A 143,124-nucleotide genomic window follows, 5' to 3' on the forward strand; every position below is an offset into this window, starting at 1 on the left:
CGGTGCGCTGGGGGAAGCCATGGCCAGCTACCAGGAGGGTAGGCTGTCCAACGAGCTCCGAATCCTCCTTGCCCGGATGCAGCCGCGCGTCGAGCTACTTTGTCGTGAAAACGACAAGTTAAAGACGGCGCGTAGCCTGGAAGTGGCTCAGGCGCGGGCCATCCGGGAGGAGAACAAGAAGCTTGCCGACGTTGCTGCGGAAAAGGAGAAGGCCTTCAAGGCCCTCGAGGTTGAAGTTCAGGCCCGACTCGAGGCCCGTTCCAAGGCTACCGAAGCTGTTAACGAAGAGCTTCGGTTGGCTAAAGGAACTGCACGGAATACAACTGAGAGGGCCACCAAGGCTGAAGCTGTTGCTGAGCCTCTACGCCTCGAGAATGAGGAACTTAAAGCCAAACTAGAGAGGCTCCAACAGGCTCATGATGCCTTGGCCATGGAAGACGCCAAGAAGCTCCAAGAGATCTTGGACCAAAGGGGCGTGCTTGACCACACTGAGCGTAAGCTAAAGGGCGTCGAAGAGGCTACAGCTAAAGATGTGTTGCTTGCCAACCTTACGAAGAACGAAGCCGAACGCGCCCGTAATGAAGCTCAAGCTGCCCTCCAGGAGGCTCTGGTTACCAAGGAATGGATTCTTCGAGAAGCGTTGTTTCATGTATGCGCAGTTTCACAATTTCTTTATGCTTTTCCTTACACTTAGAAGAGTTTTTAATATACTTCTGTTTTGTAGGTTGTGCATCGGGTTTCACGAACACATCATATGACGATGCGATGAGCGCAGCCCTCAACGCTTCTCATGAGGATGGGGAAAAGGCTGGCTTCCTGCTTGGTCTAGGGTTTGTTGAACAAGGCATCCCGCCTTCCAACTTCCCTCTTTATGATGTGGATACTGAAGCTGCTTATGACCAAGCAGTGAATCAGTATGCTGCCTTCCCGCATCCGGTGGTGGAGAAGGTGAACGAGATTGCTGCTGCTGATGATGGGCTAACTCTTCTCAAGGCTTTCCTTGAACCGCCACACTCTACTGATGGTGCGGGTCCAAGTGGGAGAGGTCCTGAAGCTTGATCCTTTAGATCCCTTTCCACCGTTAGAGTAGATTTTTATTTTTGTATAGATTTATAGTCTTGTATGCGGGTATGTGCCCGGCAATTCTTGTAATATTTGAATTTTGATGGAATAAAGATTATTTGTTAATGCCTTGCCTTGTTTATTTCACGCATATTTTGGTTTAACTTAGCAATTTGTTGAGTACTTGGATAAGTTAACTTTTCAACGTGGCAGATAATAAGTTAAAGTTTTGCTTCCTCTTTCGTGTTTTTGCGGGTAAGACCGTCACTTTCACTTAGTAGGATGGCTAAACTTTAGTTATATCTGACCTGCGTGGAGGTTTTCCTCATCTTTTCCTTAGAAATTTTCTAAGTATTTTGAATAAGTTAACCTTTCGACGCGCGGTTGTCAATAGGTTAGTGTTCAGTTTCCTCTATCATGATTGTGCGGGTAGGACCGTCACTTTCATTTAGTGGGATGACCAAACTTCACCTATAACTAACCTGCGTGAAGGTTTTCCTTATATTTTCCTTAGAAATTTTTACCGTTTTATGTGTTTATGCGGGTTTTGCCGCCTTCCACACGCAACGACTTACTTCTTCCCATATTTATGCGGTGAATACCGGCATCAGTGTGGGAAGTTCATAAGTATAAAGGTAAGGCTATCAACAAAATGTGATAAAGGAGAATCATTTCCATTAGAAGTGGCTCTAGGCCTTTTCTTTACAAGTTTGGAATTGATCTACATGTAACATTTGCGTAATTGAGCTCCGTTCCATGTTCTTGGGATGGGAGTGCCATCGAGCCTTTCGAGCCGGTATGCGCCCTTTCCCAAAACTTCTTTGATAATGTATGGTCCTTCCCAGACCGGTGCCAGCTTTCCTGGGCGCTCTTGGTTTGAAGCCTCGTTGTTACGCAATATGTAGTCTCCTACATTGAAGTTACAGAGTTTTACCCGCGTGTTGTAGTACTTTTGCATTTGCCGCTTGTAGTTTTCTTCACGCGCTGCGGCTAAGTCTCTGAGTTCCTCGGTTAGCATAAGGTCTAACCGTCTTTCCGCATCATTGTCTTCTGGCTGAATCAAGACCCTTGGTGAGGGTAAACCAATTTCGACTGGGACCATGGCTTCAGTGCCATAAGTGATGCTGAACGGGGTTTCTTCCGTACTGACCTTTTTCAGCGTTCTGTTTGCCCAAAGGACGTGTGGAACTTCGTCCACCCAGCCGGATCTGTGTTCCAAGAGTCTTTTCTTTATGCCGTTGACGATGCTCTTATTTGCTCTTTCCACCTCACCGTTACCCTGCGGGTGTGCCACTGAGGTAAAGGTGTGGGTGATTTGAAGTTCTTCCAGCCACTTTTGTAGCTTCTTGTTAGCAAAGTTGGTGCCTTTATCGCTCACCAAAGTCTGTGGAAGTCCAAAACGACAAATAATAAATTCCCAAATAAATTTTTTAATATGTTTTGCGGTTGTTTGGGCTAAGGGTTTTGCTTCTATCCACTTGGTGAAGTAGTCGATGGCTACCACTAGGAACTGAACGTTTCCTGCTGCTGTGGGAAATGGGCATGTCACATCGATGGCCCACTTCTGAAATGGCCATGAAGAGGTGACTGGAACAAGTTCATTCTTCGGGCGATGCGTGTTGGGTGCGTAGAACTGGCAAGACCTACACTTTCTGATGTATGCCAGTGCATCCGTATGCATCCCCGGCCAAAAGTATCTCGCGTTGTTTAGTTTAGCTACAACAGCGCGTGGACCTGCGTGTACTCCACAGATGCCCTCGTGTACTTCCCTTAGGAGGTAGCAAGCATCTTGGTTGTCCACGCATCTTAGGAGTGGGCCAAGAAAGTTACATCTGTAAAGGGTGTCATCGATGAGTTGATAGTTCAGCGCTTTACAACGTATTTTTCTAGCCTGTGTTTTTTACTCTGGTAGTATACCCGCTGCAAGGTAATTTATTATTGGTGTCATCCACGTTTCTGTGCCGGTTTGGATGACACAGATTTCCTTGTGCGGGACTGATGGTGCTCCAAGGAGCTCAATGCGGATATCCTTTCCCAAGTGGGTGAAGGCTAATGATGCAAGCTTGCTTAACGCATCCGCAGATTTGTTTTCGCTACGCTTGACGTGTATGACTTTACAATCATTAAAATCGCGCATAAGGGTTTTTGCTTGTGCGAGGTACAGGGCCATTGTGTCATTCACGGCCGTGTACGTCCCGTTTATTTGGTTAGCTACTAACATGGAATCCACGTGGGCTTCCAAGTTTTTCACTCCCATCTTACGCGCAATTCTCAGCCCGGCCAAGAATGCTTCATACTCCGCTTCGTTATTCGTACTTGGAAAATCCAGTCGAATAGCGTAAGTGTATTCTTGGCCTGCTGGGTTGGTTAGTTTCAACCCTGCGCCTGAACCCTCGTTGCTGGCAGCTCCATCAGTGTAGAGTCGCCAGACATCATTGATGTCCTGTGCTGGGGAGGGTTGAGCCTCCTCCTGGCACTCTTTCTCCCGCGAAGCGGGGACTTCTGCAATAAAGTCGGCCAAGACCTGGCCTTTTATGGCTGGTCTCGGCTTGTACTTTATCCCGTATTCTCCCAATTCTATTGCCCATTTGGCTAGGCGTCCCGACAACTCGGGTTTGCCTAGAACGTGTGCAAGTTTGAAGTTGGTGAGAACGGTGATTGGGTGACCTTGGAAATATCGTCTTAGCCTGCGTGAAGCCTGTACAAGTGCTAAGACTAATTTTTCCAGGGTAGAGTACCGGGTTTCTACGTTTGTTAGGACACGGCTAACATAGTAAATAGGCATCTGGATGCCTTTTCGCTCTACTAGCAGGACTGCCCCGGTTGCTCTATCTGTGGCGGAAAGGTAAAGGATTAATTCCTCCCTCGCTTCTGGTGCTGTGAGCGTTGGGAGTTCGATCAAGCGTGACCAAATTTCCTGAAAAGCTGCTTTCGCTTCTGGTGTCCAGCGGAAGTGCGTTTTCTTTTAAACAGTTTCTCAATGTTGACACGAATGGGAACGACCTATCCGCATGGTTTGACAAAAAGCGGTTAAATGCGACTAGGCGTCCATTCAGTGTCTGAGCCTGCTTGATGGTAGTAGGTGATTCCATTTTGATAATGGCTTCGACCTTTTCAGGGTTCGCTCTGAAGCCATCTTTAGTAACAATGACTCCTAAGAACTTCCCTTCTTCCATCCCAAAGGAACACTTGCTCGGGTTGAGCTTCATGTTTATCTTTCTGAGCGTGTTGAAAGTTTCTTCGATGTCTTTCAACATCGCTTCTGGCTCAGGGCTTTTGACGACCAAGTCATCCATGTAGACTTCCAAGTTCCTCCCAATTTGGGCACGAAACTCTTTGTCCATCAGGCGTTGGTATGTGGACCCTGCATTCTTAAGTCCGAATGGCATCATTTGATAACAAAATGTGCCATCGGGCGTCCGAAATGCGGTTTTGTCCTGATCGTCCACGGCCATGTGGATTTGATGGTACCCCTTATACGCATCAAGGAAGCATTTAAGGCGAAACGGTGCCAACGAATCCACCTTAAGATCAATTTCGGGTAACGGATAACAATCTTTGGGGCATGCTTTGTTTAAGTCTGTGAAATCTATGCACATGCGCCATTGTTTGTTAGACTTCGGTACCATAACGGGATTTGCAACCCATGTTTGATATTTGCTAACGCGTACGATGCCCGCGTCAAGGAGTTCCTTGACTTGGGTTCTACACGCGTTAGCCTGTTCCGCCCCCATTACTCTGCGCTTTTGTATGACTGGCGTAAAAGCCGGGTCACACTTGAGCTTATGCTCTACCTTACTTCGAGGTACACCAGTCATGTCAGCTGGTGTCCACGCGAAGATGTCAGCGTTTTTCTGTAGTAAGCGTTTGAGTAAGGTCCGCGTAGGATCAGTGATTGTTGGGCCAATGGTAACAGCCTGGTCAGGGTATTTGCCATTGAGGGCCCATTTTTCTGGTTCGGTGATGGTTGGTTTAGCCATCTTTGGTTTGGGTTTAGATGAGACAGATGCGATGCATACCTGGGGAATACCGGTGATCATCGCTACACCCTCAGCTGTTGGCCATCCCATCATGCCGTGGACTGAAGATACCACGGCATTGAATCTTGCCATCCCGTCTCTCCCGAAGAGAATGTCGTATGTGTGGTGTGGCTTCTTCATCACGACAAAGTCCACGTCTTCTGTGCGGGAGTGTTTCCCGTCCGTGAGAATGACGGGGAAAGATAGGATACCCAGGGGGGTGTTTGTGCTGCCGTCGAACCCTTCCATCGAGGCGTAGACCGTTTCCAGGCGTTCCTTGTCTTCGTCGTCTAGCTTGTCGAAGAACTGCCTGTACATAACCGTTGACGAGGCACCGTTGTCAGCAAGAGTGCGGGAAGTGATGTAGTGCCCCAGCTGGCTTTTGATGATGATAGGGCCTTCCTTGCTGGGTCCTCCTGGCACTCGCGGGAAGCGCACCTCAGCTTCCTTCCACGCGCATGGTTCTGTTGTTCGTCTTTTTCTTCCTCTGATGTTACTATGAACCATGTGGATGCTGATGTCAACGGGCTTTCGTCCGTTGCCTTTGTACCGGTTATCATTCCTCCATCCATTCTTGATTGATGCCACGAGGTGTGTAAGTCTTCCATCCTTGACGAATGTTTCAACAATATCCTTCAAGGATGTACACTCCTCAGTGTTGTGACCCTTTGTCCCGTGGAAGTCACAGGATTTGCTCTGATCCGCATTAGGTCGCTGCCGGATCACTGGAGCTTTTGGCCATGGGAGTTTTTCAGTGGCAAATATCTCCGTGACGCTTTTGGTGAGTGGCGTCCACCGGTGTTTTCGGCTTGATGGGTGCGTGTTATCCCTTCCGCCTACTAGAGGGCGAGAGCTGGATGAGGTGTCAAAGTTTACCCTTGACTGCCAAATACCTAACTTTCTCTTTTTGTTTTGCCGGGCGGTCCGGACGTTGTTTTCTCTAGTCCTCTGCGTGTAGAGGTGTGTATTCTGGGGAAGATCCCTACCCAGTTGCTTCTCCGTTTCGGCAAAGCGCTTGGCCGCCGTCATGATGGCATCCCATGTGGATGGCATGTCATCCTTACCCGTCAACGTGCGGATAAGCTCTGGGTATTCGGCGCCCTGGATGAAAGCGGCGCGAACAAGATCTTCGCTTATTGTGCCCAGACTCAACTTTTTGGAGTTGAAGCGAGTGATGAAGTCTAGTAAAGATTCATCATCCTCTCTAACGCAGTTGAGGATCGTCCACTGCTCTTCAGTGTATTTCCTCTGTTGACTGAAGTGTTGGCTAAACTTGTGTTGAAAGTCCGCCCAATCATAGATGTGGTGGACCGGTAAACGATCAAACCACGCTCTGGCCGCTCCAACCAGCGTCATCTGGAACATATAACACCACGTGGGTTCCGTCCAGTTGCTGACGGTTGCCCCCGCTATGAATCTGTTCAAGTGATCATCTGGGTCGGATATACCATCATAAGTGCCGATGTTGGACATCTGTTTGGCACTTCTCGGGGCGATTGCTTCCGCAATGTCCCTTGCAAACTTGGATGTTCCCGCATTTGCAGCAGTTGGTCTAAAGGTTTTGGAGAAGTCACGTGGGTTTCCCCCCGCCTTCCTTGGTTTGAAGGTTTCTCCGAAATTCCTTCTTGGTTGGAAGTCCGTTTCCTTACGCTTCCCTTTCGCCCTATGGCGAGGGTTTGCGTCGGTGTCGGATTCCTCCCGATCATCGTCCGAGTACTCGCACTCACTGCTCATGTTGAGCTGTTGTCGAGTGCTTCCGAATTCGTCAGCCTGTTGGAGTGAACGCAAGCGTTCATCCAACTCAGCTTGGAATTCCTTCTGACGTGTTTCGGCCCATGCCTTAACTTGATCGAGTGTTTGGCGGGGGAGCCTTGTCTGTTTCTCCAACTGGGCATCGTTGAATCCCAGTGAAAGATTGTTTACTGCACTTGCCCCGGCTTGGGTAACCGGGGTAGTGTTCGTAAAATTTGTGTAACCGCCGGTGTTCCCCCCAGTAGCTGGGGTTGTGGTTACCGGGGTTTCTTGGTCACTCACTGGCCTTGGGACCGGAGTAACGTTAACCATCTTTTCAGAGGTTTTGAAAAAACTGAGAAAATTAGTTCTAGCTTTTATGCACGAATGGCGCCAATGAAGAAACACTAAGTGACCCTGGGCAGATTACGGATAATCTGGGGGCTAAGTAATGTTTCCCACGAGGGTTAGGTCCGGCAAGGATGGATGTTCTTCAGATGACCTGCAAAACAGACACCGTGAGCTCGTCACTGAGAAGGGGGGGTTCCTCCTTGTGACCACCCTCCGGCGTGAGAATCAGACTAGATTGCTCTGAATATAAGTGTATATTGAGAGAAATAGCTAGTGAAGGTAAGATGATGATACCGTTCCAAGGTGTTGGAGTATTTATAGCCGAAGGTAGGTTTCCAAGCAGGTACAGCCAGCTGTATAATATTCCTTTTCTACCAACTGTGGGCTACGTACGTGCCATGCTGGTTGGTGGGTAGGCAGCGGCTGATAGTGACAAGGCCGGCTGTGTACTGTTCCTTTTCCGCCGGCTATGTACTATTCCGTTTCCGCCGGCTGTGTACTGTTCCTTTTCCACCAACTGCAGGCTATGTACGTGCCACGACAAGGGTTGGTGAGTAGGCAGCGGCTGATAGTGACATTTTGTACTAGAGCGTGCTCCTCCTTGTACTGTTGTCGATGAGCTGTCACCCTGTGATTGGTTCATGGGCTGCTCTGGTCAGATCTTGTCTATTTTGTCCATACCTTGGCAGGTATAGTACAAAAGACCTTCCAGAAGCGTACGGACTGTCTCATTTGGGCGGTAATATTCCCGCCTTGCTCATTCCTTCAGGTGACACTGAATTATTTAGTGCCTTGTCCGTGTAGCCTTGCTATGAGTGCGGGTAGCCTTCCCTGATGGCTTGTATCCGCAGCTGCGGGAACAGGCGGGGTACTTCACCATTGGGAGGCTTTTCCTGCGGGAACAGCTGGCGTACCGCGCGTAAGGTCTTCATCTCTGAGCATGGTGGGTCCTGCGGGACCAGTTGGTCCTTGCGCAGACGTCCCTCTTCAAGGTGAGTCTTGCGGGTCCAACTGGCCTCTGCTGGGACCTACCTCTTCAAACAGATAAAATTTTCTTGGTACAACTGTAAGCTGCTTTGCGTATATCCCAACTTGAATGGCACAGAAATGCAATAAGAAGCTGCAGTAAATATAAAATACATATATATATATATATATATGAGTATATAGCAGATGAAATAGATATATAGAAAAAACAAGGCATTGATAAATTATAGATGTTTCACAGTCCTCCAATTTAAAATAATAACAATAATAATAATAAAAATAAGTCATTGATAAATTATACATCAGGGTATCTTTGGCCATTAATGGAGATAGCTTTAGGGTCATAAGAAACAGAAACAGAAACAGAACCAGAACACAATAAAATCACCAACATTAAATAAAATCTATACATTTCCAAAAACCCTTATTTTTTTAACACAAAAGCTTCTGTTTTTAAGTTAAGCCCACTAAAATCTTTGGTCTTTCTTCTTTTTTAAAGATGAAGATGAAAGAAGTGGTTGTGAAAAAAAATGAACGGTCCTCGTAGCGGCTCTACTACCTGAAAAAAATGAATTGATGAAAAATGAACGTTCCTCGTAGCGGCTCTACTACCTGAAAAAAATGAATTGAAACCTTTCATCAAACACTTGGTGACTTGGTGTGCAACAATATTTTAACTACAAAACATTAAAATATTCTAAGTAAATTAAAATTATTCTAATGGAAAGTTTCATTAAACACTTGTCTAAAACAACCCTTTAAATCCAACCACTCAAACATTAAACTAATCCACAAAAACTATAACAGGCATTTTATCAAACACTTGGTGTGCACATGGGAAATGAAGTTTAAACTAACCAGAAATAGCTCATCTTAGACATGTGCAAGTATGAATAATATGAAACCTATGGAGAAACAGGTGTGTGGTATGAGTGTGAATTTATGTGTGAACCTAAAGTAAAAAAAGAAACAAGCATCTCGTCAAGGCCCATCATTTTTGCAATAACACTCATGTTCAAATTTGCGGGAAAAAAAAACATAAAAACAGAATATAATTAAGTGGCTCTAACCTTATTATATCCCTGGAATCAAATTATGCCATCAAAAAACAGTTAATGCTGTCATCTCCCCATCACATAATACAAGTAATCATAGGGGAGTGCATGAAACCGAAATTCTGATCCAAAACCAAGAAAACGTAACGGAAACAAATACCGAAGGTTTGGTTTTCTGTTTTTGTAAAAGTCGCAATTATGCTTCATACTAAAATATATAATATCAATACTTGAAACACGGAATTAATGCCTATATCTGAGTGATACTGTTGCAGGGGTTCTTTTAAATCAATTTAGGGCTTATGATCAAGGAATTGGATGATGTAGTCTTCAAAATTCTTGATTTGATTTATGTAGCAGGGTGTGTTAAATGTGTATAATGGAACAAATGAACAATTATAGCTTAGGGTCATTCATTAAAACTGATTTGAACTTGAAAGAAAGTGATGACATGCAAAGACAACTTGAATGACTACAGGAGTTTCTGAATATTAATTTGGTTTAAAATGATGATATGTTTTGTAAAGATTTGAGCAATAATGTCCCTGGAGGTTACATTCCAATATCTTTCCCTGATACCATCACAAATATTTAAGATTTTATAGTTCCGTTGTCTTGCAGATATTAACTATACTGGAAGCTTATTCGATACTTAATCATCTTTAACACCATTATCTGCCTTGTAAGTTTTGTCCATTATTTGTTTGCTTAGATTGTTTCCTAAGGGTACTAAACGGGCCGTCTTGTGGGTTGCTGCGTCAAACTCGAAGGAAAACTCGCATTAGATTCGTGTAGTAAATTTTTACCCCTACTATTTCAGCCAATTCACTTATTATCATGTTGATTGTGGTTTTATTTTAAAACTGGTCAAATAAAAAAGTTTGTTAAAAGGGTTAGATCAGTTTGCAGTTTGAAAGTCACCCAAGTTTTGTTTAAAGATTATGATTATTTTTCTTAATATATTATATATTTATTGCAATCCAAGTCTCTAAATGATAACAGTTATATGGTTTCATAATCTTAAATGAATCACATTTTTCTAATTTTTTTTAATTAATTGTTTTAATTTATAATTTGCGGGGATATATCCCATAACAGTTTTGAGTGGAGAATGACCTTCCTCAATCTTCAGTAGCGATTGATTCCTGTAACAGCTCAAGTACCTTGTGAGTAATCATCTTATCAACAATAATCATTCATGATTGTAGAGATTATTGACATTTAAATGCGTCAAATTAACTTTAGGTCAAACAAACAACTTTTTGCACGGGTCCGAACTGTTCTTTTTATTGTCAAGAACATTATAAATAATTTGTATGCCAAATATGTAGACAAGCATATTCTTTATTGTATAAGTCACCAAGTTATGACTAAAGAATGGTACATATGTAAATTTTAGTTTTGTTACATCTGGTTTGAAATGATTTTATTAGATCCTTAAATAATGAGTGTTTAATCTAAACATTGAATTCTGATACAACTTCATGTAATTAAATGTTGTCATATCAAACTGATTGGAAATTGGTTTTAGTCTTGATTAGTCATATCAAATCCTCATAAGTCGTGTTAAAACATTACACTCGTTGCCTTTATGCTCCAACTCTCTGAATGTTTATGGAACAAACAATATCCAACTAATAATTTTGAAATATGATACCATGAGAGACAAATAAGAGATTTTGCAATGGTGGGTTTGTATACCTGTCAAAGACTGGTCAAGTGTAATATGCGTGTTAACTTTAAATGTGAGACAGATAAGCATGTTACAGTAATTTAGGAATTTGTGTTCAGTGATTATATTATACATGCTATAAACTGATTAGGTTTAGATGGAGGAATAACCACAAGTATATTTGCAGACACGTGTGACACATCAACAACTATTTTCATATAATGAATTTTAGATTGTTGAATTGGTGATTCATGCATTTTGCATGAATATGATTTATTGTATGCAGACTATTTCATGATATTTCATGCTTGAGCTTCACATAAATTCAGATGCCTTTTAGAATTACAATTCCATATTCCCCATTCTACTAATCGTTGTATTTCCTTTTTGTTTTATCAGGGACTCAAAATTGCATACGTTCTTTTTTGTCTTGGTTAGTCTTAAGACATGTTGGATTGTTTTTGTTTTTTTTTCTTCTTGGCGGGGCAAAAGTACTAATATGAACACAAGTAAAGTTACAAATAAGATAAGGAATATTTAGATATTTGTATTTGTTTATAGATTTGTGAATTATAATTGTATTTAGTTTTGCCATTATGCAATGTAATGCTATTTTTATAAGGAAAATTGGATCTTAATAATCCAAACTCTTAACAGCTAGCCACTAATAATCCCAACTAACAATGTGACTACCGAGTATCGGTAGTCACATTTAACAGCTAGCCACTAATAATCCCAACTAACAATGTGACTACCGAGTATCGGTAGTCACATTGTTAGTTGGGATTATTAGTGGCTAGCTGTTAAGAGTTTGCCCAACTAACAATGTGACTACCAATATTTGGTAGTCACATTGTTAGTTGGGATTATTAGTGGCTAGCTGTTAAGAGTTTGGATTATTAAGATTCACTTTTCCTTTTTATAAAGTTATTATTTATATAGTTTAAATGGTCCAACCCGTGTAGTACACGGGTAATTAACCTAGTTCGGTATTAAACTAACCCAAATAAGTAATTGGTTTTGGGCGGGCCAGAAAAGCTGGTTGGAAGAGGGTCGTTTGCTTAGAGGGGAGCTCGTAATGGATTGGAATAATTTATGTTCCTAAAAAGATATGGATACTTGGGTGGAGGGAAAAAAATTGTAAAGGATTCTATCCCCAGGTATCCCTAGCCAAACAGAATGTGGAATGTGATAGTTGACTTGATTCTTTGTCTGACTTATGGCGACATGGAGGAAATGGTAATGTCAGATTTTAAACTTACAGATAATTGGTTGGATCATACAAAAATTTAGTCGGAACACATTAGAGTTGCAAATGACTCCCAAATAGTGATGTCAGACTTTTAAGAAACTTCTCTGATTGACCGGATATTTTACACGTGGTGTCTTGTGACTGACAGGAAACACAGTCGTCTGACATGAACAAATAGGTTGGGCACGACGACATGTGGATGGACATTTCCCGAATTTTTAATCCAGTAGACATTACATGGGTTTCCCTTTAAAAGAATACTCATCGTGGTCTATGAATGTTAACTTTTAAACGAGTTAGTTTTGCTATTTAAAAAGTATTAACATGGTAGTCTTCGAGAAATGTTAAAATATTTTGGGCCGAAAGCGAAAAATATTATGCGTCTTAAGTAAAAAGAGTATTTTGATGTGCTTAAACAATTTAATTTTTAAATTGGTTTACTTGGTTATAATTTGGGTTATGTAAAAGACTTTTGTATAAAAATTAAAAATAGACTTATAATTTTTAAATGAGTGTACTTGGTTATGATTCGAGTTATGTAAAAAACTTGTATATAAAAACAGGCCTAAACATGTCTTAAATGAGACTAAAACCCACAACTTTTTAGCTATGATTCATACCCTTGGACAATAGACCAAGCTAGTTGCTATGTAATTAAATTTTTAAATACACATATGGTTTTTCATAAAAATACATATAAATTTTTCAAAAAAAAAAAATGTCTAGCGGGGTATCGGGCCAGAGACCGTCGACCACCCAGCCCCCAGGGCCGGCCCTTAATATTAACTTCGCAACTTGTTACCCGTTTGCAGCTATATCGAAATAAACATAAAAATATCTACCATTACTCGCAACTTGTTAAGTAGAAACATTATAATAAGTGGACTCGCTTTGGTATCACAAATGTAAGCCCAGGGGGTTGTAATTATGCGCCCTTATCGACAAGGACAAAAGGCTTGCATCAAGCATCCCCTTATGACATCAGCGTGTATATATATGTGAAGCCATGACTCACTCATTTAGATTCTTTTTGACAGTCTGTTGATGTAATCCGTTCGTGGTGTCACTTACTTCCATTGTCGCCTCTAAATCTCATCGCCCATGGCTTCCGTCATTGACACTGCTTGGACGGTAGTATATTACCTGCTTTCAGTTATTATTAATTTGCTCTGTGATTCACACACTTACACACGCACTCGTTATTTTGCCCTAATTTGATGTTATTGACGAATGCGTTATGCGTTTCATTACTTCATACCGCATTTGGTTGCTATTAGATTTGAATCTATTGATTCAACGGCAATGAGATTTAGGTTTACGAGTAACGAGTAAGAATTTGTGCTATTGTTGTTTAGCTGCTAGTATTAGGCACTGATTTACGTGAAGATTTATTGTGAATTTGACGCTCTATTGTGTTATGCCGTAACGTGCTTTAAATTCTGTATTTAGGTTTTAATGCGTTGTTATGTGTTCGGTGAAGTGTGAACTATTTGTGGCATAACATTCTAGCAGAACCAAACGTTAGACAAGATTGCAAGAAGTTCGTTGATGTTAATGAAAACGAACAAGGAATTTCGTTCGATTAACTAAATGAACGAACTCGAACAGAGGCTGTGTTTGTTCAATTGTGTTCCTGAACGTTCAATAATGTGTTCGTTAATGCTTGTTTATTGACTTTTCTAATCTTATCATATAGATTTAAGCAGAATTATTAACTATAAAACAAAAATATATATGAGCATTGTCTGGTTAATCTATATGTAAATTGATATATGAATATGAATGTTAAAATAAACACCGACACAAACTTGGTAGCTGAACCGAACTGTGGACGCTGGCCATTTTCAGTTTGCCATATCAAATAAAACATTGTTTGTGTTCATTTGTGTTCGTGAACCGTTCACGAATGATAAATTTCGTTCGCTTAGGTGTTCATGAACCGTCCGCATGTCCGATAAAAGTTAGACGGACGAACATGAACAGGCCTTCTTTGGTTTGGTTTGGTTTGGTTTGGTTTGTTTACAGCCCTAATTATGCGTGCAAACTGAGATTGGTTGAGGCAGATCATACTGTGGCAAAATGTGGAACATAAATGGATGCAATCATGAGAGGATGATGAGTGGTAACTAAGTGTAGGTTAATAGGATTAAATTCTGAGTGAAAATATGACTATGAAAAGTGAGAATTTGAATTAGTTATATGCTGCTGCACCTATCATTTCTTCTATGTTATTTATAAAAAGTAAAATGAAGAGGCTGATCGTAATATCAAATTGGATATGCATAATTTCTGATAATTAATTTCGTAAAACTTCATCAAAGGGACCAGCCCCCCTGGATGCTAATATCAGATTGAACAAACATAGACCGTAGGATTTTTGTAGTACAGTCAATTTGTCATTTATCAACAAATTTTCATCACAGCTCTTATGTATTTTTTCTTGCTTTAATAGATATTTGGTCACGTCAAGACATGCAGAGCATGTGAAGTGTGAGAAACTTGTTAAGTGTCACATTTATTCTATTTTTAGACAGACCACAAAAGGCGCATCTTTCTAAAATTCACAAACCAACCAATGGCTTATGAATAATGAACATTATGCAATAAACTGGTCTTTGTTGAACACTAGTGAATAGTTTTATAAGCAGCACCACATGGTATTTTGGCGACATCTAACAAGATTGTTTTTTACTTGTATTTTTTATGTTTTTGCAGTACTTGATCACTCATTTTAGTGACTTTCAACTGGCATGTGTTGGTAGCTTTTTTCTTCATGAAACTGTATTCTTCTTATCAGGGCTTCCTTTCATATACATAGAAAGGGCAGGATGGTTCAAAAAGTACAAAATTCAGGTTTATCTATTACGTCTTGTGTACCCTTAAACTAACTTCACATTACTGCATTTTTTTGTATGGAATTATTTTTATGCTTGTTTCATCAACAACTGGCATTTTGTTTGCAGGCCAAGAATAACACAACTGAAGCTCAAGAGAAATGTATTACTCGCTTACTTTTATATCATTTTTGTGTCAACTTACCTGTCATGCTTGCTTCTTATCCGGTCTTCAGCTTCATGGGAATGAGAAGTAGTCTTCCACTGCCATCCTGGTATTTTCAGGTTCTTTATATGCTAGCACTTTAGTTGTAGATTAGAGGTGTCAAAAACGTGGAGCCAGGTCAAAATGGGTAATTTTTATAGGGTCTAAATGAGTGAAGCTGAACTGAAACCATTCTTGGCAAAAAAAAAAAATTTATCATTTGGAATGTGAAATGAACTTTGAAATCTTAGTGTGCCTCCAGAAGGCACGTTTTCTGTTCTTGTACACTTTCTTGAGTTGGTCAAACAAATGAGCTGGGTAACGGTCAAAATGGATTGAGTTGATCCAAAACACTTTTTGTTCAAGAATTTTGATTGTGTTAAAACTAGTGTCAAACATAGTTAAAGTTATAATATTCAGTTAGTAATCTGATTTTTAGAATAAAATGTTGTGGGCGACTTTATGCGATAAAATTACACATTGGGTGACTTTCAATGAGTTTGACATTCTCTAAATAGTGTTTTTAGGCCTGTAAACGAACCGAACGAGCACGAATGGGCATGTTTGTGTTTGTGTGCTTAACTTTAACCAGAAAAAAAATCGAACGTTAACAGTTAAACGAGTGGCGTTTTCTTGTTCGTGTTCGCAGTAAGAAAATGAACATGTTCATGTTCGTTAGTGTTCGTTCATAATAGTTTAAACAAATGGTTCACAAATGCAATCAATCAAATATAACTGAACGTAGATGGAGAATATAAATAAACGTACTAGCAAACATTAATTTAAAGTAAACATGAATATCAATCTGTTGGGCCTAGAAAATAATAAAACTAAACTAAAATTCTAAAATTCTAATCATAAACCAACAAACTTAAAAAAAAAATAAACGCACACAAATGTTAACGAACATAAATGAACGAACGAGGCTTGTGTCCATGTCCATTTGTTTATAAAAGAAACAAACATAAACGAACTTCCAGTCGAATGGTTCACTGAATGTTTACTTCGTTTACAGGCTTTTTTTGTTATCTGTTTGACATAGTAGATATAAAACATAACCTGATTGGCTGATTGACCCATAACCCATTTATAAGTAAATAGATTGAAATTGCCACCTCTACTGTATAGGTCATCGTTTGTACCTCTTGGTATTGACAAGTCAGTTGCATCCTAGTTTTTGGAATCGTATCTTTTTATTTTGCATACTTTAATAGTAGTGAGTCATTTACCTTTTACTGTGCAGGAAAGTGATCTCGACTCAGATATTATTCTACTTCATTGTGGAAGATTTCATATTTTACTGGGGACACAGGATTTTACATACGAAATGGCTCTACAAGCATGTTCATAGCGTCCATCATGAGTACGTTAAAACCCTCAATAACAAGATGTGCGGGTTGGGTTATGGGTCAAACCGGGCTGGGTTGACTTGCAAACACTTTCTTTTGTCCATTTTCAGTTTTCGTAAATCATTAATGTGTTAGACATGGTTACAAAACAATTCATCTTCAATTATAATCTAAACCTGTGACCCATTCTATGTTAAGTGCATTTACTGATGCATATGGTATTGTTATGTTACAGGTATGCAGCACCTTTTGGATTGACATCTGAATATGCTCACCCGGCAGAAATATTATTCCTTGGTTTTGCTACTATTTTCGGTCCTGCCATCACAGGCCCTCATCTTATAACTCTGTGGTTGTGGATGGTAGTTAGAGTTCTAGAAACAGTTGAGGCACATTGTGGTTACTATTTCCACGGAGCCCATCAAATTTTCTTCCTTTATATGGAGGGTTAGTAATTTTATACGCATAATTTGAATTTACCATTCTTTTTCAGGATGATATCGTGTGGCAATAAGTGTTTTAATAAATTTTCAGTTCTGATTTTCATGATTATCATCACCGAGTGATTTATACCAAATCGGGGAACTATGCATCAACATTTGTCTACATGGATTGGTAAGGCTCTAATAAGCTTTTTATACTTTAGATCATAACTGTTGTAATGATTATCTTATTATTATGACTCCGAGTTGCAGTAATTTGTTTTATAAATTTGGATAAACATGATTGACTTTGGATTATCAAAGGGTAAAAGAAAATTATATATTTACTCATCCTTAAGCATACGTTTAGACTGTTTGATTTTACTAGAGTGTCGTTTTTTTTATGTTTACACCAAGTCTGGCCAAAAACATGCCTGGTGACGAGAATGCCTCCTTAAATTTTTTTTTTGGAAAGTATGATAATGCCCCTGTGTCAAGCTAGCACAATATTCACAGGTTTGGGTTTAGTCTAAACGGGTCGAGCCAGTTTCAGGTCAAATCCCTTGAACACGTCCCGTTAAACTTGTTTGTTTTATAGTTTTTTAAAAATGTTTTTTATGTAATAAGTTAAACTGATTGTGTAGTCTATGTCAAATTTAAAAGTAAGGAGTGAGCAATTGAAGGCACGAATCTTTGCAACTCAGTTATGTTTTATCATATGATCTTATTTAAATCATTTTGTCAGGCTATTCGGTACAGACCATGGATACAGGAAACTGAAGGCACTTAAAAATGAAGAGGAAGTTGAGTTAAAGGACAACTGAAAGCACCAACTAAAACATGATTGTACACCAAATTGAGTCGTGTCACGAAAAAGGTAATCGTTTTCATGATTTGTTGGTTACTGTTGTTGAATCAACTCAAAACTTTTTTCAGTTTCAAATGTGTTAGTTTCTTTTACATATGCCTTACGAAACTACTTTTAAAGACTAGAGGTGACAATTTGATCCATGTAACTCGAAAGTTATAAAACTACCCGAGCTATCGTATCAAATACGATAAACATGAGCATCAACTTTGGTTTAATTTTAAACAAATTATAACATTAAAAGTCACCAAGTGTTCATATTACAAAGCACAAACAAGGTTTAATGTCATGACATACTAGAAAGTCGAAGTATTTTAGTTTTTCTTAACCAAAATATAATCTATGTATATATATATTATATTTTGTGAAATAGATTCCAAAATTTTAAAACCTACAACCATACCAAAATATAAGTCACCCCGTTATTTCATATTTCATGCAAGGCCTAATCTTGATGGTTGTAACATTTTCCTTGTCCGCATATACAACGTCACAACATTCCCTCCTACTTCCCTCCTGAAAACAAAACACAGATCAAGTCAACTAGTTTGCCAGCGTGATTCGTCTTCGTACCAATTAACCAATGATATTAAAGCCTAACCGGATCTTAACAGGTTCTGTTGGTTGTTGATCCGAAACTAGTTTCATCAGTTGGATTTTTTCGAATGGCAGTTGAACCAGTTCAGTGATTAGACATTTTAGACCTACTTTTTTTATATAGGTTATTAGTTTTGAACTCAGGAACATCATCTCTTGCACATAAAATAAAATTATTTTTCCAACAATCTAAAAAATCTCTTCGCTATTTTATTTCTTTTTGAAAACAAGATATTCTTTTAAATATAAATTTTTTATATAGGTTATTAGTTTTGAACTCAGGAACATCATCTCTTGCACATAAAATAAAATTATTTTTCCAACAATCTAAAAAATCTCTTCACTATTTTATTTCTTTTTGAAAACAAGATATTCTTTTAAATATAAATTTTTTATATAGGTTATTAGTTTTGAACTCAGGAACATCATCTCTTGCACATAAAATAAAATTATTTTTCCAACAATCTAAAAAATCTCTTCACTATTTTATTTCTTTTTGAAAACAAGATATTCTTTTAAATATAAATTTTTTATATAGGTTATTAGTTTTGAACTCAGGAACATCATCTCTTGCACATAAAATAAAATTATTTTTCCAACAATCTAAAAAATCTCTTCACTATTTTATTTCTTTTTGAAAACAAGATATTCTTTTAAATGTAAATTTTTTATATAGGTTATTAGTTTTGAACTCAGGAACATCATCTCTTGCACATAAAATAAAATTATTTTTCCAACAATCTAAAAAATCTCTTCACTATTTTATTTCTTTTTGAAAACAAGATATTCTTTTAAATATAAATTTTTTATATAGGTTATTAGTTTTGAACTCAGGAACATCATCTCTTGCACATAAAATAAAATTATTTTTCCAACAATCTAAAAAATCTCTTCACTATTTTATTTCTTTTTGAAAACAAGATATTCTTTTAAATGTAAATTTTTTATATAGGTTATTAGTTTTGAACTCAGGAACATCATCTCTTGCACATAAAATAAAATTATTTTTCCAACAATCTAAAAAAATCTCTTCACTATTTTATTTCTTTTTGAAAAACAAGATACTCTTTTAAATATAAATTAAACATTATACTATTTAAATTTTATGCAATGTGTAAATTTTTATTTTTTAAAATTTGATTATAAATTCCTATGGTTTAACTACTCCTACCAGTTCAACCAGTGAACAAGCAGTGTGAATTGTGAAGGGTTAAATGACTGGCTGAAAGCAAAACATTGCATTTAACCGGGCTTACTGTTTCAAGTCGTGTCGCCGGTGAGATCACGAGAATCTTCTCGACATAATTCACCGAATAATTCCCGCCTGGCACGCAAGGTGGTTGCCGCCGTGGAAACCTCCGAACATAGCTCGTCACCACCACCTGCCTTTGCTTCCCCTCGTCACCCGGATATTCATCTACAGAATCTAAGTAAAAATAATGAGGAATGTCACAAGGATTCTTGCTTAGACCCCTGGTATTCAACATGAAAGCGGGCCGGGCTCCTGCTCGCCATTCTGCAAACGTCTGTATTGGTACCTGTAAGAGGCTCGGCAGCATGGTTTTTTCATAAATATGGACCGAGTATCCCCACGATAAAGAGACACTCCAGTTTTTGGGATGGTTGTAGCAGATGCTTTGTTGGAAGAGCCTTGACTGGTCGACTTTTGCGGGTTTCATCAAATGGTTAAGTGACTGAGGGCGGTCCATGCCGGGGAAGAGCGGCTCAACCATGTCAAGATGGTGGAGGGAGACCAAAGGTGCCTGTGGGTGTGCTGATAAAAGACCTGATATGTCCCCATGTAGATCAATCTGCCCAAATAAGACTATTATTTATATATTTTTAAATATATTAGATATACATTTTACATAATAATAATTTATATATAAGACTATGATTATATATAATAATTAAATACTACATATTATGTTATCAATAAGTGTAATAGTTTTAAATATGTATAAAAGTAGTTATAAATATAGATAAATAAAAATAGTAAAAATAATTAGTACTAGCAAATGATTTGAGCCTGAACCAAGCTCAAGTTTAAAAAACCATTCATGGGTGGAACTTGAGCTTTAGAAATAAAGCTCTAAACTACCCGCACGTGAGCTTAAGCGAGCTCATGCTCTGCTTTGCTCATTTTTACTCATGTAAAACAGAAAAATGTGATGAATTTACCTGATGAAAACCCTTTACATGAGTAACTGAAACGCCTAAATCAGCCACACAGGATTGCAAGATATAATCACTCCCATGAAGATCTTTGTACCTCTTTAAACACACATCTAAATTCTTGGCCAAAATGTTAGCAAGAGGGTAACTAAAAGCAAATCCAGCACCACCAAATCCCATCCCAAATGAAAATTGAGTATTAGATATTATACTTTCTGCATTCATACCAACATAGTAATAACCATTATGATCATATTTCCTCAACACATCCACCAAATTCTCCAAAAAGAAAACAGTGTCATCATCCCCCATCACGTACCACCTCACACCTTCGTTATCCGCTTTAAAAGTCTCTTTAATCATCCTCGCGATCCTAATGGTGTAAGGGACACCTTTTTGGCTCATGGTCTCATTAGCTATGTATACACGTGGTGAAGTTGGAGGCCAGGGGAGGAGTTGGATGGGGGCTTGATCTAGAAAAAGGAAGCCGCGGGTGGTTCCATTTGGGCGCCACCAAGATTCTACGTAGTGTTTCCTCTTGGGCCAAGTTTTAACTGCACCTGTGATGCTGAATACGATATGGGAAATGTTGGTAGGCGCAACTTCTTGATTTGAGTAGAGGGTGTTATGGGTGTTCTTGAAGTAATTGAGATTAAAACTGGGTAATAGGATTTGGGTTGTTTGAGAACAAGGATTGGTAGAAAAGATCAAGATTAACATCAAGATTATAAAGAAGGATAATAAGATCATGATCATAGATTTGCCTATTCTCATAGTTCTTAATTTTTTATGGATTTGTATAAGCATTTTGATTGTAGAGGACTGAACAAATGAAATTGATCTTCAAGGAAATTCTTTTTATCAACCTCAAAATGTTGATTGTGAATTTGAATGCTGTGCCATGCTTGTTCTTCAAATCTTTTTTCTAGCCACGTGAACAATATTTATGCTTATTACTTGAACTATAAGATACAACTACAACACATAAAAAATGTTCACAAGGTTTTTTAAAAATGTTATATTCATTGAAGGGCACTCAATTAAGCACAAAAACATTTATACATGTTATTTTAACTATGATATACTGTATAAAACGATTACGTAAATATATGACTGTTTCACTATTTCTCTTCTTTATCTTGCAACCAAGCAATATACAAGTATTTATGTGCTTTCATAGTTTAATATTTAGATTTTTTTTTTATTAAATCACTGCCCTCTTGTATAATTCTATATCATGGATTCACCATATCTTTATGCCACTTTCAATGCTTTAACGGACGATGAATGCGTGTGGTCATGCTTTAGTGGCATTCAAATGAAGTCCTTAAGTGTTGTTTTGATACTTTTCTTTTAAGTGTAAATACAAATGAAATGATTTAACATACCGAGTTACATCATGAAAAGGTTACCAACTCAAACTATTATTATTATTATTATTATTATTATTTAGAAGGTATTATTATTATTATTCACCAAAACACAAATTATCATATTTAGAAGGTATCAAAACTAATATTATTGTGCGTAATATATAGAGAGAGATGCCCTTATGTAACCATATTAATGTTTCTTACACGACCCGAAACACCATAGAAACAAGATATGAAGATAATCATGTTTTAGGCACTCATATGTAAACGGCATAATAAACCATGTTGTGCTCGGGTTGACATGACCATGAACTTTTATAAACAAACACAAACTTTTAAACCCGAATAAATTATATAGCAACTCGGAAAAAATATACGAAATTCAGATACACGTGAAAATAAGTCGATGCTCGAGCCGATCAAACCAGCATTCAAGCATCAAGAATTCAACTACAATTCACATATGAACATAAAAACATTACTACTATTAATCAATCATCAACATAAATGGTTTCTTGCTGAAACACGCCCCCGAAAATCTTCCTTACTTCTGCTTTCGACTCTTTCGGTTTGGGCTGCTGCACGGGTGGTGCCGCCTTTTTAGCTGCTGTGGGTTTCTTGACCACAGCAGGCTTGGGTTGCAGGGTTCGGGCCTTGGCTTGACCCCTAACCGTTGCAATCTGGACCTTTGGTAGCTCAATCGAGTTGTTTTTAACCGCTGATGCAAACCCCGAGCTTAGTTTTCCCCATGACAAGGCTAACCCGGGTGCACCATCTGGGCGCGGCCCGTCTTCGGTTGTGGGCTCGGGCTCAGATTCGGGTTTCTCTGTGATTTTGCTGGTGGCGGTTTTAAATCGGGCCACGAGGTTTGTGAAGGACTTTTGGGCCTGTTCTTGGAAGTCCTCAGTTGGGTCCGGTTTTTCAACCTCTTTCTTGGCTGCTGCGGCTTCAGCTGCTTTAACGGCTTCTGCCTTTGCAATCGCGTCTAAATAAGCTTCTCGCCTAACGTCCACGGGAATCGCGCTAAAATGGACAGGTCGGGTAACGGGTTAGAATATATAAATTTTATACAGATTGGAATGGGCCAAGTGTACAAAATATTATTTTGAATAACATTATTTAGAATTTACATTTTGATTAAACAGGGCGTAACGTTCAAAACTTCAAATCATTTGGCCCGTTTCATTTTTATTGATTTTTTTTTGTTTTGACTCGTTTCATTTAGGGTTGTTCAAAAAGCTCACAGCTGGCTCGAAAAAAGCTTGTTTGTAAACAAGCTGAGCCGACTCGATCCATAAACGAGTTGAGCCCAAGCCATGGTTGGCTCGGCTCGTGGCTCGCTCAATAGATCGCTCAACTCTCTCGTTCAAACCCAAATGTTTATTAGCCGAGCTCGAGCTCAAATTTTCAGCTCGTTAAAATAAACGAGCCGAGCCAAGCCAAGCCAGCCAGTTTAAGTTCGAGCTCAAGTCTGAGCCCAACCTGGCTCGAATCGGCTCATTTACACCCCTAGTTCCATTTCTATTGATTTTTTTTCAGTTTGACCCATTTGAGATAAATATTCATTAGCAAACGGGTCGAAATTTTCACTTCTAACATAAATTAATTTTCACATATTACCTGAAAAGTTCACTCACAGGCCTTGCAGTTGCCTCTGGACTTGTAGAAAGTTCCACAACCTAATAAAGAAAAAAATAATAACATTTGTTGCATAAATAATAATAATAATAATAATAATAATAATAATAATGTATAAAGAAGTAACTCAATTATTTTAAGCTTTTCTAAGTTCTAACAGCAAAAAGTTAATTACCTTATTTTCAGCTACTTCTGTGTTGGAGAAAACCCCTGCCACCAAGGATGCAATCTGGGACTTTGTTACCTACAATTTTCAATATCATAATCCAATCAGATATAAAAAATCAGACTCAAATTCATAAAAACCTCAATTATTTTAATGGTTTCCTAAAATGTTTCTGTATATCTAATCATCGAATTGTACAGAAAAGGTAAGAATGAGAGATTGGAAAGAAGATGTGATAGCTGGATGTGACTGTTAGAAGTAAATACAAGTGTTTTACAGGGGAAAACTAGCCGTTACGAAAAAGACAAATATAAATATATCTTCATTTTTTATTAAGTTACCGTTAGAAAAAAAAATTCAACATTTAAATATTTTGATGTTATAGAATATGCAAGGAAGTTCCGAACACTTAATTCCATATCTTTTTGCAACATATATAAGGGCATTCACAACAGTTCCTCGGTAATGTTGTCACTGGGTTCACCGGTTCACTATATTGTTTGGAGAAGTTATAAGTAGTTGTGAGTGAATGAGAGAGAAAAGTTAATGTTGATGAGTAAATTTGGAGAAACATTTTTCACCATTTATAAAGAAAATTTAATGTTGATGAGTAAATTTGGAGCAACTACATGGTTGATCCTTGTGGTTTATAGTTTTTGCACGCTTGCGGCTAATAACTACACAATTGATCCCGAGGATTAGAAAGCTATTCACATTTGGGCCCTATAGTTGTCTTCTCATAATATGGGCGGTCCTTAGCATCTAACGTCGTTAAATTTTTCAGTTAAGTCCAAATAAAAATTACCAAACTACCCTCGGTATAAAAAATAAATACATAAATCATTAATAAATATCATGTGAGTCTCATTTAGAATAAAAATAAAAATCATGATAAAAGATTAGCGATGCACACACACGACACGCTATCTTCAACCTCTATCATCTACTGCCGCCACAGTCCTCAACCTCCATCCCCCACCCATCACCACCATTCCGCCACCACTGCCACCACCCTAAGCATCCAGCCACCATCCATCAACCATCACCTAACTACCGTTCCAGTCGGTCCTATGTGGTTCAACTTGGTTAAGGCTTGAAAAATATTTATACATTTGAAATTATTATTCAAGGAATATATAGTCTTCAAAAATTTCCCAAACCTACTAACGTGAGTCTTCGTTTCACATGTTAGAAAATAGAAATGTAGTAATACATTACCTTTTTATAACTATATTAATGCACTTATTTTCCATCAATGCCTTTCTTAAAATATCATGATTAGTATATTACATTACACAATACACATAATAATTGCTCTTTTAACAAGCGTTCTTAAATTGTATACTAGTAAAACATTTATTATATCAATCGCTTCAATATCACTTTTGCATTAGTAAAATACTTATTGACAAAAGTACTCAAACTTTTAAAAGAGTTTATAGAGAGAACTTTCGACACGAACATAACACAAAATTCTCGGGTTTATGTTCAACGCAAACATACTGGGACCATCTTGTGTCAAACCTATGAACATGATCAGCTGAATAGTGAATAGGCTAGTCTCGAACCAAATGACGAGATCACAAAAGTTCTTTTAAGGGAAACTATAAATTAAGACTTAAAACTGTTTAGTTATTTTATATTAAAATATCAAAGTTTAAAATGTTTAGTTATTTTGATATATGGCATAGTGGAATCAAGGGTTTTTTTTAATATAAAGAAGTAAATATACAAGAATTGAATCATGTAGACTAAACTGTTTAGAAAGTTAAAAGAAATAAGTGTTGGATTATGCAAGTATAAGAGCATTCATAACAATAAAAAAAATTCTATAAATCCTTACATTAGTTCCACCTCATATTCCAAACCTTTCTTAAAAGCCCTTATTTTCTTCATTAACAACAAACCTCCATAAACCCCATTAATTTTCTTCTAATTATGGTATGAGAGAGAGAAGGTAGGCCCATCTCTCCGTTCGCTTCCTCGTCTGAATTCAAGGACATGTTCGTGGACTTCACCTCCACAACAAGGCCATCCTTGTTTAGCTCGTCCGCTCCACTGCGACATCATCCAGACTAACGAAAAAGATAGTCATTGTGGGTGTTTTAAGTTTTATAGTGGAAAATATGTGTTTTTCTGAAAATTTATAACTTTAAGATACACATGAAAAACAAATAATTTTTTTCTTTGGGTCTTTTATACGGCGCACATGTCTATTAGAAGCGGAAACGAGCTGAGCCACTCACGAGCTATTTGAGCTTGTTTCGATATAAAACTTGAAACGAGTTGAGCTTTTTCAAGCTTGAGCTGATCCCAAGTCTCAAATAAAGCTCATTTAGTTATCAAGCTCCAGCATTATATTGAATGCTCGTTTAGTCTCGTCGTCAAGCTTTAACGAGCCTTGTGTATTTTTAAGTTTTGCCAATTTTGGACTTCCATAATATTAATCTCACACCGCACAGCCGAGCTCAAACCAAACTTTAGCTCATTTAAGGTATCACACGAGTTCGGGCCGACCTTAGAATCATTTAAGATTTTTATTAATTTTTTTCAAAACATACAAATAATAAATTAGTTAAAAAAATAACTCACAAACCGATCTCAAGCTTTCGGAAAAGAACTCGAAACTAACCGTGCTCGAGCCTAATTTAAACATGAAAAGTTAAAATACAAAGGGAGACAAAAATGAGAAGGGTGAGAAGGATTTGTGGCCACACAAAAATATAAATAGAAATTTTAAAAATTTAAAAAACAAAAATGTTTCCCTCATCATTCTCATTCAAGGACATGAAAAGAACTCGAAACTAACCGTGCTCGAGCCAAATTTAAACATGAAAAGTTAAAATACAAAGGGAGACAAAAATGAGAAGGGTGAAAAGGATTTGTGGCCACACAAAAATATAAATATAAATTTTAAAAATTTAAAAAACAAAAATGTTTCCCTCATCATTCTCATTCAACCCCCCCCCCCCCCCCCCCCCCCGAAAAGACACAATGCAGAGATAAAAGACAAAATAAGGAAAATGAACAAAAGACACAATTATAACTAAAAAATGACACAATAAATCGCAAAATATAACACAATGCCGAACAAAATATAACACAATGTTGACTGATATAACACAATATCAAAAAAAAAAGACAGAATGTTAAGGAAAAAAGACACAATCAATGACGAAAATAAACACAAAACACAATGATAAACAAAAAGACACAATGGTCTTTTTCACATTATGTCTTTTCTGAGTTTTTTTTTAAGAACGAGTAAGACGATGGAAACATTTTTTTGTTTTTACTTTTTTTGTCTTTTTATTAAATTTTGAGTTTATGATTTTTTATTTATTTATTTTTAATTTTTGTTTATAATCATAAATCCTTCTCATTTTGACTTGGACCCAATTTAAACATACCATCTACATATAGTCGAGCGACACGGCTGTTCCTTCATCTATCTTCTCATTTGTCTGCTTATAACTCCGAATTCACCGGAGCTCCGGCCACCCATCACCGGATAATTAACTCTCTCTCATGTGGTTATTTAACCTTAACCATTCACCTCAAACCATCCAACAATCACACTTCCACCACCACCACCACCCACCTCACTCCCACACGCGCCACCACACCTCCGTCACGCTCCACCCCACCACCACCACCAACAACCACTTAATCCAATCTCTGTGTGCCAAAGGCCACCTCAAACAAGCCATCCAAATCCTCACCCAATAACCCAACCCAACTCAACGCACTTATGAGCTCTTAATATTATCATGCGCCGTTAAAAACTCACTCTCCGACGCCGTCACCGTCAACCGCCACCTCATCGATGACGGGTTTGACCAAGACCCATTTCTCGCAACTAAACTTATTAACTTGTATTCGAATTTGGGTAAAATTGAATATGCACGCAAGGTGTTCGATGAAATGCCTCACAGAACTGTTTATGTGTATAATGCGTTTTTTCAAGCTTTGATAGGTTCTGATGACGGGTTAGATGTGTTTAGGGTTTTAGAATGTATGAACGAGTCCGGGATTAAGCCGGATCGGTTTACGTATACTTATATTCTGAAGGCGTGTGTTGCGTCGGATGCTTCGGTTTCGTTGTTACCTAAGGGAAAAGAGGTTCATGCGCATGTTTGCGACATGGGTTTGATGAGAATGTGCGTATTATGACTACTTTGGTTGACATGTATGCTAGATTCGGGTGTGTGTTGGAAGCAGGTCGTGTTTTTGATGGAATCGGTGTGAAGAATGTGGTTTCATGGAGTGCTATGATTGCGTGTTATGCTAAGAATGGGAGACCGTTTGATGCGCTTCGAGTGTTTGGGGAAATGATGGTTGAGGTTCGTGATTTGGAACCGAATGCGGTGACGATGGTTAGTGTTCTTCAAGCGTGTGGTGTGCTTGCAGCTTTGGAACAAGGGAGGTTATTGCATGGTTACATCTTACGAAGAGGTCTTGATTCGGTTTTGCCGGTTCTTGCGTCTTTGATTACTATGTATGCGAGATGTGGTGAACTTGAAGTTGGGAAACGGGTTTTTGACCAAATGGTTAGACGCGATGTTGTTTCATGGAACGCGATGATTTCAAGCTATGGAATGCATGGGTTTGGTGAAAAGGCGATTGAAGTTTACAATGAAATGATATCAAACAAGGGTGACCCGAGTCCTATAACGTTTGTGAGCGTTCTTGGTGCTTGTAGCCACTCGGGGCTTGTGGAAGAAGGGAAAAACTTGTTTAAATCCATAACTCGAGATCATAACATGCGGTTAACTGTGGAGCATTACGCATGTATGGTGGATCTTTTGGGTCGGGCCAACAGGTTAAATGAGGCAGCCAAGATTATACAAGATATGAGAATGGAACCTGGGCCTAAAGTATGGGGTTCGCTTCTTGGATCGTGTAGGATTCACTGCGATGTTGAACTGGCCGAGAGGGCAAGCAAGCGGCTTTTTGAGCTTGAGCCCACAAACGCAGGGAATTATGTACTTTTAGCTGAGATATACGCAGAAGCCCGTTTGTGGGATGAAGTGTTAAAGGTGAAGAAGCTTTTACAATCCCGCGGGCTTCAAAAGAAGGCTGGATGTAGTTGGATTGAAGTGAAGAAGAAGATATACTCGTTTGAATCAGTTGATGAGTTCAATCCACACGTTGAACAACTTCACGCGTTTTTACTCAAATTATCGATGGAGATGAAGGAATACGGGTATCAACCCAAGACTAAAGTCGTGTTATATGACGTTGATGAGATGGAAAAAGAACGGATTTTATTAGGTCATAGTGAGAAACTGGCGGTTGCATTCGGGTTGATTAATAGCTCTAAAGGAGAAACAATTAGGATAACAAAAAATTTACGGTTATGTGAAGATTGTCATTCGGTTACAAAGTTTGTGTCTAAGTTTGCAGATAGAGAGATTTTGGTACGCGATGTGAACCGCATACATCGTTTTCAAGATGGGGTTTGCTCGTGTGGGGATTATTGGTAATGTTTGTAAGCATATTTAACTCCCAATCTCTATACATGTATGGTTTCTTCTTGATCAAGATTCAAGATAAATGATGAATGTTGGTCTTCCAAATGTCACAACTAAAGATGGCAAACTAGTAAATACTGTAAATTTGGTTTAACCAGTATAAATAAAACAATACAGATTATATTATCCTTTAAGTATGGTTTGCTAGCATGTGTTGAGCAAAAGCTTTCCTGGTTTTTACTGCACTGTCAAAGATCCGTCTTGCTTCATTTTGAGTAAATTGTTCTCAATGTTCCTTAACACGGGTTTGTAGCTGCAATTAATGAACTACAGTTAGAAACGATTGTAATGGTAAAGGAAATAACATAAACGACAAATGGGTGGTTGGTGTAACGGGTGACTTTTAGTATGGTTTGGATAAGACCGACCAACAAGCCCGTTTGGTATTCTCCTCTTGGATTTAGAATAATTTATTTTTTAAACAAATATTGTCACAGTGATGATCAAAATTTTAAAATTAAATGTTCTAGATAGCTTAATGAATATGGGGTCATGGGTGACCCGTTAAGAGGCAAAGCATAACCTAGGTTGACCCGTTTATCCAGAACGGGTCAGAATCACCACCTCAGCGAAATAACAAGCACAAAGAGATAACCGTACAGGCGAGCAAGACCGTTGTAGGCTTGAACCGACTGTTGGAGCTGAACCGTGAGCTGCAAAACCTCTGCAGACAGTGTCTCAGCCTTGCTTTGTTCTTTAGCTAGTTGACCCTGCATCCATGACCATATTATTTCAATCATTTAGAGGTTTTATGCAAAATATAGACATATGCGCATAAAAAGAGAAATATCAGATAAGTTTTGAGAAGACTATATGCCTAACCTTTAGTGATATAACTTCGGCGGTGTAAGCCTGAGAAATCTCACTCGCTCCGTTATTTAATTCCAAATTACGTTTTTGACGCTCATGATCATTGATGGTGGATATACTAGCTTGTTCTGTTCTTAATTTATCTAACATGATACGAAGCTCCTCATTTTGCTTCAGACAATTTTTTACCTGAATAGATCCATAAGGCATGTTAAGTGATGTGGTTTATGTTTGGTTTAGAACATTAAACTTAAGCATTTTACCTGATTTTCCCAGAGTGTGACCATGCCAGTTGCCTCTTGATAAGCTGTTGATAGGCTAGAATTCTCTTCAAAGAGTCTTTCTATTTCAGAAGATTGGGAATCAATCTGCACACCAAAAAAATAGAAATTATGTTTCAAGCAATGATGTTGATAGTTTTACATAATAAATTAAAATGTGAACCTCCGACAGTAGCTTTTGTCTGCTGCTCTCTAATCTCTCAACAGCTACTGCCATATCATGCAACTGCTTCTCAAGTCTCTCCTTGTCTTCCTAAGATCATCAGTTTACAGTTCATAACAGTTATAAAACTTATAATACAGTCCGACTGGTAATGAAAACTATAACCCTTGGTTTTAAAACTACTAGGAGATATATATATTTTTTTCTGCTTACCACTGTGAACTGGGCGCCTCTTTCAGAACTTCCTGCAGTGAATAGGAAATATTCAGAAGTAGAAAAAGTTAACAGTAAACTGGAATACTATTACAATATGGGTTTCCAGACAGATAAAACTAGTGCTGCAAAAAAAAAACGTATTGAAGATGTGAAATTATTCTAAAGCTATAAAAAGTAAATAAAAATATAACAGTGATAAAATTAGTGAGGTTACTTTATAAGGATTTTGTTATTGCTTTTTTTTTTTTGATAAATGGATTTAGACACAGTGACATATGAGACTTCTATTCCTGCCTAATGTCTTCTCAAATTGTCTATAAATTCATGAGATTATAATCTCATAATACAGAGGTTCCTGAGGCAAATGAGGAAACCTAAGTACCTAACAAGGTAAGCTATTATCTTCATTGTTTTGCTTCTAGTGATTCTATTTTAATATAGGGTTCTCTATAAGTTGCTTGATCAATGAAACCAGTTTCTATAGCTCTCTAAGTTCTTGGGGTGTCTTGTATACTTTCCCATGAGATAACTGTAAGCAAAATCAAGCTCTTCTAGGTAAAAATAACGTCTTCTTCAACTGGTTTATTTTTACTCAAAAGACCAAACCTGACTTCCAAAATATTATATTAAAAATTTGTAAAATCGATTAAGTTGATTTTGAACTCAATACCACTTTGTCAACTTTTCTGTAAGATGCCTTTTAATAAGACGTTCTGAAATATTCCTCAAAAGTAACTTAAAGCTGACATTTCTAAAAGCATTCACTGCCTTGGTAAAACACAACCACTGTTTTCTTTGGCTAAGGATAATGATTCAAATGTCTTTTATGTTCTCCTATCATAGTTCTAGGTTATTCTAATTTAAATTTTGGATGGACTAAGCAATCAAACCATTTTATAGGATTAACTTGATATTTTTATAAAAATGTTTTACAGTCGAGTTTTATTTGGTTTAACTTGTGCATTTTAATACTTACACTTCCATATGTGAACTTTGTGTATTGACAATTTTGGATCTTTCTGATATGATATTATAAAACTATAATTCATATACAAGATTTTATAGGTTACCTGAGGCCTCTCTGGACATGACTGCTTGCTTTTCTTCTAGTTCTTTTTTCTCAGAAATGATGGCAGATATCCTCATTTGCTCCTCGGCTAACTGTTGTTGTTCTTGCCGCCTCAACATTCCCTCTTGCCGCCTCAGCATCGACTCTTGCTATTTGATGATGAATAATATTTATCAGAAATATTTTCCTTTAATTCTTCTATTCACTTTTTACAGGGTATATATTAGTTAAAAACTCATCATTACCTCTAGTTGGGACTTCAAATCAGCAAGCTCCTTCTCAATAGCTTGCATGTGATCTGGCGGGCCTCCCCTTGAAGCAATGGCACCAAGATCACCACTAATTGCTTGTTGTTGTAGTGAATTTAATTCTGCTCTTAGTGCAGCTGCATCTTCTTCAGCCTATTTTAAGACAATATAGACAAAGTTACATATGGATTCGAATGTATATGATATGACACTATAGTTGATTAATTACTCGATATTGCTCTTCTTCTGCTTCCTTTAGACGCTATTTAAGTGCTCGAACCTGTGCTGAGAAATCCTCCTGAACAAAAAACATACTTATTAAGTTCAGTATGTAAAGTTGTAAACTTTACTGCAATTAACAGAATATCAAAAACCATTGTACCCTTGCAACAACTGCTGCATCTTTTTCCATAGCGACATCTTTAAGAGCTCTTCTTAATGAGGGTACAGTGTTTTGTTCCTGCAATTAACAACATGAAAATAGCAACATGCATGCAACTTTACTAAGATGTAGAATTCTTTATCCAAATTATTACAAAACATGAGGTGTGGATTAAAGATCACATATAGATGAAAAAGATCTTAATTTTAAATCAGCGGTTCCTTAAAATCAAGGTCTCCTTCGAAATATGTATTACAGCACTAGGGTTAGAAAACTCTATAGCATATGTTTCAAGATATCAGTGTGAAGTTTTGCCCTAATTTCTGGTGTACATGAACAAGATAACTAACTGCATGATTCAACAAGAGACCAGGTAATACATACCAGGTCATTCACGCGTTTCTGAAGCATGTCACTCTCCACTTTGGTAGAATGAAGCTGAATCACAAACAAGATCATAAGGTATGTTAGCATCATCAATCACAAAGTAAAGAGATGAATTAAACAACAACAATATAGCAAAAATTTATGAACCTCTGAGCTCAATTTTCTGTTCTCTTCATCGAGTTCTACATTCCTCTTCTGTAACTCCTGTAGCTGACACCAATCCACTAATATCACTCTGCAACAAATCAACCAAACAAGACATACACATCAAACTTTTTAAGCATCTGCAATTCTGCATCACCCTTGAATCAAATTCACGATGATAAAAACATAAATGAATCTAGAACAGTTTTGCCTATTGGCAGTCTAGGGATGCAAACAAGCCGAGCCGCTCGTGAGCTACTCGAGTCTCGAGCTCATATCAATAAAAAGCTCGAAACAACGAGCCTCAAATAAAGCTCGTTTAGTTATGAGCCCAAGCTCAGGCCTTGTGTATTTTTAAGGTTTACCTATTTGGACTTCTATCTGTACTAATTTTGCACCGCACAGCCAAGCTAGAGCCGGCCTTTGGCTCGTTTAAGGTACCGCATGAGCTCAAACCGAGCTTACGCTCATATAAGGTTTTTCTCGTATTATATAAAACTAATAAACAAACTGACCCCAAGCCTGAAAAAACAACTCACTAGCCGGATCGAGCTTTAGAGAAAATGTGAGATCAGGTCCAGACGAGGTTTTGCTTAATTTCTGAGCCGCTCGCTTTTGACGAATCTCTTCCAACTGCAAATTTACACGATTTAATTCATGTAATTAATAAAAGTGATTGGCAAAAGTTGTGTGAATACCGTTCGGCGACGTAGAGATTCGTGATGCGAGGCCATTGCAGAGGGAGGGAGGGAGGGAGGGAGAGTTGGTTGAAGGTTTTTCTGGTTGGCCGTCGACAGCTACGAAGGAGTAAAAAAAGAGGCTAGATGCAGTTTTTATGCATCAATATATAATCTTTTGTCTAGGAGAAAAAATAAAATCGTCTGGGTGGTGTAGTCGGTTATCACGCTAGTCTCACACACTAGAGGTCCCCGGGCTCAGACAATCTGTTTTTTCGTTTTTTATCTTCATATTTTCATTTATGCTTTACATGGCCACTTTACGCTTATGATCATTGTTTTACTTTTCCAATCTATACTACTAAATAAACTAGCAGAAGTGCCAACGCTTTGCTACGGGTTTACGAATATCATCCCCTCGTGTTCGTTAGTTAGAGTTGAAATTTAGTCGGGAGCTGAAATAAATGCTCAAATTAAAGTGAATGTGTGTTAATTGGTGAGTTGTTAGAGTTGAAACTAAATCAGGAGACAAAAGAAATACTCAAATTAAAGACATAAAGTTGTCGGTCAACAAATTGTAAAAAATGTAAAGTTGTGGGTAGGGGTTAGTTTGTTAAAGAACCGGGATTTTGAATAGTTAAGGTACCGGAACTTTGAATAGTCATATTATAGTCTGTATAGTTTAGGATTCAGAAAGTAAGACATTTGTATAACATTATCATAAAAACTAAGTTAAACTAAATTACGTATTTATTTATTTTTTTTAGTTAACGAACGTTGGTTCGTTACGGTACCGTCATTCGCTATAGTTTGTAATTTTTAAAATAATTTACCAACCCTATGATCAGCTAACCCACCCAACAAAAATGCTATTCACAACTAAACAGAATGGTTAGGATTTGAACCTTCATGCGCCCATACAGCACCCCAAGTATTATCTATTCCATCCATCAATGAGACACTGCAGTCTATGGATATTCAAAACCAGTAAAACAGATATCCGACCTTTTTTTCAAATTTACATTGCAAATGATAAAATATATCAATTAAAATAGGGGGATATATAAGTTTATATCACATGATACTTGCTTGTTTATCAAGCTTATCTACACATCAGACGATGATCTTGCTAGCTTTTGATATACTTTTTCATGCGCTAGGATCGACCATAAGGTATGAATTAAAATACATACACGGTTGAGAGGCCGAAAGTTATTTTTCGTAACAAATATTCATAACTCATAATGCAAAAATATCAACAATAATTAAACTATCATGAAGATGAAAATAACTCTTTTGGTGTTATAACCAAGATCATTATTGTCCATGATATGTGCTAGTGTTGTAATCAAGGATTTTTGATAGGCATGGTATGAGAGTGAATAGATAAACCAGTAATTTGCATTTGAAAGCTCATAAGATAATGTTTGTATTCATAATAAGCTTTGGATTGAGGAGACTAAGTGAACGAAATATAATACGTAAGAGTCAATAGATAAACCTCTATTTGCATTTAAATCATAACAACATTATATTGCAAATAAGGAGTGCAGCAATCCACATATAGTTATTAGTAATTAACATAGCAAGACAGGTAATTTATTAAATTATTTGTAATAACCTCAACAAACAATATTATTTTAAAACAAACAATACACATGACTTGTGTTTTAACTCTTCAAAAACTTGGGGGGACAATACTTTCCACGAAGACCATGCCTCTATGCCCGCGAAACAAACTGACTGGGTAGACGCATTCATGTTCAAGCTTCTTCGATCCCCATTCGATTCCTCTCCCTTGTTCTTCCATATACCTGAAACAAGAAATAAATACATGATGATTTAGCACATATATAGTTAAAACACTATGCCATCCTTATATATGTTTTTAAAAAACTTACTCTTGGTCCAATTTGTGGGTAGGTTTTCTGATAACACTTTGCAATTTAAGCACTTGTTACATACGAGCTAGCACATAAGAACCTTTCATTAGCTGACGGTGTCTCGGCACAAAAATATGGCCTCGACAAACATCCTCTATGTGAATGATCGGAAGCAAAGGCAAAAAGACCGCAAAAGCAAAACCAAAGCCAGGGGAAAAAACTTTATGGTCAAATATGTTCTAATCCTTCTAGATTAACACATATAAGTACATTAAAATGCACAGATATAAGTATTATTTTCCTTTTTCTTATCATTTCAACTTATGTGGGGATCTTTCTATGGCTTACATGGAAATTGTAAGAGGAATAAATAAATAAAAATGTGTAAGTGGAAAATCGGTATGTAAATAACCTGAATCATTTATCATAGACAGATGCGCTCCAGGAAAGCATAAAATCTCGGGCAGCTCACGGTAAGTCTGCAAGTGATCAAATCGTTCGTTAACTAATATTATATTAATCTGATTGTTCAATATCACATAATCATTTTCAAGATGCACATCCAAACACCATCTTATGATTCATTTTCAAAAATTATATTTCTTTGTCTTATGAAACTACACTTAAACCTAGGTAAGAAATACTAAGAATGTAAGATGACATATTCATAAGTTAATAAATCATACCTATGACTACCTCCAATGCAACCGGGGGTATGCCTATTTGGTCTTCAACAAGCCTATACACATCAACAAGCCACAAAATGCACACACGTAAGTTGAAGGCTATAAATCCAAGATAACGTGAAGTGGATACTTTAACCCAGTGCCAGGCCCGCCCATTTTCTCGCTCCTACATAAGCCATCATATTCTACATACCTCTTCAACATGAAGCTTAGACTCTTCTGTTAATGCAAGAAGAATACAACAGGATCATGGGCATCATCTTGTTTGCGCATGACCCACGGTACACTGGTTCCTAGACCCACCGCCGTTTGTGCATCCCATTTCGTATAAGCCTGAGCCGGTGCTCCGAGTTTATACTCCAATGGTCCATATTCATTTTCAATTTGTCACATTAACTTTATTATAAATACATAAATACTTACAATGCAATTACATCCAAACCTGATGTCCTAAATCGGTAAATTGTCTCATGCTTATGCTTTTTTATGTTAAAAAATTTCAGGTTTGTAAAAGTTTCGCAAACATGACTATAATGGCTGAATTCAAATCGAATTTCGAATTGTATCCAAATTCGAATCAAACTTTTTAATCTAATATGAGTTCGAAAATTTCAAAACTCGAAATTCGATTAGATTAATTCAAACATTCAAAATTCGATTCGTTGTAAAACCAAATAAGTCAGAAAAAAAATGAATTTGTACTTTGACTTTGATAAAACTTTTTCTCCAACAACCGTAAGGATATTCAATTCGAAGAATTTCAAATAATCTAGGAGCAACAGTGAAGAAACACTAAGTGACCCTGGGCAGATTACGGATAATCTGGGGGCTAAGTAATGTTTCCCACGAGGGTTAGGTCCGGCAAGGATGGATGTTCTTCAGATGACCTGCAAAACAGACACCGTGAGCTCGTCACTGAGAAGGGGGGGGGTTCCTCCTTGTGACCACCCTCCGGCGTGAGAATCAGACTAGATTGCTCTGAATATAAGTGTATATTGAGAGAAATAGCTAGTGAAGGTAAGATGATGATACCGTTCCAAGGTGTTGGAGTATTTATAGCCGAAGGTAGGTTTCCAAGCAGGTACAGCCAGCTGTATAATATTCCTTTTCTACCAACTGTGGGCTACGTACGTGCCATGCTGGTTGGTGGGTAGGCAGCGGCTGATAGTGACAAGGCCGGCTGTGTACTGTTCCTTTTCCGCCGGCTATGTACTATTCCGTTTCCGCCGGCTGTGTACTGTTCCTTTTCCACCAACTGCAGGCTATGTACGTGCCACGACAAGGGTTGGTGAGTAGGCAGCGGCTGATAGTGACATTTTGTACTAGAGCGTGCTCCTCCTTGTACTGTTGTCGATGAGCTGTCACCCTGTGATTGGTTCATGGGCTGCTCTGGTCAGATCTTGTCTATTTTGTCCATACCTTGGCAGGTATAGTACAAAAGACCTTCCAGAAGCGTACAGACTGTCTCATTTGGGCGGTAATATTCCCGCCTTGCTCATTCCTTCAGGTGACACTGAATTATTTAGTGCCTTGTCCGTGTAGCCTTGCTATGAGTGCGGGTAGCCTTCCCTGATGGCTTGTATCCGCAGCTGCGGGAACAGGCGGGGTACTTCACCATTGGGAGGCTTTTCCTGCGGGAACAGCTGGCGTACCGCGCGTAAGGTCTTCATCTCTGAGCATGGTGGGTCCTGCGGGACCAGTTGGTCCTTGCGCAGACGTCCCTCTTCAAGGTGAGTCTTGCGGGTCCAACTGGCCTCTGCTGGGACCTACCTCTTCAAACAGATAAAATTTTCTTGGTACAACTGTAAGCTGCTTTGCGTATATCCCAACTTGAATGGCACAGAAATGCAATAAGAAGCTGCAGTAAATATAAAATACATATATATATATATATGAGTATATAGCAGATGAAATAGATATATAGAAAAAACAAGGCATTGATAAATTATAGATGTTTCACAGTCCTCCAATTTAAAATAATAACAATAATAATAATAAAAATAAGTCATTGATAAATTATACATCAGGGTATCTTTGGCCATTAATGGAGATAGCTTTATGGTCATAAGAAACAGAAACAGAACCAGAACACAATAAAATCACCAACATTAAATAAAATCTATACATTTCCAAAAACCCTTATTTTTTTAACACAAAAGCTTCTGTTTTTAAGTTAAGCCCACTAAAATCTTTGGTCTTTCTTCTTTTTTAAAGATGAAGATGAAAGAAGTGGTTGTGAAAAAAAATGAACGGTCCTCGTAGCGGCTCTACTACCTGAAAAAAATGAATTGATGAAAAATGAACGTTCCTCGTAGCGGCTCTACTACCTGAAAAAAATGAATTGAAACCTTTCATCAAACACTTGGTGACTTGGTGTGCAACAATATTTTAACTACAAAACATTAAAATATTCTAAGTAAATTAAAATTATTCTAATGGAAAGTTTCATTAAACACTTGTCTAAAACAACCCTTTAAATCCAACCACTCAAACATTAAACTAATCCACAAAAACTATAACAGGCATTTTATCAAACACTTGGTGTGCACATGGGAAATGAAGTTTAAACTAACCAGAAATAGCTCATCTTAGACATGTGCAAGTATGAATAATATGAAACCTATGGAGAAACAGGTGTGTGGTATGAGTGTGAATTTATGTGTGAACCTAAAGTAAAAAAAGAAACAAGCATCTCGTCAAGGCCCATCATTTTTGCAATAACACTCATGTTCAAATTTGCGGGAAAAAAAAACATAAAAACAGAATATAATTAAGTGGCTCTAACCTTATTATATCCCTGGAATCAAATTATGCCATCAAAAAACAGTTAATGCTGTCATCTCCCCATCACATAATACAAGTAATCATAGGGGAGTGCATGAAACCGAAATTCTGATCCAAAACCAAGAAAACGTAACGGAAACAAATACCGAAGGTTTGGTTTTCTGTTTTTGTAAAAGTCGCAATTATGCTTCATACTAAAATATATAATATCAATACTTGAAACACGGAATTAATGCCTATATCTGAGTGATACTGTTGCAGGGGTTCTTTTAAATCAATTTAGGGCTTATGATCAAGGAATTGGATGATGTAGTCTTCAAAATTCTTGATTTGATTTATGTAGCAGGGTGTGTTAAATGTGTATAATGGAACAAATGAACAATTATAGCTTAGGGTCATTCATTAAAACTGATTTGAACTTGAAAGAAAGTGATGACATGCAAAGACAACTTGAATGACTACAGGAGTTTCTGAATATTAATTTGCTTTAAAATGATGATATGTTTTGTAAAGATTTGAGCAATAATGTCCCTGGAGGTTACATTCCAATATCTTTCCTTGATACCATCACAAATATTTAAGATTTTATAGTTCCGTTGTCTTGCAGATATTAACTATACTGGAAGCTTATTCGATACTTAATCATCTTTAACACCATTATCTGCCTTGTAAGTTTTGTCCATTATTTGTTTGCTTAGATTGTTTCCTAAGGGTACTAAACGGGCCGTCTTGTGGGTTGCTGCGTCAAACTCGAAGGAAAACTCGCATTAGATTCGTGTAGTAAATTTTTACCCCTACTATTTCAGCCAATTCACTTATTATCATGTTGATTGTGGTTTTATTTTAAAACTGGTCAAATAAAAAAGTTTGTTAAAAGGGTTAGATCAGTTTGCAGTTTGAAAGTCACCCAAGTTTTGTTTAAAGATTATGATTATTTTTCTTAATATATTATATATTTATTGCAATCCAAGTCTCTAAATGATAACAGTTATATGGTTTCATAATCTTAAATGAATCACATTTTTCTAATTTTTTTTAATTAATTGTTTTAATTTATAATTTGCGGGGATATATCCCATAACAGTTTTGAGTGGAGAATGACCTTCCTCAATCTTCAGTAGCGATTGATTCCTGTAACAGCTCAAGTACCTTGTGAGTAATCATCTTATCAACAATAATCATTCATGATTGTAGAGATTATTGACATTTAAATGCGTCAAATTAACTTTAGGTCAAACAAACAACTTTTTGCACGGGTCCGAACTGTTCTTTTTATTGTCAAGAACATTATAAATAATTTGTATGCCAAATATGTAGACAAGCATATTCTTTATTGTATAAGTCACCAAGTTATGACTAAAGAATGGTACATATGTAAATTTTAGTTTTGTTACATCTGGTTTGAAATGATTTTATTAGATCCTTAAATAATGAGTGTTTAATCTAAACATTGAATTCTGATACAACTTCATGTAATTAAATGTTGTCATATCAAACTGATTGGAAATTGGTTTTAGTCTTGATTAGTCATATCAAATCCTCATAAGTCGTGTTAAAACATTACACTCGTTGCCTTTATGCTCCAACTCTCTGAATGTTTATGGAACAAACAATATCCAACTAATAATTTTGAAATATGATACCATGAGAGACAAATAAGAGATTTTGCAATGGTGGGTTTGTATACCTGTCAAAGACTGGTCAAGTGTAATATGCTTGTTAACTTTAAATGTGAGACAGATAAGCATGTTACAGTAATTTAGGAATTTGTGTTCAGTGATTATATTATACATGCTATAAACTGATTAGGTTTAGATGGAGGAATAACCACAAGTATATTTGCAGACACGTGTGACACATCAACAACTATTTTCATATAATGAATTTTAGATTGTTGAATTGGTGATTCATGCATTTTGCATGAATATGATTTATTGTATGCAGACTATTTCATGATATTTCATGCTTGAGCTTCACATAAATTCAGATGCCTTTTAGAATTACAATTCCATATTCCCCATTCTACTAATCGTTGTATTTCCTTTTTGTTTTATCAGGGACTCAAAATTGCATACGTTCTTTTTTGTCTTGGTTAGTCTTAAGACATGTTGGATTGTTTTTGTTTTTTTTTCTTCTTGGCGGGGCAAAAGTACTAATATGAACACAAGTAAAGTTACAAATAAGATAAGGAATATTTAGATATTTGTATTTGTTTATAGATTTGTGAATTATAATTGTATTTAGTTTTGCCATTATGCAATGTAATGCTATTTTTATAAGGAAAATTGGATCTTAATAATCCAAACTCTTAACAGCTAGCCACTAATAATCCCAACTAACAATGTGACTACCGAGTATCGGTAGTCACATTTAACAGCTAGCCACTAATAATCCCAACTAACAATGTGACTACCGATACTCGGTAGTCACATTGTTAGTTGGGATTATTAGTGGCTAGCTGTTAAGAGTTTGCCCAACTAACAATGTGACTACCAATATTTGGTAGTCATATTGTTAGTTGGGATTATTAGTGGCTAGCTGTTAAGAGTTTGGATTATTAAGATTCACTTTTCCTTTTTATAAAGTTATTATTTATATAGTTTAAATGGTCCAACCCGTGTAGTACACGGGTAATTAACCTAGTTCGGTATTAAACTAACCCAAATAAGTAATTGGTTTTGGGCGGGCCAGAAAAGCTGGTTGGAAGAGGGTCGTTTGCTTAGAGGGGAGCTCGTAATGGATTGGAATAATTTATGTTCCTAAAAAGATATGGATACTTGGGTGGAGGGAAAAAAATTGTAAAGGATTCTATCCCCAGGTATCCCTAGCCAAACAGAATGTGGAATGTGATAGTTGACTTGATTCTTTGTCTGACTTATGGCGACATGGAGGAAATGGTAATGTCAGATTTTAAACTTACAGATAATTGGTTGGATCATACAAAAATTTAGTCGGAACACATTAGAGTTGCAAATGACTCCCAAATAGTGATGTCAGACTTTTAAGAAACTTCTCTGATTGACCGAATATTTTACACGTGGTGTCTTGTGACTGACAGGAAACACAGTCGTCTGACATGAACAAATAGGTTGGGCACGACGACATGTGGATGGACATTTCCCGAATTTTTAATCCAGTAGACATTACATGGGTTTCCCTTTAAAAGAATACTCATCGTGGTCTATGAATGTTAACTTTTAAACGAGTTAGTTTTGCTATTTAAAAAGTATTAACATGGTAGTCTTCGAGAAATGTTAAAATATTTTGGGCCGAAAGCGAAAAATATTATGCGTCTTAAGTAAAAAGAGTATTTTGATGTGCTTAAACAATTTAATTTTTAAATTGGTTTACTTGGTTATAATTTGGGTTATGTAAAAGACTTTTGTATAAAAATTAAAAATAGACTTATAATTTTTAAATGAGTGTACTTGGTTATGATTCGGGTTATGTAAAAAACTTGTATATAAAAACAGGCCTAAACATGTCTTAAATGAGACTAAAACCCACAACTTTTTAGCTATGATTCATACCCTTGGACAATAGACCAAGCTAGTTGCTATGTAATTAAATTTTTAAATACACATATGGTTTTTCATAAAAATACATATAAATTTTTCAAAAAAAAAAAATGTCTAGCGGGGTATCGGGCCAGAGACCGTCGACCACCCAGCCCCCAGGGCCGGCCCTTAATATTAACTTCGCAACTTGTTACCCGTTTGCAGCTATATCGAAATAAACATAAAAATATCTACCATTACTCGCAACTTGTTAAGTAGAAACATTATAATAAGTGGACTCGCTTTGGTATCACAAATGTAAGCCCAGGGGGTTGTAATTATGCGCCCTTATCGACAAGGACAAAAGGCTTGCATCAAGCATCCCCTTATGACATCAGCGTGTATATATATGTGAAGCCATGACTCACTCATTTAGATTCTTTTTGACAGTCTGTTGATGTAATCCGTTCGTGGTGTCACTTACTTCCATTGTCGCCTCTAAATCTCATCGCCCATGGCTTCCGTCATTGACACTGCTTGGACGGTAGTATATTACCTGCTTTCAGTTATTATTAATTTGCTCTGTGATTCACACACTTACACACGCACTCGTTATTTTGCCCTAATTTGATGTTATTGACGAATGCGTTATGCGTTTCATTACTTCATACCGCATTTGGTTGCTATTAGATTTGAATCTATTGATTCAACGGCAATGAGATTTAGGTTTACGAGTAACGAGTAAGAATTTGTGCTATTGTTGTTTAGCTGCTAGTATTAGGCACTGATTTACGTGAAGATTTATTGTGAATTTGACGCTCTATTGTGTTATGCCGTAACGTGCTTTAAATTCTGTATTTAGGTTTTAATGCGTTGTTATGTGTTCGGTGAAGTGTGAACTATTTGTGGCATAACATTCTAGCAGAACCAAACGTTAGACAAGATTGCAAGAAGTTCGTTGATGTTAATGAAAACGAACAAGGAATTTCGTTCGATTAACTAAATGAACGAACTCGAACAGAGGCTGTGTTTGTTCAATTGTGTTCCTGAACGTTCAATAATGTGTTCGTTAATGCTTGTTTATTGACTTTTCTAATCTTATCATATAGATTTAAGCAGAATTATTAACTATAAAACAAAAATATATATGAGCATTGTCTGGTTAATCTATATGTAAATTGATATATGAATATGAATGTTAAAATAAACACCGACACAAACTTGGTAGCTGAACCGAACTGTGGACGCTGGCCATTTTCAGTTTGCCATATCAAATAAAACATTGTTTGTGTTCATTTGTGTTCGTGAACCGTTCACGAATGATAAATTTCGTTCGCTTAGGTGTTCATGAACCGTCCGCATGTCCGATAAAAGTTAGACGGACGAACATGAACAGGCCTTCTTTGGTTTGGTTTGGTTTGGTTTGGTTTGTTTACAGCCCTAATTATGCGTGCAAACTGAGATTGGTTGAGGCAGATCATACTGTGGCAAAATGTGGAACATAAATGGATGCAATCATGAGAGGATGATGAGTGGTAACTAAGTGTAGGTTAATAGGATTAAATTCTGAGTGAAAATATGACTATGAAAAGTGAGAATTTGAATTAGTTATATGCTGCTGCACCTATCATTTCTTCTATGTTATTTATAAAAAGTAAAATGAAGAGGCTGATCGTAATATCAAATTGGATATGCATAATTTCTGATAATTAATTTCGTAAAACTTCATCAAAGGGACCAGCCCCCCTGGATGCTAATATCAGATTGAACAAACATAGACCGTAGGATTTTTGTAGTACAGTCAATTTGTCATTTATCAACAAATTTTCATCACAGCTCTTATGTATTTTTTCTTGCTTTAATAGATATTTGGTCACGTCAAGACATGCAGAGCATGTGAAGTGTGAGAAACTTGTTAAGTGTCACATTTATTCTATTTTTAGACAGACCACAAAAGGCGCATCTTTCTAAAATTCACAAACCAACCAATGGCTTATGAATAATGAACATTATGCAATAAACTGGTCTTTGTTGAACACTAGTGAATAGTTTTATAAGCAGCACCACATGGTATTTTGGCGACATCTAACAAGATTGTTAATTACTTGTATTTTTTATGTTTTTGCAGTACTTGATCACTCATTTTAGTGACTTTCAACTGGCATGTGTTGGTAGCTTTTTTCTTCATGAAACTGTATTCTTCTTATCAGGGCTTCCTTTCATATACATAGAAAGGGCAGGATGGTTCAAAAAGTACAAAATTCAGGTTTATCTATTACGTCTTGTGTACCCTTAAACTAACTTCACATTACTGCATTTTTTTGTATGGAATTATTTTTATGCTTGTTTCATCAACAACTGGCATTTTGTTTGCAGGCCAAGAATAACACAACTGAAGCTCAAGAGAAATGTATTACTCGCTTACTTTTATATCATTTTTGTGTCAACTTACCTGTCATGCTTGCTTCTTATCCGGTCTTCAGCTTCATGGGAATGAGAAGTAGTCTTCCACTGCCATCCTGGTATTTTCAGGTTCTTTATATGCTAGCACTTTAGTTGTAGATTAGAGGTGTCAAAAACGTGGAGCCAGGTCAAAATGGGTAATTTTTATAGGGTCTAAATGAGTGAAGCTGAACTGAAACCATTCTTGGCAAAAAAAAAAAATTTATCATTTGGAATGTGAAATGAACTTTGAAATCTTAGTGTGCCTCCAGAAGGCACGTTTTCTGTTCTTGTACACTTTCTTGAGTTGGTCAAACAAATGAGCTGGGTAACGGTCAAAATGGATTGAGTTGATCCAAAACACTTTTTGTTCAAGAATTTTGATTGTGTTAAAACTAGTGTCAAACATAGTTAAAGTTATAATATTCAGTTAGTAATCTGATTTTTAGAATAAAATGTTGTGGGCGACTTTATGCGATAAAATTACACATTGGGTGACTTTCAATGAGTTTGACGTTCTCTAAATAGTGTTTTTAGGCCTGTAAACGAACCGAACGAGCACGAATGGGCATGTTTGTGTTTGTGTGCTTAACTTTAACCAGAAAAAAAATCGAACGTTAACAGTTAAACGAGTGGCGTTTTCTTGTTCGTGTTCGCAGTAAGAAAATGAACATGTTCATGTTCGTTAGTGTTCGTTCATAATAGTTTAAACAAATGGTTCACAAATGCAATCAATCAAATATAACTGAACGTAGATGGAGAATATAAATAAACGTACTAGCAAACATTAATTTAAAGTAAACGTGAATATCAATCTGTTGGGCCTAGAAAATAATAAAACTAAACTAAAATTCTAAAATTCTAATCATAAACCAACAAACTTAAAAAAAAAATAAACGCACACAAATGTTAACGAACATAAATGAACGAACGAGGCTTGTGTCCATGTCCATTTGTTTATAAAAGAAACAAACATAAACGAACTTCCAGTCGAATGGTTCACTGAATGTTTACTTCGTTTACAGGCTTTTTTTGTTATCTGTTTGACATAGTAGATATAAAACATAACCTGATTGGCTGATTGACCCATAACCCATTTATAAGTAAATAGATTGAAATTGCCACCTCTACTGTATAGGTCATCGTTTGTACCTCTTGGTATTGACAAGTCAGTTGCATCCTAGTTTTTGGAATCGTATCTTTTTATTTTGCATACTTTAATAGTAGTGAGTCATTTACCTTTTACTGTGCAGGAAAGTGATCTCGACTCAGATATTATTCTACTTCATTGTGGAAGATTTCATATTTTACTGGGGACACAGGATTTTACATACGAAATGGCTCTACAAGCATGTTCATAGCGTCCATCATGAGTACGTTAAAACCCTCAATAACAAGATGTGCGGGTTGGGTTATGGGTCAAACCGGGCTGGGTTGACTTGCAAACACTTTCTTTTGTCCATTTTCAGTTTTCGTAAATCATTAATGTGTTAGACATGGTTACAAAACAATTCATCTTCAATTATAATCTAAACCTGTGACCCATTCTATGTTAAGTGCATTTACTGATGCATATGGTATTGTTATGTTACAGGTATGCAGCACCTTTTGGATTGACATCTGAATATGCTCACCCGGCAGAAATATTATTCCTTGGTTTTGCTACTATTTTCGGTCCTGCCATCACAGGCCCTCATCTTATAACTCTGTGGTTGTGGATGGTAGTTAGAGTTCTAGAAACAGTTGAGGCACATTGTGGTTACTATTTCCACGGAGCCCATCAAATTTTCTTCCTTTATATGGAGGGTTAGTAATTTTATACGCATAATTTGAATTTACCATTCTTTTTCAGGATGATATCGTGTGGCAATAAGTGTTTTAATAAATTTTCAGTTCTGATTTTCATGATTATCATCACCGAGTGATTTATACCAAATCGGGGAACTATGCATCAACATTTGTCTACATGGATTGGTAAGGCTCTAATAAGCTTTTTATACTTTAGATCATAACTGTTGTAATGATTATCTTATTATTATGACTCCGAGTTGCAGTAATTTGTTTTATAAATTTGGATAAACATGATTGACTTTGGATTATCAAAGGGTAAAAGAAAATTATATATTTACTCATCCTTAAGCATACGTTTAGACTGTTTGATTTTACTAGAGTGTCGTTTTTTTTATGTTTACACCAAGTCTGGCCAAAAACATGCCTGGTGACGAGAATGCCTCCTTAAATTTTTTTTTTGGAAAGTATGATAATGCCCCTGTGTCAAGCTAGCACAATATTCACAGGTTTGGGTTTAGTCTAAACGGGTCGAGCCAGTTTCAGGTCAAATCCCTTGAACACGTCCCGTTAAACTTGTTTGTTTTATAGTTTTTTAAAAATGTTTTTTATGTAATAAGTTAAACTGATTGTGTAGTCTATGTCAAATTTAAAAGTAAGGAGTGAGCAATTGAAGGCACGAATCTTTGCAACTCAGTTATGTTTTATCATATGATCTTATTTAAATCATTTTGTCAGGCTATTCGGTACAGACCATGGATACAGGAAACTGAAGGCACTTAAAAATGAAGAGGAAGTTGAGTTAAAGGACAACTGAAAGCACCAACTAAAACATGATTGTACACCAAATTGAGTCGTGTCACGAAAAAGGTAATCGTTTTCATGATTTGTTGGTTACTGTTGTAGAATCAACTCAAAACTTTTTTCAGTTTCAAATGTGTTAGTTTCTTTTACATATGCCTTACGAAACTACTTTTAAAGACTAGAGGTGACAATTTGATCCATGTAACTCGAAAGTTATAAAACTACCCGAGCTATCGTATCAAATACGATAAACATGAGCATCAACTTTGGTTTAATTTTAAACAAATTATAACATTAAAAGTCACCAAGTGTTCATATTACAAAGCACAAACAAGGTTTAATGTCATGACATACTAGAAAGTCGAAGTATTTTAGTTTTTCTTAACCAAAATATAATCTATGTATATATATATTATATTTTGTGAAATAGATTCCAAAATTTTAAAACCTACAACCATACCAAAATATAAGTCACCCCGTTATTTCATATTTCATGCAAGGCCTAATCTTGATGGTTGTAACATTTTCCTTATCCGCATATACAACGTCACAACATTCCCTCCTACTTCCCTCCTGAAAACAAAACACAGATCAAGTCAACTAGTTTGCCAGCGTGATTCGTCTTCGTACCAATTAACCAATGATATTAAAGCCTAACCGGATCTTAACAGGTTCTGTTGGTTGTTGATCCGAAACTAGTTTCATCAGTTGGATTTTTTCGAATGGCAGTTGAACCAGTTCAGTGATTAGACATTTTAGACCTACTTTTTTTATATAGGTTATTAGTTTTGAACTCAGGAACATCATCTCTTGCACATAAAATAAAATTATTTTTCCAACAATCTAAAAAATCTCTTCACTATTTTATTTCTTTTTGAAAACAAGATATTCTTTTAAATATAAATTTTTTATATAGGTTATTAGTTTTGAACTCAGGAACATCATCTCTTGCACATAAAATAAAATTATTTTTCCAACAATCTAAAAAATCTCTTCACTATTTTATTTCTTTTTGAAAACAAGATATTCTTTTAAATATAAATTTTTTATATAGGTTATTAGTTTTGAACTCAGGAACATCATCTCTTGCACATAAAATAAAATTATTTTTCCAACAATCTAAAAAAATCTCTTCACTATTTTATTTCTTTTTGAAAAACAAGATACTCTTTTAAATATAAATTAAACATTATACTATTTAAATTTTATGCAATGTGTAAATTTTTATTTTTTAAAATTTGATTATAAATTCCTATGGTTTAACTACTCCTACCAGTTCAACCAGTGAACAAGCAGTGTGAATTGTGAAGGGTTAAATGACTGGCTGAAAGCAAAACATTGCATTTAACCGGGCTTACTGTTTCAAGTCGTGTCGCCGGTGAGATCACGAGAATCTTCTCGACATAATTCACCGAATAATTCCCGCCTGGCACGCAAGGTGGTTGCCGCCGTGGAAACCTCCGAACATAGCTCGTCACCACCACCTGCCTTTGCTTCCCCTCGTCACCCGGATATTCATCTACAGAATCTAAGTAAAAATAATGAGGAATGTCACAAGGATTCTTGCTTAGACCCCTGGTATTCAACATGAAAGCGGGCCGGGCTCCTGCTCGCCATTCTGCAAACATCTGTATTGGTACCTGTAAGAGGCTCGGCAGCATGGTTTTTTCATAAATATGGACCGAGTATCCCCACGATAAAGAGACACTCCAGTTTTTGGGATGGTTGTAGCAGATGCTTTGTTGGAAGAGCCTTGACTGGTCGACTTTTGCGGGTTTCATCAAATGGTTAAGTGACTGAGGGCGGTCCATGCCGGGGAAGAGCGGCTCAACCATGTCAAGATGGTGGAGGGAGACCAAAGGTGCCTGTGGGTGTGCTGATAAAAGACCTGATATGTCCCCATGTAGATCAATCTGCCCAAATAAGACTATTATTTATATATTTTTAAATATATTAGATATACATTTTACATAATAATAATTTATATATAAGACTATGATTATATATAATAATTACATACTACATATTATGTTATCAATAAGTGTAATAGTTTTAAATATGTATAAAAGTAGTTATAAATATAGATAAATAAAAATAGTAAAAATAATTAGTACTAGCAAATGATTTGAGCCTGAACCAAGCTCAAGTTTAAAAAACCATTCATGGGTGGAACTTGAGCTTTAGAAATAAAGCTCTAAACTACCCGCACGTGAGCTTAAGCGAGCTCATGCTCTGCTTTGCTCATTTTTACTCATGTAAAACAGAAAAATGTGATGAATTTACCTGATGAAAACCCTTTACATGAGTAACTGAAACGCCTAAATCAGCCACACAGGATTGCAAGATATAATCACTCCCATGAAGATCTTTGTACCTCTTTAAACACACATCTAAATTCTTGGCCAAAATGTTAGCAAGAGGGTAACTAAAAGCAAATCCAGCACCACCAAATCCCATCCCAAATGAAAATTGAGTATTAGATATTATACTTTCTGCATTCATACCAACATAGTAATAACCATTATGATCATATTTCCTCAACACATCCACCAAATTCTCCAAAAAGAAAACAGTGTCATCATCCCCCATCACGTACCACCTCACACCTTCGTTATCCGCTTTGAAAGTCTCTTTAATCATCCTCGCGATCCTAATGGTGTAAGGGACACCTTTTTGGCTCATGGTCTCATTAGCTATGTATACACGTGGTGAAGTTGGAGGCCAGGGGAGGAGTTGGATGGGGGCTTGATCTAGAAAAAGGAAGCCGCGGGTGGTTCCATTTGGGCGCCACCAAGATTCTACGTAGTGTTTCCTCTTGGGCCAAGTTTTAACTGCACCTGTGATGCTGAATACGATATGGGAAATGTTGGTAGGCGCAACTTCTTGATTTGAGTAGAGGGTGTTATGGGTGTTCTTGAAGTAATTGAGATTAAAACTGGGTAATAGGATTTGGGTTGTTTGAGAACAAGGATTGGTAGAAAAGATCAAGATTAACATCAAGATTATAAAGAAGGATAATAAGATCATGATCATAGATTTGCCTATTCTCATAGTTCTTAATTTTTTATGGATTTGTATAAGCATTTTGATTGTAGAGGACTGAACAAATGAAATTGATCTTCAAGGAAATTCTTTTTATCAACCTCAAAATGTTGATTGTGAATTTGAATGCTGTGCCATGCTTGTTCTTCAAATCTTTTTTCTAGCCACGTGAACAATATTTATGCTTATTACTTGAACTATAAGATACAACTACAACACATAAAAAATGTTCACAAGGTTTTTTAAAAATGTTATATTCATTGAAGGGCACTCAATTAAGCACAAAAACATTTATACATGTTATTTTAACTATGATATACTGTATAAAACGATTACGTAAATATATGACTGTTTCACTATTTCTCTTCTTTATCTTGCAACCAAGCAATATACAAGTATTTATGTGCTTTCATAGTTTAATATTTAGATTTTTTTTTTATTAAATCACTGCCCTCTTGTATAATTCTATATCATGGATTCACCATATCTTTATGCCACTTTCAATGCTTTAACGGACGATGAATGCGTGTGGTCATGCTTTAGTGGCATTCAAATGAAGTCCTTAAGTGTTGTTTTGATACTTTTCTTTTAAGTGTAAATACAAATGAAATGATTTAACATACCGAGTTACATCATGAAAAGGTTACCAACTCAAACTATTATTATTATTATTATTATTATTATTATTATTTAGAAGGTATTATTATTATTATTCACCAAAACACAAATTATCATATTTAGAAGGTATCAAAACTAATATTATTGTGCGTAATATATAGAGAGAGATGCCCTTATGTAACCATATTAATGTTTCTTACACGACCCGAAACACCATAGAAACAAGATATGAAGATAATCATGTTTTAGGCACTCATATGTAAACGGCATAATAAACCATGTTGTGCTCGGGTTGACATGACCATGAACTTTTATAAACAAACACAAACTTTTAAACCCGAATAAATTATATAGCAACTCGGAAAAAATATACGAAATTCAGATACACGTGAAAATAAGTCGATGCTCGAGCCGATCAAACCAGCATTCAAGCATCAAGAATTCAACTACAATTCACATATGAACATAAAAACATTACTACTATTAATCAATCATCAACATAAATGGTTTCTTGCTGAAACACGCCCCCGAAAATCTTCCTTACTTCTGCTTTCGACTCTTTCGGTTTGGGCTGCTGCACGGGTGGTGCCGCCTTTTTAGCTGCTGTGGGTTTCTTGACCACAGCAGGCTTGGGTTGCAGGGTTCGGGCCTTGGCTTGACCCCTAACCGTTGCAATCTGGACCTTTGGTAGCTCAATCGAGTTGTTTTTAACCGCTGATGCAAACCCCGAGCTTAGTTTTCCCCATGACAAGGCTAACCCGGGTGCACCATCTGGGCGCGGCCCGTCTTCGGTTGTGGGCTCGGGCTCAGATTCGGGTTTCTCTGTGATTTTGCTGGTGGCGGTTTTAAATCGGGCCACGAGGTTTGTGAAGGACTTTTGGGCCTGTTCTTGGAAGTCCTCAGTTGGGTCCGGTTTTTCAACCTCTTTCTTGGCTGCTGCGGCTTCAGCTGCTTTAACGGCTTCTGCCTTTGCAATCGCGTCTAAATAAGCTTCTCGCCTAACGTCCACGGGAATCGCGCTAAAATGGACAGGTCGGGTAACGGGTTAGAATATATAAATTTTATACAGATTGGAATGGGCCAAGTGTACAAAATATTATTTTGAATAACATTATTTAGAATTTACATTTTGATTAAACAGGGCGTAACGTTCAAAACTTCAAATCATTTGGCCCGTTTCATTTTTATTGATTTTTTTTTGTTTTGACTCGTTTCATTTAGGGTTGTTCAAAAAGCTCACAGCTGGCTCGAAAAAAGCTTGTTTGTAAACAAGCTGAGCCGACTCGATCCATAAACGAGTTGAGCCCAAGCCATGGTTGGCTCGGCTCGTGGCTCGCTCAATAGATCGCTCAACTCTCTCGTTCAAACCCAAATGTTTATTAGCCGAGCTCGAGCTCAAATTTTCAGCTCGTTAAAATAAACGAGCCGAGCCAAGCCAAGCCAGCCAGTTTAAGTTCGAGCTCAAGTCTGAGCCCAACCTGGCTCGAATCGGCTCATTTACACCCCTAGTTCCATTTCTATTGATTTTTTTTCAGTTTGACCCATTTGAGATAAATATTCATTAGCAAACGGGTCGAAATTTTCACTTCTAACATAAATTAATTTTCACATATTACCTGAAAAGTTCACTCACAGGCCTTGCAGTTGCCTCTGGACTTGTAGAAAGTTCCACAACCTAATAAAGAAAAAAATAATAACATTTGTTGCATAAATAATAATAATAATAATAATAATAATAATAATAATAATGTATAAAGAAGTAACTCAATTATTTTAAGCTTTTCTAAGTTCTAACAGCAAAAAGTTAATTACCTTATTTTCAGCTACTTCTGTGTTGGAGAAAACCCCTGCCACCAAGGATGCAATCTGGGACTTTGTTACCTACAATTTTCAATATCATAATCCAATCAGATATAAAAAATCAGACTCAAATTCATAAAAACCTCAATTATTTTAATGGTTTCCTAAAATGTTTCTGTATATCTAATCATCGAATTGTACAGAAAAGGTAAGAATGAGAGATTGGAAAGAAGATGTGATAGCTGGATGTGACTGTTAGAAGTAAATACAAGTGTTTTACAGGGGAAAACTAGCCGTTACGAAAAAGACAAATATAAATATATCTTCATTTTTTATTAAGTTACCGTTAGAAAAAAAAATTCAACATTTAAATATTTTGATGTTATAGAATATGCAAGGAAGTTCCGAACACTTAATTCCATATCTTTTTGCAACATATATAAGGGCATTCACAACAGTTCCTCGGTAATGTTGTCACTGGGTTCACCGGTTCACTATATTGTTTGGAGAAGTTATAAGTAGTTGTGAGTGAATGAGAGAGAAAAGTTAATGTTGATGAGTAAATTTGGAGAAACATTTTTCACCATTTATAAAGAAAATTTAATGTTGATGAGTAAATTTGGAGCAACTACATGGTTGATCCTTGTGGTTTATAGTTTTTGCACGCTTGCGGCTAATAACTACACAATTGATCCCGAGGATTAGAAAGCTATTCACATTTGGGCCCTATAGTTGTCTTCTCATAATATGGGCGGTCCTTAGCATCTAACGTCGTTAAATTTTTCAGTTAAGTCCAAATAAAAATTACCAAACTACCCTCGGTATAAAAAATAAATACATAAATCATTAATAAATATCATGTGAGTCTCATTTAGAATAAAAATAAAAATCATGATAAAAGATTAGCGATGCACACACACGACACGCTATCTTCAACCTCTATCATCTACTGCCGCCACAGTCCTCAACCTCCATCCCCCACCCATCACCACCATTCCGCCACCACTGCCACCACCCTAAGCATCCAGCCACCATCCATCAACCATCACCTAACTACCGTTCCAGTCGGTCCTATGTGGTTCAACTTGGTTAAGGCTTGAAAAATATTTATACATTTGAAATTATTATTCAAGGAATATATAGTCTTCAAAAATTTCCCAAACCTACTAACGTGAGTCTTCGTTTCACATGTTAGAAAATAGAAATGTAGTAATACATTACCTTTTTATAACTATATTAATGCACTTATTTTCCATCAATGCCTTTCTTAAAATATCATGATTAGTATATTACATTACACAATACACATAATAATTGCTCTTTTAACAAGCGTTCTTAAATTGTATACTAGTAAAACATTTATTATATCAATCGCTTCAATATCACTTTTGCATTAGTAAAATACTTATTGACAAAAGTACTCAAACTTTTAAAAGAGTTTATAGAGAGAACTTTCGACACGAACATAACACAAAATTCTCGGGTTTATGTTCAACGCAAACATACTGGGACCATCTTGTGTCAAACCTATGAACATGATCAGCTGAATAGTGAATAGGCTAGTCTCGAACCAAATGACGAGATCACAAAAGTTCTTTTAAGGGAAACTATAAATTAAGACTTAAAACTGTTTAGTTATTTTATATTAAAATATCAAAGTTTAAAATGTTTAGTTATTTTGATATATGGCATAGTGGAATCAAGGGTTTTTTTTAATATAAAGAAGTAAATATACAAGAATTGAATCATGTAGACTAAACTGTTTAGAAAGTTAAAAGAAATAAGTGTTGGATTATGCAAGTATAAGAGCATTCATAACAATAAAAAAAATTCTATAAATCCTTACATTAGTTCCACCTCATATTCCAAACATTTCTTAAAAGCCCTTATTTTCTTCATTAACAACAAACCTCCATAAACCCCATTAATTTTCTTCTAATTATGGTATGAGAGAGAGAAGGTAGGCCCATCTCTCCGTTCGCTTCCTCGTCTGAATTCAAGGACATGTTCGTGGACTTCACCTCCACAACAAGGCCATCCTTGTTTAGCTCGTCCGCTCCACTGCGACATCATCCAGACTAACGAAAAAGATAGTCATTGTGGGTGTTTTAAGTTTTATAGTGGAAAATATGTGTTTTTCTGAAAATTTATAACTTTAAGATACACATGAAAAACAAATAATTTTTTTCTTTGGGTCTTTTATACGGCGCACATGTCTATTAGAAGCGGAAACGAGCTGAGCCACTCACGAGCTATTTGAGCTTGTTTCGATATAAAACTTGAAACGAGTTGAGCTTTTTCAAGCTTGAGCTGATCCCAAGTCTCAAATAAAGCTCATTTAGTTATCAAGCTCCAGCATTATATTGAATGCTCGTTTAGTCTCGTCGTCAAGCTTTAACGAGCCTTGTGTATTTTTAAGTTTTGCCAATTTTGGACTTCCATAATATTAATCTCACACCGCACAGCCGAGCTCAAACCAAACTTTAGCTCATTTAAGGTATCACACGAGTTCGGGCCGACCTTAGAATCATTTAAGATTTTTATTAATTTTTTTCAAAACATACAAATAATAAATTAGTTAAAAAAATAACTCACAAACCGATCTCAAGCTTTCGGAAAAGAACTCGAAACTAACCGTGCTCGAGCCTAATTTAAACATGAAAAGTTAAAATACAAAGGGAGACAAAAATGAGAAGGGTGAGAAGGATTTGTGGCCACACAAAAATATAAATAGAAATTTTAAAAATTTAAAAAACAAAAATGTTTCCCTCATCATTCTCATTCAAGGACATGAAAAGAACTCGAAACTAACCGTGCTCGAGCCAAATTTAAACATGAAAAGTTAAAATACAAAGGGAGACAAAAATGAGAAGGGTGAAAAGGATTTGTGGCCACACAAAAATATAAATATAAATTTTAAAAATTTAAAAAACAAAAATGTTTCCCTCATCATTCTCATTCAACCCCCCCCCCCCCCCCCGAAAAGACACAATGCAGAGATAAAAGACAAAATAAGGAAAATGAACAAAAGACACAATTATAACTAAAAAATGACACAATAAATCGCAAAATATAACACAATGCCGAACAAAATATAACACAATGTTGACTGATATAACACAATATCAAAAAAAAAAGACAGAATGTTAAGGAAAAAAGACACAATCAATGACGAAAATAAACACAAAACACAATGATAAACAAAAAGACACAATGGTCTTTTTCACATTATGTCTTTTCTGAGTTTTTTTTTAAGAACGAGTAAGACGATGGAAACATTTTTTTGTTTTTACTTTTTTTGTCTTTTTATTAAATTTTGAGTTTATGATTTTTTATTTATTTATTTTTAATTTTTTTTTATAATCATAAATCCTTCTCATTTTGACTTGGACCCAATTTAAACATACCATCTACATATAGTCGAGCGACACGGCTGTTCCTTCATCTATCTTCTCATTTGTCTGCTTATAACTCCGAATTCACCGGAGCTCCGGCCACCCATCACCGGATAATTAACTCTCTCTCATGTGGTTATTTAACCTTAACCATTCACCTCAAACCATCCAACAATCACACTTCCACCACCACCACCACCCACCTCACTCCCACACGCGCCACCACACCTCCGTCACGCTCCACCCCACCACCACCACCAACAACCACTTAATCCAATCTCTGTGTGCCAAAGGCCACCTCAAACAAGCCATCCAAATCCTCACCCAATAACCCAACCCAACTCAACGCACTTATGAGCTCTTAATATTATCATGCGCCGTTAAAAACTCACTCTCCGACGCCGTCACCGTCAACCGCCACCTCATCGATGACGGGTTTGACCAAGACCCATTTCTCGCAACTAAACTTATTAACTTGTATTCGAATTTGGGTAAAATTGAATATGCACGCAAGGTGTTCGATGAAATGCCTCACAGAACTGTTTATGTGTATAATGCGTTTTTTCAAGCTTTGATAGGTTCTGATGACGGGTTAGATGTGTTTAGGGTTTTAGAATGTATGAACGAGTCCGGGATTAAGCCGGATCGGTTTACGTATACTTATATTCTGAAGGCGTGTGTTGCGTCGGATGCTTCGGTTTCGTTGTTACCTAAGGGAAAAGAGGTTCATGCGCATTTTTTGCGACATGGGTTTGATGAGAATGTGCGTATTATGACTACTTTGGTTGACATGTATGCTAGATTCGGGTGTGTGTTGGAAGCAGGTCGTGTTTTTGATGGAATCGGTGTGAAGAATGTGGTTTCATGGAGTGCTATGATTGCGTGTTATGCTAAGAATGGGAGACCGTTTGATGCGCTTCGAGTGTTTGGGGAAATGATGGTTGAGGTTCGTGATTTGGAACCGAATGCGGTGACGATGGTTAGTGTTCTTCAAGCGTGTGGTGTGCTTGCAGCTTTGGAACAAGGGAGGTTATTGCATGGTTACATCTTACGAAGAGGTCTTGATTCGGTTTTGCCGGTTCTTGCGTCTTTGATTACTATGTATGCGAGATGTGGTGAACTTGAAGTTGGGAAACGGGTTTTTGACCAAATGGTTAGACGCGATGTTGTTTCATGGAACGCGATGATTTCAAGCTATGGAATGCATGGGTTTGGTGAAAAGGCGATTGAAGTTTACAATGAAATGATATCAAACAAGGGTGACCCGAGTCCTATAACGTTTGTGAGCGTTCTTGGTGCTTGTAGCCACTCGGGGCTTGTGGAAGAAGGGAAAAACTTGTTTAAATCCATAACTCGAGATCATAACATGCGGTTAACTGTGGAGCATTACGCATGTATGGTGGATCTTTTGGGTCGGGCCAACAGGTTAAATGAGGCAGCCAAGATTATACAAGATATGAGAATGGAACCTGGGCCTAAAGTATGGGGTTCGCTTCTTGGATCGTGTAGGATTCACTGCGATGTTGAACTGGCCGAGAGGGCAAGCAAGCGGCTTTTTGAGCTTGAGCCCACAAACGCAGGGAATTATGTACTTTTAGCTGAGATATACGCAGAAGCCCGTTTGTGGGATGAAGTGTTAAAGGTGAAGAAGCTTTTACAATCCTGCGGGCTTCAAAAGAAGGCTGGATGTAGTTGGATTGAAGTGAAGAAGAAGATATACTCGTTTGAATCAGTTGATGAGTTCAATCCACACGTTGAACAACTTCACGCGTTTTTACTCAAATTATCGATGGAGATGAAGGAATACGCGTATCAACCCAAGACTAAAGTCGTGTTATATGACGTTGATGAGATGGAAAAAGAACGGATTTTATTAGGTCATAGTGAGAAACTGGCGGTTGCATTCGGGTTGATTAATAGCTCTAAAGGAGAAACAATTAGGATAACAAAAAATTTACGGTTATGTGAAGATTGTCATTCGGTTACAAAGTTTGTGTCTAAGTTTGCAGATAGAGAGATTTTGGTACGCGATGTGAACCGCATACATCGTTTTCAAGATGGGGTTTGCTCGTGTGGGGATTATTGGTAATGTTTGTAAGCATATTTAACTCCCAATCTCTATACATGTATGGTTTCTTCTTGATCAAGATTCAAGATAAATGATGAATGTTGGTCTTCCAAATGTCACAACTAAAGATGGCAAACTAGTAAATACTGTAAATTTGGTTTAACCAGTATAAATAAAACAATACAGATTATATTATCCTTTAAGTATGGTTTGCTAGCATGTGTTGAGCAAAAGCTTTCCTGGTTTTTACTGCACTGTCAAAGATCCGTCTTGCTTCATTTTGAGTAAATTGTTCTCAATGTTCCTTAACACGGGTTTGTAGCTGCAATTAATGAACTACAGTTAGAAACGATTGTAATGGTAAAGGAAATAACATAAACGACAAATGGGTGGTTAGTGTAACGGGTGACTTTTAGTATGGTTTGGATAAGACCGACCAACAAGCCCGTTTGGTATTCTCCTCTTGGATTTAGAATAATTTATTTTTTAAACAAATATTGTCACAGTGATGATCAAAATTTTAAAATTAAATGTTCTAGATAGCTTAATGAATATGGGGTCATGGGTGACCCGTTAAGAGGCAAAGCATAACCTAGGTTGACCCGTTTATCCAGAACGGGTCAGAATCACCACCTCAGCGAAATAACAAGCACAAAGAGATAACCGTACAGGCGAGCAAGACCGTTGTAGGCTTGAACCGACTGTTGGAGCTGAACCGTGAGCTGCAAAACCTCTGCAGACAGTGTCTCAGCCTTGCTTTGTTCTTTAGCTAGTTGACCCTGCATCCATGACCATATTATTTCAATCATTTAGAGGTTTTATGCAAAATATAGACATATGCGCATAAAAAGAGAAATATCAGATAAGTTTTGAGAAGACTATATGCCTAACCTTTAGTGATATAACTTCGGCGGTGTAAGCCTGAGAAATCTCACTCGCTCCGTTATTTAATTCCAAATTACGTTTTTGACGCTCATGATCATTGATGGTGGATATACTAGCTTGTTCTGTTCTTAATTTATCTAACATGATACGAAGCTCCTCATTTTGCTTCAGACAATCTTTTACCTGAATAGATCCATAAGGCATGTTAAGTGATGTGGTTTATGTTTGGTTTAGAACATTAAACTTAAGCATTTTACCTGATTTTCCCAGAGTGTGACCATGCCAGTTGCCTCTTGATAAGCTGTTGATAGGCTAGAATTCTCTTCAAAGAGTCTTTCTATTTCAGAAGATTGGGAATCAATCTGCACACCAAAAAAATAGAAATTATGTTTCAAGCAATGATGTTGATAGTTTTACATAATAAATTAAAATGTGAACCTCCGACAGTAGCTTTTGTCTGCTGCTCTCTAATCTCTCAACAGCTACTGCCATATCATGCAACTGCTTCTCAAGTCTCTCCTTGTCTTCCTAAGATCATCAGTTTACAGTTCATAACAGTTATAAAACTTATAATACAGTCCGACTGGTAATGAAAACTATAACCCTTGGTTTTAAAACTACTAGGAGATATATATATTTTTTTCTGCTTACCACTGTGAACTGGGCGCCTCTTTCAGAACTTCCTGCAGTGAATAGGAAATATTCAGAAGTAGAAAAAGTTAACAGTAAACTGGAATACTATTACAATATGGGTTTCCAGACAGATAAAACTAGTGCTGCAAAAAAAAAACGTATTGAAGATGTGAAATTATTCTAAAGCTATAAAAAGTAAATAAAAATATAACAGTGATAAAATTAGTGAGGTTACTTTATAAGGATTTTGTTATTGCTTTTTTTTTTTTGATAAATGGATTTAGACACAGTGACATATGAGACTTCTATTCCTGCCTAATGTCTTCTCAAATTGTCTATAAATTCATGAGATTATAATCTCATAATACAGAGGTTCCTGAGGCAAATGAGGAAACCTAAGTACCTAACAAGGTAAGCTATTATCTTCATTGTTTTGCTTCTAGTGATTCTATTTTAATATAGGGTTCTCTATAAGTTGCTTGATCAATGAAACCAGTTTCTATAGCTATCTAAGTTCTTGGGGTGCAGGGGCGGACCCACATAGGTCCGATCGGGGTCCCGGGACACCGATGTTTTTTAAAAATTACTTAGAGACGGTATATTAAATTTTGTAAGGACCCCATAAAAATTAATACTTGGAACCCATACTATTAGGATTGAACTGGTATAGTGGAAAGTCCCTCGTTTTACTTGTGAGAGGTTGTAGGTTCAAGCCCCACCATACTCCTTTTTTGTTGTTTTTTTAATATCCTAGTCTTAGTTATTCAGTCAGGTATTTGTGCTTTTTGTTAATTTCTCTCATATAGTCATTATCACTATGCAACATATATAATGTTAACATGGATTTTGTATATTCTTTTATTATTTACCTTGTGTATGTATATTATAATTAATCATTTATTTGTGTTAGAGTTATTTTTCATGTTTTGGTCAATTATGTAAGACCATATATATAGATTACGTTCATGTTTTTCGGGTATGAATTAAAAGTGTATGTTTCATCTAGTTTCTAATTTAGATTCTTTCTACTTACTCGTTTCCAATGACACCATAGTTCCGTGTTTTATTATGTTCCTCGCCTCGACCCGACCCGAATAACGACCGACCCGAAAAATTTTGTAAACCGAAAAAATTGGGACCCCATTGAAAAAAAATCCTGGGTCCGCCACAGGGAACATCATCTCTTGCACATAAAATAAAATTATTTTTCCAACAATCTAAAAAATCTCTTCGCTATTTTATTTCTTTTTGAAAACAAGATATTCTTTTAAATATAAATTTTTTATATAGGTTATTAGTTTTGAACTCAGGAACATCATCTCTTGCACATAAAATAAAATTATTTTTCCAACAATCTAAAAAATCTCTTCACTATTTTATTTCTTTTTGAAAACAAGATATTCTTTTAAATATAAATTTTTTATATAGGTTATTAGTTTTGAACTCAGGAACATCATCTCTTGCACATAAAATAAAATTATTTTTCCAACAATCTAAAAAATCTCTTCACTATTTTATTTCTTTTTGAAAACAAGATATTCTTTTAAATATAAATTTTTTATATAGGTTATTAGTTTTGAACTCAGGAACATCATCTCTTGCACATAAAATAAAATTATTTTTCCAACAATCTAAAAAATCTCTTCACTATTTTATTTCTTTTTGAAAACAAGATATTCTTTTAAATATAAATTTTTTATATAGGTTATTAGTTTTGAACTCAGGAACATCATCTCTTGCACATAAAATAAAATTATTTTTCCAACAATCTAAAAAAATCTCTTCACTATTTTATTTCTTTTTGAAAAACAAGATACTCTTTTAAATATAAATTAAACATTATACTATTTAAATTTTATGCAATGTGTAAATTTTTATTTTTTAAAATTTGATTATAAATTCCTATGGTTTAACTACTCCTACCAGTTCAACCAGTGAACAAGCAGTGTGAATTGTGAAGGGTTAAATGACTGGCTGAAAGCAAAACATTGCATTTAACCGGGCTTACTGTTTCAAGTCGTGTCGCCGGTGAGATCACGAGAATCTTCTCGACATAATTCACCGAATAATTCCCGCCTGGCACGCAAGGTGGTTGCCGCCGTGGAAACCTCCGAACATAGCTCGTCACCACCACCTGCCTTTGCTTCCCCTCGTCACCCGGATATTCATCTACAGAATCTAAGTAAAAATAATGAGGAATGTCACAAGGATTCTTGCTTAGACCCCTGGTATTCAACATGAAAGCGGGCCGGGCTCCTGCTCGCCATTCTGCAAACATCTGTATTGGTACCTGTAAGAGGCTCGGCAGCATGGTTTTTTCATAAATATGGACCGAGTATCCCCACGATAAAGAGACACTCCAGTTTTTGGGATGGTTGTAGCAGATGCTTTGTTGGAAGAGCCTTGACTGGTCGACTTTTGCGGGTTTCATCAAATGGTTAAGTGACTGAGGGCGGTCCATGCCGGGGAAGAGCGGCTCAACCATGTCAAGATGGTGGAGGGAGACCAAAGGTGCCTGTGGGTGTGCTGATAAAAGACCTGATATGTCCCCATGTAGATCAATCTGCCCAAATAAGACTATTATTTATATATTTTTAAATATATTAGATATACATTTTACATAATAATAATTTATATATAAGACTATGATTATATATAATAATTACATACTACATATTATGTTATCAATAAGTGTAATAGTTTTAAATATGTATAAAAGTAGTTATAAATATAGATAAATAAAAATAGTAAAAATAATTAGTACTAGCAAATGATTTGAGCCTGAACCAAGCTCAAGTTTAAAAAACCATTCATGGGTGGAACTTGAGCTTTAGAAATAAAGCTCTAAACTACCCGCACGTGAGCTTAAGCGAGCTCATGCTCTGCTTTGCTCATTTTTACTCATGTAAAACAGAAAAATGTGATGAATTTACCTGATGAAAACCCTTTACATGAGTAACTGAAACGCCTAAATCAGCCACACAGGATTGCAAGATATAATCACTCCCATGAAGATCTTTGTACCTCTTTAAACACACATCTAAATTCTTGGCCAAAATGTTAGCAAGAGGGTAACTAAAAGCAAATCCAGCACCACCAAATCCCATCCCAAATGAAAATTGAGTATTAGATATTATACTTTCTGCATTCATACCAACATAGTAATAACCATTATGATCATATTTCCTCAACACATCCACCAAATTCTCCAAAAAGAAAACAGTGTCATCATCCCCCATCACGTACCACCTCACACCTTCGTTATCCGCTTTGAAAGTCTCTTTAATCATCCTCGCGATCCTAATGGTGTAAGGGACACCTTTTTGGCTCATGGTCTCATTAGCTATGTATACACGTGGTGAAGTTGGAGGCCAGGGGAGGAGTTGGATGGGGGCTTGATCTAGAAAAAGGAAGCCGCGGGTGGTTCCATTTGGGCGCCACCAAGATTCTACGTAGTGTTTCCTCTTGGGCCAAGTTTTAACTGCACCTGTGATGCTGAATACGATATGGGAAATGTTGGTAGGCGCAACTTCTTGATTTGAGTAGAGGGTGTTATGGGTGTTCTTGAAGTAATTGAGATTAAAACTGGGTAATAGGATTTGGGTTGTTTGAGAACAAGGATTGGTAGAAAAGATCAAGATTAACATCAAGATTATAAAGAAGGATAATAAGATCATGATCATAGATTTGCCTATTCTCATAGTTCTTAATTTTTTATGGATTTGTATAAGCATTTTGATTGTAGAGGACTGAACAAATGAAATTGATCTTCAAGGAAATTCTTTTTATCAACCTCAAAATGTTGATTGTGAATTTGAATGCTGTGCCATGCTTGTTCTTCAAATCTTTTTTCTAGCCACGTGAACAATATTTATGCTTATTACTTGAACTATAAGATACAACTACAACACATAAAAAATGTTCACAAGGTTTTTTAAAAATGTTATATTCATTGAAGGGCACTCAATTAAGCACAAAAACATTTATACATGTTATTTTAACTATGATATACTGTATAAAACGATTACGTAAATATATGACTGTTTCACTATTTCTCTTCTTTATCTTGCAACCAAGCAATATACAAGAATTTATGTGCTTTCATAGTTTAATATTTAGATTTTTTTTTTATTAAATCACTGCCCTCTTGTATAATTCTATATCATGGATTCACCATATCTTTATGCCACTTTCAATGCTTTAACGGACGATGAATGCGTGTGGTCATGCTTTAGTGGCATTCAAATGAAGTCCTTAAGTGTTGTTTTGATACTTTTCTTTTAAGTGTAAATACAAATGAAATGATTTAACATACCGAGTTACATCATGAAAAGGTTACCAACTCAAACTATTATTATTATTATTATTATTATTATTATTATTTAGAAGGTATTATTATTATTATTCACCAAAACACAAATTATCATATTTAGAAGGTATCAAAACTAATATTATTGTGCGTAATATATAGAGAGAGATGCCCTTATGTAACCATATTAATGTTTCTTACACGACCCGAAACACCATAGAAACAAGATATGAAGATAATCATGTTTTAGGCACTCATATGTAAACGGCATAATAAACCATGTTGTGCTCGGGTTGACATGACCATGAACTTTTATAAACAAACACAAACTTTTAAACCCGAATAAATTATATAGCAACTCGGAAAAAATATACGAAATTCAGATACACGTGAAAATAAGTCGATGCTCGAGCCGATCAAACCAGCATTCAAGCATCAAGAATTCAACTACAATTCACATATGAACATAAAAACATTACTACTATTAATCAATCATCAACATAAATGGTTTCTTGCTGAAACACGCCCCCGAAAATCTTCCTTACTTCTGCTTTCGACTCTTTCGGTTTGGGCTGCTGCACGGGTGGTGCCGCCTTTTTAGCTGCTGTGGGTTTCTTGACCACAGCAGGCTTGGGTTGCAGGGTTCGGGCCTTGGCTTGACCCCTAACCGTTGCAATCTGGACCTTTGGTAGCTCAATCGAGTTGTTTTTAACCGCTGATGCAAACCCCGAGCTTAGTTTTCCCCATGACAAGGCTAACCCGGGTGCACCATCTGGGCGCGGCCCGTCTTCGGTTGTGGGCTCGGGCTCAGATTCGGGTTTCTCTGTGATTTTGCTGGTGGCGGTTTTAAATCGGGCCACGAGGTTTGTGAAGGACTTTTGGGCCTGTTCTTGGAAGTCCTCAGTTGGGTCCGGTTTTTCAACCTCTTTCTTGGCTGCTGCGGCTTCAGCTGCTTTAACGGCTTCTGCCTTTGCAATCGCGTCTAAATAAGCTTCTCGCCTAACGTCCACGGGAATCGCGCTAAAATGGACAGGTCGGGTAACGGGTTAGAATATATAAATTTTATACAGATTGGAATGGGCCAAGTGTACAAAATATTATTTTGAATAACATTATTTAGAATTTACATTTTGATTAAACAGGGCGTAACGTTCAAAACTTCAAATCATTTGGCCCGTTTCATTTTTATTGATTTTTTTTTGTTTTGACTCGTTTCATTTAGGGTTGTTCAAAAAGCTCACAGCTGGCTCGAAAAAAGCTTGTTTGTAAACAAGCTGAGCCGACTCGATCCATAAACGAGTTGAGCCCAAGCCATGGTTGGCTCGGCTCGTGGCTCGCTCAATAGATCGCTCAACTCTCTCGTTCAAACCCAAATGTTTATTAGCCGAGCTCGAGCTCAAATTTTCAGCTCGTTAAAATAAACGAGCCGAGCCAAGCCAAGCCAGCCAGTTTAAGTTCGAGCTCAAGTCTGAGCCCAACCTGGCTCGAATCGGCTCATTTACACCCCTAGTTCCATTTCTATTGATTTTTTTTCAGTTTGACCCATTTGAGATAAATATTCATTAGCAAACGGGTCGAAATTTTCACTTCTAACATAAATTAATTTTCACATATTACCTGAAAAGTTCACTCACAGGCCTTGCAGTTGCCTCTGGACTTGTAGAAAGTTCCACAACCTAATAAAGAAAAAAATAATAACATTTGTTGCATAAATAATAATAATAATAATAATAATAATAATAATAATAATAATGTATAAAGAAGTAACTCAATTATTTTAAGCTTTTCTAAGTTCTAACAGCAAAAAGTTAATTACCTTATTTTCAGCTACTTCTGTGTTGGAGAAAACCCCTGCCACCAAGGATGCAATCTGGGACTTTGTTACCTACAATTTTCAATATCATAATCCAATCAGATATAAAAAATCAGACTCAAATTCATAAAAACCTCAATTATTTTAATGGTTTCCTAAAATGTTTCTGTATATCTAATCATCGAATTGTACAGAAAAGGTAAGAATGAGAGATTGGAAAGAAGATGTGATAGCTGGATGTGACTGTTAGAAGTAAATACAAGTGTTTTACAGGGGAAAACTAGCCGTTACGAAAAAGACAAATATAAATATATCTTCATTTTTTATTAAGTTACCGTTAGAAAAAAAAATTCAACATTTAAATATTTTGATGTTATAGAATATGCAAGGAAGTTCCGAACACTTAATTCCATATCTTTTTGCAACATATATAAGGGCATTCACAACAGTTCCTCGGTAATGTTGTCACTGGGTTCACCGGTTCACTATATTGTTTGGAGAAGTTATAAGTAGTTGTGAGTGAATGAGAGATAAAAGTTAATGTTGATGAGTAAATTTGGAGAAACATTTTTCACCATTTATAAAGAAAATTTAATGTTGATGAGTAAATTTGGAGCAACTACATGGTTGATCCTTGTGGTTTATAGTTTTTGCACGCTTGCGGCTAATAACTACACAATTGATCCCGAGGATTAGAAAGCTATTCACATTTGGGCCCTATAGTTGTCTTCTCATAATATGGGCGGTCCTTAGCATCTAACGTCGTTAAATTTTTCAGTTAAGTCCAAATAAAAATTACCAAACTACCCTCGGTATAAAAAATAAATACATAAATCATTAATAAATATCATGTGAGTCTCATTTAGAATAAAAATAAAAATCATGATAAAAGATTAGCGATGCACACACACGACACGCTATCTTCAACCTCTATCATCTACTGCCGCCACAGTCCTCAACCTCCATCCCCCACCCATCACCACCATTCCGCCACCACTGCCACCACCCTAAGCATCCAGCCACCATCCATCAACCATCACCTAACTACCGTTCCAGTCGGTCCTATGTGGTTCAACTTGGTTAAGGCTTGAAAAATATTTATACATTTGAAATTATTATTCAAGGAATATATAGTCTTCAAAAATTTCCCAAACCTACTAACGTGAGTCTTCGTTTCACATGTTAGAAAATAGAAATGTAGTAATACATTACCTTTTTATAACTATATTAATGCACTTATTTTCCATCAATGCCTTTCTTAAAATATCATGATTAGTATATTACATTACACAAGCCACAAAATGCACACACGTAAGTTGAAGGCTATAAATCCAAGATAACGTGAAGTGGATACTTTAACCCAGTGCCAGGCCCGCCCATTTTCTCGCTCCTACATAAGCCATCATATTCTACATACCTCTTCAACATGAAGCTTAGACTCTTCTGTTAATGCAAGAAGAATACAACAGGATCATGGGCATCATCTTGTTTGCGCATGACCCACGGTACACTGGTTCCTAGACCCACCGCCGTTTGTGCATCCCATTTCGTATAAGCCTGAGCCGGTGCTCCGAGTTTATACTCCAATGGTCCATATTCATTTTCAATTTGTCACATTAACTTTATTATAAATACATAAATACTTACAATGCAATTACATCCAAACCTGATGTCCTAAATCGGTAAATTGTCTCATGCTTATGCTTTTTTATGTTAAAAAATTTCAGGTTTGTAAAAGTTTCGCAAACATGACTATAATGGCTGAATTCAAATCGAATTTCGAATTGTATCCAAATTCGAATCAAACTTTTTAATCTAATATGAGTTCGAAAATTTCAAAACTCGAAATTCGATTAGATTAATTCAAACATTCAAAATTCGATTCGTTGTAAAACCAAATAAGTCAGAAAAAAAATGAATTTGTACTTTGACTTTGATAAAACTTTTTCTCCAACAACCGTAAGGATATTCAATTCGAAGAATTTCAAATAATCTAGGAGCAACAGTGAAGAAACACTAAGTGACCCTGGGCAGATTACGGATAATCTGGGGGCTAAGTAATGTTTCCCACGAGGGTTAGGTCCGGCAAGGATGGATGTTCTTCAGATGACCTGCAAAACAGACACCGTGAGCTCGTCACTGAGAAGGGGGGGGGGGGGTTCCTCCTTGTGACCACCCTCCGGCTTGAGAATCAGACTAGATTGCTCTGAATATAAGTGTATATTGAGAGAAATAGCTAGTGAAGGTAAGATGATGATACCGTTCCAAGGTGTTGGAGTATTTATAGCCGAAGGTAGGTTTCCAAGCAGGTACAGCCAGCTGTATAATATTCCTTTTCTACCAACTGTGGGCTACGCACGTGCCATGCTGGTTGGTGGGTAGGCAGCGGCTGATAGTGACAAGGCCGGCTGTGTACTGTTCCTTTTCCGCCAGCTATGTACTATTCCTTTTCCGCCGGCTGTGTACTGTTCCTTTTCCACCAACCGCAGGCTATGTACGTGCCACGACAAGGGTTGGTGAGTAGGCAGCGGCTGATAGTGACATTTTGTACTAGAGCGTGCTCCTCCTCGTACTGTTGTCGATGAGCTGTCACCCTGTGATAGGTTCATGGGCTGCTCTGGTCAGATCTTGTCTATTTTGTCCATACCTTGGCAGGTATAGTACAAAAGACCTTCCAGAAGCGTACGGACTGGCTCATTTGGGCGGGAGTATTCCCGCCTTGCTCATTCCTTCAGGTGACACTGAATTATTTAGTGCCTTGTGCGTGTAGCCTTACTATTAGTGCGGGTAGCCTTCCCTGATGGCTTGTATCCGCAGCTGCGGGAACAGGCGGGGTACTTCACCATTGGGAGGCTTTTCCTGCGGGAACAGCTGGCGTACTGCGCGTAAGGTCTTCATCTCTGAGCATGGTGGGTCCTGCGGGACCAGTTGGTCCTTGCGCAGACGTCCCTCTTCAAGGTGAGTCTTGCGGGTCCAACTGGGCTCTGCTGGGACCTACCTCTTCAAGTCCCCCCAGTCCAATGTTCTTCTCATGAATTGTTAATAAGTGAGGTGAACTTTTGGACTTAAGCAAGGGGTTTTGAAAAGGGTTTTTAGTTTTAAGGTTTTCCGTGGGGATTCTTCCCACGGTTTTCCTAATGTCACTCGCAGAAATTCCCGACTTTTCTGCCTGATCTTTGGTTGTGATGCGGGTAGGTGTTTAACCCCTTCGCACATCGGGAGCGTTGAGTTTCACTTGCATAGATTCTTCACGAGATTTTGGTAGTTTCGGACATAGTGATCAGTTATGTTAAACCACCAATTCCGCTTTGAAGTTTCAAACAAGGTAGTTCTCAACGTTCCCGCTATGCGGAGGTGCTATTTCTCTTTCCGCAAGCACGCTCCAGAAGATCCTTCTTGGTTTCAATTCCCTGCAAGTGCTAAGTATGTGAAGGGTTTCGCCTTGACACTGTACCCGCACTCGTCTTATAGTTTCTTTACTTACAATGTATTCTTGGCTTCAATTCCCTACAGATGCTAGGTATGTGAAGGGTTTCGTCTTGACACTGTACCCGCACTCGTCTTATAGTTTCTTTACTTCCAAGGTATTATCGGCTTCAATTCCCTGTAGGTGCTAGGTATGTGAAGGGTTTCGCCTTGACACTGTACCCGCACTTGTCTTACGGTTTCTTGGATACCAAGGTAAGGGGGTATATTCCCTCTTATTTTTGAATCTTTGAATCTTTTTGAATTTCTTTGAAATTCGAAGAGTTGGTGAAAGGATAAGAACAGTCCAAACTGTTGAAGGGACGTTAGTGTCCGACGGTTTCTTCTGACAGTTTCAGGACGTGCAGGAAGTTATGACGACGTGACAGTATATGGTCATTCCAGACGCTTTTTCAGGCGCGTGGGCGCGATTTTTCGGGCGCGTGGGTGCGGATTTTACGGCGCGCGTCCTGTCAACAGCTGTTGCCAGCTTGCTTTTTCCACGTGTCATAGTTTCATTGCACCTTCGTTTTTCTCTCATTAAATTCATCGCATTCATTGCGATGAGTATATAAAGGGGGAGAAGGTTCATCTTAATCCACACTTTCACTTCTCTCTTCTTCTTCTAAACGATTTCCGGCGAATACTCTAACTTTCTGTCGAGCATTCTCCTGAAATCGTTCTTCTTTACCTCCAAAACATGTCTTCTACTCACGATCCAGAAGCTACCGCCGAGGAGTCTGACGTGTACGTCGAGAATCCGACGTCTACGTCTGATAAGGATGATAAGAGCACTGCTGGCGAAAGCCAGTGCGCTCTTACCACCGAGCTTTATCAGTACATCTTCAGGAAGTTCATACTCGAGCCGTTCGAGCATGAGTTTCCTGAGCCTCACCAGACAGTGTATGATGCCCCCAAGGGCAGAATAGGGGTATACGCTGCCTTCTTCGTCTATGGGAATCTCAAGTTCCCATTGACGAAGTTTGTATACCGTGTTTTGGAGAGACACGGTGTACACCTGACGGAGGTACACCCAATGGCGATCGCCAAGATCCGCCATTTTGAATGGGTGTGCCTCATTCTTGGCGTGGAGCCCCATGTCGACCGCCTGATGACCTTCTACTCCTGAGGTGCATCCAAGGCTGGTACACCCTGGTTACCCGGATCAAGGGTTTGAAGATCTGCGCTACCGAGCGCAGTCTTCGGTCTTGGAAGCGGGAGTTCTTTTACATCTCTGCCCGTGTCGTCCCCATAGCGATGACATTCAAGAACAGGAGAGCACTCCCCAGCCTTCACGCCTCCAACTACCAGGAGGCGGAATGGTTCTCCAAGATTTCCCTGATCCAGACTCCGGTTTACCGCTTTGTGGAGTCCGGTATGGTGATGCTCGGGATGAGCCGGGTGTGGAAGGATGCTGGGGCAGAGGCGCCACAGATTCCCATCGTCCTCGAATACGGTTTGAACTTTATCCCTTACGGTATGCTCCGTCTTCTTTGCTGATTTAAGGTTTCTTCTAACTTTCTCTTTTTATTTCAAAGGGGAATGACTTGCGATCGCTCCTGCATCCGCGGGAGGCTGGTGGTCCCGCTCGGCTGGGTACTCGTGCTCTTGACGAGAACGAGTTGCCCATACTTGAACAGACGGCGGATCGGTTTGTGGAGGCCTACCCGCCAGGCCACGAGATACTGAGCGCCACGCGGCTAGGTAAAAGATTATTTAACCCTCGCCCTCTCAATGCTCAAACCTCTGCTGGAATTCCTCTAATCTTGTCATCTTCTGATGAGGAATCCGCAGATGGTCCTTTCCTCGCGCGGAAGAAGAAGGCTACTGGCGGGAAGGGCAAGGCGAAGGTCGCCTCAACTGCTGATCAGGGGAACCGGTCTGAGTCGGAGACCGAGAGTGAAGAGGCGGCGGGGAACCCTGGTGGTGGTGAGACCACTGTTCCGGAGGTTGAGACGGCTGTCACCTCCGGGCAGCCCAGTACAGCGACGGTGACCGGCGTGAAGAGGCCGGCTCCATCGGGTTCGTCCCCGCCTGTTCGCACCTTCAAGCTCAAGAGGACTCGTAAGTATAAACTTCTTTTATCTTAACTGCATATCTTTCCGCCATTATACTTATATATCTTGTCTTCGTGCAGGCGTGGATGCTACCGCGTTCCAGAGTGGAGCGGGAGGGAGCAGCTCTGGACCCATGAAGGTAGGTTTAGTCAACCTACCCGAGGCGATGACCCAGGCGGCTACGCCTGTTAGCAGTATTGGTTCAGTTGCTCATCCCGTTGAGCCAACTGTTCCAACTGCAACATCACCCCCGCCGGCTGTCAGTGCCATTTTCACAGAATCCTTCACTGAGCCGGCGGTGGTTTCTCTTGCGGGTTCTTCCGCCGCCACGGCCACGGTTGTGAGTTCACCTCCGGTGAGTTCACCTCCGTTGGTTTCCACCGCGGCGGCCTCCACCATACCTCCTCCGGCGCCGGCGACTACGGCCGGTCCTTCAGGTATGTTTGGTGTTGGGGCGTCTAGCCAATCCTCGCCTCCTTCCCGTCTCCCTGACCTTTTGGATGGATATCCCTTAGGTTCAGGTGATGGGTTTGGTGGCTATCGGCCTGTTGTCGACCCTACAGGTGCGTAGGGTTATTTTGGCCTATATCCCTTTTATCATTTCTCTCTCTTAACTGTTTTTTGTTTTATTGCAGTCCGTGATTCCAACGAGGTATACGCTCATCGGTGGAATATCCGCCGGGGAACGACCCTCCGAACTGCTGAGGAGTGCGTCGAATGGGCGCGCCACGCCGCCCCAAGCGGTGCGCTGGGGGAAGCCATGGCCAGCTACCAGGAGGGTAGGCTGTCCAACGAGCTCCGAATCCTCCTTGCCCGGATGCAGCCGCGCGTCGAGCTACTTTGTCGTGAAAACGACAAGTTAAAGACGGCGCGTAGCCTGGAAGTGGCTCAGGCGCGGGCCATCCGGGAGGAGAACAAGAAGCTTGCCGACGTTGCTGCGGAAAAGGAGAAGGCCTTCAAGGCCCTCGAGGTTGAAGTTCAGGCCCGACTCGAGGCCCGTTCCAAGGCTACCGAAGCTGTTAACGAAGAGCTTCGGTTGGCTAAAGGAACTGCACGGAATACAACTGAGAGGGCCACCAAGGCTGAAGCTGTTGCTGAGCCTCTACGCCTCGAGAATGAGGAACTTAAAGCCAAACTAGAGAGGCTCCAACAGGCTCATGATGCCTTGGCCATGGAAGACGCCAAGAAGCTCCAAGAGATCTTGGACCAAAGGGGCGTGCTTGACCACACTGAGCGTAAGCTAAAGGGCGTCGAAGAGGCTACAGCTAAAGATGTGTTGCTTGCCAACCTTACGAAGAACGAAGCCGAACGCGCCCGTAATGAAGCTCAAGCTGCCCTCCAGGAGGCTCTGGTTACCAAGGAATGGATTCTTCGAGAAGCGTTGTCTCATGTATGCGCAGTTTCACAATTTCTTTATGCTTTTCCTTACACTTAGAAGAGTTTTTAATATACTTCTGTTTTGTAGGTTGTGCATCGGGTTTCACGAACACATCATATGACGATGCGATGAGCGCAGCCCTCAACGCTTCTCATGAGGATGGGGAAAAGGCTGGCTTCCTGCTTGGTCTAGGGTTTGTTGAACAAGGCATCCCGCCTTCCAACTTCCCTCTTTATGATGTGGATACTGAAGCTGCTTATGACCAAGCAGTGAATCAGTATGCTGCCTTCCCGCATCCGGTGGTGGAGAAGGTGAACGAGATTGCTGCTGCTGATGATGGGCTAACTCTTCTCAAGGCTTTCCTTGAACCGCCACACTCTACTGATGGTGCGGGTCCAAGTGGGAGAGGTCCTGAAGCTTGATCCTTTAGATCCCTTTCCACCGTTAGAGTAGATTTTTATTTTTGTATAGATTTATAGTCTTGTATGCGGGTATGTGCCCGGCAATTCTTGTAATATTTGAATTTTGATGGAATAAAGATTATTTGTTAATGCCTTGCCTTGTTTATTTCACGCATATTTTGGTTTAACTTAGCAATTTGTTGAGTACTTGGATAAGTTAACTTTTCAACGTGGCAGATAATAAGTTAAAGTTTTGCTTCCTCTTTCGTGTTTTTGCGGGTAAGACCGTCACTTTCACTTAGTAGGATGGCTAAACTTTAGTTATATCTGACCTGCGTGGAGGTTTTCCTCATCTTTTCCTTAGAAATTTTCTAAGTATTTTGAATAAGTTAACCTTTCGACGCGCGGTTGTCAATAGGTTAGTGTTCAGTTTCCTCTATCATGATTGTGCGGGTAGGACCGTCACTTTCATTTAGTGGGATGACCAAACTTCACCTATAACTAACCTGCGTGAAGGTTTTCCTTATATTTTCCTTAGAAATTTTTACCGTTTTATGTGTTTATGCGGGTTTTGCCGCCTTCCACACGCAACGACTTACTTCTTCCCATATTTATGCGGTGAATACCGGCATCAGTGTGGGAAGTTCATAAGTATAAAGGTAAGGCTATCAACAAAATGTGATAAAGGAGAATCATTTCCATTAGAAGTGGCTCTAGGCCTTTTCTTTACAAGTTTGGAATTGATCTACATGTAACATTTGCGTAATTGAGCTCCGTTCCATGTTCTTGGGATGGGAGTGCCATCGAGCCTTTCGAGCCGGTATGCGCCCTTTCCCAAAACTTCTTTGATAATGTATGGTCCTTCCCAGACCGGTGCCAGCTTTCCTGGGCGCTCTTGGTTTGAAGCCTCGTTGTTACGCAATATGTAGTCTCCTACATTGAAGTTACAGAGTTTTACCCGCGTGTTGTAGTACTTTTGCATTTGCCGCTTGTAGTTTTCTTCACGCGCTGCGGCTAAGTCTCTGAGTTCCTCGGTTAGCATAAGGTCTAACCGTCTTTCCGCATCATTGTCTTCTGGCTGAATCAAGACCCTTGGTGAGGGTAAACCAATTTCGACTGGGACCATGGCTTCAGTGCCATAAGTGATGCTGAACGGGGTTTCTTCCGTACTGACCTTTTTCAGCGTTCTGTTTGCCCAAAGGACGTGTGGAACTTCGTCCACCCAGCCGGATCTGTGTTCCAAGAGTCTTTTCTTTATGCCGTTGACGATGCTCTTATTTGCTCTTTCCACCTCACCGTTACCCTGCGGGTGTGCCACTGAGGTAAAGGTGTGGGTGATTTGAAGTTCTTCCAGCCACTTTTGTAGCTTCTTGTTAGCAAAGTTGGTGCCTTTATCGCTCACCAAAGTCTGTGGAAGTCCAAAACGACAAATAATAAATTCCCAAATAAATTTTTTAATATGTTTTGCGGTTGTTTGGGCTAAGGGTTTTGCTTCTATCCACTTGGTGAAGTAGTCGATGGCTACCACTAGGAACTGAACGTTTCCTGCTGCTGTGGGAAATGGGCATGTCACATCGATGGCCCACTTCTGAAATGGCCATGAAGAGGTGACTGGAACAAGTTCATTCTTCGGGCGATGCGTGTTGGGTGCGTAGAACTGGCAAGACCTACACTTTCTGATGTATGCCAGTGCATCCGTATGCATCCCCGGCCAAAAGTATCTCGCGTTGTTTAGTTTAGCTACAACAGCGCGTGGACCTGCGTGTACTCCACAGATGCCCTCGTGTACTTCCCTTAGGAGGTAGCAAGCATCTTGGTTGTCCACGCATCTTAGGAGTGGGCCAAGAAAGTTACATCTGTAAAGGGTGTCATCGATGAGTTGATAGTTCAGCGCTTTACAACGTATTTTTCTAGCCTGTGTTTTTTACTCTGGTAGTATACCCGCTGCAAGGTAATTTATTATTGGTGTCATCCACGTTTCTGTGCCGGTTTGGATGACACAGATTTCCTTGTGCGGGACTGATGGTGCTCCAAGGAGCTCAATGCGGATATCCTTTCCCAAGTGGGTGAAGGCTAATGATGCAAGCTTGCTTAACGCATCCGCAGATTTGTTTTCGCTACGCTTGACGTGTATGACTTTACAATCATTAAAATCGCGCATAAGGGTTTTTGCTTGTGCGAGGTACAGGGCCATTGTGTCATTCACGGCCGTGTACGTCCCGTTTATTTGGTTAGCTACTAACATGGAATCCACGTGGGCTTCCAAGTTTTTCACTCCCATCTTACGCGCAATTCTCAGCCCGGCCAAGAATGCTTCATACTCCGCTTCGTTATTCGTACTTGGAAAATCCAGTCGAATAGCGTAAGTGTATTCTTGGCCTGCTGGGTTGGTTAGTTTCAACCCTGCGCCTGAACCCTCGTTGCTGGCAGCTCCATCAGTGTAGAGTCGCCAGACATCATTGATGTCCTGTGCTGGGGAGGGTTGAGCCTCCTCCTGGCACTCTTTCTCCCGCGAAGCGGGGACTTCTGCAATAAAGTCGGCCAAGACCTGGCCTTTTATGGCTGGTCTCGGCTTGTACTTTATCCCGTATTCTCCCAATTCTATTGCCCATTTGGCTAGGCGTCCCGACAACTCGGGTTTGCCTAGAACGTGTGCAAGTTTGAAGTTGGTGAGAACGGTGATTGGGTGACCTTGGAAATATCGTCTTAGCCTGCGTGAAGCCTGTACAAGTGCTAAGACTAATTTTTCCAGGGTAGAGTACCGGGTTTCTACGTTTGTTAGGACACGGCTAACATAGTAAATAGGCATCTGGATGCCTTTTCGCTCTACTAGCAGGACTGCCCCGGTTGCTCTATCTGTGGCGGAAAGGTAAAGGATTAATTCCTCCCTCGCTTCTGGTGCTGTGAGCGTTGGGAGTTCGATCAAGCGTGACCAAATTTCCTGAAAAGCTGCTTTCGCTTCTGGTGTCCAGCGGAAGTGCGTTTTCTTTTAAACAGTTTCTCAATGTTGACACGAATGCGAACGACCTATCCGCATGGTTTGACAAAAAGCGGTTAAATGCGACTAGGCGTCCATTCAGTGTCTGAGCCTGCTTGATGGTAGTAGGTGATTCCATTTTGATAATGGCTTCGACCTTTTCAGGGTTCGCTCTGAAGCCATCTTTAGTAACAATGACTCCTAAGAACTTCCCTTCTTCCATCCCAAAGGAACACTTGCTCGGGTTGAGCTTCATGTTTATCTTTCTGAGCGTGTTGAAAGTTTCTTCGATGTCTTTCAACATCGCTTCTGGCTCAGGGCTTTTGACGACCAAGTCATCCATGTAGACTTCCAAGTTCCTCCCAATTTGGGCACGAAACTCTTTGTCCATCAGGCGTTGGTATGTGGACCCTGCATTCTTAAGTCCGAATGGCATCATTTGATAACAAAATGTGCCATCGGGCGTCCGAAATGCGGTTTTGTCCTGATCGTCCACGGCCATGTGGATTTGATGGTACCCCTTATACGCATCAAGGAAGCATTTAAGGCGAAACGGTGCCAACGAATCCACCTTAAGATCAATTTCGGGTAACGGATAACAATCTTTGGGGCATGCTTTGTTTAAGTCTGTGAAATCTATGCACATGCGCCATTGTTTGTTAGACTTCGGTACCATAACGGGATTTGCAACCCATGTTTGATATTTGCTAACGCGTACGATGCCCGCGTCAAGGAGTTCCTTGACTTGGGTTCTACACGCGTTAGCCTGTTCCGCCCCCATTACTCTGCGCTTTTGTATGACTGGCGTAAAAGCCGGGTCACACTTGAGCTTATGCTCTGCCTTACTTCGAGGTACACCAGTCATGTCAGCTGGTGTCCACGCGAAGATGTCAGCGTTTTTCTGTAGTAAGCGTTTGAGTAAGGTCCGCGTAGGATCAGTGATTGTTGGGCCAATGGTAACAGCCTGGTCAGGGTATTTGCCATTGAGGGCCCATTTTTCTGGTTCGGTGATGGTTGGTTTAGCCATCTTTGGTTTGGGTTTAGATGAGACAGATGCGATGCATACCTGGGGAATACCGGTGATCATCGCTACACCCTCAGCTGTTGGCCATCCCATCATGCCGTGGACTGAAGATACCACGGCATTGAATCTTGCCATCCCGTCTCTCCCGAAGAGAATGTCGTATGTGTGGTGTGGCTTCTTCATCACGACAAAGTCCACGTCTTCTGTGCGGGAGTGTTTCCCGTCCGTGAGAATGACGGGGAAAGATAGGATACCCAGGGGGGTGTTTGTGCTGCCGTCGAACCCTTCCATCGAGGCGTAGACCGTTTCCAGGCGTTCCTTGTCTTCGTCGTCTAGCTTGTCGAAGAACTGCCTGTACATAACCGTTGACGAGGCACCGTTGTCAGCAAGAGTGCGGGAAGTGATGTAGTGCCCCAGCTGGCTTTTGATGATGATAGGGCCTTCCTTGCTGGGTCCTCCTGGCACTCGCGGGAAGCGCACCTCAGCTTCCTTCCACGCGCATGGTTCTGTTGTTCGTCTTTTTCTTCCTCTGATGTTACTATGAACCATGTGGATGCTGATGTCAACGGGCTTTCGTCCGTTGCCTTTGTACCGGTTATCATTCCTCCATCCATTCTTGATTGATGCCACGAGGTGTGTAAGTCTTCCATCCTTGACGAATGTTTCAACAATATCCTTCAAGGATGTACACTCCTCAGTGTTGTGACCCTTTGTCCCGTGGAAGTCACAGGATTTGCTCTGATCCGCATTAGGTCGCTGCCGGATCACTGGAGCTTTTGGCCATGGGAGTTTTTCAGTGGCAAATATCTCCGTGACGCTTTTGGTGAGTGGCGTCCACCGGTGTTTTCGGCTTGATGGGTGCGTGTTATCCCTTCCGCCTACTAGAGGGCGAGAGCTGGATGAGGTGTCAAAGTTTACCCTTGACTGCCAAATACCTAACTTTCTCTTTTTGTTTTGCCGGGCGGTCCGGACGTTGTTTTCTCTAGTCCTCTGCGTGTAGAGGTGTGTATTCTGGGGAAGATCCCTACCCAGTTGCTTCTCCGTTTCGGCAAAGCGCTTGGCCGCCGTCATGATGGCATCCCATGTGGATGGCATGTCATCCTTACCCGTCAACGTGCGGATAAGCTATGGGTATTCGGCGCCCTGGATGAAAGCGGCGCGAACAAGATCTTCGCTTATTGTGCCCAGACTCAACTTTTTGGAGTTGAAGCGAGTGATGAAGTCTAGTAAAGATTCATCATCCTCTCTAACGCAGTTGAGGATCGTCCACTGCTCTTCAGTGTATTTCCTCTGTTGACTGAAGTGTTGGCTAAACTTGTGTTGAAAGTCCGCCCAATCATAGATGTGGTGGACCAGTAAACGATCAAACCACGCTCTGGCCGCTCCAACCAGCGTCATCTGGAACATATAACACCACGTGGGTTCCGTCCAGTTGCTGACGGTTGCCCCCGCTATGAATCTGTTCAAGTGATCATCTGGGTCGGATATACCATCATAAGTGCCGATGTTGGACATCTGTTTGGCACTTCTCGGGGCGATTGCTTCCGCAATGTCCCTTGCAAACTTGGATGTTCCCGCATTTGCAGCAGTTGGTCTAAAGGTTTTGGAGAAGTCACGTGGGTTTCCCCCCGCCTTCCTTGGTTTGAAGGTTTCTCCGAAATTCCTTCTTGGTTGGAAGTCCGTTTCCTTACGCTTCCCTTTCGCCCTATGGCGAGGGTTTGCGTCGGTGTCGGATTCCTCCCGATCATCGTCCGAGTACTCGCACTCACTGCTCATGTTGAGCTGTTGTCGAGTGCTTCCGAATTCGTCAGCCTGTTGGAGTGAACGCAAGCGTTCATCCAACTCAGCTTGGAATTCCTTCTGACGTGTTTCGGCCCATGCCTTAACTTGATCGAGTGTTTGGCGGGGGAGCCTTGTCTGTTTCTCCAACTGGGCATCGTTGAATCCCAGTGAAAGATTGTTTACTGCACTTGCCCCGGCTTGGGTAACCGGGGTAGTGTTCGTAAAATTTGTGTAACCGCCGGTGTTCCCCCCAGTAGCTGGGGTTGTGGTTACCGGGGTTTCTTGGTCACTCACTGGCCTTGGGACCGGAGTAACGTTAACCATCTTTTCAGAGGTTTTGAAAAAACTGAGAAAATTAGTTCTAGCTTTTATGCACGGATGGCGCCAATGAAGAAACACTAAGTGACCCTGGGCAGATTACGGATAATCTGGGGGCTAAGTAATGTTTCCCACGAGGGTTAGGTCCGGAAAGGATGGATGTTCTTCAGATGACCTGCAAAACAGACACCGTGAGCTCGTCACTGAGAAGGGGGGGTTCCTCCTTGTGACCACCCTCCGGCGTGAGAATCAGACTAGATTGCTCTGAATATAAGTGTATATTGAGAGAAATAGCTAGTGAAGGTAAGATGATGATACCGTTCCAAGGTGTTGGAGTATTTATAGCCGAAGGTAGGTTTCCAAGCAGGTACAGCCAGCTGTATAATATTCCTTTTCTACCAACTGTGGGCTACGTACGTGCCATGCTGGTTGGTGGGTAGGCAGCGGCTGATAGTGACAAGGCCGGCTGTGTACTGTTCCTTTTCCGCCGGCTATGTACTATTCCGTTTACGCCGGCTGTGTACTGTTCCTTTTCCACCAACTGCAGGCTATGTACGTGCCACGACAAGGGTTGGTGAGTAGGCAGCGGCTGATAGTGACATTTTGTACTAGAGCGTGCTCCTCCTTGTACTGTTGTCGATGAGCTGTCACCCTGTGATTGGTTCATGGGCTGCTCTGGTCAGATCTTGTCTATTTTGTCCATACCTTGGCAGGTATAGTACAAAAGACCTTCCAGAAGCGTACGGACTGTCTCATTTGGGCGGTAATATTCCCGCCTTGCTCATTCCTTCAGGTGACACTGAATTATTTAGTGCCTTGTCCGTGTAGCCTTGCTATGAGTGCGGGTAGCCTTCCCTGATGGCTTGTATCCGCAGCTGCGGGAACAGGCGGGGTACTTCACCATTGGGAGGCTTTTCCTGCGGGAACAGCTGGCGTACCGCGCGTAAGGTCTTCATCTCTGAGCATGGTGGGTCCTGCGGGACCAGTTGGTCCTTGCGCAGACGTCCCTCTTCAAGGTGAGTCTTGCGGGTCCAACTGGCCTCTGCTGGGACCTACCTCTTCAAACAGATAAAATTTTCTTGGTACAACTGTAAGCTGCTTTGCGTATATCCCAACTTGAATGGCACAGAAATGCAATAAGAAGCTGCAGTAAATATAAAATACATATATATATATATATATATGAGTATATAGCAGATGAAATAGATATATAGAAAAAACAAGGCATTGATAAATTATAGATGTTTCACAGTCCTCCAATTTAAAATAATAACAATAATAATAATAAAAATAAGTCATTGATAAATTATACATCAGGGTATCTTTGGCCATTAATGGAGATAGCTTTAGGGTCATAAGAAACAGAAACAGAAACAGAACCAGAACACAATAAAATCACCAACATTAAATAAAATCTATACATTTCCAAAAACCCTTATTTTTTTAACACAAAAGCTTCTGTTTTTAAGTTAAGCCCACTAAAATCTTTGGTCTTTCTTCTTTTTTAAAGATGAAGATGAAAGAAGTGGTTGTGAAAAAAAATGAACGGTCCTCGTAGCGGCTCTACTACCTGAAAAAAATGAATTGATGAAAAATGAACGTTCCTCGTAGCGGCTCTACTACCTGAAAAAAATGAATTGAAACCTTTCATCAAACACTTGGTGACTTGGTGTGCAACAATATTTTAACTACAAAACATTAAAATATTCTAAGTAAATTAAAATTATTCTAATGGAAAGTTTCATTAAACACTTGTCTAAAACAACCCTTTAAATCCAACCACTCAAACATTAAACTAATCCACAAAAACTATAACAGGCATTTTATCAAACACTTGGTGTGCACATGGGAAATGAAGTTTAAACTAACCAGAAATAGCTCATCTTAGACATGTGCAAGTATGAATAATATGAAACCTATGGAGAAACAGGTGTGTGGTATGAGTGTGAATTTATGTGTGAACCTAAAGTAAAAAAAGAAACAAGCATCTCGTCAAGGCCCATCATTTTTGCAATAACACTCATGTTCAAATTTGCGGGAAAAAAAAACATAAAAACAGAATATAATTAAGTGGCTCTAACCTTATTATATCCCTGGAATCAAATTATGCCATCAAAAAACAGTTAATGCTGTCATCTCCCCATCACATAATACAAGTAATCATAGGGGAGTGCATGAAACCGAAATTCTGATCCAAAACCAAGAAAACGTAACGGAAACAAATACCGAAGGTTTGGTTTTCTGTTTTTGTAAAAGTCGCAATTATGCTTCATACTAAAATATATAATATCAATACTTGAAACACGGAATTAATGCCTATATCTGAGTGATACTGTTGCAGGGGTTCTTTTAAATCAATTTAGGGCTTATGATCAAGGAATTGGATGATGTAGTCTTCAAAATTCTTGATTTGATTTATGTAGCAGGGTGTGTTAAATGTGTATAATGGAACAAATGAACAATTATAGCTTAGGGTCATTCATTAAAACTGATTTGAACTTGAAAGAAAGTGATGACATGCAAAGACAACTTGAATGACTACAGGAGTTTCTGAATATTAATTTGCTTTAAAATGATGATATGTTTTGTAAAGATTTGAGCAATAATGTCCCTGGAGGTTACATTCCAATATCTTTCCTTGATACCATCACAAATATTTAAGATTTTATAGTTCCGTTGTCTTGCAGATATTAACTATACTGGAAGCTTATTCGATACTTAATCATCTTTAACACCATTATCTGCCTTGTAAGTTTTGTCCATTATTTGTTTGCTTAGATTGTTTCCTAAGGGTACTAAACGGGCCGTCTTGTGGGTTGCTGCGTCAAACTCGAAGGAAAACTCGCATTAGATTCGTGTAGTAAATTTTTACCCCTACTATTTCAGCCAATTCACTTATTATCATGTTGATTGTGGTTTTATTTTAAAACTGGTCAAATAAAAAAGTTTGTTAAAAGGGTTAGATCAGTTTGCAGTTTGAAAGTCACCCAAGTTTTGTTTAAAGATTATGATTATTTTTCTTAATATATTATATATTTATTGCAATCCAAGTCTCTAAATGATAACAGTTATATGGTTTCATAATCTTAAATGAATCACATTTTTCTAATTTTTTTTAATTAATTGTTTTAATTTATAATTTGCGGGGATATATCCCATAACAGTTTTGAGTGGAGAATGACCTTCCTCAATCTTCAGTAGCGATTGATTCCTGTAACAGCTCAAGTACCTTGTGAGTAATCATCTTATCAACAATAATCATTCATGATTGTAGAGATTATTGACATTTAAATGCGTCAAATTAACTTTAGGTCAAACAAACAACTTTTTGCACGGGTCCGAACTGTTCTTTTTATTGTCAAGAACATTATAAATAATTTGTATGCCAAATATGTAGACAAGCATATTCTTTATTGTATAAGTCACCAAGTTATGACTAAAGAATGGTACATATGTAAATTTTAGTTTTGTTACATCTGGTTTGAAATGATTTTATTAGATCCTTAAATAATGAGTGTTTAATCTAAACATTGAATTCTGATACAACTTCATGTAATTAAATGTTGTCATATCAAACTGATTGGAAATTGGTTTTAGTCTTGATTAGTCATATCAAATCCTCATAAGTCGTGTTAAAACATTACACTCGTTGCCTTTATGCTCCAACTCTCTGAATGTTTATGGAACAAACAATATCCAACTAATAATTTTGAAATATGATACCATGAGAGACAAATAAGAGATTTTGCAATGGTGGGTTTGTATACCTGTCAAAGACTGGTCAAGTGTAATATGCGTGTTAACTTTAAATGTGAGACAGATAAGCATGTTACAGTAATTTAGGAATTTGTGTTCAGTGATTATATTATACATGCTATAAACTGATTAGGTTTAGATGGAGGAATAACCACAAGTATATTTGCAGACACGTGTGACACATCAACAACTATTTTCATATAATGAATTTTAGATTGTTGAATTGGTGATTCATGCATTTTGCATGAATATGATTTATTGTATGCAGACTATTTCATGATATTTCATGCTTGAGCTTCACATAAATTCAGATGCCTTTTAGAATTACAATTCCATATTCCCCATTCTACTAATCGTTGTATTTCCTTTTTGTTTTATCAGGGACTCAAAATTGCATACGTTCTTTTTTGTCTTGGTTAGTCTTAAGACATGTTGGATTGTTTTTGTTTTTTTTTCTTCTTGGCGGGGCAAAAGTACTAATATGAACACAAGTAAAGTTACAAATAAGATAAGGAATATTTAGATATTTGTATTTGTTTATAGATTTGTGAATTATAATTGTATTTAGTTTTGCCATTATGCAATGTAATGCTATTTTTATAAGGAAAATTGGATCTTAATAATCCAAACTCTTAACAGCTAGCCACTAATAATCCCAACTAACAATGTGACTACCGAGTATCGGTAGTCACATTTAACAGCTAGCCACTAATAATCCCAACTAACAATGTGACTACCGATACTCGGTAGTCACATTGTTAGTTGGGATTATTAGTGGCTAGCTGTTAAGAGTTTGCCCAACTAACAATGTGACTACCAATATTTGGTAGTCATATTGTTAGTTGGGATTATTAGTGGCTAGCTGTTAAGAGTTTGGATTATTAAGATTCACTTTTCCTTTTTATAAAGTTATTATTTATATAGTTTAAATGGTCCAACCCGTGTAGTACACGGGTAATTAACCTAGTTCGGTATTAAACTAACCCAAATAAGTAATTGGTTTTGGGCGGGCCAGAAAAGCTGGTTGGAAGAGGGTCGTTTGCTTAGAGGGGAGCTCGTAATGGATTGGAATAATTTATGTTCCTAAAAAGATATGGATACTTGGGTGGAGGGAAAAAAATTGTAAAGGATTCTATCCCCAGGTATCCCTAGCCAAACAGAATGTGGAATGTGATAGTTGACTTGATTCTTTGTCTGACTTATGGCGACATGGAGGAAATGGTAATGTCAGATTTTAAACTTACAGATAATTGGTTGGATCATACAAAAATTTAGTCGGAACACATTAGAGTTGCAAATGACTCCCAAATAGTGATGTCAGACTTTTAAGAAACTTCTCTGATTGACCGAATATTTTACACGTGGTGTCTTGTGACTGACAGGAAACACAGTCGTCTGACATGAACAAATAGGTTGGGCACGACGACATGTGGATGGACATTTCCCGAATTTTTAATCCAGTAGACATTACATGGGTTTCCCTTTAAAAGAATACTCATCGTGGTCTATGAATGTTAACTTTTAAACGAGTTAGTTTTGCTATTTAAAAAGTATTAACATGGTAGTCTTCGAGAAATGTTAAAATATTTTGGGCCGAAAGCGAAAAATATTATGCGTCTTAAGTAAAAAGAGTATTTTGATGTGCTTAAACAATTTAATTTTTAAATTGGTTTACTTGGTTATAATTTGGGTTATGTAAAAGACTTTTGTATAAAAATTAAAAATAGACTTATAATTTTTAAATGAGTGTACTTGGTTATGATTCGGGTTATGTAAAAAACTTGTATATAAAAACAGGCCTAAACATGTCTTAAATGAGACTAAAACCCACAACTTTTTAGCTATGATTCATACCCTTGGACAATAGACCAAGCTAGTTGCTATGTAATTAAATTTTTAAATACACATATGGTTTTTCATAAAAATACATATAAATTTTTCAAAAAAAAAAAATGTCTAGCGGGGTATCGGGCCAGAGACCGTCGACCACCCAGCCCCCAGGGCCGGCCCTTAATATTAACTTCGCAACTTGTTACCCGTTTGCAGCTATATCGAAATAAACATAAAAATATCTACCATTACTCGCAACTTGTTAAGTAGAAACATTATAATAAGTGGACTCGCTTTGGTATCACAAATGTAAGCCCAGGGGGTTGTAATTATGCGCCCTTATCGACAAGGACAAAAGGCTTGCATCAAGCATCCCCTTATGACATCAGCGTGTATATATATGTGAAGCCATGACTCACTCATTTAGATTCTTTTTGACAGTCTGTTGATGTAATCCGTTCGTGGTGTCACTTACTTCCATTGTCGCCTCTAAATCTCATCGCCCATGGCTTCCGTCATTGACACTGCTTGGACGGTAGTATATTACCTGCTTTCAGTTATTATTAATTTGCTCTGTGATTCACACACTTACACACGCACTCGTTATTTTGCCCTAATTTGATGTTATTGACGAATGCGTTATGCGTTTCATTACTTCATACCGCATTTGGTTGCTATTAGATTTGAATCTATTGATTCAACGGCAATGAGATTTAGGTTTACGAGTAACGAGTAAGAATTTGTGCTATTGTTGTTTAGCTGCTAGTATTAGGCACTGATTTACGTGAAGATTTATTGTGAATTTGACGCTCTATTGTGTTATGCCGTAACGTGCTTTAAATTCTGTATTTAGGTTTTAATGCGTTGTTATGTGTTCGGTGAAGTGTGAACTATTTGTGGCATAACATTCTAGCAGAACCAAACGTTAGACAAGATTGCAAGAAGTTCGTTGATGTTAATGAAAACGAACAAGGAATTTCGTTCGATTAACTAAATGAACGAACTCGAACAGAGGCTGTGTTTGTTCAATTGTGTTCCTGAACGTTCAATAATGTGTTCGTTAATGCTTGTTTATTGACTTTTCTAATCTTATCATATAGATTTAAGCAGAATTATTAACTATAAAACAAAAATATATATGAGCATTGTCTGGTTAATCTATATGTAAATTGATATATGAATATGAATGTTAAAATAAACACCGACACAAACTTGGTAGCTGAACCGAACTGTGGACGCTGGCCATTTTCAGTTTGCCATATCAAATAAAACATTGTTTGTGTTCATTTGTGTTCGTGAACCGTTCACGAATGATAAATTTCGTTCGCTTAGGTGTTCATGAACCGTCCGCATGTCCGATAAAAGTTAGACGGACGAACATGAACAGGCCTTCTTTGGTTTGGTTTGGTTTGGTTTGGTTTGTTTACAGCCCTAATTATGCGTGCAAACTGAGATTGGTTGAGGCAGATCATACTGTGGCAAAATGTGGAACATAAATGGATGCAATCATGAGAGGATGATGAGTGGTAACTAAGTGTAGGTTAATAGGATTAAATTCTGAGTGAAAATATGACTATGAAAAGTGAGAATTTGAATTAGTTATATGCTGCTGCACCTATCATTTCTTCTATGTTATTTATAAAAAGTAAAATGAAGAGGCTGATCGTAATATCAAATTGGATATGCATAATTTCTGATAATTAATTTCGTAAAACTTCATCAAAGGGACCAGCCCCCCTGGATGCTAATATCAGATTGAACAAACATAGACCGTAGGATTTTTGTAGTACAGTCAATTTGTCATTTATCAACAAATTTTCATCACAGCTCTTATGTATTTTTTCTTGCTTTAATAGATATTTGGTCACGTCAAGACATGCAGAGCATGTGAAGTGTGAGAAACTTGTTAAGTGTCACATTTATTCTATTTTTAGACAGACCACAAAAGGCGCATCTTTCTAAAATTCACAAACCAACCAATGGCTTATGAATAATGAACATTATGCAATAAACTGGTCTTTGTTGAACACTAGTGAATAGTTTTATAAGCAGCACCACATGGTATTTTGGCGACATCTAACAAGATTGTTAATTACTTGTATTTTTTATGTTTTTGCAGTACTTGATCACTCATTTTAGTGACTTTCAACTGGCATGTGTTGGTAGCTTTTTTCTTCATGAAACTGTATTCTTCTTATCAGGGCTTCCTTTCATATACATAGAAAGGGCAGGATGGTTCAAAAAGTACAAAATTCAGGTTTATCTATTACGTCTTGTGTACCCTTAAACTAACTTCACATTACTGCATTTTTTTGTATGGAATTATTTTTATGCTTGTTTCATCAACAACTGGCATTTTGTTTGCAGGCCAAGAATAACACAACTGAAGCTCAAGAGAAATGTATTACTCGCTTACTTTTATATCATTTTTGTGTCAACTTACCTGTCATGCTTGCTTCTTATCCGGTCTTCAGCTTCATGGGAATGAGAAGTAGTCTTCCACTGCCATCCTGGTATTTTCAGGTTCTTTATATGCTAGCACTTTAGTTGTAGATTAGAGGTGTCAAAAACGTGGAGCCAGGTCAAAATGGGTAATTTTTATAGGGTCTAAATGAGTGAAGCTGAACTGAAACCATTCTTGGCAAAAAAAAAAAATTTATCATTTGGAATGTGAAATGAACTTTGAAATCTTAGTGTGCCTCCAGAAGGCACGTTTTCTGTTCTTGTACACTTTCTTGAGTTGGTCAAACAAATGAGCTGGGTAACGGTCAAAATGGATTGAGTTGATCCAAAACACTTTTTGTTCAAGAATTTTGATTGTGTTAAAACTAGTGTCAAACATAGTTAAAGTTATAATATTCAGTTAGTAATCTGATTTTTAGAATAAAATGTTGTGGGCGACTTTATGCGATAAAATTACACATTGGGTGACTTTCAATGAGTTTGACGTTCTCTAAATAGTGTTTTTAGGCCTGTAAACGAACCGAACGAGCACGAATGGGCATGTTTGTGTTTGTGTGCTTAACTTTAACCAGAAAAAAAATCGAACGTTAACAGTTAAACGAGTGGCGTTTTCTTGTTCGTGTTCGCAGTAAGAAAATGAACATGTTCATGTTCGTTAGTGTTCGTTCATAATAGTTTAAACAAATGGTTCACAAATGCAATCAATCAAATATAACTGAACGTAGATGGAGAATATAAATAAACGTACTAGCAAACATTAATTTAAAGTAAACGTGAATATCAATCTGTTGGGCCTAGAAAATAATAAAACTAAACTAAAATTCTAAAATTCTAATCATAAACCAACAAACTTAAAAAAAAAATAAACGCACACAAATGTTAACGAACATAAATGAACGAACGAGGCTTGTGTCCATGTCCATTTGTTTATAAAAGAAACAAACATAAACGAACTTCCAGTCGAATGGTTCACTGAATGTTTACTTCGTTTACAGGCTTTTTTTGTTATCTGTTTGACATAGTAGATATAAAACATAACCTGATTGGCTGATTGACCCATAACCCATTTATAAGTAAATAGATTGAAATTGCCACCTCTACTGTATAGGTCATCGTTTGTACCTCTTGGTATTGACAAGTCAGTTGCATCCTAGTTTTTGGAATCGTATCTTTTTATTTTGCATACTTTAATAGTAGTGAGTCATTTACCTTTTACTGTGCAGGAAAGTGATCTCGACTCAGATATTATTCTACTTCATTGTGGAAGATTTCATATTTTACTGGGGACACAGGATTTTACATACGAAATGGCTCTACAAGCATGTTCATAGCGTCCATCATGAGTACGTTAAAACCCTCAATAACAAGATGTGCGGGTTGGGTTATGGGTCAAACCGGGCTGGGTTGACTTGCAAACACTTTCTTTTGTCCATTTTCAGTTTTCGTAAATCATTAATGTGTTAGACATGGTTACAAAACAATTCATCTTCAATTATAATCTAAACCTGTGACCCATTCTATGTTAAGTGCATTTACTGATGCATATGGTATTGTTATGTTACAGGTATGCAGCACCTTTTGGATTGACATCTGAATATGCTCACCCGGCAGAAATATTATTCCTTGGTTTTGCTACTATTTTCGGTCCTGCCATCACAGGCCCTCATCTTATAACTCTGTGGTTGTGGATGGTAGTTAGAGTTCTAGAAACAGTTGAGGCACATTGTGGTTACTATTTCCACGGAGCCCATCAAATTTTCTTCCTTTATATGGAGGGTTAGTAATTTTATACGCATAATTTGAATTTACCATTCTTTTTCAGGATGATATCGTGTGGCAATAAGTGTTTTAATAAATTTTCAGTTCTGATTTTCATGATTATCATCACCGAGTGATTTATACCAAATCGGGGAACTATGCATCAACATTTGTCTACATGGATTGGTAAGGCTCTAATAAGCTTTTTATACTTTAGATCATAACTGTTGTAATGATTATCTTATTATTATGACTCCGAGTTGCAGTAATTTGTTTTATAAATTTGGATAAACATGATTGACTTTGGATTATCAAAGGGTAAAAGAAAATTATATATTTACTCATCCTTAAGCATACGTTTAGACTGTTTGATTTTACTAGAGTGTCGTTTTTTTTATGTTTACACCAAGTCTGGCCAAAAACATGCCTGGTGACGAGAATGCCTCCTTAAATTTTTTTTTTGGAAAGTATGATAATGCCCCTGTGTCAAGCTAGCACAATATTCACAGGTTTGGGTTTAGTCTAAACGGGTCGAGCCAGTTTCAGGTCAAATCCCTTGAACACGTCCCGTTAAACTTGTTTGTTTTATAGTTTTTTAAAAATGTTTTTTATGTAATAAGTTAAACTGATTGTGTAGTCTATGTCAAATTTAAAAGTAAGGAGTGAGCAATTGAAGGCACGAATCTTTGCAACTCAGTTATGTTTTATCATATGATCTTATTTAAATCATTTTGTCAGGCTATTCGGTACAGACCATGGATACAGGAAACTGAAGGCACTTAAAAATGAAGAGGAAGTTGAGTTAAAGGACAACTGAAAGCACCAACTAAAACATGATTGTACACCAAATTGAGTCGTGTCACGAAAAAGGTAATCGTTTTCATGATTTGTTGGTTACTGTTGTAGAATCAACTCAAAACTTTTTTCAGTTTCAAATGTGTTAGTTTCTTTTACATATGCCTTACGAAACTACTTTTAAAGACTAGAGGTGACAATTTGATCCATGTAACTCGAAAGTTATAAAACTACCCGAGCTATCGTATCAAATACGATAAACATGAGCATCAACTTTGGTTTAATTTTAAACAAATTATAACATTAAAAGTCACCAAGTGTTCATATTACAAAGCACAAACAAGGTTTAATGTCATGACATACTAGAAAGTCGAAGTATTTTAGTTTTTCTTAACCAAAATATAATCTATGTATATATATATTATATTTTGTGAAATAGATTCCAAAATTTTAAAACCTACAACCATACCAAAATATAAGTCACCCCGTTATTTCATATTTCATGCAAGGCCTAATCTTGATGGTTGTAACATTTTCCTTGTCCGCATATACAACGTCACAACATTCCCTCCTACTTCCCTCCTGAAAACAAAACACAGATCAAGTCAACTAGTTTGCCAGCGTGATTCGTCTTCGTACCAATTAACCAATGATATTAAAGCCTAACCGGATCTTAACAGGTTCTGTTGGTTGTTGATCCGAAACTAGTTTCATCAGTTGGATTTTTTCGAATGGCAGTTGAACCAGTTCAGTGATTAGACATTTTAGACCTACTTTTTTTATATAGGTTATTAGTTTTGAACTCAGGAACATCATCTCTTGCACATAAAATAAAATTATTTTTCCAACAATCTAAAAAATCTCTTCACTATTTTATTTCTTTTTGAAAACAAGATATTCTTTTAAATATAAATTTTTTATATAGGTTATTAGTTTTGAACTCAGGAACATCATCTCTTGCACATAAAATAAAATTATTTTTCCAACAATCTAAAAAATCTCTTCACTATTTTATTTCTTTTTGAAAACAAGATATTCTTTTAAATATAAATTTTTTATATAGGTTATTAGTTTTGAACTCAGGAACATCATCTCTTGCACATAAAATAAAATTATTTTTCCAACAATCTAAAAAAATCTCTTCACTATTTTATTTCTTTTTGAAAAACAAGATACTCTTTTAAATATAAATTAAACATTATACTATTTAAATTTTATGCAATGTGTAAATTTTTATTTTTTAAAATTTGATTATAAATTCCTATGGTTTAACTACTCCTACCAGTTCAACCAGTGAACAAGCAGTGTGAATTGTGAAGGGTTAAATGACTGGCTGAAAGCAAAACATTGCATTTAACCGGGCTTACTGTTTCAAGTCGTGTCGCCGGTGAGATCACGAGAATCTTCTCGACATAATTCACCGAATAATTCCCGCCTGGCACGCAAGGTGGTTGCCGCCGTGGAAACCTCCGAACATAGCTCGTCACCACCACCTGCCTTTGCTTCCCCTCGTCACCCGGATATTCATCTACAGAATCTAAGTAAAAATAATGAGGAATGTCACAAGGATTCTTGCTTAGACCCCTGGTATTCAACATGAAAGCGGGCCGGGCTCCTGCTCGCCATTCTGCAAACATCTGTATTGGTACCTGTAAGAGGCTCGGCAGCATGGTTTTTTCATAAATATGGACCGAGTATCCCCACGATAAAGAGACACTCCAGTTTTTGGGATGGTTGTAGCAGATGCTTTGTTGGAAGAGCCTTGACTGGTCGACTTTTGCGGGTTTCATCAAATGGTTAAGTGACTGAGGGCGGTCCATGCCGGGGAAGAGCGGCTCAACCATGTCAAGATGGTGGAGGGAGACCAAAGGTGCCTGTGGGTGTGCTGATAAAAGACCTGATATGTCCCCATGTAGATCAATCTGCCCAAATAAGACTATTATTTATATATTTTTAAATATATTAGATATACATTTTACATAATAATAATTTATATATAAGACTATGATTATATATAATAATTACATACTACATATTATGTTATCAATAAGTGTAATAGTTTTAAATATGTATAAAAGTAGTTATAAATATAGATAAATAAAAATAGTAAAAATAATTAGTACTAGCAAATGATTTGAGCCTGAACCAAGCTCAAGTTTAAAAAACCATTCATGGGTGGAACTTGAGCTTTAGAAATAAAGCTCTAAACTACCCGCACGTGAGCTTAAGCGAGCTCATGCTCTGCTTTGCTCATTTTTACTCATGTAAAACAGAAAAATGTGATGAATTTACCTGATGAAAACCCTTTACATGAGTAACTGAAACGCCTAAATCAGCCACACAGGATTGCAAGATATAATCACTCCCATGAAGATCTTTGTACCTCTTTAAACACACATCTAAATTCTTGGCCAAAATGTTAGCAAGAGGGTAACTAAAAGCAAATCCAGCACCACCAAATCCCATCCCAAATGAAAATTGAGTATTAGATATTATACTTTCTGCATTCATACCAACATAGTAATAACCATTATGATCATATTTCCTCAACACATCCACCAAATTCTCCAAAAAGAAAACAGTGTCATCATCCCCCATCACGTACCACCTCACACCTTCGTTATCCGCTTTGAAAGTCTCTTTAATCATCCTCGCGATCCTAATGGTGTAAGGGACACCTTTTTGGCTCATGGTCTCATTAGCTATGTATACACGTGGTGAAGTTGGAGGCCAGGGGAGGAGTTGGATGGGGGCTTGATCTAGAAAAAGGAAGCCGCGGGTGGTTCCATTTGGGCGCCACCAAGATTCTACGTAGTGTTTCCTCTTGGGCCAAGTTTTAACTGCACCTGTGATGCTGAATACGATATGGGAAATGTTGGTAGGCGCAACTTCTTGATTTGAGTAGAGGGTGTTATGGGTGTTCTTGAAGTAATTGAGATTAAAACTGGGTAATAGGATTTGGGTTGTTTGAGAACAAGGATTGGTAGAAAAGATCAAGATTAACATCAAGATTATAAAGAAGGATAATAAGATCATGATCATAGATTTGCCTATTCTCATAGTTCTTAATTTTTTATGGATTTGTATAAGCATTTTGATTGTAGAGGACTGAACAAATGAAATTGATCTTCAAGGAAATTCTTTTTATCAACCTCAAAATGTTGATTGTGAATTTGAATGCTGTGCCATGCTTGTTCTTCAAATCTTTTTTCTAGCCACGTGAACAATATTTATGCTTATTACTTGAACTATAAGATACAACTACAACACATAAAAAATGTTCACAAGGTTTTTTAAAAATGTTATATTCATTGAAGGGCACTCAATTAAGCACAAAAACATTTATACATGTTATTTTAACTATGATATACTGTATAAAACGATTACGTAAATATATGACTGTTTCACTATTTCTCTTCTTTATCTTGCAACCAAGCAATATACAAGTATTTATGTGCTTTCATAGTTTAATATTTAGATTTTTTTTTTATTAAATCACTGCCCTCTTGTATAATTCTATATCATGGATTCACCATATCTTTATGCCACTTTCAATGCTTTAACGGACGATGAATGCGTGTGGTCATGCTTTAGTGGCATTCAAATGAAGTCCTTAAGTGTTGTTTTGATACTTTTCTTTTAAGTGTAAATACAAATGAAATGATTTAACATACCGAGTTACATCATGAAAAGGTTACCAACTCAAACTATTATTATTATTATTATTATTATTATTATTATTTAGAAGGTATTATTATTATTATTCACCAAAACACAAATTATCATATTTAGAAGGTATCAAAACTAATATTATTGTGCGTAATATATAGAGAGAGATGCCCTTATGTAACCATATTAATGTTTCTTACACGACCCGAAACACCATAGAAACAAGATATGAAGATAATCATGTTTTAGGCACTCATATGTAAACGGCATAATAAACCATGTTGTGCTCGGGTTGACATGACCATGAACTTTTATAAACAAACACAAACTTTTAAACCCGAATAAATTATATAGCAACTCGGAAAAAATATACGAAATTCAGATACACGTGAAAATAAGTCGATGCTCGAGCCGATCAAACCAGCATTCAAGCATCAAGAATTCAACTACAATTCACATATGAACATAAAAACATTACTACTATTAATCAATCATCAACATAAATGGTTTCTTGCTGAAACACGCCCCCGAAAATCTTCCTTACTTCTGCTTTCGACTCTTTCGGTTTGGGCTGCTGCACGGGTGGTGCCGCCTTTTTAGCTGCTGTGGGTTTCTTGACCACAGCAGGCTTGGGTTGCAGGGTTCGGGCCTTGGCTTGACCCCTAACCGTTGCAATCTGGACCTTTGGTAGCTCAATCGAGTTGTTTTTAACCGCTGATGCAAACCCCGAGCTTAGTTTTCCCCATGACAAGGCTAACCCGGGTGCACCATCTGGGCGCGGCCCGTCTTCGGTTGTGGGCTCGGGCTCAGATTCGGGTTTCTCTGTGATTTTGCTGGTGGCGGTTTTAAATCGGGCCACGAGGTTTGTGAAGGACTTTTGGGCCTGTTCTTGGAAGTCCTCAGTTGGGTCCGGTTTTTCAACCTCTTTCTTGGCTGCTGCGGCTTCAGCTGCTTTAACGGCTTCTGCCTTTGCAATCGCGTCTAAATAAGCTTCTCGCCTAACGTCCACGGGAATCGCGCTAAAATGGACAGGTCGGGTAACGGGTTAGAATATATAAATTTTATACAGATTGGAATGGGCCAAGTGTACAAAATATTATTTTGAATAACATTATTTAGAATTTACATTTTGATTAAACAGGGCGTAACGTTCAAAACTTCAAATCATTTGGCCCGTTTCATTTTTATTGATTTTTTTTTGTTTTGACTCGTTTCATTTAGGGTTGTTCAAAAAGCTCACAGCTGGCTCGAAAAAAGCTTGTTTGTAAACAAGCTGAGCCGACTCGATCCATAAACGAGTTGAGCCCAAGCCATGGTTGGCTCGGCTCGTGGCTCGCTCAATAGATCGCTCAACTCTCTCGTTCAAACCCAAATGTTTATTAGCCGAGCTCGAGCTCAAATTTTCAGCTCGTTAAAATAAACGAGCCGAGCCAAGCCAAGCCAGCCAGTTTAAGTTCGAGCTCAAGTCTGAGCCCAACCTGGCTCGAATCGGCTCATTTACACCCCTAGTTCCATTTCTATTGATTTTTTTTCAGTTTGACCCATTTGAGATAAATATTCATTAGCAAACGGGTCGAAATTTTCACTTCTAACATAAATTAATTTTCACATATTACCTGAAAAGTTCACTCACAGGCCTTGCAGTTGCCTCTGGACTTGTAGAAAGTTCCACAACCTAATAAAGAAAAAAATAATAACATTTGTTGCATAAATAATAATAATAATAATAATAATAATAATAATAATAATAATGTATAAAGAAGTAACTCAATTATTTTAAGCTTTTCTAAGTTCTAACAGCAAAAAGTTAATTACCTTATTTTCAGCTACTTCTGTGTTGGAGAAAACCCCTGCCACCAAGGATGCAATCTGGGACTTTGTTACCTACAATTTTCAATATCATAATCCAATCAGATATAAAAAATCAGACTCAAATTCATAAAAACCTCAATTATTTTAATGGTTTCCTAAAATGTTTCTGTATATCTAATCATCGAATTGTACAGAAAAGGTAAGAATGAGAGATTGGAAAGAAGATGTGATAGCTGGATGTGACTGTTAGAAGTAAATACAAGTGTTTTACAGGGGAAAACTAGCCGTTACGAAAAAGACAAATATAAATATATCTTCATTTTTTATTAAGTTACCGTTAGAAAAAAAAATTCAACATTTAAATATTTTGATGTTATAGAATATGCAAGGAAGTTCCGAACACTTAATTCCATATCTTTTTGCAACATATATAAGGGCATTCACAACAGTTCCTCGGTAATGTTGTCACTGGGTTCACCGGTTCACTATATTGTTTGGAGAAGTTATAAGTAGTTGTGAGTGAATGAGAGAGAAAAGTTAATGTTGATGAGTAAATTTGGAGAAACATTTTTCACCATTTATAAAGAAAATTTAATGTTGATGAGTAAATTTGGAGCAACTACATGGTTGATCCTTGTGGTTTATAGTTTTTGCACGCTTGCGGCTAATAACTACACAATTGATCCCGAGGATTAGAAAGCTATTCACATTTGGGCCCTATAGTTGTCTTCTCATAATATGGGCGGTCCTTAGCATCTAACGTCGTTAAATTTTTCAGTTAAGTCCAAATAAAAATTACCAAACTACCCTCGGTATAAAAAATAAATACATAAATCATTAATAAATATCATGTGAGTCTCATTTAGAATAAAAATAAAAATCATGATAAAAGATTAGCGATGCACACACACGACACGCTATCTTCAACCTCTATCATCTACTGCCGCCACAGTCCTCAACCTCCATCCCCCACCCATCACCACCATTCCGCCACCACTGCCACCACCCTAAGCATCCAGCCACCATCCATCAACCATCACCTAACTACCGTTCCAGTCGGTCCTATGTGGTTCAACTTGGTTAAGGCTTGAAAAATATTTATACATTTGAAATTATTATTCAAGGAATATATAGTCTTCAAAAATTTCCCAAACCTACTAACGTGAGTCTTCGTTTCACATGTTAGAAAATAGAAATGTAGTAATACATTACCTTTTTATAACTATATTAATGCACTTATTTTCCATCAATGCCTTTCTTAAAATATCATGATTAGTATATTACATTACACAATACACATAATAATTGCTCTTTTAACAAGCGTTCTTAAATTGTATACTAGTAAAACATTTATTATATCAATCGCTTCAATATCACTTTTGCATTAGTAAAATACTTATTGACAAAAGTACTCAAACTTTTAAAAGAGTTTATAGAGAGAACTTTCGACACGAACATAACACAAAATTCTCGGGTTTATGTTCAACGCAAACATACTGGGACCATCTTGTGTCAAACCTATGAACATGATCAGCTGAATAGTGAATAGGCTAGTCTCGAACCAAATGACGAGATCACAAAAGTTCTTTTAAGGGAAACTATAAATTAAGACTTAAAACTGTTTAGTTATTTTATATTAAAATATCAAAGTTTAAAATGTTTAGTTATTTTGATATATGGCATAGTGGAATCAAGGGTTTTTTTTAATATAAAGAAGTAAATATACAAGAATTGAATCATGTAGACTAAACTGTTTAGAAAGTTAAAAGAAATAAGTGTTGGATTATGCAAGTATAAGAGCATTCATAACAATAAAAAAAATTCTATAAATCCTTACATTAGTTCCACCTCATATTCCAAACCTTTCTTAAAAGCCCTTATTTTCTTTATTAACAACAAACCTCCATAAACCCCATTAATTTTCTTCTAATTATGGTATGAGAGAGAGAAGGTAGGCCCATCTCTCCGTTCGCTTCCTCGTCTGAATTCAAGGACATGTTCGTGGACTTCACCTCCACAACAAGGCCATCCTTGTTTAGCTCGTCCGCTCCACTGCGACATCATCCAGACTAACGAAAAAGATAGTCATTGTGGGTGTTTTAAGTTTTATAGTGGAAAATATGTGTTTTTCTGAAAATTTATAACTTTAAGATACACATGAAAAACAAATAATTTTTTTCTTTGGGTCTTTTATACGGCGCACATGTCTATTAGAAGCGGAAACGAGCTGAGCCACTCACGAGCTATTTGAGCTTGTTTCGATATAAAACTTGAAACGAGTTGAGCTTTTTCAAGCTTGAGCCGATCCCAAGTCTCAAATAAAGCTCATTTAGTTATCAAGCTCCAGTATTATATTGAATGCTCGTTTAGTCTCGTCGTCAAGCTTTAACGAGCCTTGTGTATTTTTAAGTTTTGCCAATTTTGGACTTCCATAATATTAATCTCACACCGCACAGCCGAGCTCAAACCAAACTTTAGCTCATTTAAGGTATCACACGAGTTCGGGCCGACCTTAGAATCATTTAAGATTTTTATTAATTTTTTTCAAAACATACAAATAATAAATAGTAATAAATTAGTTAAAAAAATAACTCACAAACCGATCTCAAGCTTTCGGAAAAGAACTCGAAACTAACCGTGCTCGAGCCTAATTTAAACATGAAAAGTTAAAATACAAAGGGAGACAAAAATGAGAAGGGTGAGAAGGATTTGTGGCCACACAAAAATATAAATAAAAATTTTAAAAATTTAAAAAACAAAAATGTTTCCCTCATCATTCTCATTCAAGGACATGAAAAGAACTCGAAACTAACCGTGCTCGAGCCTAATTTAAACATGAAAAGTTAAAATACAAAGGGAGACAAAAATGAGAAGGGTGAGAAGGATTTGTGGCCACACAAAAATATAAATAAAAATTTTAAAAATTTAAAAAACAAAAATGTTTCCCTCATCATTCTCATTCAAGGACATGAAAAGAACTCGAAACTAACCGTGCTCGAGCCTAATTTAAACATGAAAAGTTAAAATACAAAGGGAGACAAAAATGAGAAGGGTGAGAAGGATTTGTGGCCACACAAAAATATAAATAAAAATTTTAAAAATTTAAAAAACAAAAATGTTTCCCTCATCATTCTCATTCAAGGACATGAAAAGAACTCGAAACTAACCGTGCTCGAGCCTAATTTAAACATGAAAAGTTAAAATACAAAGGGAGACAAAAATGAGAAAGGTGAGAAGGATTTGTGGCCACACAAAAATATAAATAAAAATTTTAAAAATTTAAAAAACAAAAATGTTTCCCTCATCATTCTCATTCAAGGACATGAAAAGAACTCGAAACTAACCGTGCTCGAGCCTAATTTAAACATGAAAAGTTAAAATACAAAGGGAGACAAAAATGAGAAGGGTGAGAAGGATTTGTGGCCACACAAAAATATAAATAAAAATTTTAAAAATTTAAAAAACAAAAATCCTTCCCTCATCATTCTCATTCAACCCCCCCCCCCCCCCCCCTAACCGTGCTCGAGCCTAATTTAAACATGAAAAGTTAAAATACAAAGGGAGACAAAAATGAGAAGGGTGAGAAGGATTTGTGGCCACACAAAAATATAAATAAAAATTTTAAAAATTTAAAAAACAAAAATGTTTCCCTCATCATTCTCATTCAAGGACATGAAAAGAACTCGAAACTAACCGTGCTCGAGCCTAATTTAAACATGAAAAGTTAAAATACAAAGGGAGACAAAAATGAGAAGGGTGAGAAGGATTTGTGGCCACACAAAAATATAAATAAAAATTTTAAAAATTTAAAAAACAAAAATGTTTCCCTCATCATTCTCATTCAAGGACATGAAAAGAACTCGAAACTAACCGTGCTCGAGCCTAATTTAAACATGAAAAGTTAAAATACAAAGGGAGACAAAAATGAGAAGGGTGAGAAGGATTTGTGGCCACACAAAAATATAAATAAAAATTTTAAAAATTTAAAAAACAAAAATGTTTCCCTCATCATTCTCATTCAAGGACATGAAAAGAACTCGAAACTAACCGTGCTCGAGCCTAATTTAAACATGAAAAGTTAAAATACAAAGGGAGACAAAAATGAGAAGGGTGAGAAGGATTTGTGGCCACACAAAAATATAAATAAAAATTTTAAAAATTTAAAAAACAAAAATGTTTCCCTCATCATTCTCATTCAAGGACATGAAAAGAACTCGAAACTAACCGTGCTCGAGCCTAATTTAAACATGAAAAGTTAAAATACAAAGGGAGACAAAAATGAGAAGGGTGAGAAGGATTTGTGGCCACACAAAAATATAAATAAAAATTTTAAAAATTTAAAAAACAAAAATGTTTCCCTCATCATTCTCATTCAACCCCCCCCCCCCCCGAAAAGACACAATGCAAAGATAAAAGACAAAATAACGAAAATGAACAAAAGACACAATTATAACTAAAAAATGACACAATAAATCGCAAAATATAACACAATGCCGAACAAAATATAACACAATATCAAAAAAAAAAAAAAGACACAATGTTAAGGAAAAAAGACACAATCAATGACGAAAATAAACACAAAACACAATGATAAACAAAAAGACACAATGGTCTTTTTCACATTATGTCTTTTCTGAGTTTTTTTTAAGAACGAGTAAGACGGTGGAAACATTTTTTTGTTTTTACTTTTTTTTGTCTTTTTATTAAATTCTGAGTTTATGATTTTTTATTTATTTATTTTTAATTTTTTTTATAATCATAAATCCTTCTCATTTTGACTTGGACCCAATTTAAACATACCATCTACATATAGTCGAGCGACACGGCTGTTCCTTCATCTATCTTCTCATTTGTCTGCTTATAACTCCGAATTCACCGGAGCTCCGGCCACCCATCACCGGATAATTAACTCTCTCTCATGTGGTTATTTAACCTTAACCATTCACCTCAAACCATCCAACAATCACACTTCCACCACCACCACCCACCTCACTCCCACACGCGCCACCACACCTCCGTCACGCTCCACCCCACCACCACCACCAACAACCACTTAATCCAATCTCTGTGTGCCAAAGGCCACCTCAAACAAGCCATCCAAATCCTCACCCAAGAGCCCAACCCAACTCAACGCACTTATGAGCTCTTAATATTATCATGCGCCGTTAAAAACTCACTCTCCGACGCCGTCACCGTCAACCGCCACCTCATCGATGACGGGTTTGACCAAGACCCATTTCTCGCAACTAAACTTAGTAACTTGTATTCGAATTTGGGTAAAATTGAATATGCACGCAAGGTGTTCGATGAAATGCCTCACAGAACTGTTTATGTGTATAATGCGTTTTTTCAAGCTTTGATAGGTTCTGATGACGGGTTAGATGTGTTTAGGGTTTTAGAATGTATGAACGAGTCCGGGATTAAGCCGGATCGGTTTACGTATACTTATATTCTGAAGGCGTGTGTTGCGTCGGATGCTTCGGTTTCGTTGTTACCTAAGGGAAAAGAGGTTCATGCGCATGTTTTGCGACATGGGTTTGATGAGAATGTGCATATTATGACTACTTTGGTTGACATGTATGCTAGATTCGGGTGTGTGTTGGAAGCAGGTCGTGTTTTTGATGGAATCGGTGTGAAGAATGTGGTTTCATGGAGTGCCATGATTGCGTGTTATGCTAAGAATGGGAGACCGTTTGATGCGCTTCTAGTGTTTGGGGAAATGATGGTTGAGGTTCGTGATTTGGAACCGAATGCGGTGACGATGGTTAGTGTTCTTCAAGCGTGTGGTGTGCTTGCAGCTTTGGAACAAGGGAGGTTATTGCATGGTTGCATCTTACGAAGAGGTCTTGATTCGGTTTTGCCGGTTCTTGCGTCTTTGATTACTATGTATGCGAGATGTGGTGAACTTGAAGTTGGGAAACGGGTTTTTGACCAAATGGTTAGACGCGATGTTGTTTCATGGAACGCGATGATTTCAAGCTATGGAATGCATGGGTTTGGTGAAAAGGCGATTGAAGTTTACAATGAAATGATATCAAACAGGGTGATCCGAGTCCTATAACGTTTGTGAGCGTTCTTGGTGCTTGTAGCCACTCGGGGCTTGTGGAAGAAGGGAAAAACTTGTTTAAATCCATAACTCGAGATCATAACATGCGGTTAACTGTGGAGCATTATGCATGTATGGTGGATCTTTTGGGTCGGGCCAACAGGTTAAATGAGGCAGCCAAGATTATACAAGATATGAGAATGGAACCTGGGCCTAAAGTATGGGGTTCGCTTCTTGGATCGTGTAGGATTCACTGCGATGTTGAACTGGCCGAGAGGGCAAGCAAGCGGCTTTTTGAGCTTGAGCCCACAAACGCAGGGAATTATGTACTTTTAGCTGAGATATACGCAGAAGCCCGTTTGTGGGATGAAGTGTTAAAGGTGAAGAAGCTTTTACAATCCCGCGGGCTTCAAAAGAAGGCTGGATGTAGTTGGATTGAAGTGAAGAAGAAGATATACTCGTTTGAATCAGTTGATGAGTTCAATCCACACGTTGAACAACTTCACGCGTTTTTACTCAAATTATCGATGGAGATGACTGAATACGGGTATCAACCCAAGACTAAAGTCGTGTTATATGACGTTGATGAGATGGAAAAAGAACGGATTTTATTAGGTCATAGTGAGAAACTGGCGGTTGCATTCGGGTTGATTAATAGCTCTAAAGGAGAAACAATTAGGATAACAAAAAATTTACGGTTATGTGAAGATTGTCATTCGGTTACAAAGTTTGTGTCTAAGTTTGCAGATAGAGAGATTTTGGTACGCGATGTGAACCGCATACATCGTTTTCAAGATGGGGTTTGCTCGTGTGGGGATTATTGGTAATGTTTGTAAGCATATTTAACTCCCAATCTCTATACATGTATGGTTTCTTCTTGATCAAGATTCAAGATAAATGATGAATGTTGGTCTTCCAAATGTCACAACTAAAGATTGCAAACTAGTAAATACTGTAAATTTGGTTTAACCAGTATAAATAAAACAATACAGATTATATTATCCTTTAAGTATGGTTTGCTAGCATGTGTTGAGCAAAAGCTTTCCTGGTTTTTACTGCACTGTCAAAGATCCGTCTTGCTTCATTTTGAGTAAATTGTTCTCAATGTTCCTTAACACGGGTTTGTAGCTGCAATTAATGAACTACAGTTAGAAACGATTGTAATGGTAAAGGAAATAACATAAACGACAAATGGGTGGTTAGTGTAACGGGTGACTTTTAGTATGGTTTGGATAAGACCGACCAACAAGCCCGTTTGGTATTCTCCTCTTGGATTTAGAATAATTTATTTTTTAAACAAATATTGTCACAGTGATGATCAAAGGAAGAATCAAACGAAGAAGAGACCGACCAACAACCGAACGAAGAAGAGACCGACCAACAACCGAACGAAGAAGAGAGCAACAAGGAAGACGATTGTATCAATGTCAATAATCGAGAAAAAGAAACAGCGTCAATTTGTGTGATTCGTTGAGAGAAGAAGAAACAAAGTTAACCTATGTGATTCATTGAAAGAAAAAACATCAGTTTGTGTGATTCTTTGCGATTATATATGTGCGAGTGCTCAGTAAAAGACGATATGTGTGACGAATGCTTCAACAATCCCAAAGCTGGAAATGTCCACACACAATAGTGAATAGTCTCTCTTACTTCGAATCAGTAACATATGATAGGACTAAGCTTCACGTTCGAATTAAACTTTGAACTTTTCAGAATTTTGTTTGATTGCATGATGTGACTAATATCTTCACGATGAGAGTTTATGTCTTGCTTTCTCTTTCTATAATGCAAACCGGCTTAACTTGACAAACACATGGAAGAAAAAAATTGTTCCGTTAACAGAACAAGTCCCTCTAGTAGACTAGTACCATATATCTGGACACGTTCCACAAGGGTTATGTATTTTCATTAGTTACTTTAGTTTTGTCTTTTATTTACCTTATAATCCAACATTTCACAACTTTTAAAATAAAACTCTAGGATCACACTTTAAACTGGAAAATTCTTATTTTATTAGAATTAGAATGATTTAATTATAATGCATTACAAACTTTTACATGTACGATCTCAAAACCGCCAATAAGATAGTTGATGGAGTGATATAGGAGAGACTTAGTGTTCCATGTGACTCAGGTTCGATTTCTGTCACCAACATTTAGTTTCAGATGCACCATGATAATAATTGGAGACTAGGCAAATAGGTAATTTTCACTGGTTAGATTCTTAAACTTAACGGGTTTTATCTCACCACACTGTCATGCCTTCGAGCTTTGGGCGAGTGTTCACAGGCGTTGGACTTAGGTAAGGGTTTTTCCGGGATCGAAAGACAAGTGTATACCGATGTGATGAAATTAGGCAGTAGCCCATTTAAAAGATTCATTTGCCGTTAAAAGAAAATGATCACTAGACCTTTTATTTATTTATTCATTTCTTTATTACCACTTTACATCCCTAAACTTGACATTTAAATGAATGCGCAACCATGATTATTCATTATGAAGCTTGGTGTTTTTAAGTAAATTATAGATTTTGTCATTTATATATATAAGTCATCCCTACCTTCTATTCTCAGGTTTAAAATACAAAGAAAAAAATGATAAGATTGAATAGGAGAAGAAAAGAAAAAAAAATATATACTTAAAAGACATTCTTGAGTTAAAATAAAATTAAATAAAAGAAAGTATTAATTACATTCTTGAGTCAGATAGGAAGGAAAAAATAGTGAAAAAAAATTGTAAATATGCAATTATGTCATTATTATTGAGTTAGATTGGAAGGAAAAGATATGATAATTTAGTAATATTGTACATGGCTATAAACTTTTCCTTCACAATCAAGCCATATTTTGCTGGAAAGTTTTAAAGGAAAAAAACCATAACTTTTCTTTTCATTCTCTTTCTTTTCTTTTAAAAAAACAACTCAAGAATGAAAAAAGATAAATTTTCTTATCTTTTATTTTCCAAACCCTTAAATAAAAAACTCAAAAATACAATGTTAATGTTTACTATTAGCACTAGACATCCTTAATGTTATCAATTTGTTACAAATTATGTTTTTTATACCAATTGCGTTAAATTTTGAGTTAAATCCATATTAAATTACCGATATCCTTGTTAATTTAAAAGAAAGAAAAAAAACCCTCCACCCCAGTCATATACCCTTATGTGCTTAAAAAACAAAATTCTGAAGATAAAAAGAGCGGTAGCCAGTAGGACTAGGACCACTTAGAAAAATAAATACAAATATCTCATATACAAAGGCCCTTGACACTCTTAAATCCACCACCAAAAGCGAACTAAAATTCATCACTCATCTTCTCCGTCACCATTTAATCATTTGAGCTGCAAAGTATTGATTGGAATAACGAATATCAATATAATTTTTATATAATTATCGTTAAACATAAAAAAAAATAGTTTCCAGTGTAAAATACAAGGGTGTTTTATGTTTTTTTAGCTATTACTTCTTGTAATCACTACATACGAAAAACCAAAACCATGATCGCTTTATATAGTTTTTCCATGCAACCAATGGGTCAATTTCTTTTCCATAACGCCAACAGGATCAAGTGTAAAAAAATGAGTGAAGTTGTTCGAAAATTTGTACTTATATGTTCTATAATCTACCGAAAAAGTATGCGTAGACAGTTCTTTCGCTGAACACAAGAGGATCAAGAGGCGTAACTCACAAAAAAGACTGGGTTCGGTTAACCTCTACCTGGTCTTTACTACCAGAGTCCCCCCAATCATCATCGCAACAAGTAGCACATGCTACAAGAGATGATTATGCATGCACTAACATTATATGTTCTATAAAATAAGTAGGGTAAGATCTCAGAAGATACATAAACCATTTTTTTTAGTAGTGATCATTATTGTATATCGGCTTCGAAGATTTGGGCATTAGATCTAATGGATAAGCATTACAATGCTACCTACGCTTGACTAGAAAGTCGTAGCGTATTTACTTTTTTCCAAGCTTCTTCGTGAGTTGCTCCATTTAAGCTCCAAATTGTTTGAATATTCTTCTTCATGCTTTCGGCATCCATTATTAAACACATACGAGTTAAGTTATTATGCGTTATTTTATGGGATAAGAGTTCTAATTAACTTATACTAAAATCCAATCTTAATACTAAACATAAAACGCCAATTCTGATTAAGACCAAACAGTAAGTGCCAAATTAAATCAAAATGCCATCTACATTAAAAAGACACAATTGTAAGTTTGTCACAAATTCCACTAGAATACAAAACAAGCACAAATCCGATATAAAATCATGAACTCTATAGCCTCCTACTAACTTACAAAACTACATAGGCACTAATATTCTCTTGTGATAACGTTGAGGTCTCTCCGCTAATCATGTAAAATATACCTTATGGGTAATAGACTGGGTATAAGACATGATTTTACAAATAGATATGAAACTGTAATTACCAATACCTTACTCCTTATCATCCCTAGATGGACACGTCATTACCAATACCAGCTTCTTATCATCCCTAGGTGGACAAGTCACGCGCGATTTCAAACATTTTTCTATTAGTTAAATTTTGCATTAAATACAGGTCTTAAAAATATATCATATTCTTAGAAAATAATGTTAGGGTTTTTACATATATCCTCCTACTAAGATCCCTTATTACATATATATCTAACCCATAAATCTAAATTAAATATGTCCACTTCTTTTATATAATTACACATTGTGACAAAAATACACATTATGGCAATATTTATAAAAAATGTCTACGGAAAATTAATAAAATACATATTTTCCTAAGTTCAAATGCAGATGAGAAAATTTAAAATCCAAATCTGAAACCAACCTTATATAAAATATTATGCACTGTTGTTCAAATCTCGGTTTAAAAACAATTTGTAGTTTATTACCATCAAATCCAAATTCTTCGACAATGATGCGTCTTTATTTTCTTTAGTTTGCAATTATTGGTGACTTAAACATTTTATTCTAATAGGCCTACAACTTCTATGTTGAAATTTCCTTATTTTCTTATTTCACCATTAATGTTAATGAATAAATCCGTTAGGATTTACCTTTAATAAAAATAAACTTGAATTCATATATTGAAATGCCTTAAAGATAAGGGACCATAAATTAAAATAGGCTGAAAAATAGATGAGGAGAGCTATGAGATTGACAAGTGGCAAAATTAAGTAGTCTTTTATTATAATAGATAAATTTATATACGTTTTTAAATATATTTATATATTTTGAGAAAATCATAAACAAGCCTAATTTCATGAAGTAATCCTTTTGATTCCATGCCCAAAACCCAACCATTCTATCCCGTTTATGATCAGGGTGCATTGCTTTCGTCCTACATTGAACTTATCAGGCAAGCGACAACAGTTCGCAACCAACGACGTTCATTGTGCAAACACTACTAGACATGTACGTGTCTTTTATCCCGCTGAGACCGTGTCAATGAAGTCTGGTACTAGCCAACAAACTCAAGTGTTCAAGCACAACAAGCAATCAATCCAACCTTTGAATATTTGGTCTGTAATACAAAGCTCGGGTCAAGCATGTGCAATACCTTAAATGAGTCATATTTCGACACGAGTGCGAAATTAATATATAGGCTCGTTAAGGCTCAAATTTTTTATTAATAGTAAATTTAAAAAAGTAGATAGGATAGGATGGTAATTTTAATTTTGGTGAGGGTGTAGGAGGGAGGACACGTAGATAATAATAATAATCTCACACATATAAAGATAAAGAAGAGGCAAGGGACGGATGCAAGCCTATTTATATTCCTCTCTTTATTCCTTTTTCTGTTCCGCACATCAAAATCAAAATCAAAATCAATCTTCAAGCCCTAAACAATTCATTCCTTCATTCACTCTGACTACAATTTACAATTAAATTAAATGGCAGGCAGTTATAGCACCACCAGCAGTGTGTACATCCAGGTCATCGAAGACGTCATCAACAAAGTCCGCGATGAATTCATCCTCAATGGCGGCCCTGGTGAAGGCGTTCTCAACGAACTTCAAGGAGTCAGTCAAATCATTTTATTATTATTAATTCATTCATTCATTACGTGCTTTTTATTTACAACTCTCGGCTCGCTGATTTCTGTTTTAGTGTTACACAACTGTAGATCTAGGGTTTCTAGGGTTCGACTTTGTTTTAGGTGAATTTGTGTCCCTCTGTCCTTGTCGAATTTCGATGGCGGGTGAAGGCGAGCCGAGCCAAGCCAGGGCGAGCTCGAAATTTAAAGCATGAGCCGAGCTCGTTAATTTTTTTAGTTTTACGGATAATGATATATGAAAGACAAAAATATAATTTTAACAAACATTTTATATGAAAATTTTAAACTAGAGACTTTATAACATTATATGTTTTCTTTTTCGCATAATTTATGTATTGTTTTTTCTTATTTAGGTTATTAGGTATGCTATTGATATTATTTTTTTGGTATATATATAATTTTGGGTTTAATTTAAAGTGATAACAAGCCGAGCTTGCCCTTTCTTGGGCCCAGCTTGTTTAGAAATCGAGCCGAGAAGGCTCTACTCACTGCTCAGCTCGTTTAGAAATCGAGTTGAGTTGGCTTGTTTAGATTCAAGTTTTTTTCGAGTGGCCGCGAGCTTTTTGAACAGCTCTATTCTTAACCAACTTCATGGAGTGAATTCATATTTTTATGTTTTTTTTTGTTTTTGTTTGTATTCTAACTTTAGAATTTCGATTGGTGATTGTTTTTAGTGTAGAACTGTAGATCTAGGTTTATAATTTTGTTTTAGGTGAGTTATGTGTTGATATGTGGTGGTGGAGTTGGTGATGTGTGTGCTGTTTTGGTGGTTTGTGTAGTTATGGGAGTTGAAGATGATGCAAGCTGGTGCGGTAGTTGGTCCGATTGATAGATCTTCTATGGTGAAGTCGATGGCTTCTGGAGCTGTGTCGAACACAGTTCATGATCTGAATGTGCCGTATGAAGGTCCGGAAGAGTATGAAACTCCGACTGCTGATATGCTTTTCCCTCCAGTGAGTAATCTGTTGCTGTTTTGTGATTATGTGAAAAACTAATACAGACCATGTAGGCTTTAACCTAAACGACAGTAAAAATAAGCAAACCACACAATTAGCTGATTAGGTAAACTTGTCTAAAGCTAAAAAAACATTTTGGTTGGTCCAATGGCTGAATGCCACGTGGTGCCATAATCCAATCGTGAATTAGAACTATTCATGTTCTTTTGAAATGTAATCATCATCGTACTCAGTATATCCCACCAATAGCAATGCTATGGTAGGGTCTGAGGAGGGTAAGATGTAGACAGCCTTACCTCTATCCCATAGGGATAGAGAGGCTGCTTCCGGTGAGACCCCCGGCTCGATAGTAGTTTTGAATCAAGCCTTGGACATAAGACACATAACACTCAATCATCGGGACACCGGCTGATTGGTGCATGTGCCCTTGTCTTTCGGCTATCAACGCCACCACATGATGCCTGATAAACCTTCCGCCACTTTTAACGTTTTTTTCACGTGATTAGTAAAATAACGTCAAAATTAGTGCAATTTTACTTTTGCCCACCCAAGGGTTCACACATATATACATTATATGTGCGCACCGCAAGCAGGGCTGATTCTTTTGAAATGTAATAGTTATTTAATTGTTTAGGTTTTACAACTTTGTAAGTGAGCATCCATAATTTTGTGCACATAGTTTTCAGAAAAAAATCATTATCTAGATGCTAAGTCTGTTGTTTACAGGTCTGCCTTGTGTGGAGGATGAGTATATAACAGATAAACTGATTATTGGTTGGTTATATTATTGTTGGCTTGTTTTTTTTATGTGGAATGTTATCTTCAGACACCAATGCAGACTCCAATGGTACAAACACCTTTGCCTGGTCAAACACCATTACCAGGAACAGCTCCAACGCCATTACCAGGGACCATGGAGAGTTCATACAATATACCTACTGGAGATACTCCGATCACCCCGAGTGATTATTCTTCTATAAACGAGAATGGAGCTGCAGACAAAGCTGGGAGGCCTAGTGCATACATGGCAAGTGCAGTTTTCTTATTCTTTTCATTAGTTATGCAAAATGCATTTTTGGCCAAAATTTGTTATTTGATCTCAAAGTTGTGATTGAAAACGTGTAATTTTTTATGCAGCAAGCACCATCTACTTGGATGAACCAAAGGCCTCCTTTAGACGTGAATGTTGGTAAGATTTATCTGAATGGTGGTATTGAACATGTATATGAGTTTAAATATATGCATGCATCATTTACATTTATGTTATTATATGTATTGTGTCAGCTTATGTGGAAGGTCGTGAAGACATTGACAGAGGAGCAGCCAATCAACCAACAACTCAGGTTACCATTAGCAATGCTACTATCATTATTATGCAATAGTTATTTCTATTTTTATACTTTTATGTTTAGCGGTAAAGACAAATTGTGCTGACATACTTTTCTACTTCCTCAATTATGACATGATTGAAATGTGATTGTAATTTATAACTTCAACTACATGTTCACTTTTAATAGACATAAGAGTAAAAATGACATCATCCCCTTAAAACATGCGTCTCACAAAAGACAAAAGATCAAACCTGTAAATGCATTTATCATCATTAAAGGTGTCATTAATGGCATGTTTCTTCACTTTAACCATATAAAACTTTATCGTTTCTCTTTCTGCCAGCAAGGATCAAGCTTTACAAGCAGCTAGTAATTAGCAAGCAAATTTGGCTTGTGGGAATAAACCCGATTTTTTTAGGTCTACATGATTTATACATACTATATTATGGTAATTTGTAGCTGTCTGCTGTTTTACATAGTAATATCTTATCTCTTTTGAGAAAGACTGCTTTCTCACATACTAGCTTATTTAAGAATGTGAACGACAAATATTCAGTGATTGGTTAGATTCGACACGCGGATTTGCAATTAGCAAGAATTTATTTTCTTTCTCTAGTGAGTGATTTTCCTTAGTTTCGTATTGAGCTTTACTTTCCTATTATGCTTTTAGCATCAAATTAGTAAAACTAAATTATTTTATTAACTGTGTGCTAGTCTTCCTATCTTATGAACCTACTATTTTTTTGGTCACACAAATACTTTCATTGAAACGTATAAAGTTCAAAGGCTAGAATAAAGGTTATATTACTTTAATATGGGTTATACAATAGGATGTTTGAAAAGACAATTCATTTTGTATCCAGAAACTCTTTGATAAGCTCTATGTTATTAACGTATCTTGTAAATTTTACTTGTTTTTAGCTTGATACTCTATGCTTGGGAATAGATTGTATTTGATTGGCTCAAGTTAGTTTGTAAAGCATATGGAATTCAAAGTACAAAAGTTTGTTACATTTTTTCAATTTAGCTTAATTGTTGACCACAGAAGAAATTGTTACTTGTGTTATGTCTTGTTAGCTGATTTGTTAGTTTTGTACAAAGTATATTATTAGCTTATAAACCATGCCGAAATTTTTTTATGGTTTACGTTTAATGCTTCATACCATACATTTAAAAGTTTAATGTAACTTGTTAAATCATAAGCTTGAGAATTACTATGTTCTATTTAAAATGTTGATATTATAAACTAGTATGAGTCGGTCCTTATACTGATTTAGCTGTATTGGCTCAAACCAAACACCATCTTAAGGAACTAAAACTAAAGTGATCATATATTTAACGTTTTATAGAAGTTTTTGTTATTGATTATAGTGCTTAATTATAGGATTTCTTTCTTTTATCTGCTGGAAAACGCAAGAGGGATGAGATGCCTCCTCCATATCGTCCGGGCGGATATATCCCTCAGCAAGATGGAGCTGCAGATGTGATAACTGGTAAACTTGAGGTAAACACTTCTTTTTGGCTACTGAAAGTATTTATTTTAACTTTTAATTAATTAAAAACATGTTTTGAAGAGGTGATGAACATTAAAATGAATTAACGACATTAGGAAGAAGCAAAGATGGAGTAAAAAGTAAAAACAGCTTTAAGGGACATGAATGATGTTATCCCATTCATTCTGTTTCATCCTCAATAGATTGTTTTTTTTTTCTTGATTTTGTAAGATGAACGTTTGACTCATGTTTTGTTTTTTCAGGTTGGTCAAGGAAGCAATCTCCAATCTGGTCAAGGACTTAAGTTGACTTCTAGGATTCCTCAACTAGATGGGCCTATTCCCGATCCCTATGATGATGCACTTTCTACACCAAATGTAAGCACCACCACATAAGCTGTGAGTGGCGTTCATAACTTTCTTAACTGATTAATTGTTCTGTTGTGACTTGAAGATTTACAATTATCAAGGAGTGGTCAGTGAAGACTACAACGTAGCAAACACACCAGCTCCACCAGGTATATGGATTTAATTTGTTTTATTATTATTATGATTATTATTATTTTACTTTGAAACAGAAACTTTAGATTTTTTTTTAATTGTGTTTGGTCTGAATTTGGTATTTTTTTTGTTTGAATTTGTTCAGAGCTACAAACGCCAACTCCAGCTTTGATCAACCAAAATGATGCTTTAGATGATGATGAAGATGAGCCTTTGAATGAAAATGATGACGACGATGATCTTGATGATGTGGACCAAGGCGAGGAACTCAACACTCAACATTTGGTACTTGCTCAGTTCGACAAGGTATGCTATTTGTGGCCACACACACATATATACTCATAAATATATAAATACACATACATATGTCATGTGTGTGTGTGTACATGATATATTCATAATTTTGTTTTAAATTCAAATACCTTAATTGAGCAGGTGACTCGAGCCAAGAGCAGGTGGAGGTGCACTCTCAAGGATGGCATCATGCATATAAACAACAAAGATGTTTTGTTCAACAAGGTTTGACTTTTCTTATTTTACATCTTACTCGAGTTGTCCCGTATATTTTTTAGTTGGTTGATTTGATCAAATGGGTTAATTAAAGAAATATCTAAAATGCATAAAAACCTCGCAAACCGTTTATATTAAAATATTTAAATTATTATTGTAACTGCATTTGTATCTCAGGCGACGGGGGAGTTTGACTTCTGATGTGGCGAATAAAAGTGAAATGGTGCTACTGAGGGCGGGCCGAGCTCAAAAAACAAGTAGAGAAGTGAAGGTCTGTTTTAAGTGAAAACGAACTCGGTTGAGGTGAATGGGTTGGTTACCTGATGATGTATATATAGTTGGGAGAGCTTTTGGTTTGATCCTAGTACTCTTTTATGGGTTTTAAGTTTCATGAAAAAAACCACCTGTCTTTCATGGGGCAACTTATTACGGCTATACCCTTTGGATTTTGTTAACTTTTTATATTAAACTGCATTATTTTTTCAATATGTTTATATGCTTTAAATGTGGTGCTGGTTGAGTACTAGATTCTTTGACAAACTTTATTGCCATGTCTTAAGACTTGTCGGATAAGTGGCTAAAAAGTGGGAAAATGATTAAAATGCCCATTTGACACATCAAAGCCAGCATTTAAATTTTAAATACAAACATAATAAGAATACAGTTTTTCCATCCTAAATTCATTTTCGAGTGACAGGCACCTATACGTACAAACATAAAGCCATCTTATCCACATTGGGTATTTTTGGCAAAACTAGCGGGCAGTTGTAGCTGGAAGCTGGTGGCTTGAAGCCGGTAGCTGTAGCCTTTTAGATATATTTAGATGTTTGGCAAAGGAGCTGGAGCTTTTAATAAAATGTATAAAATGACCAAAATGGATATAACTAGACAGAATAATATTAAATATACTTATTTTGGAAGGTTATTTAAGTAATTAAAATACTAAAAGCTTGTAGTTTTTTTTAAACGTTACTAGCAGGAGCTTCAAACTTTAGGCTTCTTCTCATGACCTAAAAGCTTCAAGATCTTTCAACCAAACAAGGCTTTTAATTGAGTATGAGCTTTTTCTTAAAAGCTTGAAACCCCTAAAAGCTCCTTGTCAAACATACCCATTATGTATTGTAGTAAAAGATAAAATTTGGATATTTATACTAAAATTTGGAGGTGCTAAAGTGCTATACACATTTGGATACACATGTAAAATAAATCCAATTAAAACACCTTAACACATATTCAAATATGCTTGTAAAGTTGGTAAATATAACAATTTTAAATATTCAAGTATATGTAACGCTTCATTAGCTAGTGCTTGTAGAGAGAGGGTGACTTGAGACGTAGATGCGATGATCAGTTCATACGAAGTACTTAGACAAGTTTTATGTTGGCCGTTAAAAACAAAAATAAAGATTGTAACCACTGTCAATCCATTATTATATTATTGTTAGCAACTAATCTCGAAATCAATTGATTTGAAAGATCTTCATTTATCTGGTTTCTTCCAATTGGCAGAATCCAATTCCATAAAAACTTAATAAAAATAATAAGTAATAATTACTATATATATATATATATATTCTGTCATTACAAATCCACCACAAGATGATCAAACTCATCGCCAGTGCCACACACACAATAATCACCAACAATGTCTTCTCTCACTCCCTCAACTTCACTTCCACATTTACTCAACAACTTCAACTTCTCCTCTTCTGATTCCCGCCACCGATTCCCGCCAATTCTCCTCCGATCTCACAAAACTCAACTGTGTAACCGTACCTACCTCCTCAGTTTCCCCTCAATTTCACAAACCAACACTCAATTGACAAACCCTAGGTTTGAAAGCATGCCGTTAATTGCTTCTAGAAAGCTCAATTTGAAGGTAATTGAACTTTAATTTAACATTCAGTTTTTGTATTTTGCTAATTTTGGACAATTGAAATTATTATTAGGTTAGAGCTTCAGCTGCTGGAGAAGAAGCCTATCAGGATGACTTCTCTTGGTCTTCCGTTATTCTCCCGTAAGTAGTTTTTCAACCTCATATTATATCCTGATTAATTTTCATACTTGTTAATGTTTATATATTATTTATTTAGTTAATTTGATCATAATTTTATATAGTTCATTAATATATACAATGTATATAGATAGGCTCGCGAGCTAGCTTGTGCTCAATGAGTTAGTTTATCATTTAATGATTATTTTATTACATTGTACATGTGTGTACCTAAAACTTTTAAATATAAACTTAATATACATATTATTTAGTTACTTTTATCATATTTTTATATACAATAATAATACTAATAGTTATTGTATATATATTAAATAAAATTTATATAAATAGTAGGCTTGTTTAAGCTTGCAAGCCAGTTTGAGCTCAATAAGTGAAGCTCAGGCTTCTTTATTAATCAATCTTATTTTTAGTCTTTTAAACTTGGCTTGATTCGAGCTTTTAGCGAGCCGGTCTCGAGTAGCTCACGAGTGGTTTGGTTTGTTTACGCCTTATCTAGCGTGCCTGAGTCCCTCTAACATGGGTCTCAGGTTTGAATCTAGCTTCCTTTGGTTTTCTGCCTTTAACCCCTGAGTTTTACCTGATCCAACTGGTTTCATGGTTAGCACGTTATTCGTCAGAATAATATAATCATATGCTTAAAATTCAGGATAATAAGATAATTTCATGTTTATCTGGGTAGTTATGTTTCTTACAATTATTCCTTACCTGCTTCTCCAAATCTGATTATTTTGACTCTAAATAAACAGAAAATCAGAATCATTAACATCCAAACAAATCCCTTATTTAACCTTGTTTTGACAAAACATACCAAATGAAGTTTGTCACTACCTGCAAATTATACACCTGTTTTGGGGTCTAGAGTGTTATGCATTAAAAAAGTACAGGGGTTCTATATTTTGCTTTTAACTTGTATTAAAATTTCAGATTTTTATTCCCGGCATTGGGCGGTTTATTATTTGGGTATGACATTGGTGCAACCTCTGGTGCTACCCTCTCATTACAGGTACATACAACATTTTAATCTTTGAACATGAAAATTAAATAAACTGTATGATCTAAATCATTTCAATGTGCCACATGTTAAATTTGATACTTCACTTATTGTTTAGTCTCCAGAACTTAGTGGTACAACATGGTTTAATCTATCAGCTGTTCAACTTGGTCTCGTGGTAAGTTATCTTTGCTTCTTTTAGTTTAATAATGTACTTGTTTGACCTATATTGTTTGACCCATTACTCTTACCTGCTCAATTTACCACCTGTACCGGTTACATTATAAGTTTTTATTTTAATGCAGGTCTCGGGCTCCTTGTATGGAGCTCTTTTTGGTTCCATCCTAGTCTACCCGATAGCCGACTTCCTCGGTACGTTTTTATCAGTTACATCACTACATGTGACAGTTTTGACCCATTTACTTATAGATGGGTCGATTAATTATGAATGAGCTTAATATTATTTATTTATTTTTGGTGAAATAATATCTATGAATTTGTGAAGGTAGGAGGCGTGAACTGCTTTTAGCGGCTCTATTATATTTTCTTGGTGGTTCTATCACCGCGTATGCTCCTGAACTTAATATTCTCTTGATAGGCCGAGTTCTTTATGGTTTAGGTATCGGTTTGGTAAGATTATATGAATCCTAATCCAGTAATCCTTTTAAGTTGAACCTTAAAATCTTAAAACCATATGAAGTATTATTAAACCAGTTTTTCATTTTTGGTTTTTCAGGCTATGCATGGTGCACCGCTTTATATTGCAGAGACTTGCCCGTCTCAAATTCGTGGGACTTTAGTATCTTTAAAAGAACTTTTTATCGTTCTTGGAATCTTGGTATTAATTTCTATTTGTAGATAAAATTATTATAAAAGAAAAGAAGCGTGCGCGCGCACACATAGGCATCTAACATATTAAGGCTGTAAAAGTACCGAACGAACGTGAAGAGAGCATGCTCGTGTTCATTCGTTTAACTTTAAGCAAACAAATGATCAAACAGGGAACAGTTAAACATACGGTTTTCTTCTTCGTGTTCATTTGTTAAGAAAACGAGTGTCATTTATGTTCGTTCATTAATAATATATAATGAACAGTTCACGAGTGTAAATGGACGAACATAACTGAAGAAACACCAATTAAAAGTAAACATATACATTAAACCGTTAGGCCTAAAAATTTATGTAAACTAGACTAAATTGTAATAAGCCTAAAAAGTTTAAATGAATATGTAAGCAAACGGACCTAAGCAAATGTTAACTAGCGAACATAAATTTACGTTCACGAACATAAATGAATCAATGAGATATGTGTTCATGTTCATTTGTTCAACTAAATGAACAAAAAAATTGTGTTCGTGTTCATTCGTTTATTAAATAAACAAACATAAAAGAACTTCCAGCCAAACGTTCACTGAATGTTTGGTTCGTTTAGACTCCTAAACAGAATTTGAAAAACTTTTCATGAAGAATTCAATACATTATTATTGTTTAAGAGAAGAACATAAAAAGAAAAATGGAGTAAAAAACCGGACAAAAAGTGTTCTGGGTCAACCTAACCTTCTCGTTTTGACCCGAACACACAATTCGATCCATAACCCAACTCGCCCGACCCGCAACACATCAATGAGTTATGCCCAAAGTCTTCTTCAATTACAACTATTTTGTATTTTCTACAGTTAGGTTACTTTGTAGGCAGTTTTCAGATCGACGCGATTGGTGGTTGGCGCTACATGTTCGGTTTTAGTGCCCCAGTTGCGGTTTTAATGGGATTGGGTGTGTGGGGCCTACCTCCATCTCCAAGATGGCTACTTTTAAGAGCAGTTCAAGGTAAAGCATCTTTGCAAGAGTACAAAGAGAAAGCCATTGTTGCTTTAAGTAAGCTTCGGGGCCGTCCAGCTGGCGATAAAGTTTCTGAAAAACAAATTGAGGACACACTTGTTTCATTAAAATCTGCTTATGGTAGTGATCAAGAAGCAGAAGGGAGTATTTTTGAGGTTTTTCAAGGCCCGAGCTTGAAAGCATTTGTGATTGGTGGAGGTTTGGTCCTTTTTCAACAAGTACTAATTCAAACTTATATCTTCTTTCGTGTTTATTAATACGGGGGTGTTTAGTGAAAGCTGCTTATTTGGATTTGAAGTCTCATATAATGATTACTGGGACTTGAGGTCATGATAATGAAGTTTCGTGTTCAAAATGCAAATTCAAACACCCGTGTTCATATCTCTTTTGTGACACTATTTTTTCACTATTTATGTTTTTTTGGGACTTACCCTTTTGTAAAAGGGTATTTAATGTGGGATTGAGGGGGTATTTCATGACACTATTTTATATGAAGCGAGCCTTATTATTATTATTATTATTATTATTATTATTATTATTATTATTATTATTATTATTATTATCTCAATGTAACAGATAACCGGACAGCCTAGTGTTTTATACTATGCTGGTCAAATCCTTCAGGTATGTAATACAAAAACTCTCTCTCAAGTCACACACACACAAGGGAGGGTTCAAAGCGGAACACGATTTTTTTGCGAGAACATGAAGAACAATAAATCATTCAGTTTATCAGTGTTAATAAATTTTAAGACGTAAAAATTTATTCATCTATCGCTGAAATGCATTGTTTATTCATCTATCCTAGAAAGTAAATACAAACAAATTTTGTTTGTTTATAGAACCTACACGTGTGCAAGTTATGTGTAGGTTATATTACCTACACCCGTGTAGGTGAACACTTAAAAATTTAAAAGAAACATATGAGCAAATTAGTTTAATGACTTTTATGTGCATAAAATACGCTTTTGTAAATTAATCGATTTAAGTTTCTTCTTTTTGTTCTCGTAATAATTTAGTGTTTTGTAATGAGCCTCACCCTATGTCTCCAGGTTATTAATACACACAAATATATGCAAATGTATGTGCATATATATATATATATATTAATATTATATATGTATGTATGTATATATGTATGCATGCTTACAGCTTACTTTGTGAATTATGAATTCAAGACTGCTGGATTTTCCGCGGCTGCTGATGCAACACGGGTTTCAGTCGTTATCGGTGTCTTTAAGGTACACGCATTAAGAGAAGTTACATTTTTGCAAAATTGAGTGCTTTTATACGAAAATATGTCGATTAACTTTTCTTTGTTTGCATTTTTCTAAATCACCCATTATTGGCTACTATATGGTTCTTATTAAACCGTTTTACATAAAAAAATGTTGGCTTGAAAACTCAAACATTAATATTATGTATACTGTTGCAGCTGCTAATGACAAGTATAGCCATTCTGAAGGTTGATGATCTCGGGAGAAAACCTTTGCTTATTGGAGGAATTAGTGGAATTGTATGCTTCTATTTCTTTTAATTTATAATTAACATTTAGATTAGTGAAAATAGCTTCTTAATTTGCTAATTTACTCTGTTACAGACCCTCTCATTACTACTCCTTTCGGCCTATTACAAATTCCTTGGAGGGTTCCCGTTGATTGCTGTAGGTGCTCTACTTCTTTATGTTGGATGCTACCAAGTAAGTTTTTCGTTTAGAATATATTTCCTGAAATTTACTGCAACATTAGCTTTGTATGTGTTTATTTATATGGTTTAGTTCGATAACGAATGGAAATGCATATATACTTGCATACAACAAACAAACAGAAACCTAAATCATTTAATTTTTCCTATTGGTGCTTCATATTTATATAAATTTTTTACTTCTTACATAAAAATGTCAATGTTCTGTACATGAAAAACCATTAAACTAATTTGTTCATATGTTTTTTCATTTAAATATAATGAAAAGAATAGTAATTATGATCCATTTTGTTTGAATAACGCAACAATGTGAGGTTTCAAATACTTGTGTACAATAAACAAACAACCAAATGTACCTAGTAATATCTCACTCGTAGAGCTAGTTTTACCTATTTGACCCGTTTGACCCTTTCCGTTATAGCTAAATTTTAAGGTTTTCTGTTTCACCCTTTATGAATAATATACATCATCCTAAAGTTACCCATTTTCATATTAATTTGTTTTTGTTTTTGTTTTCATTGACAATAATCCTAACAGCATTTTTTTTTTGTATTTTAATGAAATTTGATACTTTCAGATATCTTTTGGACCGATAAGTTGGCTTATGGTATCTGAAATATTCCCGCTTCGTACAAGAGGAAGAGGAATCAGTCTTGCGGTTTTAACAAACTTTGGTTCAAATGCATTAGTAACCTTTGCTTTCTCTCCATTAAAGGTTAGCATTCCTTTCTCTCAAATCACAATCAGAACATCAAATATCAGAAGTCAAAATGGACATATAATTATCTTTTTATGCAGGAACTACTCGGTGCAGAAAATCTTTTTCTTCTTTTCGGGGCAATTGCTCTTCTGTCACTTGCATTTGTGCTGCTCTATGTTCCCGAAACGAAAGGTCTTAGCTTGGAAGAAATTGAAAACAAAATCTTGAAGTGAGATGCTAGTTGACTTTTGGATTTCTCAAAAGTCCGACTGTTCTTGTTCTCAAAGTTCTTAAAATGGTGTTCATTTCATGTCATGGTTTTGGTTCTCTGGTTTTGCTTTTCGTTTCTTTACTCGTATTCTCAACATGCGAAAGTAAACGGAAGTCAAAACCTGAGGCACAAATCTATAAGTCCCTTTCGAGTAAAGACCAACCATATTATTAGTTTTACGTGTATATGTAAATGTGTATGTTTTCGTATATTGTACAACATTCATGTGTAATATACTACATTGAAATAAGCCGGTGTCTGATAGGCTGATAGCAATGCACATAAATTCGATTCGGTGGCATCCCAATGTTAATAATGTCTTTGCTGCTGTTAAAGCATACCATTGTTACCATGATGGATTTTTGTTGTTTTAAATTGTTACATAAAATAAGGCTCATGGGAAGGTATAGCAAACACAATGGAATCCCGTTAGATGAAATGTGAATGCTATAAGCCTATAACTAGCTTAATATCAGGCTGCATGTCTGCCTAGTGAATACGGGGAGCTCATAGCTCATAAGTTATAAACGTGTAACTTATCAACATTTACATAATAAGGAAACTCAAACACTTTTTAATATCTTATCATAAAAGTTATAAGGAGGTAAAAGTAATGAATCCTAAACACCCCGTAAGTCGTCGTTGTGGCGAATGTATGAGGAATTAAAATACATGATCTGGGTTAATAAAAAACTTTAATTATAGAGTTATGACAACACACATCATCTTTTTAACTTTCTACCTCACATCTTCAACATTATATGAGTAGCCATGTTATCTCTTCCATTTCAATTCCATATGTAAACTTACTTTGACGAGTGAAATTCCGAAAAACGCAGAATAATTGACATCATGCACAAGTTATAATTGTATAATGATGAGTAGTTGAGTACACCGTGCACGATGCTCTTCATCATGGTGATACCATTTATGAACCAGTCGATCAAACACAATAATTAACAATATAAACGGACGGTCCACAAACGTAAATAAACAAACATAGATGAATCCGACTAATAACCGGAAATGAAATATGTAATGTGCATAAAATATAATAAAATTATATAATTCTCATTTCATTATTAGATAACAGGCTGACCAAAATAAGTGTTAAAACATTCACAAAAACATCTTTCCAATATCACATGTAGTCCTTAATTATTAACTGAAAAACATAAAACATCAAGACAAAACCATGATTCCAGCAGGATCGATCACAACTAGTTAAAACTACTTGACGACAAAAGTAGTAACGGTAATGCTGTAGCCGCTTACGATTACTCCCCCTTGTTCTTCAGCTGCAACTGTTGTTGCCCCATTATGATCATCAAGTACGTCCACGCATAATTGCACGTCATCCTCTGGAGCCTTAAAACGAAGAGTACTCGAGTGTCCTTGATCCGCAGCTTTCTTTACTCGTTTCACCACGCTAGGAACCAGAGTTTTTAACTCAGATTCAGTAAAATCTTTCAAATTGACACTTGCCTCACGAATTAAAGTCATCACTCTGTGATTCTGGGTTGCCATGTGGCGTTGGAACATTGTTGTCCAAGGCCTTGCTGCAGCAGCAGGCAATAAAAAATTGGTAACCTTGTATGCAATTTTTGGAGCTTTTAAGAAATATACAACTAGATTATGATATTTTAATATTCAACTTTTTGAATTGTTTTATCTAATGGTAGATATGATATTTTAATATTCAAATAGAAACTTCTATATAAAAAAACCCAGCAAATTGGAAATAAATAATCCCAACTTTTGTATATTGGTCGATAATAATCCCAACCTTAAAAACCACTATCAGCGGTCCCAACTTTCAACTATTTTTGTATCAACGGGCATCTGTTAAAAAACACTTAACGTCGTTAAGTTTTTTCCCGAGTTTCAAGCCGATGCTTTAGGGCTTTTGATCAAAAGAACGATACGAATCAACCGATATAAAACTTATCTCGAAACTGTTATCCAAGTGACGTAACAATATTTCAATTCGGGTGTTTGAATTTCCAATTAACAAAAATCAAGTTATTTGAATCACTGTTTCGAGATAAGTTTTACATCAGTTGAATCGTATATTTCTTCCAATCAAAAGCCCTAAAACATCGGTTTGAAACTTAGGAAAAAGCATAACGGTGTTAAGTGTTTTTTAACGGATGACCATTGAGACAAAAATAGTTGAAAGCTGGGACTGCTGGTAGTGATTTTTAAAGTTGGGATTATTATTTGCTAATACACAAAAGTTGGGCTTATTTATTTCCAATTTGCCAAAAAAAAACCCCACACTTAAACATGTATTAATTAGTTCAAACCGCGTTTATTAAGTATATCGTATTTGGTTAGACATGTTTAATAAAGAAATATATCGAAAACCAAACTTGCATCGATCGACAACCCCATTTAAGGCAAAACCAAACAACCCAATTCTTAACTACAACTCGCATCATACATACTCTAAAAAGTGACCATTTTATAAAACAAATATGAAAAGCATGATCTTGTAATAGTCAATTTAATAAAATACATACTAAGATAGTGGCGAATAAACTTTTGGTTATAGGTGTGTAAGAGAATGTAAGAGGGTTGTCAGGTGAGAGAATCTTATTTGCATTTGATAGTGGCGAATAACGTTAATTTCGTTTGATAGTGATGAGTAAGGTTAATTTCATTTGATAGTGACGAATAAGAGTGAGGTCATGCGACCAGGTATTATTAGCACTTAGTATTGGCGAATAACCTTAATATCGTTTGATATTGGCGAGTAAGGGGCTATGCTCTGCTTCGAATAAACCTATATTGGGTTCACATGCTAAAATTGAAAACAAATTAAAAAATAAAAAAAGATACAACTTTTTATAATTTTAGCATGTGAACCCAATATAGGTTTATTCGAAGCAGAGGGGTGTGGTTGCAATCGGGATTCGGGTTTATATTACGATTAGGTGGGCCCTACATGGTCTATCTTAACCCATTGATATACCAGGTACATAGTTTAAGAAGGCGTGAGGCACTCTGAGGCGTTTAGGTTTCGAAAACCAAAGCAAGAGCTTTACATAAGCGATGCGCCGTGTATGATATAAAATTTTTTAATTATTTGTTAATTCAAAATACTATTTACCACATTATAATACTTAAATACCAGAAAGTGTATATATAAATATTTAGACGCAATTTATAACTGTATAAATACCAAACAAGTATCATAAACTAAGCACTAAATACAATACAAGGAGTAGATAAAACAAAAGTAAAAACAAAAACAAAAAAAAGTACATAAAGAGAACGATATACTTTTTGCTTTTAATACTTTTGATTTTCTCGCACCTGAAATAATGAAGCTATTTAGCCGGATTCAACGGGTTATGCATAGTAATGTCATGACTCCTTCAAAATCTATCAGTGTAGTTTTTAAAAGATTGAGTTTTACAAGTTAAAAGGGGTTTGCAACACAATTTATTGCCTGTTTGTCTTGTGTAATGTAAATATTATATTTTATTATGATTTATGATTAAGGGTTGAAATGAAAGTTTCATGTAAAGAGAAATAGAGAATGATTCTTGCGTGCTTATTCCGTTCCATCTGTTTTCTTTTGGGCCCATTCTGCCATGCAGTAGTGGAATCACAAGGTTCACGTTCAAAAAATTGTTATAGCATTAATTCTTTGTGATAAAAATACATAATAATTCATTAAAATCTTTAGGATAATCAATTATCACTAAAGAATGTCTTATGATCAAGCAACATAAATAACCTAATGCTTTTAATTAGTAATTACGACATGAGTGTGCAATTGGCCTTCGGCACAACGGTATGGGGTAATGATTAAGGCTGGGGATACTTGACATCTTAGGTTCGAAACCTAACTCAAGGGGATTTTTCATAGTGATGGGATTCCTCCTTAATGGTGCTCTTGGACGAGTCAGGTCTGAAAAGTCAAAATCAGTATGAACGGCATCCAGTCTTAGAAAGGCTTGCTCACGTGTTGACGGTGGATCCAAGCACTATTAAAAATAAATTCTGTTTTAGCCCAAATAAAATATGTTTTCCTCTAAAAATTAGAACATCCATTATGTTTTCGTTGTGGAGTGGTTCTTTTAAGTGTCCTTCGATTAAATTAGGCGTAGTATAAACATCTTGTTTAACTCTTAAGTTTTATAAGCTACTAGCTTTTGAACCCGTGTAATACACGGGAATTTTCAAATGATAAAACTTAATAAAGTTAGTTATTTGAAATAAAGATACAAAATTAAAGGGAAAAACAAATTAAATACATATTACAAACAATAACCAGTTTAGAGTCTTAAATTTACAAATTTGAGAAAATCTCTTTATATACAACATTCGTTGTTTTATCACAAGTATTCCCTTTATCATCCAATATCAAAAGTTTAAGACCACGTCTGCTGGTTACCCTGGATAACGCAACATATAATTGTCCATGGAAAAAAACAGGACCTCGGAGGAACAAACCAACCCTGGAAAGAGATTGCCCTTGGCTCTTGTTAATCGTCATAGCAAATCATACAGAAAGCGGAAACTGTCTTCTATTGAATTTGAATGGAAACTTTTTATCACTCGGATTCAAAGTAACTCTGTGTATAGCATGACGTTTGCCAATCTCACTGCCTGATACAGCCTCTACCTCTACAACCCGATTACCAAGAGATTTTACTATTAACCTTGTTCCGTTACACAAACCATTCTTCTGATCAATATTTCTTAGCAACATAACTGGGACACCAACTTTTAGTATCAACTGGTGGTTAGGACAACCAGGAAACTTTAAACCATTGAGAACATCGGGTGAGTATAAGCTAGGATCAAAGTCTTCATTTACAGATTCTAACTTGTCAATACTATCAGAACTTAGGTATTCCTTATGCTCTCCAGGAAACCTTGCTAGTAACATATCATTAATCTCTTGAACAACTTCGTTTTTTGGTGCTAGTATGGATCTTTCTTGAAAAAAATCCTTCTTCGTATAGTTCTGAAGTATTGACGGATAAACAAATTCAATTAAAGCAGAAGTCGGATCAACAGAATCTTTAATAAGAATATCATGAGGAATATCTATCTGCACTTCACCATGATTTGGACCACCAAGTTTTCCTTCCCCGATTTTTAAAAGCCATTCAGCAAATAATCTAGTTTCCTCAATGTTCGGATCTTTACTTCCAACAGTTAACCTCATATTTTTTGTAAGTTTAAGCACTTTGCAATTTTCCAGATGTAGGACAAACTTAGAGACGCATTCACTATTTGGTGTCTGCTTCCATTAGTAACAACCGGAAGTATTTGTCTAAAATCTTCTCCAAACACGACAACCTTACCACCAAAGAGGCTATCACTTTTTAAAATGTCCTTAAAAGTTCGATCCAGAGCTTCAAATGCATGCTTGTGAATCATTGGGGCTTCGTCCCAAATAATCAAACTGGTTTGTTTGATTAAATCTGCAACTTCGCTTTGAGGATCAAAAGAACAAATAGAATCCTCAGTTAAATTGATTGGAATTTTAAACCGGCAATGAGCTGTTCGGCCACCGGTCAATAATAACGAAGCAATGCCACTGGAAGCAACATTTAAGACAATAAGGCCTTTAGATCTGACCGATGATGCTAACGTCTTCCATAGAAATGTTTTACCAGTTCCTCCATATCCTTAAACGAAAAACACACCACCTTTTTCTTTCTCAACAGCCTTATTTATTTCATTATAAACACCGCGCTGTTCATCTGTAAGTGAGACAAAAAGAGTATCAAACTCATGCTGTAAACTTTCACGATCATAACACATCTCTTCAATAATAAGTCGATTATTTGCAGAGTCCATAGCTTCAAGATCGGAAACGGCATTGTATTAAATCTTCTTAATGAGGAATTGTTACGAAGCAGAATTTTCTCAATCTCAAGCAAAGTCAAATTCTTGATTTGCTCCTCGTTAATTGATAGTCCTGCAATTTAATAACAAAATAACCACATTCATTCTTTTCAAAGATCAACATATAAGACAAAAAAAAACATCTAGACATTTTTATATTAATATTATTGTTAAAAAAATAATACCCGGACAATCCAAAAGCTGCTGTTGTTTGTGAATAATATCTTCTGCCAAATAATTCCATGTTTTCTCCCAAACAATTTCAGGTCTTGATAAACTTCCACACGTTAGCATTGTGCAAAATAAATTTCTTAAGTAAAACTCGGTACCGGCATTGCTTGCTTCCACAATGCATTCGATATACTCATTGTCATCGTCTAAAAGACCAAGCTCATAACACGCGTCTCTAAAGGTCGGAAGGATGTTACCATTAACTGTGCGAATGTCCTCAAATTTTGTAGGACCTTTGACTTTATTTAATAGAATTCGTAGATAGTATCCTTCGCCAGCCGCAGGTGAAACAGAATAAATTCTACCAATCGAACAACCTTTTTTTCTTCGTTGCCATTTCCTTTCTTGAGTTTTCCAAATGAAACGGGAAGGAAATTCAACATAAGAGAGCTTTCGAGCTTCTGGATCCACACCTATGCATGATTACATGACGTCAATTCCAAATAGAAAACGTCCATACATTAAGACTACATTATAGTGTTAATTCTTTTTTTCGTTTAAATTCTTTTTTCATATAAATTATTTCCAAAAATACCCTTTTAATAATTTTAGATAATTTTATTTATCCACCACATATTTACTTAATGTCTCTAATACTAAAAATGCTAAGGAACAATATAAAAAAAGGAAAATGAAATTGGATTCTACGAGACAGAAATAAAATTCAATTAATTACCAAATTTTGTTTGCCAACAAATACCAAAGGTGCGTTGTTGACTATAAATATTCATCATATTATTTTTATGAACTAATTTTGTATGCTCATATCATAATTTTTAACAATTTAAAGTAATTTTGTATTTTCATCATAATAATTTTGATTTTTTAACTAATTTAGTGTAGATAAGGACAACGTTCAATTAGGCTTAACATCGTCACTTGAAAATAGATGTCCGTCTTTGTAAAAAGAAAACATACTTGACATAAGAGAGCTTTCGAGCTTCTGGATACATACCGTTTATGGTCATCCAATCTATGAACATTGATTTTGAAACAGATGCTTTGTCGACGACATCGTCAATATATTCATCTTCACCATAAACAATTTGTTGTTGTCCGGGAAGATGAAATGGAAGTCTAACAACAGATGGTGTTCTATAATGGACCTCGTATGAAAATATACGCCATGAAGCTTCACAGGCAGACACATATCGACAATCATAATATTCTTTAATTTCGTCAACCGGTTGTTCAGGAACATCTTCTGTGTCACCGCCTTGCTCTAAGAAAGCAGTTGCTCTATTTGGACCTTTGTTGATGTATTTAAACAAATATTTTATCGACCCTGATTGATTGCACCACTTAACATTTATGTGTGCCTGATATCTTTTTAAAAGTTTCGGGTTGTACAGAACAACGCTTCTGTTATCTAGGTTTACATCAGACTTTTTAACAAAAACTCCATCTTCACGCCTCCTGTATACAGGGTATCCATTCGAATCAACAGAAGTGTGGTCGGAAAAACTTTTCGGGAAGTTTTTTGAACACTTTTTATTAATCATGCCTGAACAACTCATGTTTTCAGCACCACATGGCCCATGAATCATAAACTCGCTTACAAGGTCAAACAACTCTGGATCTTCTTGCTTGTTAGGAAGCTCAGCAGAAATAATCGAATCTATCTTGTCAGCATTATTAATCTTGTAATCATGGTGCATGAAGACACAAACGTGAGCATGAGGCAATCCACGCTTTTGAAAGTCTATCATGTAAACAACTGCAATCAAAATTTACATCATTAAAAACATTGTTATTAGAAAGTGTATTTCTAAAATTTATTCATTAAGTCAAATATATATTAAAAGAGCATAGTATCATACCTGCTTTAACTTTCCCAAACAACAAACCCTCCTTTAAGTCTGTGACAAATGAGTCAAGTTTAATTTTAAACAGTCTACACAATATATCAGGTCTGTCTTCAGCTTTCAGGTTTTTGTGGTTAAAAAATCTTTTAACTTCTGGCCATTTTGGATTGCAAGTCATGGTAATAAAAAAATCCGGGTATCCAAACCACTTGCATATCGCCATAGCATCTAAGTAGTTCTCCCTCATGTAGCGTGCACCACCCATAAATGAAGAAGGCAGAATTACACGTTGTCCAATGCTAGATATATCAAAATTTCCAGAGTTATGCAGGTTAACTAACTTTTCATATGACTCACATCTAAGATTTTTCTGTTGGCATCGTATATAAAACAACATCTTGCTTTCAATTGACATATATGCATCAACTAAAAGTTGTTGATAGAGCCTTCCTCCATTTGTAATCAATGAGAAATTATTTGTTCTGTCTTGAATTCTATATGCAAAGAATTCCCTCATTGTCAATCGCCCTCTTTTGTTTTTGTTTATCTCAGTAACAGCTCTATGATATATGTCAACCCTATAATCATCATCACCGTATGGAAAAAAATAGGATATTGAAGCGGCATATATGAAGGATGAAGTTCACTTATGCGATTTAATGATCCTTCTTGAGTATTAACAACAATATCTCTCTTTTCAAGACAGTCACCAATGTCTCCAACAATCAAAGCAGCCACTTCAGAAAATGTAGGTAAGTTATATGTCCTACCATCTTGTTGTCTATCTCCAATAAGGCGTAACCTTACTTCCGCCTGAGGACTATCTTTAAAACAGTCTCTCACCATACGATAAGTTTGAACCAACACGTTGTTCGAATCTAACATGATCTTCAAATAAGTGATAAGTTCAATATCATCATTATCATCAGAGGATGTGGACGCAATAGTTGAATCACTGAAAAAAGATATTATTAGTTAAGTATAAATATCAACAGAATTCGAGAATATTGTTTAAAACAAAGTAAGAGTAAATCGTACCCGAAAACACCTCTTCTGTTGGAAACTTCATTTTCGGTATCATATATATATAGTTGAGAGAACTTTGGTTTTGAACCTCTTACCGGAAGAAGACTTCCCATAGAATGATAATTTTGTCCGCTCAACCTAAATATTGGAGGAGCATTACCTCTATTAATAGATTTGTCAATTTTGCCACCCATAGAAGTAAAAGAGAACATAGAGTTGTAACGTTGTATGTTCTTCATGAATAACTTGCTCTTCTGATCAACACCAGTAAAAAGATTTTGATAACATTAAGGCGTTTCTTTATAATCTGGAAGCTCAACTTTCCCGTAATGGCAACATAAGAAGTAACATGTTAAACCGCTCATTTTTTAGAGTGTTTTGCTTCACTTGCCCAAAGTTTCGCATGGCATACTTCACATTCAACACTTTGATCACCATGATCCAAGTAATTTGTAACCAAAAATATTTAAAATGAAAAAAAAGTATATATAGACAAATAATAGGATATACAATTTGCTTAAAGTATGCCTTTCGAAATTGCATCCGTTGAAACATTATTGTAATTTGATCTACCTGTAAAATTAAATTGATGACTAATTAATTAAAAATAAAATATTATAGAATAAAATATTAACATAAGTAGATCTAGCATACCCTTGGAAACTTGAGCTTTATTTAAAATCAGAGAACGGCTATTTAGTCGGTGGCTTGATTGATTGGAAACAGACTTCTCTCTTTTAGAATCCAAAATGATTCTCCCATCTTTGCGTTTCTCTTTGTAATTCGTATTATCCATGACAATGCCTGAACCTGTATGTATTACAAAAGATATATAAAGGCATAATTCTTTTATAAAACATAAGTAATGGTTAGATATAGCATTCTATAAAATTAAGACATAATTCTTTTGTTATAGAAATTAACTTAAACATGTGTTAATTAATAAAATTAATACTTACCAGGTTCAAGTATGTTGGGAGAGTTTTGCGGATAAAGATTTGTAGTGGAAGTTATAAAAGTTTTAACAATAGCTAAAGGACTATTATAGTTTGTGGACGTAGTCGATCTGTTATTGAAATTTGATTTAGCTGCAAAATAAAAATCAATAAATACTTAAACGGGCCAAATTAGTATAAGTTTTGAGATAGTAAAATAAAGAATACCGTTTGTAATGTCTGAAAAAGGACCTCTAGCATCTGTGAATGAATTATTAGGTAGTTTCCTTTGTGGGGTCACCTCATTTGATATGCCAAGCATATTTTCTTTTTGTGAAGACATACATCTATTTTCAAGTGGCGATGTTAAACCAAATTGAATGTTGTCCTTTCCTACAATACATTAGTTAAAAAACAATAAGATTACCCAAAATTATTATGATGAAAATCCAAAATTAGTTTAAGTTATAGAAAAATTATTTTGTTGAAAATCCAAAATTAGTTCAAAAAGATAATATGATGAATATTTGTATTCTACAACGTACCTTTGGAATTTGTTGGCAAACCATTGTTTAGATTATTTGAATATGATTTCTATCTCTTAGAATCCATTTTCATATTTCTCCTGTTGCGTTGTTCCTTGGCATTTGTAGTATTAGAGACATTAAGTAAATCTGTAGTGGATTTTGAAAAGTAACCAAAATTAAGGATATTGATTTTTGAAAATAATTTATATGAAAGAATAATTTAAACAATAATAAGACTTAACCTTGTAATGTAAACCTCATGTATGGACGTTTGCGATTTGGAATTGGCGTCATGTAATCGTGCTTAGGTATTGTACATAAAAAATAATATTTTTTTAGTATTTTTAGGATCTTTTAACTATCATAATGCATTAAAATAAATATGTAAATGAAAATTTGACCAAAACACTATTGTGAAAGTTAGTAAATTCAGGACAAAAAGAAAATAAATCCAACCATACTTTAATAAATAACCACCAAATAAAATCCAAAGCATAATTATTCAAAACCAATAACATAATCCAAAATGCCAAAGACTAATTGTTCAAAACAAACATGATGATCCGAAATAACAATAAAATTAAAATCATCCAACAGCTGAATTTCTTTTCCAACTATAAAAGTTATTTTTTCTCCAATTTCGGTATCAAAAGTTTTTGAGTTGAGGTAGCATTGAGACCTTTAGATTTATTACGTGCTTTTGTAGATGAAGTAGCTTCATACTCCTCAACATCATAGACTTCATTTAGGTTCCTTTTTGTTGAACCACCAACCAAAGCCAACGCCTTTCCACTATCCTTGTATGAAACAGAACCAGGAGTCTCATTTTGACCAGTAAATGAGACCGACTCCTAAAAGGTATGAAATTTAATTGCTTTAGATTGAGGTTAGACACTTCTGCATTATAGTTTAATATATAATAAGAATTACCTTAAGGTTTATTGTTTGCTAATCATCTATGTCAAAAGAAAATGACTCGCCATCCTAAATTTTGAAATTGACAAAGTTAAAACGATGCAAGCAAATATTATATAAAGTGTGTAAAATTATTAAAGTTTGTGTCGTCACCTTCAATTCATTTAACTTTTTATCAAGCTGCTCAATAACTTCAACATCATCAGTACTTTTTAGTACCTTAAAGTAATTGGATGGCTTATTTTGGTTGTATTCTGTGACCTGCACCTTAAAGGCGAGTTTCTTGTCAACTAAAGTTTCCAATTCAGACGGCCAGAATGCGTCGCTAGTATGGTCTTTGCCATAGAGGGACATAAGATCTTCTGCAGAAATATTCAAAAGCTTAATTGCTGCTGCGCCAAACAATGTCAAAAAGCAAACGCCAGTAGAGTCTTGTAAAGTTACTGTTACTCGAAACCTAAAAAAAAATAAAAAAGAACTTATCAATGTAATATACATGAAGTTGTTCATTATAAGAAATGCATATTAAATATATAAACAAATTTAAATAAAAAAATCAGAAAAACACCTCGGAATGATAGATGTGTCCCTAGTTTTACACTTCTTTGACCCACAAGTTATCTCAGATTCTAAAGCGGTTTCCGATGATCCATCAGATTTTGGACCGAGGGTCCACACCTGATCTACCTTACACATACAATAAGAGCAACCAAGATAATACCATAAATCTTTTTTTTCAATAGATTTAATGGTTTCGAGCAGAATCACGTTTTGAACCTTCAGTTAAATGTAATAAAGTATATTAATCAATGTACATAGTTTATAAAAAATATAAATAATCAATTACTTTTTAATTGTAAACTAATACCTTCTTCAATTTATTAATTTCAGCGATACAGTTGAATTCATTCATAACCAAAAATTCGTTGTTGATGCTGTGAACAACAGTTTCGCAGCTTACACTTTGGCTTGACATTGATCCGCAATCTATCCTTGAAAGCAAGTTGGGTAACAAATTATTTATTACGAAAAGATTAAAACAATACATCTACAATATGCTAAAATATGATACATTGTAAATTCTAAAAAAATAAAATAATGAGGATGACATGTCAATCTAATATTAAATCATAATATTTAATTTGATTGGGCATCATTATTATATGTGATTTTAACACATGTATGTTAACACAAAACAAAGAGATCAAATAAACCAACTGGTGATGTTAAAAAGTAGAAAGCAAACATGTATGTTAACACAAAACAAATTAATATTCAACACAAATTTCAAACCAAGTGTTAGCGAACAAAATAAAGAGATCAATTAAATGTAGTTTATATATATTTCTTTAATAATGGTCTAGCTAAAAGAAATAATAAAGAAGACAGTATATGTTTTTATTAATGGAGTCATCAAATTAAAACATCAACTAAATGCAGTTTATATATAAATTTATTTGCTAATTGTTAGTTATAATTTCTATAATTACTATAAAAAAGTATGCACCATAGCCTACAACACCCTACTCTATAATACCGTACATTAAATGCAATCATTCATAATTACTATAAAAAAGTATTAAAATAATATTCTCGGTACTTAACTATATTTTCTATAATTATTTAAAGGTGCACTAATCAAAGAATAAATTATTTAAATGATAACATAAAAAAAGTAACAATGTTTATTTTCACAGATCTATTAAAAACATGTTTGTTATAAAAGAAAAAAAAATCAAATATGCATTTGAAATAAAAGAAAAAACGCCAGAAGATAACGGTTAAAATGTTATGTTAAATATGTTTTTATGTTTTTTTAAATACTACATTCTTTTAGTTTAATAATAAGTTAATAACAATAAACTAAAGTTAACAGTTTGAGACCGAAATCTTAAATCGGTGATTAAATGTAATCAATTTTAATTGGTTTGTAATACACGGGTTCTAAAGTGATTTATTTATGATAGACTAAAAATTGTATAAATGAAAAGAATTCTTAAATTGTATAACAATAAATGACCTAACCTTTGTTTTATTTCTTGAATTTCTTTTAACTTAGTGTTGATCAAAAGCTTGCTTCCATGAAACATATTCGATAACGATGCTTTACCTACAAAATAAGTCAAAACATATTAGTTTTTGTTCATTATTATAGATATAATAATAAATTTTAGTATTATATGGTTGGAAAGGGAAGTAATACCACCCCATTCCTTGTATTTTGCGAACTGCAAGATAACAACCACAGGCTGAATAGTTGGATTCTCCTTTTTAAAATTAGTGAGTTGATCGCAATATTCATTCCACAGGGTTAATCCAAAGCAGTGCCCCTGTTACATTTGAATTAAAAAATAAAAATAAATTAATACATAATTTGAGTTATAGATATTAAGAGGTATGAAGTAATTGTCACTCGATATCATTGATGGTCATCATTATGGCCTTTGCATCTTTGCCAAAGACTTTACGATGCGTTACTTCACCGACATTAGTTAGATATCCACAAATATCTGAAGAAAATATAATTAATATGTTAGGTAAAAAAAACTGTTTATTACATAACAACAGTAAATAACAATTTTACTAACCAATCGAAACATTGAATGGAAGTTTGAAGAACTTGATATCTTGGAAAGAAGCAAATGACAAGCCATTATTTGGAACTCCAATATCCGCACACGCATTAACCTTTGTGCTCCAATTCCACATAACCTTATAGGGATTGTCACAAAACCTCACAGAAGTTTCATTCCGAGCAAGTGAAGCTTCGGAAATTTGTAAGGAAAATCCCTCTTGAAGATATTTTTTCAAATCAGATTTCAAATATTGTTTCTCAATAGAAACTTGGATCTTCGAACCCTGTAAAAACATTATTTGAAAAATATCAGAAATTAAATCAAATATGAATCGGGTATTAAATGTATGTTATTATAGGTAATAAAAGTTTATTATACCTCCTTGTCCATAAGTATGATTTCAACAGTATGGGTATCAGCAGGACGCTTTATTACAGGCGTCCTCCATAAGCTTATGACTCGATAACCTAGTTAAAAATTGTATACTTGACATTTTATGTGGATAACCTAGTTAAATGACGTGGGTAAAATATATGTTGCTTTAATAGTGTAGTAAGATTCTTTTAAAATAAAACAGAAAATGAAACTAAAAACTATTGCCCTAAGGTTTATTGTTATCAGAACCCTAAGTTTTTTGAGTTTTTATATTAGTATATAATATTTTATTTATATAATTGCAGCTATCAATCTATTATATTATATAAGTTGAATAACATGATTACTTTTAAATTCACAACCAGCTTTAATCAGTGTTTGACATGTATAAATGTTTCAACCTATTTTACCTGACCTCTGTATGGGTACGGCTTAGCGGGTTGTTCTGTTGTCAAATGATGGCTTTTAACTTTTTGAATTTTATTTTTGAGCTGCTTGTAAGTCATGCATATCATAAACTTGTCAGTAAGTAGTTGTTTGATCGGATATATTATGGTATATGATAATGTACTAGGATTGTTCTAGAAACACAAGAAACTGTAACTGCAGCTTTGCCTGTAAGTGATATCGGTTTAAAGTGTGTTTTAGACCATATTTTGGGCTGTGACTGGTTTCTACCTTTTTGCTTGTTTTACTGAATCATAATGCATTTACAGGTGAATCAAAGACATCTCCCTCTATAAACTGAGCATGTTATTTACTGTCCAAAATATAAGGAACTTGCAGCCAAAGACTGAATATAAATTACGCGTGTGCAATGATTGGACCGATCCATGAACCAGATCAAACATTTTGGTTACTGATGTAAGCCTGGCTCCTTCCAAACCATAACTGATTTTGGACACGAACCAGACCTGGGGGGGGTGTTGAACAGTCCGGTCCCAGCAGAGCCCAGTTGGACCCGCAAGACTCACCTTAAACAGGGAAGTCTGCGCAGAGACCAACTGGATCCGCAGAACCAACCATGCTCAGAGACGTGACGTCCTTACGCGCAGTACGCAAGCTGGTCCCGCAGGAAATGCCTCCCAATGGTGAAGGACTCCGCCTGTCCCCGCAGCCTCGGATACAAGCCATTAGGGAAGGCCACCCGCGCAGCATGGCTACACGCACAAGGCACTTAGCTCTCGATCATTCAGTGTCACCTGAAGGAATGAGCCAAGCCGGGAGCAATCCCGCACAGAGGCGGGAGGGGGAATACTCCCGCCCAAATAAGCCAGTCCGTATACTGAAGGATCTTTTACTGTACCTGACGAGGTATGGGCGAAAGATCTGATCAGAGATACGACAGCTCACTGATACAGTATGGCGAGCAGCATGCTCCTGTACTGTATCACTATTAGCCGCTGCCTACTCACCAACTACTGTCATACCACGTGCGTAGCCGGCAGTTGGTGGAAAGGGAATAGTATACAGCAGGCCTGGTCACTATCAGCCGCTGCCTACTCACCAACTACCAGCAAGGCACGTGCGTAGGCTACTGTTGATGAACAGGAACACTGTTGCAGCTGGCCATACCTCCTTGGAAACCTACCTTCGGCTATAAATACCCCAAATGGTATGATCATCTTATTATCTTACGACATTATCATCATAATATACCTGATATCTGCTCTAGCAATCTCTTAATATACTTTTATATTTAAAGAGCAATCTAGTCTGATTCTCACGCCGGAGGGTGGTCACAAGGAGGAACCCCCCCCTTCTCAGTGACGAGCTCACGGTGTCTGTTTTGCAGGTTATCAGAAGAACCATCTTCCAAGGGTCTAACCCCTCGTGGGAAACATCTCTCCAACCCCCAGGTTACCAGTAATCTGTCCGGGGTCTGGTTAGTGTTTCTTCATTGGCGCCATCCGTGCATAAAGCTAGAACTACAATTTTCTCCAGTTTTTTCAAACTTCTACAAAGATGGTTAGAGAAATTCCGGTAACCACAACCCCAGCTACTAGGGGGAATACCGGCAACACAGTTTTTACGAACACTACCCCGGCTACCGAAGCCGGGGCAAGTGAAGTAAATTTTACGAACACTACCCCACTTACCAAAGCTGGGGCAAGTGCAGTAAATGACCGCCTACTGGGATCCACCGATACCCAGTTTGAGAAACGAAGACTCCCCCGCCAGACTCTCGATGAAGTTAAGGCATGGGCGGAGGCACGACAAAAGGAATTCCAGGCTGAGTTGGACGAACGCTTGCGTTCCGTGCAACAGGCCGACGAATTCGAGTACTGGGAGGATGACTCGGAGGAATCCGACTCCGACGCGAACCCTCGCCATAGGGCAAAAGGGAAGCGTAAGGAAACGGAATCCCAACCGAAAAGGCATTTTGGACAAGCCTTCAAACCAAAAAGCACAGGTGGAAGTCCACGAGACTTCTCAAAAACGTTCAGACCAAACGTTGCAAATGCAGGAATGTCCAAGTTTGCAAGGGACATTGCGGAAGCAATCGCCCCAAAGAGTGCCAAACAAATGCCTAACATAGGCACATATGACGGTTTATCTGATCCAGACGATCATTTGAACAGGTTCATAGCAGGGGCAACCGTCAGCAATTGGACGGAACCCACGTGGTGCTACATGTTCCAAATGACGCTTGTTGGGGCTGCTAGAGCTTGGTTTGATCGTCTACCGGTCAACCACATCTACGACTGGGCAGACTTCCAACAGAAGTTTAGCCAACACTTCAGCCAGCAACGGAAGTATACCGAGGAGCAATGGACAATCCTCAAATGCATACGAGAGGAAGATGAATCTCTGCCAAACTTCATCACTCGCTTCAACTCAAAGAAGCTAAGTTTGGGCAATATCAGCGAAGATCTTGTTCGCGCTGCCTTCATCCAGGGCGCACATGACCCAGAGCTCATCTGCACCCTAACGGGTAAAGATGGCATGCCATCCACATGGGATGGCATCATGACAGCAGCAAAACGCTATGCGGAAACGGAGAAGCAGCTGGGTAAAGATCTCCCACAGAGCACAAACCTCTACACCCAGAGGACGAGAGAGGACAACGTCCTCACAGCCCGACTAAATAAAAAACGAAAGCTAGGCATTTGGCAGTCAAGGGTAAACTTTGACACCTCATCCGGCTTGCAACATCGGTTGGGCGGAAGGGATAATGTACAGCCGCACCGAAACTCCAGATGGACGCCACTCACCAAAAGCGTCACTGAGATATTCGCCACTGAAGAGCTCCCGTGGCCAAAACCTCCGATAATCCGACATCGTCACGATGCTGATCGGAGCAAATATTGTGACTTTCACAAGACAAAGGGCCACAACACTGAAGAATGCATAGATGTAAAAGACATGGTCGAAGCATTTGTCAGAGATGGGACGCTCGCGCACCTCGTGGCGCAATAAAGGCTGAGCAGGCGGATGCGTGTAGAACCCCAGCTGGGGAAAACGAATAAAAATTCCAGCTTCATTGAGACTACATGCTGCGTAAAGAACGAGATCCCGAACCAGGTGCGTATCGGCTCGATGGCGCTCCCATCCCAACATGGAAGGGAGCTCATTTACACAGTTTGCATGTAAATCAATTCCAATTTGTAAAGAAAAGGCCAAGAGCCACTTCTAATGGAAATGATTCTCTTTAAGAACATCGAAGCTGATGATTTTACATTTATACTTTTCTGAACACCAATATGCCGGTTTTCACCGCATAATTACGTGAGGTCATTGCATGGGAAGGCGGTCCTACCCGCACGAACCCAAAACGTGACAAACCTTCACGCAGGTCAGTTGAAGGGGAAAAGTTCAATTCTCCCATTAAATGAAAGTGCCGGTCTATCCGCATGAATCATGAAAAGAAACTGAACACTAACCTATCGACAACCGCGCGTCGAATGGTCCAAAACAAAATTCTTAAAAGGATGAGGAAAACCTACACGCAGGTCAGATAAGGGTAAAGTTTTGCCATCCTACTAAGTGCAAGTGACGGTTCTACCCGCACAATCACGAAAGAGGAAGCAAAACTTCGCACCTATTATCAACCACGTTCAAAGGTTAACTTATCCTCAAAAGGTGAGGAAAACCTACACGCAGGTCAGATAAGGGTAAAGTTTTGCCATCCTACTAAGTGCAAGTGACGGTTCTACCCGCACAATCACGAAAGAGGAAGCAAAACTTCGCACCTATTATCAACCACGTTCAAAGGTTAACTTATCCTCAAAAGGTGAGGAAAACCTACACGCAGGTCAGATAAGGGAAAATTTTTGCCATCCTACTAAGTGCAAGTGACGGTTCTACCCGCACAATCACGAAAGAGGAAGCAAAACTTCGCACCTATTATCAACCACGTTCAAAGGTTAACTTATCCTCAAAAGGTGAGGAAAACCTACACGCAGGTCAGATAAGGGTAAAGTTTTGCCATCCTACTAAGTGCAAGTGACGGTTCTACCCGCACAATCACGAAAGAGGAAGCAAAACTTCGCACCTATTATCAACCACGTTCAAATGTTAACTTATCCTCAAAAGGTGAGGAAAACCTACACGCAGGTCAGATAAGGGTAAAGTTTTGCCATCTTACTAAGTGCAAGTGACGGTCTTATCCGCACAATCACGAAAGAGGAAGCGAAAACTTTAATCCATTATCAACCACGTTCAAAGGTTAACTTATCTTAATGCCTTAGAAATTTTGAAAAGGAAAACCTACACGCAGGTCAGATGAAGGTTGAAGTTTAGCCATCCTACCAAGTGCAAGTGACGGTTCTACCCGCACAATCACGAAGGAGGAAGCGAAACTTTAACCCATTATCAACCACGTTCAAAGGTTCTTATTCTAAACACTTGGAAAATTGCTAATTTAAACTAAGTATGCAAGTCATAAGTTTATAAAGCAAGGAACCCAAAGAAGGAAATAACAATCTTATACGCAAAAAGATTAATATTTCAAGAATATATTACAAGAATGGCCGGGTAACTACCCGCCTAAAAGAATAAAACTATACAAGTCTATCTTAGCAATGGGAAGGGATCTTCAGGATCAAGCTTCAGGGCCGCTTCCACTTGGACCCGCTCCGTCAGAAGAACGGGGTGGTTCGAGGAACGCTTTGAGGACAGCTAACCCATCATCAGCAGCAGCTACTTCGTCCACCTTTTCCACCACTGGATGCGGGAAGGCGGCGTATTGGTTCAATGCTTGGTCATAAATGGCTTCGGTATCCACATCGAACAAAGGGAAGTTGGAAGGCGGGACGCCTTTCTCAACAAACCCTAGACCAAGCAGGAAGCCGGCCTTTTCCCCATCCTCATGAGAAGCATTGAGGGCTGCGGTCATAGCATCATCGTAAGAGGTCTCTGAAAAGACCCGAAGCACAGCCTACAAAGAAAACACAAGTATTGGAACCTTTTCTTACAAAAGAAAAGCGTGAAGATAAAACTAAACATACCTGAGGCAACGCTTCTCGAAGAAGCCATTGGAGGGCAGCTTGAGCTTCTTTATGGGCGCGTTCGGCTTCGCTCTTGTTAAGGTTGGCAAGTAAAACTTCCTTTGCGGCAGCCTCTTCGACGCCCTTAAGCTTCCGCTCGGTGTGGTCAAGCACCCCCCTCTGGTCCAGGATTTCCTGGAGTTTCTTGGCATCTTCCATTGCCAAGGCATCATGAGCGCGTTGGAGAGCCTCTAATTTGGCCTTGAGCTCCTCATTCTCCACACGCAAAGGCTCAGCAACGGCATCAGCCTTGGCAGCCCTCTCGGTTGCGTTTCGCGCAGTCTCCCTGGCCAGCCGAAGCTGTTCATTCACAGCTTGGGCAGCCTTGGAGCGGGCCTCGAGTCGCGCCTGAACTTCAACCTCGAGGGCCTTGAAGGCCTTCTCCTTGTCGGCGGCAGCTGCCGCCAGCTGTTGGTTCTCCTCCCGAAGAGCACGCGCCTCAGATACGTCCTTGGCGCGAGCTGCTTTCAACTTGTCGTTTTCACGACAAAGCAGCTCGACGCGCGGCTGCATCCGGGCTTGGAGAACCCGAAGCTCATTGGTTAGCCTACCCTCCTGGTAGCTAGCCATGGCTTCCCCCAATGCACCATGAGGAGCAGCGTGGCGAGCCCAGTCCACGCACTCCACAGGGGTACGAAGGGTTGTTCCTCGGCGTATGTTCCATCGCGGAACATACACTTCATTGGAATCCGACACTGCAAAAGAAACAAAGGCAGTAAGGAAAAGATGATAAAAAAACAAGGGAAAAAGAAAGGAACCCTACGCACCTGTAGGGTCAATGACAGGCCGATAGCCGCCAAACCCATCACCTGAACCTAAAGGAAATCCATCGAACAGGTCAGGCAGACGGGAAGGTGGCAAAGATCGGCGGGAAGCCCTGCGCGTACCTGATGATCCGGCTGTCGGTGCCGGTGGCGCGGGCATGGTGGCAGCCGCCGTGGTCGCCGTTGTGGTCGCCGCCGTGGTCGCCGCCTCGTAGTCAGCAGCAGCAGTAACCGCCGGCTCTGTGAAGGATGCTGTAAAAATCGCACTCACGGCCGGCGGGGACGTCATCTCAGCTGGAACAGTCTGCTCAGGAGCAACTGAACCAGCGGAAGCAGGCGCGGTCACCTGGGTCGACGCCTCAGGTAGGCTGACCAAGCCTACCGTCATTGGCGGAAGGGTACTCCTCTGCGCTTCACCCCGGAATGCGTCAACATCCACGCCTGCACAAAGAGGAGAGTGTTGGATAAATTTATGAAGTGATAAATCTACAGACATTATGATTGTACTTACGGGTTTTCTTGACCCTGAACGTACGGACGGGCGGGGAGGAACCCGATGGAGCCGGCCTCTTGGTTCCGGTCACCGTCGTCTTCGTTGGTTCTCCGGAGGTAACGGTCGTAGCCTCCGGAGCAGTGGTCTTCTCACCACCGGGCTTCCCCGCCACTTCTTCACTATCTGACTCCGAGTCAGATAGAACCACTGGATCAGCTGTGGAGGCCTTCTCCTTCCCCTTCACGCCGGCAGCAGCCTTCTTCTTCCGCACCAACGGAGGAGCATCTGAGGATTCCTCAGAAGAAGACGGGTCAGGAATTCCAGCAGCGGGTACAGCATTGAGGGATTGAGGAAAGAATATCGCCTTACCTGGCCGCCGGTGGCTCAGGATCTCGTGGCCCAGCGGATAGACCTCCACAAACCGATCCGCCGTTTGCTCCAGGATGGGCAACTCGCCCTCGTCCAGAGCACGAGTACCCATCCGCGCAGGACCATCGGTTTCCCGCGGGTACAGAAGCGACTCCAAATCATTTCCCTCTGAAAGAATAAACAGTTAGAAGACAAACGCGTATCAAAAAGAAAGACAAGACATACCATAGGGAATAGAGTTCAAACCGTATTCGAGAAGGATGGGAACCTGAGACGCATCCTTCCACACCCGGCTCATCCCTAACATGACCATCCCGGACTCCGCAAACCGGTAAAACGGAGATTGGATCCGGGATATCTTCGAAAACCATTCCGCCTCCTGGTAGTTGGGGGCGTGAAGGCTCGGTATCGCTTGGCCATTTTTAAACTTCATGGCAAGGGGGATGGCGCGGGCAGAAATGTAGAAGAATTCCTGCTTCCACGCGCGAAGACTGCGCTCGGTGTCGCAAATCTTCAGACCCTTAATACGGGTCGTCAAGGTGTACCACCCCTGGATGCACCTCCAGGTATAGAAGGTCATCAGGCGGTCCACATGGGGCTCGATGCCCAAAATCCGGCACACCCACTCAAAATGGCGAATCTTGGCGATCGCCATGGGGTGCAGCTCGGTCAAATGAACACCGTGCCTCTCAAGGACACGGTAAACAAATTTTGTCAATGGGAATCTAAGATTCCCATAGACAAAAAATGCAGCATAAACCCCGATCTTGCCTCTGGGGGCATCGTACACGGTCTGGTGGGATTCAGGAAACTCAGGCTCGAGATGATCGAGCATGAACTTCCTGACAACATACCGGTACTGGTCGCCGGGCAGAGCACACTGGCACTCGCCAGCAGTACCCCTGTCGTCAGCTATAGCTTCAGCATCACGAGAAGACATCTTGCAGAGAAAGAAGAGAACGATTTCGAGAGAATGCTCGATTGAATAAAGGAGTATTCGCCGGAAATCGCCTTAAAGATGAACAGAAGAGTGAAAAGTGTGAATTGCAAATAACCTTCTCACCCTTTATATAGTAATCGCAATTAATGCGGTGAATTTAATGCGGAGGAGAGAGAAATCGAATGTGCAATGAAACTATGACACGTGGCAAAAAGCAAGCTGGCAACAGCTGTTGAAAGGACGTGTGCCAGTAATTTCGCGGCCACGCGCCCGAAAAATCGCGCACACGCGCCTGAAAAACGACTGGAATGACCATGTTCTGTCACGTCACCATAACTTCCTGCACGTCCTGACACAGTCAGAAGAAACCGTCGCACGACGTTTCAGAGGTTTGGACTGTTCTGATCTTTTCACCAACTCTTCGAATTTCAAAATTCAAAATTCGAAAATATTAAAAAGCGGGAAAATACCCCTTTACCCCTTGGCAAACAAGTAACCGTAAGACGGATGCGGGTACAGTGTAAAGGCAAAACCCTTCACATACCTAGCACCCGCAGGGAATTGAAGCCAAATAAACCTTGGCAAACAAGTAACCGTAAGACGGATGCGGGTACAGTGTAAAGGCAAAACCCTTCACATACCTAGCACCCGCAGGGAATTGAAGCCAAATAAACCTTGGCAAACAAGTAACCGTAAGACGGATGCGGGTACAGTGTAAAGGCAAAACCCTTCACATACCGAGCACCCGCAGAGAATTGAAGCCAAGTACCTCGGCAACCAAGTAACTATAAG

General features: G+C 37.2%; 12 protein-coding genes and 7 pseudogenes across 13 annotated transcripts; 8 read left to right on the forward strand and 11 right to left on the reverse strand.

Moving 5' to 3' along the window:
- Positions 1–13,153: 13,153 nt before the first annotated feature.
- Positions 13,154–17,811, forward strand: LOC143535677 (methylsterol monooxygenase 2-2-like; annotated as a pseudogene).
- A 1,752-nt stretch (positions 17,812–19,563) lies between these two features.
- On the reverse strand, positions 19,564–20,940 carry LOC143535678 (uncharacterized). The gene is made up of 2 exons (XM_077029875.1): positions 20,586–20,940; positions 19,564–20,215 (listed from the first exon to the last, which is right to left on the reverse strand). The coding sequence occupies exons 1-2, from the start codon at positions 20,889–20,891 to the stop codon at positions 19,580–19,582; spliced, it is 942 nt and encodes a 313-aa protein (XP_076885990.1). The 5' UTR covers positions 20,892–20,940; the 3' UTR covers positions 19,564–19,579.
- A 1,345-nt stretch (positions 20,941–22,285) lies between these two features.
- LOC143535643 (protein PLASTID TRANSCRIPTIONALLY ACTIVE 16, chloroplastic-like) lies at positions 22,286–25,678 on the reverse strand. Its single transcript, XM_077029850.1, has 4 exons — positions 25,664–25,678; positions 23,766–23,834; positions 23,573–23,631; positions 22,286–22,975 (listed from the first exon to the last, which is right to left on the reverse strand). Exons 1-4 carry the CDS (start codon positions 25,676–25,678, stop codon positions 22,444–22,446), a joined length of 675 nt encoding a protein of 224 aa, XP_076885965.1. The 3' UTR covers positions 22,286–22,443.
- A 1,606-nt stretch (positions 25,679–27,284) lies between these two features.
- LOC143535694 (pentatricopeptide repeat-containing protein CRR2, chloroplastic-like) lies at positions 27,285–29,242 on the forward strand (annotated as a pseudogene).
- Positions 29,243–29,354: 112 nt separating this feature from the next.
- LOC143535644 (uncharacterized) lies at positions 29,355–36,392 on the reverse strand (annotated as a pseudogene). The gene is made up of 16 exons (XR_013135743.1): positions 36,367–36,392; positions 36,237–36,289; positions 35,369–35,481; positions 33,534–33,623; positions 32,994–33,081; positions 32,844–32,897; positions 32,460–32,537; positions 32,307–32,375; positions 32,075–32,230; positions 31,831–31,978; positions 30,758–30,789; positions 30,545–30,634; positions 30,364–30,468; positions 30,113–30,289; positions 29,891–30,000; positions 29,355–29,543 (listed from the first exon to the last, which is right to left on the reverse strand). The product of XR_013135743.1 is annotated as an uncharacterized LOC143535644 (transcript).
- Positions 36,393–42,954: 6,562 nt separating this feature from the next.
- Positions 42,955–47,754, forward strand: LOC143535679 (methylsterol monooxygenase 2-2-like; annotated as a pseudogene).
- A 1,074-nt stretch (positions 47,755–48,828) lies between these two features.
- On the reverse strand, positions 48,829–50,245 carry LOC143535645 (uncharacterized). Its single transcript, XM_077029851.1, has 2 exons — positions 49,835–50,245; positions 48,829–49,464 (listed from the first exon to the last, which is right to left on the reverse strand). The coding sequence occupies exons 1-2, from the start codon at positions 50,231–50,233 to the stop codon at positions 48,829–48,831; spliced, it is 1,035 nt and encodes a 344-aa protein (XP_076885966.1). The 5' UTR covers positions 50,234–50,245.
- A 1,295-nt stretch (positions 50,246–51,540) lies between these two features.
- On the reverse strand, positions 51,541–54,936 carry LOC143535646 (protein PLASTID TRANSCRIPTIONALLY ACTIVE 16, chloroplastic-like). Its single transcript, XM_077029852.1, has 4 exons — positions 54,922–54,936; positions 53,024–53,092; positions 52,828–52,886; positions 51,541–52,230 (listed from the first exon to the last, which is right to left on the reverse strand). The coding sequence occupies exons 1-4, from the start codon at positions 54,934–54,936 to the stop codon at positions 51,699–51,701; spliced, it is 675 nt and encodes a 224-aa protein (XP_076885967.1). The 3' UTR covers positions 51,541–51,698.
- Positions 54,937–56,536: 1,600 nt separating this feature from the next.
- Positions 56,537–58,495, forward strand: LOC143535695 (pentatricopeptide repeat-containing protein CRR2, chloroplastic pseudogene; annotated as a pseudogene).
- A 112-nt stretch (positions 58,496–58,607) lies between these two features.
- On the reverse strand, positions 58,608–63,336 carry LOC143535647 (uncharacterized). The gene is made up of 8 exons (XM_077029853.1): positions 62,926–63,336; positions 62,001–62,555; positions 60,011–60,097; positions 59,798–59,887; positions 59,617–59,721; positions 59,366–59,542; positions 59,144–59,253; positions 58,608–58,796 (listed from the first exon to the last, which is right to left on the reverse strand). The coding sequence occupies exons 1-8, from the start codon at positions 63,322–63,324 to the stop codon at positions 58,721–58,723; spliced, it is 1,599 nt and encodes a 532-aa protein (XP_076885968.1). The 5' UTR covers positions 63,325–63,336; the 3' UTR covers positions 58,608–58,720.
- Positions 63,337–64,631: 1,295 nt separating this feature from the next.
- Positions 64,632–67,810, reverse strand: LOC143535648 (protein PLASTID TRANSCRIPTIONALLY ACTIVE 16, chloroplastic-like). Its single transcript, XM_077029854.1, has 4 exons — positions 67,781–67,810; positions 66,118–66,186; positions 65,919–65,977; positions 64,632–65,321 (listed from the first exon to the last, which is right to left on the reverse strand). Exons 1-4 carry the CDS (start codon positions 67,808–67,810, stop codon positions 64,790–64,792), a joined length of 690 nt encoding a protein of 229 aa, XP_076885969.1. The 3' UTR covers positions 64,632–64,789.
- Positions 67,811–85,530: 17,720 nt separating this feature from the next.
- Positions 85,531–90,330, forward strand: LOC143535698 (methylsterol monooxygenase 2-2-like; annotated as a pseudogene).
- A 2,044-nt stretch (positions 90,331–92,374) lies between these two features.
- On the reverse strand, positions 92,375–92,809 carry LOC143535649 (uncharacterized). The gene has a single exon (XM_077029855.1). The coding sequence runs from the start codon at positions 92,807–92,809 to the stop codon at positions 92,375–92,377; it is 435 nt and encodes a 144-aa protein (XP_076885970.1).
- Positions 92,810–94,116: 1,307 nt separating this feature from the next.
- On the reverse strand, positions 94,117–97,515 carry LOC143535651 (protein PLASTID TRANSCRIPTIONALLY ACTIVE 16, chloroplastic-like). Its single transcript, XM_077029856.1, has 4 exons — positions 97,501–97,515; positions 95,603–95,671; positions 95,404–95,462; positions 94,117–94,806 (listed from the first exon to the last, which is right to left on the reverse strand). Exons 1-4 carry the CDS (start codon positions 97,513–97,515, stop codon positions 94,275–94,277), a joined length of 675 nt encoding a protein of 224 aa, XP_076885971.1. The 3' UTR covers positions 94,117–94,274.
- Positions 97,516–100,517: 3,002 nt separating this feature from the next.
- On the forward strand, positions 100,518–102,498 carry LOC143535696 (pentatricopeptide repeat-containing protein CRR2, chloroplastic pseudogene; annotated as a pseudogene).
- Positions 102,499–107,516: 5,018 nt separating this feature from the next.
- On the forward strand, positions 107,517–112,880 carry LOC143535680 (transcription initiation factor IIA large subunit-like). The gene is made up of 11 exons (XM_077029876.1): positions 107,517–107,672; positions 108,487–108,660; positions 109,490–109,694; positions 109,805–109,852; positions 109,948–110,006; positions 111,379–111,498; positions 111,751–111,864; positions 111,941–112,004; positions 112,133–112,293; positions 112,423–112,506; positions 112,675–112,880. Exons 1-11 carry the CDS (start codon positions 107,544–107,546, stop codon positions 112,696–112,698), a joined length of 1,182 nt encoding a protein of 393 aa, XP_076885991.1. The 5' UTR covers positions 107,517–107,543; the 3' UTR covers positions 112,699–112,880.
- Positions 112,881–114,137: 1,257 nt separating this feature from the next.
- On the forward strand, positions 114,138–120,021 carry LOC143535699 (D-xylose-proton symporter-like 3, chloroplastic). The gene is made up of 14 exons (XM_077029884.1): positions 114,138–114,376; positions 114,447–114,514; positions 115,436–115,514; positions 115,621–115,680; positions 115,808–115,874; positions 116,008–116,132; positions 116,239–116,340; positions 117,179–117,559; positions 117,918–117,965; positions 118,520–118,582; positions 118,777–118,857; positions 118,942–119,040; positions 119,623–119,760; positions 119,844–120,021. The coding sequence occupies exons 1-14, from the start codon at positions 114,143–114,145 to the stop codon at positions 119,976–119,978; spliced, it is 1,680 nt and encodes a 559-aa protein (XP_076885999.1). The 5' UTR covers positions 114,138–114,142; the 3' UTR covers positions 119,979–120,021.
- A 4,508-nt stretch (positions 120,022–124,529) lies between these two features.
- LOC143535652 (uncharacterized) lies at positions 124,530–125,201 on the reverse strand. The gene has a single exon (XM_077029857.1). The coding sequence runs from the start codon at positions 125,199–125,201 to the stop codon at positions 124,530–124,532; it is 672 nt and encodes a 223-aa protein (XP_076885972.1).
- Positions 125,202–125,712: 511 nt separating this feature from the next.
- Positions 125,713–128,440, reverse strand: LOC143535653 (uncharacterized). Its single transcript, XM_077029858.1, has 4 exons — positions 127,939–128,440; positions 127,074–127,835; positions 126,073–126,531; positions 125,713–125,960 (listed from the first exon to the last, which is right to left on the reverse strand). The coding sequence occupies exons 1-4, from the start codon at positions 128,438–128,440 to the stop codon at positions 125,713–125,715; spliced, it is 1,971 nt and encodes a 656-aa protein (XP_076885973.1).
- Positions 128,441–143,124: the final 14,684 nt, after the last annotated feature.

Source organism: Bidens hawaiensis, unplaced genomic scaffold (assembly GCF_021521415.1).
Source record: "Bidens hawaiensis isolate Kalapana, Puna unplaced genomic scaffold, B.hawaiensis_p1.1 tig00010570_1, whole genome shotgun sequence".
NCBI lineage: Eukaryota > Viridiplantae > Streptophyta > Magnoliopsida > Asterales > Asteraceae > Bidens > Bidens hawaiensis.

Excerpts from the sequence above, each read along its gene's own strand:
- LOC143535678 (XM_077029875.1), bottom strand. The coding sequence starts at position 20,891 with ATGGGGGATGATGACACTGTTTTCTTTTTGGAGAATTTGGTGGATGTG. Across the intron at positions 20,216-20,585 it reads ATGTAAAGGGTTTTCATCAG|ATTGATCTACATGGGGACAT; the intron begins GTAAATTCATCA and ends TTATTTGGGCAG.
- LOC143535643 (XM_077029850.1), bottom strand. Across the intron at positions 23,632-23,765 it reads CAGAAGTAGCTGAAAATAAG|GTTGTGGAACTTTCTACAAG; the intron begins GTAATTAACTTT and ends TTTCTTTATTAG. Across the intron at positions 22,976-23,572 it reads CCTGTGAGTGAACTTTTCAG|CGCGATTCCCGTGGACGTTA; the intron begins GTAATATGTGAA and ends TGTCCATTTTAG.
- LOC143535645 (XM_077029851.1), bottom strand. The coding sequence starts at position 50,233 with ATGAGCCAAAAAGGTGTCCCTTACACCATTAGGATCGCGAGGATGATT. Across the intron at positions 49,465-49,834 it reads ATGTAAAGGGTTTTCATCAG|ATTGATCTACATGGGGACAT; the intron begins GTAAATTCATCA and ends TTATTTGGGCAG.
- LOC143535646 (XM_077029852.1), bottom strand. Across the intron at positions 52,887-53,023 it reads CAGAAGTAGCTGAAAATAAG|GTTGTGGAACTTTCTACAAG; the intron begins GTAATTAACTTT and ends TTTCTTTATTAG. Across the intron at positions 52,231-52,827 it reads CCTGTGAGTGAACTTTTCAG|CGCGATTCCCGTGGACGTTA; the intron begins GTAATATGTGAA and ends TGTCCATTTTAG.
- LOC143535647 (XM_077029853.1), bottom strand. The coding sequence starts at position 63,324 with ATGAGCCAAAAAGGTGTCCCTTACACCATTAGGATCGCGAGGATGATT. Across the intron at positions 60,098-62,000 it reads CGGCGACACGACTTGAAACA|TATTCCAGTTTACTGTTAAC; the intron begins GTAAGCCCGGTT and ends ATATTGTAATAG. Across the intron at positions 59,888-60,010 it reads GAGGCGCCCAGTTCACAGTG|GAAGACAAGGAGAGACTTGA; the intron begins GTAAGCAGAAAA and ends TGATGATCTTAG.
- LOC143535648 (XM_077029854.1), bottom strand. The coding sequence starts at position 67,810 with ATGAGACAATTTACCGATTTAGGACATCAG. Across the intron at positions 66,187-67,780 it reads TTACCGATTTAGGACATCAG|GTAACAAAGTCCCAGATTGC; the intron begins GTTTGGATGTAA and ends TGAAAATTGTAG. Across the intron at positions 65,978-66,117 it reads CAGAAGTAGCTGAAAATAAG|GTTGTGGAACTTTCTACAAG; the intron begins GTAATTAACTTT and ends TTTCTTTATTAG.
- LOC143535649 (XM_077029855.1), bottom strand. The coding sequence starts at position 92,809 with ATGAGCCAAAAAGGTGTCCCTTACACCATTAGGATCGCGAGGATGATT.
- LOC143535651 (XM_077029856.1), bottom strand. Across the intron at positions 95,463-95,602 it reads CAGAAGTAGCTGAAAATAAG|GTTGTGGAACTTTCTACAAG; the intron begins GTAATTAACTTT and ends TTTCTTTATTAG. Across the intron at positions 94,807-95,403 it reads CCTGTGAGTGAACTTTTCAG|CGCGATTCCCGTGGACGTTA; the intron begins GTAATATGTGAA and ends TGTCCATTTTAG.
- LOC143535680 (XM_077029876.1), top strand. The coding sequence starts at position 107,544 with ATGGCAGGCAGTTATAGCACCACCAGCAGTGTGTACATCCAGGTCATC. Across the intron at positions 107,673-108,486 it reads TTCTCAACGAACTTCAAGGA|TTATGGGAGTTGAAGATGAT; the intron begins GTCAGTCAAATC and ends TGGTTTGTGTAG. Across the intron at positions 110,007-111,378 it reads CCAATCAACCAACAACTCAG|GATTTCTTTCTTTTATCTGC; the intron begins GTTACCATTAGC and ends GCTTAATTATAG.
- LOC143535699 (XM_077029884.1), top strand. The coding sequence starts at position 114,143 with ATGTCTTCTCTCACTCCCTCAACTTCACTTCCACATTTACTCAACAAC. Across the intron at positions 115,875-116,007 it reads CCCGATAGCCGACTTCCTCG|GTAGGAGGCGTGAACTGCTT; the intron begins GTACGTTTTTAT and ends GAATTTGTGAAG. Across the intron at positions 118,858-118,941 it reads TTGGAGGAATTAGTGGAATT|ACCCTCTCATTACTACTCCT; the intron begins GTATGCTTCTAT and ends ACTCTGTTACAG.
- LOC143535652 (XM_077029857.1), bottom strand. The coding sequence starts at position 125,201 with ATGAGGTTAACTGTTGGAAGTAAAGATCCGAACATTGAGGAAACTAGA.
- LOC143535653 (XM_077029858.1), bottom strand. The coding sequence starts at position 128,440 with ATGAGGGAATTCTTTGCATATAGAATTCAAGACAGAACAAATAATTTC. Across the intron at positions 127,836-127,938 it reads GTTTGGGAAAGTTAAAGCAG|TTGTTTACATGATAGACTTT; the intron begins GTATGATACTAT and ends TTTTGATTGCAG. Across the intron at positions 125,961-126,072 it reads GCAGCTTTTGGATTGTCCGG|GACTATCAATTAACGAGGAG; the intron begins GTATTATTTTTT and ends ATTAAATTGCAG.